This window comes from Cornus florida, unplaced genomic scaffold (genome assembly GCF_030987335.1).
Source record: "Cornus florida cultivar Cherokee Brave unplaced genomic scaffold, ASM3098733v1 CherokeeBrave_3.0.0_Hap2_Chr03, whole genome shotgun sequence".
Taxonomy (NCBI): Eukaryota; Viridiplantae; Streptophyta; class Magnoliopsida; order Cornales; family Cornaceae; genus Cornus; species Cornus florida.
In genome coordinates, this window is record NW_026775573.1 from 33594147 (window position 1) to 33731850 (window position 137704).

At 33.2% G+C, this 137704-nt stretch overlaps 5 protein-coding genes and 1 long non-coding RNA gene across 24 annotated transcripts; 4 read left to right on the forward strand and 2 right to left on the reverse strand.

Moving 5' to 3' along the window:
* The first annotated feature begins 6922 nt into the window (after positions 1 to 6922).
* LOC132298732 (uncharacterized) lies at positions 6923 to 8868 on the forward strand. Of its 2 annotated transcripts, XR_009479939.1 has the most exons (3): positions 6923 to 7004; positions 8180 to 8421; positions 8577 to 8868. It is a non-coding gene; the product is annotated as an uncharacterized LOC132298732 (long non-coding RNA). The 2 variants fall into 2 exon arrangements; XR_009479940.1 differs by lacking the exon at positions 8180 to 8421.
* A 35302-nt stretch (positions 8869 to 44170) lies between these two features.
* On the forward strand, positions 44171 to 45649 carry LOC132301404 (uncharacterized). The gene is made up of 2 exons (XM_059798657.1): positions 44171 to 44957; positions 45062 to 45649. Exons 1-2 carry the CDS (start codon positions 44631 to 44633, stop codon positions 45647 to 45649), a joined length of 915 nt encoding a protein of 304 aa, XP_059654640.1. The 5' UTR covers positions 44171 to 44630.
* Positions 45650 to 48451: 2802 nt separating this feature from the next.
* Positions 48452 to 102247, reverse strand: LOC132300208 (uncharacterized). 15 transcript variants are annotated; one of them, XR_009480346.1, is made up of 5 exons: positions 101774 to 102247; positions 51854 to 51909; positions 51408 to 51756; positions 49535 to 51248; positions 48452 to 49001 (listed from the first exon to the last, which is right to left on the reverse strand). XR_009480346.1 is itself a non-coding variant. In XM_059797197.1 (2 exons), exons 1-2 carry the CDS (start codon positions 102041 to 102043, stop codon positions 100789 to 100791), a joined length of 345 nt encoding a protein of 114 aa, XP_059653180.1. In that variant the 5' UTR covers positions 102044 to 102185; the 3' UTR covers positions 100717 to 100788. The 15 variants fall into 15 exon arrangements, 1 of the variants encoding a protein (XP_059653180.1); XR_009480347.1 differs by having other exon boundaries at positions 48452 to 51066; positions 51193 to 51248; positions 101774 to 102231; XR_009480348.1 differs by lacking the exon at positions 101774 to 102247 and adding exons at positions 52710 to 52943; positions 53031 to 53255 and having other exon boundaries at positions 48452 to 51248.
* LOC132301405 (disease resistance protein RPP13-like) lies at positions 62046 to 63884 on the forward strand. Its single transcript, XM_059798658.1, has one exon. The coding sequence runs from the start codon at positions 62046 to 62048 to the stop codon at positions 63882 to 63884; it is 1839 nt and encodes a 612-aa protein (XP_059654641.1).
* A 3749-nt stretch (positions 102248 to 105996) lies between the features above and the next one.
* On the forward strand, positions 105997 to 120476 carry LOC132300209 (uncharacterized). Of its 4 annotated transcripts, none has more exons than XM_059797199.1 (9): positions 105997 to 106242; positions 112917 to 113124; positions 113221 to 113859; positions 113961 to 114101; positions 114194 to 114331; positions 114419 to 115094; positions 119578 to 119665; positions 119762 to 119955; positions 120045 to 120475. In XM_059797199.1, exons 3-6 carry the CDS (start codon positions 113377 to 113379, stop codon positions 114890 to 114892), a joined length of 1236 nt encoding a protein of 411 aa, XP_059653182.1. In that variant the 5' UTR covers positions 105997 to 106242; positions 112917 to 113124; positions 113221 to 113376; the 3' UTR covers positions 114893 to 115094; positions 119578 to 119665; positions 119762 to 119955; positions 120045 to 120475. The 4 variants fall into 4 exon arrangements, with proteins under 4 accessions (XP_059653182.1, XP_059653183.1, XP_059653185.1 ...); XM_059797200.1 differs by having other exon boundaries at positions 113255 to 113859; XM_059797202.1 differs by lacking the exon at positions 119578 to 119665 and having other exon boundaries at positions 120045 to 120476.
* Positions 108303 to 109840, reverse strand: LOC132301406 (protein NLP6-like). The gene is made up of 4 exons (XM_059798659.1): positions 109624 to 109840; positions 108895 to 109421; positions 108696 to 108740; positions 108303 to 108575 (listed from the first exon to the last, which is right to left on the reverse strand). Exons 1-4 carry the CDS (start codon positions 109838 to 109840, stop codon positions 108303 to 108305), a joined length of 1062 nt encoding a protein of 353 aa, XP_059654642.1.
* Positions 120477 to 137704: the final 17228 nt, after the last annotated feature.

Sequence of the window (137704 nt, forward strand, 5' to 3'; positions counted from 1 at the left end):
AGGTCGCCCCGAACTCGAACCAACTGCGGGTTTTTACCTGCCAACCCGGATCCAATTTTAAAATCCAAAACTAGAATTGGCTAGATGTTGGCGAAAGTGAGGGCTAAGGATTCTCAATGAAATGGCAATCTTGTCAGGTTCTCTCACTTCTGTAATTTTGGGTTCTGTAATTTGGGGTTCAGTTAGTTTAATGGAGTAATATGTATTTCAGGTTGTTTGGGTTGAGTTCGGAAGCGTTCTAGCCCGAACCCAACCCAAATGGGCTCAGGCTGGAAAGTTTGAACCCAAGTCTAATCTTAGTTTCTGTAATGAGAAATCAGAACTGAAAAATGGCTGAGTCAATTTCGGGTTGGGCCCAACTTGCATCCCTAGAAATAGCTCCTAATTTAGGATGTTTTCAACATGACATGATTTTGCATGGGGTAATTGTTGTTGCTAGAGTGGCCCCCTAAATAACTAGTTGTGTTTGTGTGATAAACAAATGGAATTGTAATCCTGAATAAATAAATATCACATTTCATTAATTTATATACTCATTTTCATGGAATTAGAATATGAAAAGGTTCTTTCTTGTTTTTTTTTTTGTTTTTCTTGGTTGGTTCTTGACAATATCTCCAATAACAATGGTGGTGTTTCAAACTTTCAAGTTTACAAATAGTACAACAAAATATTAGAAAGGGCAGACACCTGGTTTCTATAGTGAATTACAGCAAAGTACATGGGATAAAACTTGAGGGTACTAGAATAGGGTAGATGTATAAGGAACAAAAGAAGAGCAAGGCAATACAATGTCCTCGCCAGAGGCTATCAAAATCTGATCATGGCCTTCTTTACGTTTGATCTTATAACTTCCAGCCTCCAGGACACTTCCTCTTCTAACATTTTGTTGTGTTTTTTTGTGGAGTTTGATCACGTGATTACGTGAAGGATTTGGGAAACTAATGATTTTAATATTTTTTTGCTACTGGCATGTTGGAATCAGTTCAGAGATTTGGTACCGGTTCCACTGAGTAATAACCAAACCAAGGAAATGTTAAGATCAGCCACTGTCCAGTGGGAATTGATAGCCACTTTTTTTGTACCGGTTCAAGAGTGGGAGAACGTTGCAGAAGTTTTGGCAACAAGTTGAACCGGTTCAAGAAAGGTTGAACCGATTTAACTCTCCTGGGAAGCTACGTGATTAACTTTCCTTATTAGTTTTTAACTCTACAAAATGCGATTCTTGTAGGGCAAGTTGTGTTCCATTGTATTGGGGCTATATATATTTACCCTAATCAGTTTTTAGGGTGTGTGAGAATTAGAGAGAAATCATACGTGTTGTATGATTAATTTGTGCCAACAAATGAAAGAGCAATAGAGAGATTAAGAGAAACTTCTCCATTGTAATTATTCATCTTCTTCATAATGTGCTCCATGGACGTAACCCTAAGATTTAGGTGAACCTTGTATATCTTGTCTTCTTGTGTGTGATTTTTCTTTGTGATTGCTTGTGATTATTCTTCGAACAACATTGTTATTTACGTTTCCACCACAACAACTAGTATCAAATCTAGTTGATTGTGCAGAGCAACTCCAACAACTGGTATAAGAGCCTTTGGTTAAGAACCTAGGGCACAAAAAATGTTAGACGAAATTCTGAAAGTCTTTCAATTAGATCTGTTCGTTCAAATGGGAGTAATGGCATCAGAAGATAAGACATCCACATCCATGATCGAGAAGTTGGATGGTACAAACTTCAGTTTCTGGAAGATTCAAATCGAAGACCTCTTGTTTCAGAAAAATTTGTATCAACCTTTGGGAGAGAAGCCAGAGGATACAAAGGATGCATAATAGGAATTACTTGATAGGAAGGCTCTTGACACCGTCAAATTGACATTGTCAAAATCAGTTGCCTTCAACATCAAGAATGAAAAGACGATGAAGTCTCACATGACAGCCCTTTCTAGTATATATGACTAACCTTCTATAGCGAACAAGGTGCACTTGATCAAGAAGTTGTTCAACATGAAGATGGTTGAAGGTGGTAAGTTTAACAAACATCTAAATACGTTCAACGAGATAGTTGGGTAATTAGAGTCTGTTGATATCAACTTCAAAGACGAGGTCCGAGCACTACTAATTCTAGGGAAGTTACCCAAGAGTTAAAGTGGCACAGTTACAGCGATCAGTAGCTCTGCAGGGAAGACCAAGTTAAAGTTTGATGAAGTTGTGAGCATGATTCTGACTAAAGAAATCAAAAGGCAAACAACATGGGTTTCCACCAATGGTTCGGCATTGAATGTTGAAAGCAGAGGCAAGGGTTCAAATAAGAAGAAGGGCAACGGTAATAGAAACAGAGACAGATCTAAGTCAAGGAATGGAAGGACACAATCTCAAAATTTGAAGAATTCCACAAATCTTAGTGATGTTGAGTGTTGGAATTATGGAAAGAATGGACATTATCGTGTTGATTGCAGACTTCCTGAAGAGGGAACCGAAAGAAAAACTGAAGCAAATGTTGTCTCAGAAGAATCAGATAATGGATTGATATGCTCTTTGGAGAGCAAGGCGGAGTCATAGGTTTTAGATTCCGGCGTATCATTTCATGGCACCTCAAGCAAAGAGCTATTTAATAGCTATGAACCAGGTAACCTTGGCAAGGTGTATCTTGGTGATGATTAGTCTTGCAACGTCATTGGCAAGGGTGAAGTGCAAATCAAGTTAAATGGGTCAGCTTGGAAGTTGAAGAATGTGAGACACATCCCTGACTTTAGGAAGAATCTGATTTTGGTGGGACAATTGTTAGAGGAAGGTTTTGTTACAACCTTCAATGAAGACTAGTGGAAAGTTTTCAAAAGCGCTATCACCATTGCACGTGATAAGAAATCTGGCACTCTCTACACAACTACCAGTGCTTATGGGTCTATAGCAGTTGCAGAAAATAGAAAAGATCACAACCTTTGGCACAAGAGACTAGGTCACATGAGTGAAAGGGGGATCAAGATTATGCACTGAAAGGGGAAACTACCAGGCATACGAGCAATCGATATTGACTTCTGTGAGAGTTGTGTGATGGGCAAGCAGAAGAGGGTCAGTTTCAAGAAAAGTGACAGGGATTTCAGAAAGGAAAAACTTGAGCTAGTTAACACAGATGTCTGGTGGCCAGCCACTATCTCATTCTTTGGTGAAAAATCTTACTTCGTGACTTTCATTGATGATAACACGAGGAAGGTATGGGTTTATGTTTTGAAGTATAAATATCAGGTATTTGATGTGTTCAAGAAGTGGAAGGCCATAGTGGAGAATGAGACAGGTTTGAAGATCAAGAGGTTGAGATCAGATAATGGTGGTGAGTATGAAAACACTAGGTTCAAGAATTTCTATTTGATAACGGGATCAGATTAGAGAGGACTATGTAAGGGACCCCAAAGCAGAATGGGGTGGCAGAACGGATAAACCAAATATTGATAGAAAAATCCAGAAGTATACGCATACATTCGGGTCTACCCAAATAGTTTTGGCCAAAAGCAATCAATACAGTAGCCTATTAGTGACCATGCTAGGGGAAATCTTGACTCTAAGTCACTAAAATACATCTTCATTGGGTGTGGCAGAGATGAGTTTGGTTATTAACTCTGGGATAATCAGAAAAAGAAAATCATCATAAGTATAGATGTGATTTTCAACGAGAAGGTGATGTACAAAGATAGAGATGTAGCACAGTCAACTAGTCCTGTACAGAGTAATCCTAAGTTTGTTGAGTTGGATGATTATCCAGAGAACATTGACGCAGAGCAGACAGATAAGGGTTCTTGGCCAGAACTCACAAAGCATAGTTCACTGCGAATTCCAACTCCTAAGCCTGCACCTAAAAGGTCCATGCGACCTCATTTACCAAATCAAAAATATTTGGATTATATGTTGCTCACATATGATCATGAGCCTGAATTCTATGATGAAGAATGTCAGGTTGAAGATGCTAGTAAGTGGGAGTTTGTAATGAAAGATGAGATAAAGTCCCTTATCTTCAACAAAACATGGGAACTAGCCAAGTTGCCTATGGGGAAGAAAGCTCTTCACAATAAATGGGTGTACAGGGTGAAAAAAGAATATAATAGTTCCAAGAGATACAAGGATAGAATGGTGGTCAAAGGCTTTCATCAAAAGCAAGGCATTGACTACACATACATTTTTTTCCCGGTTGTGAAACTGAGTACCATTCGTTCAGTTTTTAGCATTGTTGCAGCAAAAGGGTTGTACCTTGAGTAGTTAGATGTAAGAACTGCTTTCCTCCATGGTGACCTAGAGAATGAGATTTACATATAACATCTGGAGGGTTTTTTAATCAAAGGGAAAGAAAAACTAGTGTGCAAGTTGAAGAAAAGCATGTATAGTTTAAAGCAAGCCTCGAGACAGTGGTACAAGAAGTTTAATGGTTTTATGAAGTGACATGGCTACAATAAGTGCAACGCTGACCATTGCTGCTACTTCAAGAGACTCAAACCAAGTTTCATTATCCTTCTACTTTATGTTGATGACATGTTAGTGGCAGGTTCTAATTTTGAAGAAATTAGCAAATTGAAGAAGTAGTTGTCTAGTGAATTTGAGATAAAGGATCTTAGTGCAGCAAAGCAAATTCTTGGGATGAGGATTAATAGAGACAAACAGAAAGGTACTTTGCAGTTGTCTCAGGCTGGGTACATTTAACGGGTTCTGAAGAGGTTCAAAATGAATAATGCTAAGGCAATAAGTACTCCCTTAGCTAATCACTTCCGATTATCTCAAGATCAGTGTCCAAAGACTGAAGATGAGAAAAACTTCATGGCTAAAATTTCGTGTGCCTCAGCCATTGGAAGTTTGATGTATGTCATGGTGTGCACAAGGCCAGACATTGCATATGCAGTGGGGCAGTAAGTAGGTTCATGAAGGATCCAGGCAAGCTACACTAGGAAGCAGTAAAGTGGATATTGAGATATCTACAGGGTGCCACAGACAAATGCCTATGTTTCAGAAGAGGCGAGGTAAAGTTACACGGTTATGTAGATTTAGACTTTGCTGGTAAGGTGGACCACAAAAGAAGTATTACTGGGTATGTGTTCATGGTGGGTACAACTGCAGTTAGTTAGGTTTCGCAAATATAGAGGATTATAGCGTTATCTACTATAGAGGCAGAGTATGTGGCGATGACAGAGGTCAATAAGGAGATGATTTGGTTACAAGGTTTGTTGACAAATTTAGGATTCGAACAGGTGAAAAATGTTTTGCACAGTGATAGTCAGAGTACGATATATTTGGCAAAGAATTCAATATTTCATTCAAAGACCAAGCATAGGACTTGAGTATCATTTCATCATATCTTTGCTAGAAGATAGGGTGTTGACAGAAAATACTTGGCACTAAGAATCCAGCTGACATGTTGACCAAGATAATGACCATAGAGAAACTGAAGTTGTGCGCAACTTCAGTCGGTCTTCTAGCTTGAAGACAGAGAGAAGTGCACTGACATGCATGGGACATGCATGAGAAGAAGATGGAATGGGTTTACAAGTGCTCCAGCCTCAAAGTGGGAGATTGTTGTGTTTTTTTTTTAGAGTCTGATCACGTGATTACGTGAAGGATTTGGGAAACTAATGATTTCAATATTTTTTGGCTACTGGCGTATTGGAACCAGTTCAGAGATTTGGTACCGGTTCCACGATAGCCAAATCAAGGAAATGTTGAGATCAGCACTGTCCAGTCGGAACTGGTAGCCACTTTTTTATACCAGTTCAAGAGTGTCAGAACGTTGCAGAAGTTTTAGAAACAACTTGAACTAGTTCAAGAAAGGCTGAACCGCTTCAACTCTTCTAGGAAGCTACGTGATTTACTTTCCTTGTTGGTTTTGAACTCTACAAAAGGTGATTCTTGTAGGACAAGTTGTGTTCCATTGTATTGGGGCTATATATATCAACCCTAATCAGTTTTTAGGGTGTGCGAGAATTAGAGAGAAATTATACGTGTTGTATGATTAATTTGTGCCAACACAAGAAAGAGCAACAGAGAGATTGAGAGAAAATTCTCCATTGTAATTCTTCATCTTCTTCATAGTGAAGTTGTTCGGTGTGCTCCATGGACGTAGCCCTAAGATTTGGGTGAACCATAAATATCTTGTCTTCTTGTGTGTGATTTTTCTTTGTGATTGCTTGTGATTATTTCTCGAACAGCGTTATTATTTACGTTTCCGCCACAACAACTGATATCAAATCCGGCTAACTGTGCAGAGCAACTCTAACACATTTATTATCCAGAGATGCACCATCTATAAGAAAAGAAAAGAAAAAAAAAAAAAAAAACACTTCACTAAACAGCTACATAATAATTCTTATTCTAGTGTTCTATAATAATTAAAAACAAAAAAGTAAAGAAAGCATAGCAAAAACTACTTAAGAATGATCAGTACTCTCTTTCAAGAGATATGACACATCAATTCTTTGGACAAAAAGGTCACAACAAATGCTTGTCAGCTTCACTTGGTTACCTGAGCCAAAGCACAGTATGACATTCAAAATTTCTCAAGATACTACGTATATTGCATTAAACAAATTTTGCAAATTAAACTATCTTACCAATGGCTTATTATATATGTTGCAAGTAGTCTAAAGTAAAGTTGTTTCCTATAAGACTGCGGTAAAGCTGCACCAGTGACCTAATCCATTTTACTAAACTAATCCATAGAACATTTGAGGTGACATATATGATGAAAATTTTAATATAAATTCCTCAGTTTGTTGGGGTCAAAAACAGTCCCACTGTATTTGGTAAAAAAAAAAATCTGTACCATTGAGGTTGAGTTGAAAAATCAAAGTTTAGTTGCTCACTTTCACGGAAGCTTCCTCTGTGGCTCCCACCAATGGTTCTTTCCTTTGCTCGCCTTCCCTTTTATCATTTGACACCTTCCTCTTATCCTCCTTTTTGCTCCTTTCCTTTGTCTTCGATCTTTCAGTGCAGTAATCAGTCTAGTTCTTGGGGGATTTTGCGAATTTTAGGTAACCTTTTACAATTGAACATTCGTTACAAGATCATTACATGGATCATTAATCAATTATTATTTTGTATGTTCTGTTTCTGTTTTATTTGTTTTTTTCCTCGGTAATTTCTCTGTTTCTGTTTTATTTGTTGCTGTAAGTATATATAGAGTATTTCTTTATCTGTATCCAATTGGCCATTCATAAATTTTAAATAAATATGGAATGTAAATAAGTATAATTAAGTTTGAATATATAAATTTAGTAAAATGGAAAATATATATGGAGATGTAATAAAGATCGAAGGTCAAGAAATAACAAAATAATTTTTTTGCATCTAGGCTCAATTCTTTAATTGTGGGAAGATTAAAGCTGATGTTGGTTAAGTTGAAGAGTGCTTCTCGCCTGTGCGATCAAAGGAGAAATTAAGTTCAAAGTTTCACAAACACAACAATTATTGCATATCCATGCTTTATAGGATAGAATGTTTGTCAGTTTTAAAAAATAAATTGTTCATAAAATGAGGACAATTAAAATGCGTATGTTGAGATGGATTTACGTCTAAGACAACAAAGGGAAAAATTTGAAATTAAAATAACATCAATTAGACATAAAACTAGAGAAAATCTACTAAACATGATTTTAGTAATGTGCAGCAAAAACCAACAATTGCACTAGTGAGGAAAAGTAATACTCTTTATAGATGGCAATGATAGTGAGATGAAGACAAACTCAACACAAGTCCATGTAGTGTGTAGTTTCAACCCTAGAAAGAGCAACCGGTGAAATAACATTCATGTATCATACGACAAATAATTGAGATGAAATTTTGTTGAGTCGAATTGTGCTAAAACCTTTGTGAAGCCACTTCGAAGCATTTTGTGTTTGGATTCTTTGTTAAGTGTGTTTCCATTTAACCCTTGCATTATGCGTAATTCATTAAACCATATCCTTCAGTATTTTCCTTATGTACTTTGGTTCACATATGGGATTTAATTGGCTTGGCTTATTTGAGTACATATAATATTGTTGGTTTATTTTTTTTTATTGACATCATACACAAATATCGGTTGTTTCTGTACAAATTACATATATCCCTTGTTCATCGATCTCTTAGAGCGTTGTTCAATGGCATGTATGGGATCCCAAGAAACCTCCTCAAGTTGATATTCTTATCACGTGTTCTTGAGTTTCAGAGGTGAAAACACCCGGAATACCTTTACTGGTCAACTTTATACAGCTCTACGACATGCAAGAATACGCACATTTAGGGATGATGATGGGCGAAAATTGATTTACTAGGCCCCAAATGGTCGTCGGATTTGAGGCCAGGGATAGTGGTCAATCTCGTATTGGTAAAGTCGGTTAGCGGTTTTCAGTGTGAGTTCGGTTGGGCCGAGAGTGTGGTTAGGAAAACATGACATTACATTGCATAATGGTATGTTTATGTTGATTTTGGCTTATTGGCATTCCTGTGAATGATCCCGGCTCCTTTTATCTATTCTTTATATGTTAATTCAAGGGAGCCCAAAGCTAACGCTTTAGGCATCTCCTACTGAGCCATTGTGCTCACCTCTTATTTACTATTTTCAGGACATGGCAAGGAAGTTATAGACAACACACCCCCTCAAGCTTAGAAGTGTAGAAACGGACTTTTGATATCATTTGTAATAGATTAATATAGACAATGATCTTGTAATATAACTATATTCTTTTGTAAGCTTCAAGTGAAGCCCTTGTATGTATAGCCATGGAGGCCTCGTCATTTTTGTAAACCTATTCTTTTGCTCATATATGAATGGTTTGGATTAGTTTTGATTCATGAATGATGTATGAACGATATTATTTTGATGATTCAATGGCATGTTTAGAGGTTTATGATGTCTATGGAGCTTTACATTTCACATTTATGTATTTTAGTTTATAACTGTACGGGTTAGAAAAGCTATCTACCCGATCATTTCACCTTTGGGCATTATCTAATCGGTTAGATAGGGATGTCTACCCATTTAGATGAATGGACAATATGTGGCTTTGATGGGTTTCTCCCATCTAACTGGTTAAATGGAGTCTTCTAACCGGTTAGATAGGATTTGGGTGGTCAACTACCCAGATAGAAGATCCCATCTACTCGGTTAGATGAATAGGGAAGAGAAGGGGTTAGATGATTTTCTTCATTTGACCGGTTAGATGTGATCTACAGTTGAAATACCCTACAGTTGAAATCTTCTAACCAGTTAGATGAGATCTGAAATTTTATAAGCCTACTAAACCATTCATCTGCCCGGTTAGAAGAAATCTTCTAACCGATTAGATGAACTGATATTTGCATATTGACTTTATATTTTAATATAATTACCCAATGACCCTAGACTCCAACCAAAGCAGAGAATGGCCAGAGAAAATGACAATTTTACCCCTAATGAGTTGTGAAGCTATAATAAATGTGCCAAATAACTAGCTTACCCTTGTTGGGCCTTAAACCATTATTTGACCATAGGCAATGACCATTATACCCCTATGAACTATATGTAATGTTTCCAATTTTTACCATTTTTCATTTTCTATGATTTTTTTTTATTTTTTAGGGTATTTTTGTCCTGTCTCGTTTTATGTGCCAGACACCGTGAGGTGTGCCAGATGTGTTCGAGAGTTGATTGGGGCATTTTCTTGAGTTCAGGACTCTTGTAAATGCATTGGTTGCCATTTCAGTATTTTTTCATTTTTCAGACCGGGAGATCCCAGGTGGGACCCGCTATCAGGGTTGTTGAGTACGTGGATTGTGTTCTGGGTCCATTACATTTTATGCATGTTTACTCAATGTACATTGGTGTGGTCACATGTTTATATTTGTGGTTTTAATATGCTTAATGTGTATATATATGTTAATGTTTAAAAATAAAAAAAATAAAAAATAAAAAGAGTGAGATATTTGTTATTTGCATGCGCCCACAAAGCACTAAGCTTATATTATATCACCACACATCATTTTGTGGCCATTTTCTTCTCCCAAAAATGTGATTAAGCTTTCTCTCTCTACACAAAGCTTCTTCTCTCTCTAAACTTATACTTTTAAGCCCTGATTTCTTCCTTTTACACTTGGATTTCAACTTTGCCTTCAATGGCAAAGTTGACAAGCTTGATGAGGCCTAAATTTTGATTGGAGCTTATTTCAGTTTACGGTACTTTACCATATTCGAATTTTGCGCTGAATTTGGGAGTTTCTTCATTATCTGAGGTAGGGGTGTTCTAATGCATGTGTTCTTTGATCTTTGTGACTCAGCCCTCTTTATTTATTATATAGCATACATAAATCATGTTAAAAGTTCTTGATGAATGATCCCATGATGTAAATATGAGTAAGCTTATGTGTTAGTTGCTATCTTGTGAAGATGTATGTCTAAAGTGATAACCATGCCTACCTTTGATGTGTGAGATTTTGTTATATGAAAGCATGTTATACTTTCCTTGTACCAATTCTTTTTAAGGCATGTTATGTATGCTTTTGTGGTTGGTTGCAAAGTGTGGAAAATTATATTTATTGTCGTGGTTGTTGTTGTGCAGTTGTTGTAATTGCCATGTTTTCCCCTATGCCATGATCCATTATTTCTTCATACTATGTTTTGTTTGGATTCACAGGGTCATTAAGAGGTGTGTCTTGCATACCTCCTACTCAGCTGTTGTGTTCACCCCTCTTATCTTAAACATTTTTAGGGTTTTTAGGAGCGGCAGAATGGATGAGACGTCTTCACATGCTTATACATAGTTAGAGAATTTATAAATTGAAGTTCATGTACCCATGTTCAATGTAATTAAATTTATCTTATTTTATAATGATGTAATTTAATCTCATTATGATATATGAATGTTCTTTTATCAATGTGAACATGTTTATAGTTGTTTAGGTTAAGGATTTCATCATATCAAAAGTTTCAAGTGCTAACTATGTGATGCCAAGTTGTTCAAACATTCAAATAGTGAGAAAAATGCATTTCTAGGCTATTTCGGTCGACCGGTATGCCATTTAGGTTGACCGGCACCATTTGAAATTAAAACCAGTAGCCTCGGACACTCCAGAGCCACAACCAATCAACCAATGGGTCATTTCGGTTGATTGATGAGTCATTTCAGCCAACTGGAATAGCCTTCATGGTCTGCCGAAATGAAAACTGTGACAGTTTTTAATCCCTGACTTTAAATGATCATATCGTATTCATTTTAACTCCAAATTGGGTTAAATTTAAGTCTAAATTCAAGGATTTTAAGTCAGATTTCAAATGAAATTAATTTCACTCAAAAATTACAATCGTACAAAAAGTTATGACCTTTTTAGTGTGGACTACTCCGGTATTCTTTGAAAAACTAAGGGAGCAATTGTGTGAAATCCTCATTCTCATATCCAGGACATCGTGCCATGGGTTTAAATGACCCTTATGACTTATGTTGACCTATATAAACCCATTTAGAGTTATATTATTTATTACCACACCTTAGTTAACCAATTTACCCCTAAATGTTCTCGGGTTCGGGCAAGGACTCGGCTAACAATTCGAACCCACGAGTTCGGGTTGTTACAAATTTTGAATTAGAGCCTTAGGTTTGAAAACCTAAGGAGGACGGGTAGGGTTGATTTAGATGGTTTTAGAATTGGGTCTGATGTAAATGGATGCTTGTGCGGTTATTACTTGTTTAATTTGAAAGAATGATTTATCGCTATGTGTTTACTTGTGATTTGATTTATGAATTCATGAACTAGTAAATAAAATAAAGCATGCTAAATGATAACGTGATCATTGTTATTAAGTTTATTGTTTGGTGGATGTGAAAGCATGCTTGTTTGCTAAATACTTACATGAAATGACTTGTATGATTAATGAAATGGTTAAATTTGTTTAAAATATGCCAAATTGTTTGATGTTAAATGTTTATGTGTAACTGATTATATGGTTAAGTTTGCTTGATACATGCTTGATTTGTTACATGTTTACTTGTTAGTTGTTTACTGTAGACGAAAGCATGCTTAATCGACTGCGTACCTAATTGTTAAGTGTTTACTGTCTATGAGAGCACATACTAAATGATGTGATGACGTTTATTTGAGCACGATAAATATGATCTTGTTTTTAGACATAGTTGCATGTTTAGGTTTACATTGTGGTCGGTCATCCACTAGGGAGTGGATGTAGGCATACTTGTTTGTTTCATTGTTGACAGGTTTGAGTGTTCATCGCAGTGCTATGTGTTGGGTTACGGAGGGTTCTGACCCACTTATGCAATGGGTTTGATCATTCCTATGTTTATAAATGTTTAGTTCTTATCGAACGGATGATGTGAGCACCATAGCTGTGACGACCCTGGTTTTTAGACCAGCGCATCCTGTGATGAACCGAAGATTGACCCGATAACGAATCCAGATGCGGAAGTAAGAAACAAGACAACTGTCTCCCGAGGCACAACACACCGCTAAGACACTTTGATAACCATCCATGAGGTCGTGAAACTCAATGAGAATTGACGCGAAAGCAAAAAATCGAAAATGTGACGAATAAGCCCCCGGGGGCAAAATGGTCATTTTACATGGAAATGACGTCCCAGAATGTATATCATTCCCAAAACACATCCATAACTTCCCATGAAGTCACGGAACTCAAAAGAATGTAGCGAAAACGGATTACAAGAAAACCGGACAAAAATAGCCCCAAGGGCAAAATGGTCATTTCTGAAAATATAAAATCGGATTCTACCGAGCACACCACTGGGAAGACATCAAAAAATTAATCAAGTTAGACTCAAAAATCACTTGATTCGGAGTCCGGATGGAAGAGAAAAGTCAAAACAAAGTTTTGACATCGCAGCGGCTGTGAATAGTAATCTGGGCAAAATGCTGAACTCGTGTGGCGTTTTGAAACACTAAACGATGTTTTCTGGAAAAACACGAAGAAGAAACCCCCCTCAAAATAATTTTTCCAAGCTAACTATATTGAAAGAAAATTTTATTTTTGACGTTAAATCCCCAAAATGCCCTTACAACAGACTTTTTCAAATAGTGCAAGTGCGCGCAGAAAATCATATTTGACACGGGGTTTTCGGGTCTGAGACGATATTTTCTGGAAAAATGTTGTGAAGAAACCCCCCCTGAAATCACATTTTCTATGTGACCATTTTAATACCAAAATTTATTTTTCAAAGGAAATTCCCTAAATGCCCCTAGATCAGTTTAGACCAAGAGGATTAAAAATTGCTACAATGACTGTCTGCAACTGAGAGCAAAAACGGGTTAGTAGATGAATTTTTCTGAAAAAACACGAAAAAGAAACCCCTCCCGAAATCAAATTTTCTACCCGGCATTGTGGACGGAAATAAAGAAAATGCACTGTAAAATGTCAAGAATGCCCCTCCATGAAATCTGGTCATGAGGGTCATAAAGCTACTAAATGTAAAACTGAAAGCTGAACTTTACAAGCGATTTCCGGTACCAAGACGATATTTTCTGAAAAAACACGAAAAAGAAACCCCCTCCCCCCTCTAAAATCACATTTTCTAAGTGACCATGTGAAGATCAGAATTTATTTCTCGAAAGAAAATCCCAAAATGCCCTAAAATCATATTATGCAATAAAAATGTAAAATGAGTCCATAAGAAGCTCAAATCACCAAGGATGAGGTTTTTCTTAAAAACAATCATGCACACAAACGTAACTTACCTATTAGGATGTGCTACAATGGTCCACAGCTTAAAAATACCACCGATGCAAAATTTGACCCCCCCAACAGCCAAAAGGGCGAAAATGCACATAAAATGAAAATTTTAAAATTTAAAATTAACAAATGATTTCAAATTACCATTTGGCCCTTGGCCACACTTCGTGCATGATTAATGAGACCTAGTGGAGGTACTGGAACATACTTTGCACCACCCGATTTGAAAATGAACCCTTAAAGGCTTAGTTTCTACTATTTTAGCCCAAAAATGCAATATGTGAACTAAAATGCAAAAATAAAAGCTAAATGGTGTTTGGCCTTTGGCCACACCTCACATATGAAAAATGAATGCTAAAGGGTGAATTTCACACAAAATGCACACACCGGTGCGAGAATGACATATTGAAACCCTAGTTTTCATACTTTTCTCATTAAAGACAAAATTCAACATTCATGAATATTCATGGATTTCAAATAAAGTTTGGCCCTTGGCCACAAATTATATACATGGAATGAGTGTCAAAAAGTGTGCTTAAGCACATAATACAAGTTTGGAATCAAATATACACATTTGACAAAATGGCTACAAATGGCATTTCATGCTAACACTTGCATGAAATGGAACTTAAAAGCTATAAGTCATCCCAATGAACGATAAGCATCACGAACCAAGTCTTTGTACCTGAAACAACCCCCCAGTAATTTCGGGGTGAGTAAACAAGTTTACTCGTAGAGAATAAGCATGCATCGACTCGATTTCTTTAGAGATTTTTACATTGACTTGAAACAATTTAAAAAGAGTCATGCCACCTAATGTCTATGTCAAAGATTATACTCAGGGAGCATCCTAAACTACTCATGCAACTAAATTGAACCACGGCATACAAGTATACATGATCAAGTATGAAAGTCAATATTAAAACTTGAAATTCGATATAGAAGCATACATTTACAAGTATACTAATCCATATTAAACAAGTTATGCAATGTCTAAGCATGCATATACAAATATACAATTAACATGGAAAACTCATTAATCAAGTATACAGGCACAAGTATACTAAGCTAAATGAATCACGCATAAGACAAGCATACGCAACACAAGTATACAAAATGAAATCCGATTGCACAAATCAAACATACAATACGTAAGTATACTAAATAGGGTTTAGATATACAACCAAGGATACAAGTTTAAATATGGTAAATAAGATCTAAATATACAAAACAAGTATACAGTTTCAAGTATACTAAATAAGATCTAATACACAAAGCGAGTATACAGTCTCAAGTATACCAAATAAGATCTAAAATGCAAGATAAGCACAAATTCACAAGTTACAAGTAATCCATGATTAACAACTTGAATTTAAATACAAAATCAAATAGTGGAAAGACTAGGATCCTTGGCTGCAGACCAATCGAGTTATTCCGGGTTACTAGCCCGCAAGGTACTACCTAGTGCACACGTGTATAAGTTATTCCGGGTAATTACGACCCACAAGGTACTACCTACTTCGCACTTTATATGACTTGGGAAACTCACGAATCCGTCCTAAGGCCAAACCCTAGTCATCACATGAACATGATCCTTACAAGCCTCCAAAAATAATAAGTTTAAAACTTATGCAAAATCAATAAGTTAAACCAAACCTATACATCTCAAATAATGTCTAGGAATGACTTTACATGCACATGTAAGATTGAATCCACACAACCCATGTCCTAGAGTTCAAGTCCACAATGACATTCACAATGTCGAATCTTCAGTGTGCGATTCGTTACACGCTATGACAATTTCATTTCAATATTAAAATGCAATCTCATCCAAACAATCCCAATTCCAAATATGTTAAACAACATGGTATAGTCACTACACAAACCAACTCAAAATCTAATTTGGATCATTGAGACAACACAATAGAGTTTAATTGAAACATGTTAATTAAATCTCTAGATTTTCTAAAACAACCCCAAATGGCCCCAAATGGATATATACAAGTGAGCAAGCCCAAGTCACTACCATTATCAAGTTCAAAGTCAATCAAACTAGTGGAACCATTAATTAGATTTTTAATTAATTCGTTTAATTCAAAATCTCTAGATTTCTAAACTTATCCCAATGCTCTCAATTTAACATAGGTTAGAGAACATGCCAAGGCCTATTTTAATCTCATATTACAAGTTGTTTTCATGCTTGTTTCAACTATGTGAATTAAACTTTCATAAAAGATAAATATTAAATAAGTTTTGCAATTCTTATTCAAATGCTCCGAATTTAATATATGTTACTCAACATACCAAGGCCTAATTTACTAGCATGCCATAATTTAATTCCAAGGTGCTTACCAACATGAGAATTAAATCTTAAATAAAAAAATAATTAAATGAAATGTTTCAAAACCTAATCAAATATTCTAGATTTAATATATATGAAAGTACATGGCATGCACATCAAGGATATCAAGTCAAAATTTTGAGGAAATGAATAGTGCACTTGGAGCAAATTAATTAATTATTACTAGATTTCAAAACATCCCCGATTACTTTCAATTTCACATATGTTGAAGAGTGCATTAAAGCCTAACACAATATGCTAACACATATTGATTTCAAGCTAGATAAGGCCACATGAATTAATCTATCACTAAAGATAAATATTAAATAAAAACTTCATTACTTGTCCAAAAGCTCTCAATTTAATATATGTCAATGACCATGTCAAATGGTAATATTCTATCATGCCACATGTTTAAACTAAGTTATGAGCAACCGGGAAAATCAAATCTCATACAAGAAAATAATTAAATAAAATCTCTAGATTTGATATCAAAGTAAGTAAACAAGTTGTATAAGCATCACAAACATGCAATATAACAAGAAAATAAATTATAGCACCCCCTACCTCAATTTGAGATGAAAATCTCAAAGGCCCACCGAAATAAAAGTGCTCAGAATCCGACGATATCGAAGGGTTTTGTCGGGGACAACACGATGAACAAGAATCCCCAAGAAGCCCCATGAAAATCACAACTTGACTTCAAACCCGAACTCAAAATTTGGCCAAAAACGGGTTCTAATAAGGGTGAAAGGTGCGTGTCGTCAAGATAAACACAAAACGCAAAGGCACTATGACTTTATAACAAAGGGAATGAGGTTTAAATGAGGAGAAGGGTGGCAGCCCCCCTTGGGCTGCCATGGCAGATTCAGGTCGTGCATGAAGGGAGGAGAAAGTGAAAAATGAAATGTCTCACCCCCCTTTTATAGAAAAACCCTAAAAGTACCCCGAACGAACCCTGCCTGGTCTGGAAAAGTGAAATTTGAGCAGACGTGCTCAAACGGTAAAACTCCGTGAACAAAAAAGATTCAAAATGAGAAAATATGAACAACGGAAGAAACGGCATCATAAACCAAGTCCTGAGCAGAGAAAAATACCCCAAACAAGTTCGGCGGCAACCGGGACCCGAAACTCTGAAACTGGAGAAAAATGACCAAAAGGAAATTCTAAGAGTACACAACTCGACGAAATGTGAAAATGAATCCTGTACGAGGATCCAGACTTAAAACGAGGTATTTTTGCAATAACTTTCATTAATTACATAATGGCCCCTCCAAAAAATGAAAACTGCACTAATGGCCCAGAATGAAAATATCTTCCAAAAATATTTTCTTAAAAACCCCTAAAATAAAATATCTTCAAAAGATAGTTATGAAAAGCACCCCAAGAAATGAAAAAGATTCTGAAGAACTCTGCATCCATGCCCCTATGGATACTGGGAGCAACCAGAGTACTTTCTTGCAAAAGTAAAGATACGTATTTCGTGAAAACCACTTAGAATGAAGATACGTGAAGTCAAAAATCAACTCCGAGCATGAAAAGTGAGGTTATGCCAAAAACTGACAAACGGAGAAAAGACAAAATAGGAAAAAAGACGAAATAGGGAAAAGGACAAAAAGTGAAAATGTGGAAATGACTCGGTTCTCAAAGGAAGTTGTCAATCCATACGAAAGAGCCTCGAAAACCAATTCCAAGCACTCGAGATGACACTAAGCGATGTGAAACAGAGCTCAAAAAGGAAAATTAAACGGAAAAAATTTATCCATAAAATTTTTAAAAAAAGGAAAGGGAGTCAAATGACCGGGTCATTACAACAGCTCGTGGATTGAGCTATTTCATGTATTCTTGTTTTGATCGTATAGTTGCTTTTGTAGAACCGCGCTTGAGGGTGACGTAGAGAGATGGATCCAAATAAAGTTGGGCAGCGAGCAGGTGAAGGGCCATCCCAACTAGACAGGGTTTCAATGGGACAGGGCTGTAGCCTCAGCCTTTCAGAATTTAACGAGTACCACAACTCCTCAAGTGGTACCACGACCGGCTATTCAACCACAAGAGACGGAGATGGAGCGGAATCTTAGGTACCTGATTCAGTTTGATAAACTCATGAAAGTAACATTTGAGGAAGGTCCAGACCTATTAGTTGCAGACGATTGGCTTGATGAAGTTGAAAAGCATTTCAGGGCAATAGCCGTACCCAATGATCAGTTGAAGATCACCTTAGCCACGTATAAGTTTGTTAGAGACGTGGCAGTATGATGGAAGACCATGACTAGAGCGCACGATATTGATGGTATGAGTTAGGATGTATTCAAGAGTCTCTTCTTTGATAAGTATTTCCTGCAGACTAAGAGATGGAAATTGAGGATACAGTTTGACGGACTTGAACAAGATGATATGTTAGTGACAGAGTATGAGAATAAGTTCACTTTTCTTTCACGTTTCGCTACAGATGTGTTAGGGAACGAGGAGAAAAAGACATGGCATTTTGTGTGCGACCTAAATCATTTTATTAAGCCAGGGGTGACACTTTTGGGATTAAAGAGTTATTCAGAGGTGGTTACGAAAGCACTGATGGAGGAGGCAAAAGCTAAAGATTAGCAAGGAGTGGTATTATGGGCTCTCTGGATTAAGGTACGAGTATGAATACTTCTTCAGAGAGCATTGACAGGAAGAGGCACAGAGGTGCTTTATTGCTTTCTCAAGAGCAGCGAACGGCAGGTACTAATCCTATTGTCAGTGCTTCTTCAAGGTCCTCTAAGACAAGTGTGGTATGTTATCATTGTAGACAGCCAGGACACCGCAAGGTGGAGTGTCCTCTTGATCGACCTAGTTCCGGAGTTTATTTTCGGTGTGGTCAGCCGGATCACATAAAGAGGGATTGTCTACAGAGGAGATGAGGCATTACTATAATTGACTATGTTATAGCGGGGGATACCTGTGAGATTAAGCGGATGCCTGTGCACTGTTGTGCTGGATGTAACGGGGGCTACCTGTGAGTTTTGTAACGGGGGGTCACCTATGACTGTGTTGTAACGGGGGATACCTGTGAGTCGTATTGTGTTGTAACGGGGGATACCTGTGAGTCGTGTTGGTTGTAACGGGGGATACCTATGAGTCGTGTTGGTTGTAACGGGGGACACCTGTGAGTCGTGTCGTAATGTTGTTTGTGAGTCTTATCATGTTGCTACCAGTGAGTTGTGTGCGTGTTGTGTCGTAACGGGGGATACATGTGAGTCTGGAGTTATAACAGGGGATACCTGTGAGTTTTGTAACAGGGGATACTTGTGAGATTGGGTGTGACAGGAGATGCTTGTACACTATTGTTCTTGTTGTAACGAGGGCTACCTGTGAGTTTTATGCAGTATCTAGTTTATTTATGCCAGGATGGTGGACAAGTTACATAGTGTGGTTCCGAATTGGGGTAATGCTAATGATCATTAGTGTGTGAGCCCTTGGGGCAGAATATAGATCGAGATGTTTTGTATGGGTTCCATGTTACAATGTTGTACTGGTTGTGACCATTATGTATTAAAGTAATGACATATTCGTATGACTATGTATGTATTCACAGACAATTTTATTAGAGAATAATGTGTATTTTACAAGTAATTGAGCTCTTATGTGTTGGTTTCATTGATAGATTGATGACAGAAGAGTTTTTAGCCATGATACTCTAAAGGTCATTGATGAGGTTGTTTAGCGTCACGTAGCTGTTTCTATGAATGGAAGGTCTAGATTTTCGCTTCTTAGGTTCTTCGTTGTCTAGCCCTGGCATTTCTGGAAGGGGCACTGTTCTTTTTACGAATAGATGTTAGGTGTACGAGTTACAGATCGAGCTGTTTCACCTCCGTATAGTTCCTCTTTCTTAGTATTTCGTATGCGATGTATCGATTGGTGTGTATTCATTTTTGTTACGGGAGTTTTGGTCCTGGCAAGGACATTGTTGTCTGTGAGTTTCGTATCTCCACATAGGAGTTATGCATGTTAGTAGACGAAAGGACTTTATAGAGTTCCCTCTTTTGTTAGGGACCACGGATTTGATCTAGATCATTCGACTTACCTCCACAATAGGATGCGAAGTCTTGGGTTTTGAAGGATTCATTCCTAGTGGTCGTGACCGATACGACATGAGGCGTGACTTGTTTACCAGTGTGCACCTTTTTTTAGGGTCTTAGGGCTAGTGGTGGTATCTAACAGTCGTGATGCGACTTATGTATTGAGGATAATTAGACAGTGTGCCATGGACCCTATATCTAGAGTAGACGTAGAGATTGGGATATATGTATGCTTGAGGATTAGACTTGAAAACAATAATGATGTTAGTGTTAAGGTTGGATCGACGATGGGAATGGCCTAGCTAACCATTTCTCTGAGTCAGTCTTTCCTTAGCACAATGTCGGGTCAAAGGTCAACGATCATTGATTTTAGTATGCTTAGTGATAGTCGGAGCACGGTGTTGTGTGTTGCGTATGTGTGGTTATGCAATTCCATTTTTGAGTGAGTCTTATTTGGGATTGATGGTATTCTTTGTACGTGTTCAGGTAACTTATCATGGATGGTGGTGTACTTGGTATGGGACTACGTGTCTAAGGAGTTCAGTTGTTGGATCAGTTGAAACTTGAGATATGCTGATGGGTTGTTTTCCCGGGTACCTGATGCTACATTTGACAGGTCGGATGGTTCTCTCGATTACAGTCGTGGGTGTTCAGCTGTGATGTAGCTATTGAAGGCAGTAGTTATAAGAGATGGTTTTAAGGGTATCTTTAGGATAGCGAGTTGAGCTCATATGTTGGTTCGTTGAGCGGTTTTGTAGCTACTATTTTGTGGGCCTTAGGGTATTTGGTGCGGATTGTGTGAGGTGTTGCTGGTTGGACCTACCGTGTGTGGGATCCAACCACTTTATGGTGGGATGTCTAGTGTGAACTGCGTTAGTGCGATTTTATGTATCGGATTGGTTTTAACTTAGGTTGAGTGTCAAAGTAGATGGTTGACTGTCGTAGTGACTGAGATTGAAGGATTCTTTTCATGATGCGTGTCTTCGTGTGGGTTGACTGAAGTCGTTAATTGTGGATCTAGTACCGATTAGTGGTGTGTTCTAGTTAGAAGGATGACAATCCTAATGGTTCTCAAGGGTCAGGACTTAGTGGAGTCATGGAATTAGGTTGGGGGCTTATGCCTCGTGTGCTTAGTGTGTAGCGCTAAAGAATTTTGTTCGGCATGGGGTGTGCCTTTTTCGCCCAGTTGGTGTTATGAGGGGAGGGTTATGTGTGGTTGTGGTCACTATTCGATCGAGATTGTATTTGGTCACAAGCATGGGGTTCCGAGTGACATGGGTCATAGGATTCTTAGTGTTGGGATTTTGAGGTATAGCATGTTGCATGGGGTACTCGGAGACGTACTCCGTTTTTGTATCCTTTCTCCTTTCTCTTGATGGGTGGGTTGATTTTGGGGACAAAATCTTTTGAAGTTGGGGAGAATGTAATGTTTCCGATTTTTACTATTTTCCATTTTCTGGGATTTTTTTATTTTTCGAGATAGTTTTGTCTTGTCTCGTTTTACGTGCCAAACACCATGAGTTGTGCCAGAAGTGTCTGAGAGTTGGTTGAGGCATTTTCTTGAGTTCAGGACTCTTGGAAATGCATTGGTTGCCATTTCAGCATTTTTCTATTTTTTGGACCTGGAGGTCCCAAGTGGGACCTGCTATCGGGGTTGTTGAGTACAGGGATTGTGTTCTGGGTCCATTACATTTTATGCATGTTTACTTAATGTACATTGGTGTAGGCACATGTTTATATTAGTGGTTATATTATGCTTAATGTGTATATATGTGTTAATGTTAAAAAAAAAAATGTGAGATATTTGTTATTTGCATGGGCCCACAAAGCACTAAGCTAATATTATATCACCACACATCAGTTTATGGCCATTTTTTTCTCTCAGAAACGTGATTAAGCTTTCTCTCTCTACACTAAGCTTCTTCTCTCTCTAAACTAATACTTTTAAGCCTTAATTTCTTCCTTTTACACTTGGATTTCAACTTTGCCTTCAATGGCAAAGTTGACAAGCTTGACGAGGCCTGCGTTTTGGTAGGAGCTGGTTTCAGTTTGGGGCACTTTACCATATTCGAATTTTGGGCTGAATTTGGGGGTTTCTTCATTATCTGAGGTAGGGGTGTTCTAATGCATGTGTTCTTTGATCTTTGTGACTCAACCCTCTTTATTTATTATATACAATGCATGAATCATGTTAAAAGTTCTTGATGAATGATCCCATGATGTAAATGTGAGAAAGCTTATATGTTAGTTCTATCTTGTGAAGATGTATGTCTAAAGTGATGACCACGCCTACCTTTGATGAGTGAGATTTTGTTATATGAAAGCATGTTATACTTTCCTTGTAACAATTCTTTTTAAGGCATGCTATGTATGTTTTTGTGGTTGGTTGCAAAGTGAGGAAAATTATATATATTGTCGTGGTTGTTATTGTGCAATTGTTGTAATTGCCATGTTTTCCCCTATGCCATGATACCTTACTTCTTTATGCTATGCTTTGTTTGGATTCACGAGGTCATTAAGAGGTGTGTCTTAGACACCTCCTACTGAGACGTTGTGCTCACCCCTCTTATCCTAAACATTTTCAGGGTTTTTAGGAGCGGCAGAATGGATGAGACACCTTCACATGCTTATACATAGTTAGAGAATTTATAAATTGAAGTTCATGTACCCATGTTCAATGTAATTAAATTTATCTTGTTGTATAATAATGTAATTTAATCTCATTATGATATATTAATGTTCTTTTTATCAATGTGAACATGTTTATAGTTGTTTACATTAAGGATTTCATCATATCAAAAGTTTCAAGTGCTAACTATGTGATGCCAAGTTGTTCAGACATTCAAACAGTGAGAAAAAATGCATTTCTGGGCTATTTTGGTCGACCGGTATGCCATTTCGGCCGACTAGTACCATTTGGAATTGAAACCAGTAGCCTCAGACACTCCAGAGCCACAACCGGTCGACCGGTGGGTCATTTCGGTCGACCGATGAGTCATTTCGTCCAACCGGAATAGCTTTCATGTTTTGCCGAAATGAAAACTGTGACAACTTTTAATCCCCGACTTTAAACGATCATATCTTATTCATTTTAACTCCAAATTGGGTCAAATTTAAGTCTAAATTCAATGATTTTAAGTCAGATTTCCAATGAAATTAATTTCACTCAAAAATTCCAATCGTACAAAGAGTTATGACTTTTTTAGTGTGGACTGCTCTGGTATTCTTTGAAAAATAAAGGAGGCAATTTTGTGAAATCCTCATTCTCAAATCCAGGACCTCGTGTCATGGGTTTAAATGACCCTTATGAATTACGTTGACCTATCTAGACCCATTTAGAGTTATATTATTTATTACCACACCTCAGTTGACCGTTTTACCCTTAGACGTTCTCGGGTTCGGGTAAGGACTCGATTAGTGATTTGGACCCACGAGTTCAGGTCGTTACACTATAAAACCATTATAATGACGTAAAATGACCAGAGTACCCCTGTGTGACCTCAAGTTCGGGTAAGGACCTGGTTAGCGATCCGAACCCTCGGGTTTGGGTCGTTACAGGGATGAAAATAACGGAGACTTTTGCAACCTCGAGCGAAACGATCCACTATGTTTGAAATAAAGTACATCACATTTTGACTCAGGCTCACACCCCTTCACTCTACCAAAAGACTCAACTCACTGAACGCCCCTAACTTTGCGACCTCCTATCCAACAGCTCACGACTTTAAACTTACTCTTTGAACCTTGAAAAGGATTGTTGGTAAATCAACAACACTCCGCGAATGACTTGACCCTTTCAAAGTGTGATCGAAACACCCCTCTTCTTTAAATTCTGATTTGATGAAGATAAAATAAAATCATGCTTCTCGGAATCTTCAAATCTTCAATTGCGCTCCAATTATGATAAGATAGAGAACAACACTCTAAATCACTCTTGTGTTTATGTGTGTGCTCTCAAAAATAAAATCAAAAAAATCAAGTTTGATTTTCTGAACAAAAATATCTCTCAAAAGTTCTCACAAAATCTCTGAAACTTTATTTCTAAAAGCTACAAAAACCTAGAGAGAAAAAATGTTTATATAGATTTTTGAAGACCTAATCATACTTGGGAAACAACTTAAATTCGTGCATAATTGTCTCACAAAAATCTGGTAAAAAAAGAAACTAAGTTGGATTAGAAAAACAATTTCTAATTTGGTTTTAGGGAATTTGGACCAGTTGGGAAAAAGCACAACCTGTCCAACTTTGGCAGATTCAAAACCTTTGGTTTAAGGGAACTTGGACCAGTAAATTGACAACCAGTCCAACTTTCTCAGTACACTTTGTGAAGAAACATTTTTGAAATACCTAAGTGCCTAACCCTAAAATCTTACCTAAGATGATCAATATGTGTCCTCACACACTTACCTTTTCTAATATGTTGTTCTCATCGAATCATAGTATGTTGACACGATCACAATACTTTAATTCCACTTCCGAACTAGAGACTCAAAATTAAATAATAAAATTACAACTCGACCGGACTTATTTTGACACCAAAATTTATCAATTAAATTTAATATCTCACACCAACTTTTCTCACAAGTAACTCGCACATTTAACTCTCAATTAAACGATGGAGGAAACAAGTTTAAATCAGTGAGCACATTCATTATAAATTCACTTTGGTAAAAATCTTAAATATTTTTAGCGTTTATTATTTCACACACAAATATCATGAATTTTCTATAAAAGAAATCCACCCCGCCGCGTACATAAAAAAATCCTAGCCATGAAGTTGTAGGCGGTTAAAAAAAAAAAAAAAAAAAAAAAAAAAAAAACGAATAACGAAATCTCGATAGACATCACATCCTCACGTTACGCTTGTTAGTGGTCTTACAAAAAAATAAAAAATAAAAAATAAAAATCTTTATACTTTTAAATAAGATCATACTAGCATATCAAAATTGACACTTCAATTTCATCGAATTTATTCGAAAAAAATAAAACCTACTTAGTTATGTGATTTATCATAAATAAATAAATAATTGTCACTGTTTCAGATTAAAAAACAAAAAAAAAATGAAAAGAAAAGAAAGAGTTTGTAGCATTAAATAACTATCCAGTATCCATAGAACATTTGAGGTCACATATAAAATGAAAATTTTGATATAAATTCCACATTTTGTTGGGGTCAAAAAGTGTCCTACTGTATTTGGTGGAGAAAAAAAAAATGTCCCACTGAGGTTGAGTTGAAAAATCAAAGTTTAGTTGCTCACTTTCACGGAAGCTTCCTCTGTGGATCTCACCAATGGTTCTTTCCTTTCCTCGCCTTCCCTTTTATCATTTGACACCTCTGTCTTTTTGCTCCTTTTCTTTGTCTTCGATCTTTCAGTGCAGTAATCAGTCTAGTTCTTGGGGGATTTTGCTAGTTACAGGTACCCTTTCACAATTGAACATCTATTACAAGTTTATTACATGGATCATTAATCAATTATTATTTTGTATTTTCTGTTTCTGTTTTATTTTTTTTTATTTCCCGGTAATTTCTCTGCTTCTGTTTTATTTGTTGCTGCAAATACGGAGTATGTCTTTATCTGTATCCAATTTGTTTTAAAAGTTTAAGCTAGTAGGAATTGGCCATTCATAAATTTTAAATAAGTATGGAATGTAAATAAGTATGATTAAGTTTGAATATATAAATTTAGTAAAACGGAAAATATATATGGAGATGTAATAAAGACCGAAGGGCAAGAAATAACAAAATAAATTTTTTTCACCTAGGTTCAATTCTTTAATTGTGGGAAGATCGAAGCTGATGTTGGTTATGTTGAAGAGTGCTAATCGCGTGTGCGATCAAAGGAGAAATTAAGTTCAAAGTTTCACAAACACAACAATTATTGCCTATCCATGCTTTATAGGATAGAATGTTTTTCAGTTTTAAAAAATAAAATGTTCATAAAATGAGCACAACTGAAATGTGTATGTTGAGATGGATTAACGCCTAAGGCAACGAAGGACAAAATTTGAAATGAAAATAACCTCAATTAGAGATAAAATTAGAGAAAATCTACTAAACATGGTTTTGGTACTGTGCGGCAAAAACCAACAGCTGCACTAGTGAGGAAAAGTAATGCTCTTTATATACGGCAATGATACAGAGACGAAGACAAAATCTACACAAGTCCATGCAATGCATAGTTTCATTCAAGTAATAATCAACGGCAAATTTAGGAATTGTCAATTGGGGGAGGGGAGGGGGATAAAGAGTTGGAAAATTTTAGAGGAAATAGGGTTAGACTTTAGAAGGAGAGAAAGAGTGAGCTCTGTGATTTGTGCGAAGATTAAGAATTTAGGAGTTCTCTGTATTTTAGCTTAATGATTGTTTAGAGCTTATTTGGCTTGGGCCTATTTGATTGGGTCTTTATTTTAAAATTGTGGTTTAGAAATTGGACTTGTTTGGATAGGTTAAAATTGGGGGCTAATACTACTACTATTTTTTTTTTTCACCGTTTATAATTAACCCTAGAAAGTGCAACTGGTGAAATAACACTCATGTAGCATACAACAAATAATTGAGATGAAATTTTGTTGAGTTGAGTTGTGCTAAAACCTTTGTGAAGCCACTTTGAAGCATTTTGTGTCTGGATTTTTTCTTACGCATGTTCCATTTAAGCCTTGCATCATGTGTAATTCCTTAAACCATATCCTTTAGTATTTTCCTTATGTACTTTGGTTCACATATGGGATTTAATTGACTTCGCCTATTTGAGTACATATAATATTGTTGGTTTATTTTTTTTATTGACATCATACACAAATACTGGTTGTGTCTTTACAGATTACATAAATCTCTTGTTCATTGATCTCTTATAGCATTGTTCAATGGCTGCCATAGGATCCCAGAAGCCTCCTCAAGTCAATGTTCTTATCACGTGTTCTTGAGTTTCAGAGGTGAAGACACCCGAAATACCTTTACTGATCACCTTTACAGCTCTACGACATGCAGGAATACGCACATTTAGGGATGATGATGGGCTGAAGAGAGGACATAATATCACTGTTGAACTAAAGAAAGCAATCCAAGAGTCAAAGATTTCAATAATTGTCTTCTCAAAAGACTGCATCTTCAAGATGGTGTCTTGATGAGCTTTTGAATATCCTTGAGCACAAGAAGACTGTTGGTAATATCATTCTGCGAGTCTTCTATCATGTGGATCCATCCCATGTAAGAAAGCAGACACGGAGTTTTGCTGAAGCATTTTCTATACATGAAGAACAATTTAAGGCAGAGACGGAAGAAAGAAAAGAGGAGGGTTTGGACAAGATAAAGAGGTGGAAGGCAGCTCTGAGAGAAGTTGCAGATATGGCAGGGATGGTTTTAACAGATGGGTAATTTCCTTGTAGTGTTAATACTGTTGATTGAATATTTTCAATTGATTCAAGCCATTAGTTACCCACTCTCCACATTTTCTCTTAATGCAAATGTTTTAAACTAGTTGAAATGTATTGAAATACTATAAATACCATCTATATATAATTTATCATTTTTTTTATATAAATTTATATATATACACTTTTAGCCATTGTATCGATGAAAAAAAAAAAAAAAAAAAAAAAAAAAAAAAAAAAAAAAAAAAAAAGAAACGATGGATCGAACATGAAAGGGTAAAACAAAAAACATTTTTAATCATTTTTATTTACAACCCAAGGCTTGTGAAGGTCACACTAAGTATTAAACAAATTATAAAAATATCTAAAATTCAGATAAAAAGAAGTACAGCTGGGTACAAGTTAAAAGTGCTTTAGTAACGTCAACTTTAAGGTGTTTAAAATCACATAAAATCACTCGGAAAGAATAAAGTCATTAGTTGCAAAATTCTGGAATTAAGAAGTTGAATGATAAAGAAGGAAATATCATTAGGATTGTGAACAACATGAATTCCTTTTTATGAACTTGCTTATTCAACTTGGAGTCTGAATTTTGTGAACGTTCTTATTTTTTTCTTGTCTTCTTTCTTTTATATATCTTTAACATCGTATAACCTATGTAATTCTATCATTTCGGGATTGTCATAATATTCAGCAATCAATATGTTTGTATATGAGTCGTAACGGCCAAAATCGAACGCCATGTAATTTCTTTTATTTTATTCTCCTAATCATCATTTGTTGTTTCATTTTAATAGATAACGTTTTAAATCTACTTTATTCATTTTCATTGAAATTTGTAGGAAAGAGTCTAGTTTTATTCAAAAAATTGTTAAAGAGATTGGGAACAAGTTGATTCGCACGGTCTTGAGTGTTGGTCCATACCCAATTGGAATAGATTCTCGTGTAAAAGACATTAATTCATGGATACAAGATGGATCGACAGATAGCATAGTGACAATCTGTGGAATGGGCGGAATTGGGAAGATAACCATCGCCAAAACTGTGTTGTGATGACCCGAATTTTAGGATTTTAATTTAATTTATTTTATGATTTTTAGTGATCTTGTTTAATTTTAAATTGGAGATTTAGTTTAGTGGATTTGGATTTGTTACATTATGTGTGTGTGTGTGTGTGTGTTGGATAGACGGAAGCAAAATGGATGCTGCCAGTCCATTAGAAAGAAGAAAGAAAAATGGTTGCTTTGGCGGGTCCCGCCTAAAGTTTATTTTGATTTGGTTTTATTGCTTTTGTGTTTATATATTATATATATAATATAAATAACAATCTGGTGAGTTGTGAAGGGGCAGCCGAAAGTAGGAAATGATAAAGGTGGTAATGATGCTTGCGGGGCCCACTTAAGATTTGTTTTTGGCCAAAATTTTCTTCTTGCTTTGTTTCCTTCACGTGGCTTATTTTGTAGTGTGGGTTTTGTTGCCCAAGTATAGACTCTAGAAGGGGGGGTGAATAGAGTCTTTGGCAAACAATGGCCAATTTTTGGATTTGCAAATTCTACTAAACTCTTCTAACAATTATGTTATAATCAAGATATAAACATAAACAATTAATAGCATAAATATAAAGGAGATAAGGGAAGAGAGATTGCAAACATTCACACAGCGATTTTAGCGAGGTTCGGAAACTCCTACTCCTTGGCTCAAGACCCCTCTTGAGACTTCCCAATCCACTATGGCTTCTCCTTACGGGTGGAGAGCAAACCTTTATATGAAGCAATACCTTGCTCCACCTTGCTAAGAGATAACCTCTCTTAGTCTTCTTTTGGGTCACACCAACCATTACAAATTAAAGCTAGCTTGCTTCTTCTTTCTTGGGCCACACCAGCCCTTACAAATTGAAGATCAAATTTGTTGCATACAAATAATCTCTCAAAGATTGATATGCAAATATTAGCTCACAACTTTCAGCTCACTCTAGAGTATATATATGAATAGATTTAAAGCTCAACACTCTATAAATGATATGGGATGCAAGAGTATGATATGAATGAAGAACAAAAACTCTTTGGATGCTAGAAGATGTCTTTCAAGTGTAGCAACACATAATCCCGAAGTCCCCTTGCTCTATTTATAGAGTTTCAGCAGCCAAATAAAAAAATAGAGCTGTTATACACACTGCCCGAGAGGAAATAGCCATTTGATTCAGATCTGGGCAAGGTTCGGTCGACCGAAATGAAACACCCTTGTGTTTTGGTCGTCCGAAATGCTTAAGGTTGGATATCATCCTCTCTGTATCTCTGTTTCGGTAGACCGAAGTGAAACCCACACTTGTTTCGGTCGACCGAAATGATTTATGGATTTGAACATCACTCTCAGTACTTTTACTTCAGTAGACCGAAGTGAAACCCTTCTCTGTTTCGGTAGACCAAAATGGTTCAGGTTAGCCATGGTTCCTTATTTCGGTAAACCGAAATAGAATGGTCCTGAATTTTGGTAGACCGAAATAGACCTGCTGCCTCATGAATTGTTCTAAGTCAACAAGTGAGACAGTGCATTGCAGGACATCTGCACAGACCTTATTTCCATTTATATGTCCATTTACTTTAAGTTTACAATGTAAATAAGGAAGTACCCCCAATTTGGATTCAATAAAAAATACTAGAAAATTGAAATCCAACTAAATCAAAATGTAGAAATTCAGTTTTAGTACAAATTTGGATTTCCGACAGTTTTGATAAAAATGAATCCGCATGTAGACCAATGTAGACTTGGTCAAAAATTCTAATAAAATCAGTTTAAGCTAGTTTGAGTATAAGGAGTTATTACCAGGAAAAATTATTTTGAAATAATCATTATTTCAAAAATCCATTTTTCACACTTAGCTAAAAACACAGTTTTTCATGACGCGCATTTTGGGGTCCTAATGTCCGTTACCAACTCATAGTAATGAAGGCTTCTCATGCCTTAATTGTTGACCAATATGAATTATATGATTGATGTGCATGGTCTTAGTATTCTAGCACAAGTGAAGAGTTCTTTCAAAGCTTATGCAAGCTTGAATTAATTCTCTCTTTAGCAATGACTTCATGTGTCAATTGTATATGAATGAAGTGCATAATCTATTGCTAATGGATATAGGAGCATATGAATGATGATATGATATGCATGGTCCTATAGAGATGAGTTTCAAATAAATTCATAAATACCTTGACATTGAATCCTAAACACTCACCATCCTATCTACCCTTTTCTTCAAGCTTTGTCCATGATCTTTAGGCTTTGAGGTAGACTTGTTTTCTTCCTTCATTTGAGTTGCTTTCTTGCTCATTGTAGTCCAAGCTATCTTTTGATGGAATTTGCATTTAGTTCTTTCCAACTTCATGTTCCTTTTGTCTCCTTTGTTTTCCATAGATGTGATCTTGAGTAATGGAATACTTGGTATGATCTTTCGTGCTTCATTGACGTCATCCTTTGAATTTGAATAATTTATAACACTCAATGTAAACATTAGTCCTCAAACACCATTAATGGTTTATTATCATCAAAATGTCTAGATTGTCCTTGGATGGAATCCTTAAGATCAACAATCTCCCCCTTTTTGATGATAACAAAACATTGATGTGTTCATAAACAAATGGAGTAGCATTTGAAAAATGCTCCCCTTATCATGGTGCAATCAATGAACATAATGTTATAAAATAGCATGCTTAAACATTCTTCATGAATTTTAGACATTAACATGCATATAAGATCATTTTAAGCTCTAAGAGATTTCTATAAATCTCCCCATGTCAACATGCTTCAATTAAAAGATATATATCATTCATTTGACATGTAAGCACAATGAGATAATGATATATAACATCAAGCATTTGAAAAACATCACACATATTTCTCCCCCTTTGTCATCTCAAAAAGGTGAGAGGCCTAAACAACTTCATTAAGCATTTATCATTAAGCATAGTGAAGTGATGGTTATCATGAAATGGCAATATATTGGTAATGACTATAATATGCTTTAGAATGCAACATATAAGCAATTATATCATAAGATACCGATTTTATTGATAGCATGAGTTCAATAGATCATAAAGGTTCATGGCATATACAAAAGTATACATAAAACATAAATCAAGGATAAAATATAAACTCAATTAGGCAAAAGTATATAAAAGTATACATTGTAAAGCAAAAATGAAGCATGTATTAAAATGAGCTAAAAGGTAAAAACCTTGTAAGGCAAATCTATGAATCTAAGTGTGCTTCAATCCTATTATATTTTTCCCATTTGATATTTTTGAGGAGAGAAAATTTCATCAAAATTATGAAAGCTTATGAGTGTGAGTATTATGACCAACAAGTCATTTTGTAGCATGCTTGACAATTTCCAAAATAAGTCACTTAAGTTTAACAAGTCATGCAATATTCCTTCCTAAGAGATTATCAATAATCTCCCCCTATGAGTGTGCTTTCATTTGCATCATATATCATTTAATTGATACACCTCATTAAAAGCAATGATATATAAATTAAGCATTTTATACCAAAATATCCTCTTTTACAAGCATATAGTTGAATGATAAAAATCACATGTGGCATGTAAAGCACAAGACATATACAATTAGTGTTATTATTCTAGTTATATGCAGTGAATTTCCAATAATGCAAAAGTATCGCTTCTTTGACATATATGATTAGACATAATTGGCTACTTGATTCTACATGTGGATGAGCTCAATATTTCTCTTATACGTTTCTCTCAAGAGATGATGTCAAGATATCTCATGAAGTGTATAGAATGAGACATTGATACCAAAATGTCTTCTTTAATAAATGTGGTGAGATTAACTACATGACTTTCCATATGGGTGAGCTTAATATCTCTTTTAGACTCATTCTTTAAAAAGTGATGAAGAAATATCACATGAATTTCTAAAATGTTCAAGATAGATACAAATTAGCATTTATAATATCATATTAGTCATCAAGATAGAACAAAGTGTTCTTTGAATGTTATAATCCCAAGACTAAAGTGTCAAATGAATATATGAAATTTAATTTTCATGACACTAATGGAGTTTTAAACCTTTGAAGAATTCAAGTTTACGCATCATGCTAATTTCAATTCATTTTGCATGCTAGAGGTCAACTTATTTGCATAGAACATAGATGTCAATTTAAAGATAATATTATCCATTTGAGTGCAATCAACACAATGTCATCAATGGTTTTGAACATAATGAGAGAGATACATATAAACTTTGTCAAAAACCATTACTCATGAGAAAATCACTTATGCCTTTCAAGATGAGCTCTGAGAGCTTATTTTATAAGTGTAAAAGGCAATCGATAATTTTAAACATGTTGTTCAAAATTTTGCATTTCAAGTCCGGGTGATTTTTCTTCAATAGACTTTTTAGATATGAAGCCAATAAGTCATGCATTTGATAAAAATCATTTCATGCAAAAACATGTAGCATTCTTATTGCTTTAATTCAAAGTCATATGTTGTAATACCCCTAATTTTTAGAAGGATAGTTTTGGAATTTATTTAATTGCATTTTTAAGTTTAATTGATTTACTTTATTTAATTAGGGATTTACTTTAAGTTAATTGTTCTATTTTCTCTAATGGTTTTAATTTACTTCTTTGCTTATGATAATTTGACTTAATTTACTTCTTTGTTTATGTTACTTTGAATTTATGAAATTTAATATAAATGAGGAATTAATGTGGTGTAATTAAATTGTTTTAAGTTAAATTAAATTTAAATTGGTTTTCACGTGAATATAGTTTCACGGGGTTTATAGTTTGCATTGACAGCCGACAGTGTATAACCTAGGTTTGCTTATGGGCTGTATTATACATGGATTAGGGTTTAAAGTTTAAGTTTATAAATAGGCTCATTACGGTGGTTTAGGGTTTAGAGAAACAGTTAAACAAAAACGTAAGGAGGCGTAGAGGGAACAGAGAAAGAAAGAGCAAACAGAGAGGTTACCGGAGAACTTGTGAAGAACCGTCAATGTAAGGCAAGTTCTATAACTAACTCTATCTCTTTGACCTGTGTTCTTTGCATCCCTAATACAGTCTCAGGATGAAATAAAGATTAAATTAAATTGCTTTACACGTAAATTGTTTCATAACAGTATGTTTTCCTGTATGTGTGTTTTGTTCATTTTTAAACTGTTTGTGTTTAATTCTTATTTCAAATTGAATTTAAATAATGAATAATGAATTGAAATTACTCAGGAGCATCTTGGGTTTTAGTTTTAAACTGGAAAGAAAGTGGGTTTGAAAGATTAAACAAATTTGAACAGTATGTGTTCTTGTAGGGGTTTTAATCCACTTAGAAACGGTTTTGCGAAATTCTTGTTTCATATGGTTTTGAATAATAAGTAATGAACTTAAACAACTTTAGAGCCCTTTGGGACTTAGTTTTAATCCATAGGAAACGTGGGTTGGAGGAACAAAGTTGCCGGAGTTGGAGAAGAAGTTGAACAGTATGTTTTCTTTTAGGTACATGTTAAGCGTTTTTAAATTATTCTGTTTAATTCTTGTTTCCACTGAATGTGATTATTAATCAAGGAAGTTAATTAACTTTTGAACACCCAAGGACTTAATTTTAATCAGCAAGAAATTTGGTTTGGAGGATCAACACAACCGGACACCGGAACTGGAAAAACGACGCACAGGGGAAGGAGCCTGCTCTATTTCAAGTAGAGCAGGCTCAATTAAAAAGTGGAGCAGGCTCTACTTTGTAGTGGAGCCGGCTCTACTTGGTAGTGGAGCCGGCTCCTTCAACGGTTTTCAGTTTTTCGCCTTTTCAGTGATGGTTTTGGCTACGGGTTTCAGAATTTGGTGTTTTCAGATGCTATTAGGAACTATGCAAGGATGTTCCAGTAGCATCTAAGTCTTATTAAAATTTTGAAGGTGTGTTAATACATAATAAATTACAAAGAGGTCGGTAGTTTTAAACCGTTGTATTTTCAAGTGAACTTGTGGACTGTTTTGGAGGTAGAGGATTTTAAGTGCATAACCCTATGAGTTGCAATTTTGTCTGGGAATGGGAATATTGTTTGATCATGTTTCTGTGATTTAAATTAATCATATTAGATTACAGAATGATTATAATCGGAATAAGTGTCAGTAAGTCACTTTTAAGGAAGTTTACATGGTTAAGATTTTACAGACGATTCAAGTTGTTAAATTCTAAGTTAGCAATTGAATTAGGGGTTTATAGTTAAATCATGTAACAATGGTATGAGTTTAAACAGGTCAATTTATATAAATTCTGTTATCATATAATCAGAAGTTAGTTGATGTTTACAAAGAGTTCTTTATATCAACTCATTGGATGTTATGGAGTTGGTATCAATAAGCATGTTAATTCTGTTATTATTATTATGCTTGTTGTGAGTTACAGGTTGATTATATTTATTTTCTACATTTAAAACTTGTTAGAGAATCAGGTACTGGATGTATTGAACAAGCATGTTAGTTAAACATTCTTGTTATGCTTGTGATTGGATATGTTGATATTGATATGCTATGCCGTTATACATATATTATCAATACTGAATGGATGGTTTGTATGCACCGGTATGGGACGGTGACATACTAGGGGGATTAGCTCAAACGAACGCTAAGTCCTACCTACTCTGGATTAAGGGATGGATTAACTACAAAGGTTAAGTCCTACCTGTGTTTTGTGTTAGATCACTAAATAGTTGAGTGACACTTTGGTTTGAAACGGAATTTAAATATATTTTTATGGTGCCACGATATGAGCCTGAGTCTCAGAGTCGTTGGCTAGGGAGCGTATATGCATTGGGATGCATAGCTGGCTATGATGGTTGTATGTGTACCCTGCTAGGTCTAGGTAGTCATGCCTACCTCGGGTGCATTTTTGCATGGTGCCTACTAGTCAGGTTGAGACAGGCCTGTAGTCCAGTGAGAGTCCTGTAGTGTGATTATATAGATATGTATCTACGGACTATTTAGTTATTGTTGGATTGGTTAGGATGTACATGCGTATCGGGTCTCTGCTTGGGTAGTAGTGGTATAGAACTTGCTAGTGGGCCTGACCCACTTATTATTTTTCAGGTATTGGATGGTTGAGGTCTTAGAGCTTGTTCGAGCTGAGCAAAGACGATCTTTCATTCTACCGACGATGTAGGACTTCTTTCCTGATATTCGATTTGGGCTTTTATCTTCAGTTATTTATTTTCGCTCGGTTTGGATTTTTATTAGGGGTCCACTGGAGATGGATTCCCAAGTTATAAACTTAAAAAGTTTGGATTGTCAGAGTTTAAATATTTATATTTGAGGATTTTTAATTGAGTATTCCTTCAGCTTATTATTATTTCTTAAATTCATTTTGTATTCTGTGTTCGATTAAATATTAATTGTTTGATATCCTTCGGATCTGTGCTCGGACTTGATCACCCGTGGCTCTAGAATCAAGGGGTATCACATATGTGCACACAGACATAAATTCAAGGCATTTTATTGGATGAACTCTTGAGAACACATTCTAGTTTAACAACCAATAATGATCCACAATGCATATTATGATATAGATTTTAAAACCCTTAAAGTACTCATGCTGCACACACATCGGTCGACCGATTCTTTTGGCCCTTCTATTTCGGTCGTCCAAAATAAGTAGAGGTTTGGTTTTCATGAATTCATTTCAGTAAGCCGAAATAAATTGGAGTTCTATTTCAGTAGGCCGAAATAACTTGAAGTTTAGTTTTAAAACTCTCTGTTTATACCAGGTCGACTGTTGCAAGTGGTTATTCCATTTCGGTCGACCGAAGTTATGTTTCAGTAGACTGGTTTGTGCAGGAATTGCAAAACCAGTAAATATCTTCATTAAAATAGGACTTGACTTTCCAGATTTGATCCAATTATTTTCAAGTTCAAGTAGTTTCATTTTATGTGCTAGTGATACCAAGAATGTAGATGAATCATTTTAAGAACATAAAGGCACATAAATGACTTTCTAGATATAGCTACTTTAAAACAAATCCAAAGAAGCAGCTTTGGATTTTCCTTGATGGCATGCAATTTCGAAATGCCTTTCACAAATGTAGTCTTCATTAATAATAAATGCATGCTAGCATGTTCAAGTCACATAATCCAAGATAAGCTACTTTAACATAGACATTTTGCAGCAAGTAGCATTTATGTCAAGATCATCAATCACATTGATTATGCTATGAAAATAATCATGTATTCCTTTTGTCTAACACAATTAAGTCATGTTCAAGCTTATCAACTAAAGGCACATTTGTGATCAAGGAGGGGACATTTACCGAAGTAATCAATATCTCATTGTAGTTCATCCCTTATCTTTTTCATGGCTTGATTTCTCTTTATGTGCTTTAGCCCTCCATATTGTGAATCCACTTGTTCTTGAAAGAAGAGGTCTTTAACCTACAAAATATGTTCAAGTGGAATTCTTTGGTACCCAATACTTTTAGGATCCTTGTGGGTTAGTACACATGGTTAAGGTTCCTCTTGAGAGCTTAATTCAATACAATGCACAAATGTAATATTATCTTTGTTCAACATACTTCATGATAGATTATCAATTAATTTTTCTTTAGCATGATGATGCATAGACAATATACACTTGCTCATATGAATAGCAAATTATAAGGCAAGGTATAACATTGTATATGCTCACAGTAGTAATATTAAGGTTAAAACCTAATTTTCAGCAATTGCCAAACACTGCCTTAAGAAGCTTCAACTCCTCAACTAACAAAGTATTCCTCAGCTTAAAAATGGTATATTAAACTTGTTATACAGCTGGGATGAGTTATATCAATGAGGGTTAAACACAGCAGCTCAAAACACAGCAAAAAAGCAGATTGTAGCAGGCCTATTTTCAGCAACTGTGAAGTTCTTGGTTTGAGGGACAATTCTGGAAATTCGTGGCTGGACTCTCTTGAAAATAGCTCTCACAGCTTGCATTTACCATAATACACTTACTCAAGTCATTATAAATCAGTTTACAGCAAGTTAATATCAATTCTCAGTCCAAAGAAGGCTTATAAACCAGATTTCTGCTGCAGCACTGTTGTAAGGGTAATTCTGGTTTTTCACCACTACAAACTTCTAAATTTTGGCTCTCTCAACTGTATATGAACTATATGAACATGCTCAGAAGGAAAACACGCCAGGTACAACAATATAATGTAATGTCAACACCCAAAACAGCCTTGAAATCTGGTGTAGACTCAAATATGTGTGGTTTGCAATATCAGATTTTGAACATGTTATTCATCAGGCCAAACTTCAACTTAGAAAGCCTCTAATCAACTAACCAAACATGCTCACATGATTTACATTCATAGTATAGCATGATACTATCATTTAAGTTCAGTTTCAGAAGCTTATATCAGAAAAACAACTAAAACTAAAGGTTTGAGGTATGAGATATTATACCAGCTGTAATATGAAGTCTACAGCTCCTTTAGCAGTTGAGAAACACCAAAATATGTATGCTCAGACCTTGTTCAAGTTTCAAAAACAACCACAGTAGCTTTGGATCTCCTCAAACTCCCTTTGCACTAGAAAATCAGCACCAAGAAACCTCCTTGAATGATCAAGCAACCCTACAAGGCAGACTTAGAAAATCTTTGTTTGGTACCCAAATTTTCTTGGGTCTATAAGTGTTAGGCAATGGCACAAAAGTTCCTTTTGGAACCCAAATCTTCTTGATTCTTTTCTTCTTTCTAAATGGACAATGGTGAATTTTGTGTCCCAACTTTCTACAATAGTTGCACTTAGAATAATGAAAAGAACTTTTGTCAAATGAATCATTTAAGAGCTTTCTCCTTTTCAATAAGCATGCATCTTTATTACAAGGATCATATCTTATCCTATTTATGAAAGAGACATTTCTTTGATTTCCAAGCATAGTATTCAAGTTCTCTTTTCCTTTGATTAACTTTGCTAAGATGTCATTTTGATCATCAATGACTTCATTTGAAGAATCATATTCGAAAGCACAATCAATTGATGATGCCTCTTTAGATAGTACATTATCATTTTCCTTTTTCAAAGACTCATTTTCAATTTGCATCTTTTCTAATTCTTGCTCAAGATAGTGATTTTTCATTTTTAAAGAATCATTTTCCATTTGAACTTTTTCATGTCCTTGAGAGAAATCATGATTTTCCTTTTTGAGAGAATCATATTTCATAAGCATTTTTTCTAATACACCATGCAACTCTTTAAATGCATCATGCAACTCATTATGATCATCAACTAACTCATTATAGGAAGCATTTAAATCAAAAGAATCATGGTTGGAGTTTACCTCATCTTTGTTGACCATGAGACAAAGACCAATATCTTCATAATGATCAACCATATCTTTGATATCATTTGCTTCTTTGCTAGAAGCTTGGAGAGTTTCACTCTTCCTTTGAATTGCATCATTTTCTTCACTATTAGAAGATGAATAAGTTCTAGCAAAATCATTCACATGATTAGTAATGTTAGTAGAACTAAAATTCATCTCATTATTTGAACCATTATCATTTATGCTACAAGATTCATTTTCATTAATAAGCATGCATAAATTTGATTCCTCAACATTACCATAGAATATCTCAAGTGAGTCCCAAATTTCTTTTGCCGTTTTACAATTTGCAATTCTATTAAACTCATTTTTGTTCAATGCACAATAAAGATTATTCATGGCTTTAGCATTATATTGAATTAATCTATGGTCATTTGCATCCCATTCTTTCTCTTCTTTAGGAATCATTGTTTTTTCTACTTCTTTCATGGGAATGAATGGTCCATTAACTATGGCAAGCCAAATTCTATAGTCTATGGATTGAAGAAAGTCTATCATTGTACTTTTCCAATGGCTATAGTTGGTTCTATTAAAAATTGGAGGTCTATCAATACATTGTCCTTCTAGGTATGTGAATATGCCATTGTTAGCCATAATCGTACTCTAAGACGGTTAAGTCTTTTTAATTAGAGTTAGGCTCAGATACCAATTGTTGCCCAAGTATAGACTCTAGAAGGGGGGATGAATAGAATCTTTGGTAAACAATGGCCAATTTTCGGATTTGCAAATTCTACTAAACCCTTCTAACAATTATGCTATAATCAAGATATAAACATAAACAATTAATAGCATAAATATATAGGAGATAAGGGAAGAGAGATTGCAAACATTCACACGGTGATTTTAGCGAAGTTCGGAAACTCCTACTCCTCGGCTCAAGACCCCTCTTGAGACTTCCCAATCCACTATGGCTTCTCCTTACGAGTGGAGAGCAAACATTTACATGAAGCAGCATCTTGCTTCACCTTGCTAAGAGACAACCTCTCTTAGTCTTCTTCTGGGTCACACCAACCCTTACAAATTGAAGCTAGCTTGCTTCTTCTTTCTTGGGCCACACCAGCCCTTACAAATTGAAGATCAAATTTGTTGCATACAAATATATCTCTCAAAGATTGATATGCAAATATTAGCTCACAACTTTCAGCTCACTTTAGAGTGTATATATGAATAGATTTGAAGCTCAACACTCTATGAATGATATGGGATGAGAGAGTATGATATGAATGAAAAACAAAAGCTCTTTGGATGCTAGAAGATGTCTTTCAAGTGTAGCAACACATAATCTCGAAGTCCCCTTGCTCTATTTATAGAGTTTCAGTAGCCAAATCAAAAAATAGAGCTGTTATACACACTGCCCGAGATGAAATAGCCGTTTGATTCAGATCTGGGCAAGGTTCGATCGACCGAAATGAAACACCTTTGTGTTTCGGTCGTCCGAAATGACTTAAGGTTGGATATCATCCTCTCAGTATCTCTGTTTCGGTAAACCGAAGTGAAACCCACACTTGTTTCGGTCGACCGAAATGATTTATGGATTTAAACATCACTCTCAGTACTTTTACTTCGGTAGACCGAAGTGAAACCCTTCTCTGTTTCAGTAGACCGAAATGGTTTAGGTTGGCCATGGTTCCTTATTTCGGTAGACCGAAATTGAATGGTCATGAATTTCGGTAGACTGAAATAGACCACCGAAGTGAAACCCTTCTCTGTTTTGGTAGACCGAAATGGTTCAGGTTGGCCATGGTTCCTTATTTCAGTAGACCGAAATAGAATGGTCCTGAATTTCGGTAGACCGAAATAGACCTGCTGCCTCATGAATTGTTCTAAGTTAACAGGTAAGACAGTGCACTACAGGACATCTGCACAGACCTTATTTTCATTGAAAACATTTAAGTAAATGGACATATACTTTAATTTATATGTCTATTTACTTTAAGTTTACAATGTAAATAAGGAAGTACCCCCAATTTGGATTCAATAAAAAATACTAGAAAATTGAAATCCAACTAAATCAAAATGTAGAAATTCAGTTTTAGTACAAATTTAGATTTCCGACAGTTTTGGTAAAAATGAATCCGCATGTAGACCAATGTAGACTTGGTCAAAAATTCTGATAAAATCAGTTTAGGCTAGTTTGAGTATAAGGAGTTATTACCGAGAAAAATTATTTTGAAATAATCATTATTTCAAAAATACATTTTTCACACTTAGCCAAAAACACAGTTTTTCATGACGCGCATTTTGGGGTCCTAATGTCCGTTACCAACTCATGGTAATGAAGGCTTTTCATGCCTTAATTGTTGACCAATATAAATTATATGATTGATGTGCATGGTCTTAATATTTCTAGCACAAGTGAAGAGTTCTTTCAAAGATTATGCAAGCTTGAACTAATTCTCTCTTTAGCAATGACTTCATATGTCAATTGTATATGAATGAAGTGCATAGTCTATTGCTAATGGATATAGGAGCATATGAATGATAATATGATATGCATGGTCCTATAGAGATGAGCTTCAAATGGATTCATAAATACTGTGACATTGAATCCTAAACACTCACCATCCTATCTACCCTTTTCTTCAAGCTTTGTCCATGATCTTTAGGCTTTGAGGTAGACTTGTTTTCTTCCTTCATTTGAGTTGTTTTCTTGCTCATTGTAATCCAAGCTATCTTTGGATAGACTTTGCATTTAGTTCTTTACAACTTCATGTTCATTTTGTCTCATTTGCTTTCCATAGATATGATCTTGAGTAATAGAATACTTGGTATGATCTTTCGTGCTTCATTGAGGTCATCCTTTGAATTTGAATAATCTATAACACTCAATGTAAACATTAGTCCTCAAACACCATTAATCGTTTGTATCATCAAAACCTCTAGATTGTCCTTGGATGGAATCCTTAAGGTCAACAGGTTTGATGAATGAAAAGAAGGTATGGGTGGTGGGGTCCACTTATTTATTACTTGTTAGGTGAGCTATATGGTTTGGGTCGGTGGAATGGCCTATTTATTGTGTGTTGTGTGCGCTGCCAAGTAAAAAAGACAGAGGAGGGAAGTAAGAGAAATTAGAGTGAGCAAAGAGAGAATCAGAGAGAGTTTGCAAAGTGTGAGCCAAGATGGAGATACAATGAAAGGCCGAGAGTTGTAGAGGAGGCCAGAGGTTTGAGGTTTTGACGATCCAGTGCGGAAATATATCTTTTACAGTGTAGGGTTCTCTATACCTTGAATGGCATGGGGAGGTTTCGCTTAAATGTTTTGATTAAATGTTTTAATTAAATGCATATGTATGTTGTTTATACTCACCTGTATATGTTTATTTTATGAAGCTGTTTTGTTAAATCTCCATGAAATTCTTGTTATGGTTTTTCCTACTAGGACTTTCAGTCTCACCACCCTCCAATTTTAGGTACCGAAGATGAACGGGGATTGCTAGAGACGAGCTTAGGATGAAGAGTTGGCGTTGCAGGATTTATTTTATTTATTTGGAGATTTTTTTGTGTATTTGAGGAAATTGATTTTGTATAAAAGAGGGTAATTTTTTGTGATCCTGGGTGTATTTTGATGTATTTGATTTGTATAAAATTGATGACTTTATTAGAAATTTCGGGGTCGTGATAGTGTATAACCTAAATTTCAACAAATTTGAAGGTAGCAGCTTCCTTGCAAATATTAGAGAAATATCAGAACAACCCAATGGTTTGGTTAGTTTACAAAACGACGTCTTTCAGATATTCAAAAGGGGAGAAAAGAAAAAATTGCCAGTGTTGATGAAAGAATCATCAAGATTAAAAATGCCATTTTTTGTAAAAGAGTTTTAGTTGTTCTTGATGATGTGGACCAGTTAGACCAATTAGATGCAGTACTCATAATGCGAGAGTGGTTTTATCCAGGAAGTAAAATTGTCATAGCAACTAGACATGAGCAATTGTTGAAGGCACATGAATGGTATAAGATGCACAAAGTTACGGAATTAAGCGATGATGAACTGTTTCAGCTCTTTTGTTGGCATGCCTTTGGACAAGACCATCCCATTGAAGTTTACTTGGAGCACTCAAAACGGGTTGTACACTACTGCGGAGGGCTTCCTTTAGCTCTTCAAGTTCTGGGTTCTTCTCTATGTGGCAGACCTGTAGAAGTGTGGGAAAGTACAATAAAGAAATTGGAAGTTATTCCTAACAGTCAGATATTAAAGAAACTTAAAATAAGCTTTGATTCTTTACAAGATGACCATGACAAAAATCTATTCCTTGACATTGCTTGTTTCTTTGTTAGAAAGGATAAAGATTTCATAATTACAATATTAGATGAGTGTGATTTCTACCCAGTAGTTGGGATTCACAATCTCATTGATAGATGTCTCATAACTATCGATGAAAATAACAAGTTGACGATGCATCAGTTGCTTCGGGACACTGGGAGAGAAATCATACGCCAAGAATCTCCCAAGGACCCTGGGAAACGCAGCCGATTGTGGCATCATAAGGACGCCTTTAGTGTATTAATTGAAAAAACTGTAAGAAATTTGCTTCTCTTAATATCGATTTGTATATTTTTTAGTTGGTGTGTTTACTTTTCAAGTCCTCTTATCAGGGAACAGATTCCATTGAAGGCCTCATTCTCAACTTGAATGCCTTTAAGGAAGATAGGTCCACCGAGAAATTCTTTGGTTTAAATAATGCAAAAAGACACCATTCAGAAGATTTTCTTGACAAACCTACATTACTTTCCAGAAACAATTCATTGAAGCGGCGTCGTCTAGGCTTCTTCTCTCGGCTCCCCATAAATTCTGCCTCAACAAGATCGCATTCCACATCAAATGGAGTAGATTTGCAAATTGATGCATTTTCAAGTATACACAGATTAAGACTACTCCAGCTGAATAATGCAAGGCTCAGAGGAGACTATGAACAATTCCCTAGAAAGTTAAGGTGGTTGTGTTGGCATGGGTTCCCTTGAAGAATTCCCTAGAAATTTAAGGTGGTTGTGTTGGCATGGGTTCCCTTTAAAATTTATACCAAGTGGCCTTCATCTGGAGAGTCTAGTTGCCCTTGACATGCGCAATAGCAACATGAAACAAGCTTGGAATGGAAACAAGGTCTGCTACTAACTATTTTCCTAATTTTCTTTTCTTCGGTGATTAATATTAATATTCATATACACTAATTTCTGATAGGCCATTGCGTGGTGCGTTGGTAAAATGCTTAGGTTGTCAAGTGTGTTATACTAATATTTTCTACTTTTGTATACAGTTGCTTGTATTGTTGAAAATCCTCAATCTCAATCATTCCCATGGTCTTACCAATACGCCTAACTTCTTACAAGTCCCCAATCTGGAAAGATCATGAATCAATTGGGGAATTAGGAAGTCTAGTTCTGTTGAATCCAAAAGGTTGCGAAAATCTTAGGAAGCTTCCATCTAAAATTGGCCAGCTAAAATCCCTTGAAAAACTCAATCTCTCGCATTGTTTAAAGCTCGAGAAGTTGCCTACAGAGCTAAGCAAGATGGAATCTTTGAAAATGCTCCATGCAGACCGGGTTGCCATAAGTCAATCACCCTCCATGACTACGGTGGTAAGATCATGGCCTTCATACTTCCGGAATTGGCTATTGGGAACAAGAAGTCCAGAATCGATCAGCTTTTCATTGTGTTCTTTACCACGCTCATTATCAAGCTTGAGTCTAGCTGGGTGCAACCTATCAGATGATGCTATTCCAAATGATCTTGGCAGCCTATCCCTGCTGCAGTACTAGGATCTAAGTGAAAATCCAATTTGTAGCCTTCCAGAGAGCATCAAATGTCTCACTATGCTCAAGGAACTCAATTTAAAGAACTGCAAAGCACTCCAGTTACTTCCGGAGCTTCCAATGCGTTCAGTGAGTTTGGAATTATCCAAATGCAGGTCATTGGAAATGATAATAAATCTACCAAACCTGTTGAAGTCACTGGCTTTGGTGACGGATGAGTGTGACAAACTAACCGAGGTTCAGAGATTGTTCAAGTTAGAACCCATTGGAAACTTTGATGAAGTGATGATCAGAAATTTGGGCTTGTCCGACTTGGAATTCCTGAGAAGTATTGAAGTGTACTTGTTCAATAACATGACGAGAACTATAAGAAAAGTTCCCATTCAGGTGAGATCTCTCTCTCTCTCTCTCTCTCACTCTCACGCGCGCACACACATCTCTCTCTCAAAATATCCGTAAGAGTTAAAAAAATTATGATTTTCATGCTGTAGGGACTCTGTGAATTCGGTATATTTAGCACTTTTCTCCCTGGTAGTGAAGTTCCAGGCTGGTTCAGTATAAAGAGCTTGGGATCTTCAATATGTTTTAAGGTACCTTCATTTCCTAATTTCAAGTTCCAACGCTCGAATGTATGTGTTGTCTATGCACTTTCCAATAGAGATTATGATGATTCTCATGATCCCATAACTGAGTGTTGGAATGAGTTTCACATTAAAGTGAGTAATAGGACAAAGGATCTGAAGTGGACATATAGCCCAACATTCTTAGGTGTTCCGGATGAAGGCGAAGACATGGTATGGTTAAGCCATTGGAATTTTGGAAATGTATTGGAAGCTGGCGATGAAGTGGATGTTTCAGTGTTTGTGGATCGGTTTTTGTGGCATTGTTTCAAGCCAAAGAAGTTTGGGATCCATGTTGTGTTTGGAGAAGAAGAGAAGGGTACCTATCCTTCTTGTCAAAATGTTAATAACAGAGTTTTGTATCAGGCGAAGACAGGTTGGTATCATTTATTATTTGGTGACTCTGAAGGCGTGGCACCTCTACCTCCAATGAACGGCAATAGCGATTGCAGAGGATGACCTGACAGGCTGACACCTCTATATCAAATTATTTTTTGATTCACTGTGAACTGCATTTGTGTTTATATTGACGAACTTTAAATTATTTTGTTTTGTCAGTCTTGCATTACGCTTCATCGATTTTATCAAAGGAAGGTCTCCTTACGAACATAATTGACTTTCGAAAATGAGAGACTACGTGTGTCTCCGACTTCGGTTTCTCCCTGAATATCTGTTTCATATGTTGTAAACGTCCTTGCACATGTCATGACAACAACAAAAATTAAAGGAAAAAAAAAAAAAAAATGAGGCTTGTTTTGCCCAATCTAAGAACTTCCAATGTGTCTTATGGTACTTGGATTTATACTTGTGCAGGACACTGGAAATGGTAACGAGTACAGCAAACCTATCGAGATCGATAACTACCAGTTAAGGTATCTTCATGTCTGCATATGTTTTCTTCCTCGTCTCTCTTGCTGCTAATGTGGCAACAAGCCACACAATCCTTAATGAATTCGTTGCATTTGCAAAAAATACTCACTGTCTCCTTTAAGCACTCTTTGGAACCCGTATTTATTGTAATATGGTGATCCGAGTCAGTTAGGAAGATGAAGCTTATCTCCTTTATTGTGTCAGTGTACTAGGAGGGTACAAGAGAGAGAAGGGTCTTCGTTCCTGTTGTAATCTGAGTTTATGAGTTCGAGTCTTCCTCTGTCAAGTGAAAAAGTGGATTGAGAAACTATAGAGTATAGACCAGTAGCAGTCGGAGCTTTAAGGGTCAAGGCTTACTCTCGAGTCAGTAATCCATTGCCTAAAATCTCTTCGTCACTTTACTCCAAAGTGATGGCAAACAGATCATAGAGGATGCAGCTCTACTGCCTATTTTTCGCGGATTATGCACTTCTTTTCTGTCATGCAACAAACCATCCATCTGATAATCTGAAATCTATCTTGGCTAGATACTCCTGGTAAATTATGAAAAGTCTGGTAATTTTTTTTGGCTGGTCAGTGTGTAGATTGGGAATCCTAAATAGAGATTGGATAAACAAATATTTGGGTCTATCTTCTCTTCTTGGAAGATCTAAATTAGCTACTTTAAATTTCATTGATGAGAAAATTTCTTCAAAAATAAAAGCTTTAAAAAGGCAACTTAAGCTCCGTTTGTTTGGACGTAAAATATTCTTTTTGAAAAATATTTTTATTTTTCAAATCTTTTTGAAAAATATTTTTATTTTTCAAATAAAATATATTTTACCTTGTCGGTATTTGGCAAAGATCTACGCCAACATTGAGATCGAGTCCGTTGGGCAGGGCATGTAAAATAACTTGCCGAAAATTTACGAATAAATTATTTTTATTAAATATTAATATTTTTTTTCTTCGTAAATATTTTATGACAATCAAACACCAGAAAATAAAAAAATATTTTACGTCCAAACAAACAAACGGAGCCTTAAAGTCAAAGGCTGGTACAAACAATTTTGTTGGAGGCAGTGATGGCAGCTCTTCCTACTTTATATTTTACACATGGGCAGTCACAAAGTCCCGACGAAGTAGTAAGTTTTATTTGTGAGGTAAATAGGAGGACTCGCCATGCAATGTCCAATAATGTTAAATTCAATCATCCTACAAAGGAAAGGTGTGGGCATTTTGTATTCCCTTTTGCTTCTTAGCTATGTGCCCTCTTGTTCTCTTTTCATCAATACAAATTTCCATTCATTAAAAATGAATAATAAAAATAATAAAAGTGAGAAGAAATAAAAAAGCGTGGGAGCAAGTCCTCGTCACAGGCTATCAAAGTCTGATGGTCGCCATCATCATAGTTGATCTTATAACTTCCAGCATTTAAAATCAAGAGATGCACCATCAATAAGAACAGAAAAAACTTCACTAAGCAAACAGCTGTTACAATAATTCTTGTTAAAAAATGGGGGTACTCATTACATCTTTTTGCATCAAAGAATTGATGTGTCATATCTCTTGAAAGAGAGTATTGAATATTCTGAAGTATGAGAAAGTCTATAATATTCCGGGTACAGAAAAAACTTTACTACGCAAACAGCTGTTACTATAAGAACAGAAAAAAACTTCACTAAGGCAAACAGCTGTTACAAGTTTTTGTCACCTGTCATTTCAGAACTTTAACATTTCAACTACATTCAAGGAGCATTTTAGTGAAGCACATCTCAATAAACTCACAAAGCAACTTGATATATAAAAAAATAAAAAAATAAAAAATAAATAAATAAATTCAAGTTTAAGATCAGATTGCTCGCATTCACATATTAAAGAAAGCTGCACTGTAAGGCAGCAGGCTCACCAACATAGCATAGTTTGAAATTGCTACCGAATTTCAGTTTATTTTATTCAACAACCAATTGACACAATCGGTGTTCTATAGCCAAACAATTTCAAACTAACATGGGAACAGTTCGGAGTAAAAACAAGAAGAAATAGCATTTAGCAAACAAAGATCTTTTAGTGAAAAAATGGACCACACCAAGTTTCTGTCACCAGTCCTTTTACCAGGCAGCTCAATCAGAACTTTTAACATTCCATCTAAATTTAACGAATAAGCTAAATTCAACAAATATATGACAGAGTGAAAATAAGATTCAGACAACCATCAACTATGCTGTTAGCTGTAACTACGCAAATTGTTTTATAGTTGCATTTAAGCAAATTTGTTTATTAAATTTCAGTAATATCACCAAATCAAAAGTAAAAAAGGAGAGAAAAATGATATATGATATCTTCATATATGATACACAAACAACTAATCTCAAACCCAAACAAAGTAATTTCTACAACAAAAAAATTAACTGAAAAAACAAAATATCAGGTCTTAAAACTGTCTGGTGCCTTGATACCATGACAAAGATTTTACTATTGAAGTTTCAGTACAATCACAAGGGAGGAATGAAGAAACCACAAAGATCTTTACAAATTCCATCTATTTCTATAATCATTATACATAGCATGGGGCAATGTCATTCCTTCTAATTCCACACTCCCTATTTTCTGCTCTCTCTTCTAATTCACAAATCAATCATATGATCAACCATGCTCCAGGATGATACCTTTTTTTATTAATGCCACATCGCATGCATAGCAGTAAGTGACTTACAAGATCGTAGCTCTCAACAATGCTCCAGGAGTAATGAAACTTATGTTTGAACTCGAAGCAAATGAATATTCATTACCAATAAGATCGTGGCTCTAAGCAATGCACCAAGAGTAATGAAACTTATGTTTGAACTCGAAGAAAATGAATATTAATTCAACTTTCACATGGTTGTTCCTCATTAATATAGTCAGCACCTCATCTTCCCCAAAATTGTTTTTGGCCACAATCAAATATGACTTTGCTATACTGAAAATTGAAATATAAATTTTTAGATGTACTGGAAATGGGCCTTCTCATTATTGGAGGGACATTTATTTACTTCTTCTTTGAGGGTATGCCCTCTGTGCGCTGTAATGCTTGATCTTTCTTTAATAGAACACCAATTATGAAAAGAAAAAAACTTGTGTCAAAGGGATGTATATAGACATCATGTCTACACATTTTTTCCTACATGTTATGTGGTGTGTGTGTGTGTGTGTGTGTGTGTGGGTGTGTGTGTCAATCAGGATTGGGAACTTCCTCAGATTCCAATGCCTGACCTCTTGGAAGAGACACTCAGTTCCTCTCTTCTCAGTCAACAATATCCCCAGACTTGATGGAATTATACTACCATTATTTCAACATGACTGGTTTAATTTGTCACCTTGACAAAGTAAATTTATTGAAGCAACTAGAATTAAAATAAAGTAGCATTATTTCAACATGACTGGTTTAATTTGTCACCTTGACAAAGTAAATTTATTGAAGCAACTAGAATTAAAATAAAGTAGAAGCCTTACAATATTTTCTCTGTATGTAGCCTTCATGATCATGTCTTTCACCTTAGGCCCAGTACTTAGTTGTGGAAGAAACCATGCTTGTTCAGTTAAGTACAGGAACAGGACATTGTGTGAGCTTGTACAACTAGTGGATTCTCGGAGTTGTTCAGTTGCCTAATGATTGTTGCAGTTGTGACAAGAGCATCTGGAACTGCTGATACATTTCAATTATCTACTTGATTGACATGCCAACACCAGATAGAAGAAACAAATAAATCATTTGGGGTATAGTGGATTCATATCCCATGAGAAGTCGAGGCGAAAACAATCAGATCATTTATGTCACGGCTACATACATAAAATGGGCTGTATCCTACAAAAACGGAAGTTGCTTCTTTCCCTTTGAACATACATATTACATTTCAACAAGGTCTTCTCTTTGAAATAAAAATGTTCTTTAAACTAAAAGCGTAGAAGACTTGGCAATCCTAGAGAACAAAGTGGGAGCTAGGATATAGAAAGTGCTAAATTAAGCAACAATTTGACAAACCACAAAAAGCAAGCATCTGTGATCAAATCCTCTATTCTTAGATCATATCATGAACACAATGCAACTTCCAGACACCAAAAAGATGGCAATGTTCTTCTATATAATGCAAATCATAAGGATTAAAAAAATAATCATTAACCAAAACAAAGGATATACATATCTATATACAAGGGCGGAGCCAAGATTTTAGTTCAGAGGGGGCACAATGCACTTGTTAATTTTTTTTTATTATTATTATTTAAATATGACAATATAATTTTTTTAAAATCAAAAAGACAAATAAGAAAAAAATAGTTGTAAATTAATATGCTAAATAAATACCGTAAAAAAAATATAGTTACAAATATAAGAATCAAAAAATTAATTAATAATATTTTAAATAAATACAATCACAAATATCATCGATAAAAAGAAATAAGTTTAAAAAAATAGAAAAATACATAATTATACATAAGCGAAAAAAGAATTTTTTTGAAAAAGGAAACAAAAATTAGAAAATGAAAAATATATTGTATATTTGAAGAAGGAATATATGTAATTTTTTTTTCTTTCTAAAAGGAAATTAAAAGAATTTGAAAATTTGAAGGGGGTACTATTTAAAATTACCATGTAAGTATATATATGTACCAAAAATATATACCTATATATAGTAGGTTGGAACAAAGTGAGGGGGGGCACGTGCCCCCTCTAGGCCTTAATTGGCTCTGCCCCTGTCTATATATGATTTGGACAGTTAAACAACATGCATTTGGCATGAAAACTTTTAAAAATCAACAACTCCCAGCCCCTTTTGTAAGTCATTCTGCCAACAGATTCCTAAGAATTTCACTAGAAGATTATTATCATCTACCACATAGGACGCTGACCTTTGAAGGTGCAAGACTTGACCCTTACAGGCACAGTAATGGCTGCACAGAGTCCACGTGTGATCCAAAGGTAATTTGTCAATTCTGCACACCACTTTCAACCCTTTACAGATTTCATCCAAGTGCATCTTGATAACCTTCATTGAGAATCTGGATTGCTAAGTGTGGTGTAGTATAGACATTTGTTAATGAGAATATGGTACTTAAAACATATAACTAAGGAAAAAAGAACACCATATATAAATCACATCTGCATATTACACCTGTAACTTGCCAAACGATTCGAAAATTCACAGAGAGAACCTTTCAGATCTACATCCTGCAAGAGAAGAGAAGTGAATAATTTTGTAAGGTTAATTTAATGAAAATTAAATTTCATATATATATATATCATCTATAAATATGATAGCATTCATATATCATCTTCTTATCAAATTAATTAGAAGAATACAAATAAAAATTAGGGGTTCCGACAAACCTTGAGTGCATGCCTCATTGTTTAAAGCTCTGAAATCTGTACTGATTACAAACTCAAGTACTCCAAGGCATTCCTGGAAAGAGGTGTGAAACACTGGGAAAGCAAAAGAAGCCGAAATGCCACAAGTAGCGAAATTGCACTGTGGGTACTCTTTACAATACACTTATAGGAAGCACTGTTTGCAATACAAATTTAATGTGGAATACACTCTGTGCCATTTTTGGCTGAACACACGGCCAAGGATTCCAAGGTGGTGTTCTTCATCTTATCCTCATCCACATTAAATTTATATTACAATCAGTTCTTCCTATACTTGAGTAGTCCTTCATCAACCCTTTACAGATTTCATCTGTTAATAGAGACATTTGTTAATGAGAATATACTACTAAAAACATATAAATAAGAAAAAAAGAACACCATATATAAATCACATTTGCATATTACACCTGTAACTTGCCAAGCGATTTGAAAATTCACAGAGAGAACCTTTCAGATCTACATCCTACAAGAGAAAATAAGTGAATAATTTTGTAAGGTTAAATTTGATGAAAAGGAAAATTCATATATATATATATATATATATATATATATATATATATGATGCATTCATATATCATCTTCTCTTCAAATTAGTTAGAAGAATATAAATAAAAATTAGGGGTTAAACCAATCACGCATATTATTTGAAGCTCTGAAATCTGTACTAATTACAGACTCAAGAACTCCGAGGCATTCCTTGAAAGAGGTGTGAATCACTGGGAAAGCAGAAGAAGCCGAAATACCACAAGTTAGAGCGAAATTGGGCTGTCGATACTCTTTGCAATACACTTATAGGAAGCACTGGTGAAATACACTGCGCCATTTTTTGGCTGAACACAAGGCCAAGGATTCCAAGGTGTTGTTATTCATCCCCATTCACATTAAATTTATATTCCAATCAGTTCTTCCTATATACTTGAGTAGTCCTTCATCAAGATGAGTAAGACCAAAAGGTTGGTCTGAAGTTACAAGCTGTAAACACCCTTTTTTTCCGTTTATATGGGTGCCCAAAACTGAATTAAAACATCATCCAATTGAAGTGGTGTAGAATCGCACTCCTCCGTACATACACACACATACACACTAGCAAATGTTGGAATAATCTTATTATATTATATAGATATAGGGTTTTCAGTAACCTAGCGATTGAATTTCTTTCCTTGAATTAAATTTCCACGGCAAATAGATAGAAATTTTTCTGTTAATAGAAAACAATATAACAAGAAATGAAGTGAGAAATTAAGGGAGAGAGAAGACTCTTACTGGAAGGAGAGAGAGGAGGCTCGGACCAAAATGCCCATATCTGGTTTTTCGAGATCTGCGCCGGAAAGACACTGCACTGTCTATATCTTCCATGGAATTCTTGAGCGTTTGTTCTTCTTTATTTATCATCGTTGAGATCGTCTGATTATATTTTTCAGCAACACGGTTGTCAAAATTAAGATCGATGGGAGGAAGGGTTTGCCATCTCCACCAATACTGTCGATGAACTGCTACCTGGTAAAGACAAAATCATCATTAATATATAAAGAGGAAAATGATGATGAACCATTTTCAGAGAGGTTCAGATTTCAGAAGGTGAACCATTCCAAGGTTCAGAAGGTGATTCTTGTCGACTTCGGGGTTTAGAAGGTTCACACTCGTTATCAAAAGGGTCGCCGCGTGTAGAAACGCGAAAAGAAGAGGCTAAAAAAAAAAAAAAAAAAAAGGGTCTTGTTATATTTGCTATTCATTCATTTACATTATTATATCATTATTGAAATTTTTTATTTATAAATTATATTGAATAGTTTATTAATGTTGTGGTACATTAAAGGAATTGTGTCATTTAGTGATATATAACCGTCATGACGCGCATTGGTAATTATTTTTCATGATATTTATGGTAACCAACTTAAAGACTCAAACTGATTTATAGTACACACTAATGACTATTTTACTAAACCACTACAGAAGTTATCATACAGGCCAAGTAAAGGCGCACATGATTTGGACATGTGATATATTTCATTAATTAGTGGTTAGGTAAATAAATATTATATTAATATTATATTATTTAGTCAACTTATTAATTACCTTTTTTATAATTAATTATTGCAGAAATGTTTTCTTATTTATTCTTTAGTTTTATGAAAAGTGAAATTAAGGTTACTAAAAGGAAAACTAATCATCTCTCTGCCTTTATAAAGTGCATATATCCCATCAATTATGTACGCTAATGAAAGAACACGTATAATGTTTATGTGTGCAAAAGGCTAAGAGAAAGAAATCTGTTTCCACACGTTTTGGCTATTGTTTGTACCTGCAGATTATCACGTTGTTCGTTCCACATAAATGATCTCGATGTTTGGCTTGATCTCTATGAGATTTGCAATTACAGATCGAGATATTTATATTTAACTATTTATTTATGCGTCATAGGAATGTGAGAATAATGAAGTTATAAGATTTTGGGATTCATGTTTAATTTTTGATGAATGGTTTCCACGAATTCTTATAGTTTACATAAATGTAATTGAAAAATAACTAGATAGAAAAGTGAAAATCATAAGGTCATATAGAGGTGGTGAATATTATTGAAAGTATAATGAAACAGGTTAATACTCTAACCGTTTGCTAAACTCCTTGAAATGCATGATATTTGTGCTCAATATACTATGCTAGGTATGCCGCAGCAGAAGCGTGTAGGTGAAAGACATAATCTTACTCTTATGGATATAGTTAGGAGTATGTTAAGTAATTCCTCGTTACACATAATGTTGTGCATGTTAAGTAATCTAAAGAGTACAAGTTTTACTGTCCTAAACATAGTACGAGAATTGTTGAAACCGAAAATGCCAAATTCATTGAGAATAGTGAAATAAGTGGGGGTGATAAAAGATAAGAATGTGATAATTTAAGAAGTTAGGGTACAGATTCATTTACCCGTAAATTATAAGGAAATAATTATTCCTTCAGTTGTTGAACTGTATAATAACGAAGAACAATTAATTGATCAATAACTCCATAATGAGATTGTCACCAATGAATAAATTGTAGAACAATCACAAGGAATAATATTAAGACGATCTCTAAGAGAAATGAGATTTGTTATTCCGGATAACTATGGGAAAATAACATTTCTGAATGAGAGTTTAGAAAAAGGAAGTTTATATGGATTAACCTGAATGCTTCACTTTAGAGAGTAAAGAATACATGGTCTGTAAATTTAAGATGTCAATATATGAACTTAAACAAATTTCCTGACAATAGTATATTAAGTTTAATGATACCATTATTTCTTTTGGTTTTAAGGAAAACACTGTTGATCGGTGTATATACCAAAAAGTTAATGGGAGTAAGTTTATATTTCTGATTCTATATATTGATAATATTTTGTTTGCTAATAGTGATCTTAGTTTATTATATGAAACTAAAAGTTATCTCTAAGAACTTTGAAATGAAAGATATAGATGAGTCATCCTACGTGATAGGAATAGAAATATTTCATGATAGATCACGTGGATTTTAGGATTGTCTTAGATAACATATATTGAAAGAGTTCTAGAAAGATTTGGTATAGAACATTATTCAACCAGTAATGTTTCATACAAAAAAGGAGATAAATTCAACCTAATGATATCCCAATGAATGAGTTAGCTTGGAGCTAGGTAAAGAAACGAAAAATATTCCTTATGCATAAATTGTGGAGTTTGATATATATACAAGTTGGTAAGGGATAAAAGATTATATACTCATATTTAGGAAGACATTTTTATGAATATGTGGATAATTATTAATTTACAATTAGTTATTTGTTCATTTTGGCTGGAGAAACAATATTACGAAAAAGTATAAAGTAATTTATTATTACTTTGTCTATTATGAAATTTTAATTTGTAGCATGCTTTGAGACTACAATTTATGGTTGCAGAATATATTTCAGAACTTGGATTTATGGGTACCATTTTCATATCGCTAAAAATTTATACTACAATTATTGATCTTCTTGTATGAAAAATGATAGGTATTCTAAAGTTGAAGTATTTTATTATTAAAGAAGATATTTAGAAACAACGAATGTCTATTGAACATATAAGCACGCAACTTATTATTACAATCCATTAACGAATGGACTACTACTCAAGACATTTATGGAACATGTTGAAAGAATGGGTCTTAAATGTAGTCAATGATGATTATTTTTTAATTATGGATTGATTAACAGTACTTATATTTATTTGACATTTTGCACTCATTAATTATTTTTCTGATATTTCCTATTAACTAATATATATGTACGTATTGTTTTAATAAATGGTAATAAGAATAGTCTTGGAAAAAACATTATTGTTAGATCATTATTGATACTTTTCATTTATAGACTATGTTGAATAGATTACTAATGTTGTGGTATATGAAAGGGATTATGTCATTTAATGATATACAACCGCCATAACTCGCATTGGTAATTTATTTACCATGGTATTTATGATAACCAACTTAAGGACTCAATCTGATTTATGGTGCACACTAATGATTATTTTATTAAACTACTATGAAAGTTATCATATGGGTCAAGTGGGAGAATGTAAGATTATTTATTAATTATGTGGCCCACATGATTTGGACATGTGATATATTTCATTAATTAGTGGTTAAGTAAATAGATATCGGATTAAACTTATATTATTTGGCCAACTTATAAATTACCTTTATGGTAATTAATTATTAGAGAAATGTTTTCGTATTTATTCATTACTTTATCGGAAAGTAGAATTAATATTACTAAAAGAAAAACTGGTCATCTCTCTGCTTTTATAAAAGTACATATATCTCATCAATTATGTACGCTATTGAAAACAATACGTATAATATTTATATGTGCAAAGGACCAAGAAAGATAAATAAGTTTTCACGATTTGTCTATTGTTCAGAGTTGCGGCTTAGTTCATTGTTAAATGACCTCAATATTGGACTTGATCTCAACAAGATTTGCTATCATAGATCGAGATATTTATTTCTAACTATATTTATTTAATTATGCATTATAGATATATGAAAATCATGAAGTTCTAAAATCTTAGAATTCATATTTATTTGTGATTAATGATTTGAACGAATAATTAAAATTTAAACTCCTTGCTAGAGTAATATTGCACGTCTGGATTACACTCCTGCCACATTTGGCGGAACACGGCGGCCGGGCATTCCGAGTTCATGTTCTCTTCCATCTACATTGAATTTATATCCCAAACAATGCTTCCTATATTTAAGAAGTCTTTCATCAAGATCTCTACTTAAAAGACCAAAAGGTTGGCCTGTAGTACAAGGAAACGACCAGTTTCTGTTGTGATGGGTGCCCAAAACTGATTTAGAACATGATCCAGATAATTCAGATCACTATTAGACTTAGTGAAGTGTTGAAGAGCATATTTGATCTTGTCTGTAATACCTTGATGTGTGGTGGGGGTGTGAGTTTCTGAATCCGTGATACCACCACCTACAGGTACAATATTGAAAATCATTTCCATGTTAAATAAACAAATACTAGCAAAGATTGGAAGAGCCAATCTTTTCAATATATATATATATATATATATATAATGAAAGAGCCTTATTATATATAAAATACATAGTGGTTTTCGGGTAAGCTAGAGAATGAATTTATCAATTTTTCAGCTTTTTGGGGTGAATGGTAAGCTGCTATTGAATTAGATTTCCATGCCAAATAGATTTAAGCTATATGGAAAAGCAACTGAACATAAATTTTCCTCAATTTCACTAATTCTAACTCAGAGACTCTAATTTCATGTAGCTAAATATAGACTTAATTAATGTTTCAAACCAGTCAGCGTGAATTGGAGTATCCTTCTATAACGGATCGTAAATTTACAAAAGAAATTTTTAACAAGAAATGAAGTGAGAAATTAAGGGAGTCTTGACAGAGAGAGACGCCGAGCGCTTACTGCAGGGTGAGAAAGTTGTCTCACACCAAATTAAACACCCACAACTTGTCTTCGGACAGCCTCGGGCACCACCCGGAAAGACATTGAACTCGCTACATCTCTCATGAAATTCGTGAGCTGGTTAGCGTGGTATTCTTCATTGTCTGTAGAAGTGCTTATTTCATCTAGAAGATGATGAGCTACTTGGTTTAAAAAATTGAGAGTGAGGGTAGGGTCTGGCATCTCCGCCATTGTTGATGAATTACCTCGTTAAGAGTAGATATATACGTATATATGTATGTATGTATGTATGTATATAATACACACGCATTATTAACTATAAATGAAGCATATATTTTCTGAAGAGTTGAAAAGATTATTCTCAACTAAGATGGGGTTCAGAAGGTTTCCCTTGTCTCTTGTCAGATTTTCAAAGGAGTAGATATATAGAATTAGAAACGCGTGAAGTATAGTCAAAAAACGAGGTTGGAAAATTTTAATTTAATTATTTATTTAAAATAGTGCATGACAGAGATTGGTGCATGCCTATTTCTTTTTTTCAAATTTTTTAGTTGAGATATGAATTGGTTAGTTATTAAATAGACGTGGACGTGGTCAAATCATGGGATAAGTTTCATTGTAAATGTGAATTTATATATCAAGTATATACCTGAATATGATATTGTTCTGTATATGAATTTATTTATATGTATCATGAAATAGGTTTCATGATATTTATCATGAAAAACTTGGTAATAGCCTTGTTGGCTACGCCTTTTATTTTTTCTTTTTGTTTTACTTTTGCAATTTTCTTCTTTTAGATAAAAATTATTAGGAAACTTACCAGCTCTATAATCTTTTCCTTCCCGTTTATTTTATATAGATCAATTTGGGCGAGTAGCTAGTATATATCTGAATATGATATTGTTCTGTATATGAATATATATATATATATGCATCATGAAATAGATTTCATGATATTTATCATGAAAATTTTGGTAATAGCCTTGTTGGCTACGTCTTTTATTTATTTTTATTTTTTTTTACTTTTTCAATTTTCTTCTTTTAGATAAAAATTATTAGGAAACTTACCAGCTCTACAATCTTTTCCTTCCCGTTTATTTTATATATTGATCAATTTGGCCAGTGGCATCACCCAAATTTTCTTCCAATTCAATTTGGATTAAAGTGAGACTACTAGAGAGACTTTAGGAGTTGTCAATTAATTCATATGCATTGGTTGTTGTTTTCAATTTCACATGATAATACAATTTTTGTTGGAACATGCTTTGTTTGTTTGAGTTATGTGTTTTTTTAGTGTTTGATAGTCTCAAATTTATTGAAAAATTTTTACCGAAGAAAATAATTTTTCAAAACTTAGCAAAAATAACTTACCAATTAATCCTCCAAAAGTCATTTTCCGAACCTCCTCAACAAAAGCATATGGCATCGAAAGCGTCAATTAAGTATATGAAAGAGTTACATAGTGAACAAAAAAAGTTTAGACAGAGTTTAGAGAGAGAAACAGGGCGTCTAAAGAGAGAAAGAAAGGAACCCTTTAATAAAGAGAGACTTTTTAGAGAGAAAGAGATGAGCCTTTTTACATGTGTTGCTATATTGACCCGAAACAAAACGACTCTTAAGAGAGGAGCCAATAAGCCTAATACTTATTGTGGGGGGAAAGGCACGAGGCCAATTTCTTCCTTAACAACAATCATACAATTTCTTATTTTTGATTTCTTCAATTTGCTTTTATTATTATATTTTTTTGTCACCATTATTGGCTAGTGATTAACATGTAGTATTACATTCTAAACCCTTAAAAAGTGATACCAAAAAAAAAAAAATCCCTTGTTGCATTTGATGATAGAAAGACTTGTTTCGATTTCTTATCATTTTTTTTTTTAAATCAACTGATTATTTTTTTATATTTCTTATTAAATAATTATTATCATTGGTATATAAATAATTGAACTAGGTAAAATATTTTACAGTCAAACAAACATAGCATCTTTTGAAAACTTTCACCTAGTAGATATGAATACTTGAGAGTTGAGAGAGACTTTAGATATAAAAAGGTCAAAATTAGGATTAAAGAGGAAGTGGGGTGGTGGGCAAGTCCGGAAGGAAGAGTAGATATTAAAATGACTGCTACGGTATTTAGTTGGTTGTTTTATTATTTATTTTTTTCAATTACAAATGTGAGTCTTGAGAAATGATAAATATTTTGAATGATTTTTATATACAGTATCATGAATGATATGATAGTCAGGTATAATTTTTAAGACAAAATTTTAAGAGAAATAATGGAGAAATGGAGAGAAAGGAGAGAGACCGGAAAGAAAGAATTTGCATTATGACTTCCAAATTAAGATTTTATTTACGGTATAGTGAGATTGGAGTAAAATGAGATCAGATTGTGTAATTGAATATATATATATATTGTGTGTGTGTGTGTATATATTGTGTGTGTGTGTGTGTGTGTGTATATATATATATATATATATATGTAAAAATGTGTCAATTGACGCGTAATGTCATGATTACTTAAAAATTTCCTATTTAGAATTTTTGGTTAGTGAAAGCGGGTGCTGTGATGTTAGAACTGAAAACTTTGTGAGATTGGTTTATGTGCCCCTTAAGATTACACGGAACTTCTTTAAATATTTGATCTGTTGTGAAAGGTTTTCTATGTAACTTTGAGAGAGGGAGAAAGGTAAGCCGGATGATTTAGGAGATAAATAAATAAAAGATAAGCTGAATATATATGAAAGTGAGAAAGTAAAGTGATAAGTAGGGCTTATAACTTACAAGGGTAGGTCATGATAAATTTTGACAAACAAAAACGCGTTCCGTAATATCATTCATGATGATGATGACTGCTCGTGACTTTTTAATGCGGATCATGAATTGTATTTTGATGTGTATGGTAACTCATTTTTTTATTATTATTATTTTTAATTTATTTAAAATAGTGCATGCCGGAGAAAATGACTTTGGTGCAAGCCCATTTCTTTTTTCAAATTTTGTATGTGGTGTTTTGTCAATGAAAATAGTGCATGCCAGAGAAATATGACTTTGGTGCAAGCCCATTTATTTTTTCAAATTTTGTATGCGATGTTTTGTCAATGATGAATGAGTATGGTGATGACCAGGTACACCATCTGAGATATGAAATGGTCAGCTATTAAATTTACATGGTGAAATCAATGGAGAAGTATGAATTTTTATAATTCTGAATATGATATTGTTCTAAATATGAATTTATATAACCATCAATAGAGATGGCGGATGGGGTTGGATTGTACCGTTTATGTCCTCTCAGAACTTCATTGGTGGCTGGTTCGGAACCCCAAGAACATTTGATTTTGTTGCAGCTAATGAACTCCAGCATGCATTTTGATTGACACCAGGGGAGAGAACTTGAAACAAGGTAAGAAGCTTAACTAAGAGTTTTATTATTATTATTTTTTAATCCTTCTTATTTTTTTAGATTTATATATACACGCAGATGCACACACTCAGACACACATATATTTATATATATATATATATATAGATTGTTGTGCGTGTGAGATAATATCTATTAGTAGAAGATTGTGTTTTCATTTTGGGGATTAGTACTTTTAATAGAAAATTGTGTGACAGTTCTTGCTAGAATTTGATATAAATTTTTACGTCTGTTGAGTTGCCCATTAAATCACTTATATGTGACCCATTTAATTTTGATCGATCAACTTTCCTTCTCTTTCCCTCAAATTTTCTTTCTTTAGCGATAAAAATAATAATAATAAAATAAAAATAAAATTGGACTACTCAAACTGTTAGGTTTTTAAAATAAATTAGTGTATTTGAAGATATTTTTTTCTCCGCTAATTGTGGACGTGGATGTTTTGTATCATGATATGTTAAATGATGCTCTCGTATTGATATCTTCTTTCTCAGCTAGGGATATTTTCTTCAAGTATTTTATGTCTGGTGAACAATTGAGATCTAAATACTTGTGATATTGGCTTCTATGTCTTGCCATTTTTGTAGACTTTACAAGAATGAAAAGAGTAATAACAACGCATTGATCAATTCACTTAAATAATTGGCTCAAAATCAATTATTAATGTCATTGGAGAGACCTACAATAAATGACTAAATAAAATTAAGATTTTGAAGTTACTGAAATAAGATATAAAAATAGAAAACACATTTACTGTATATTCCGTATAGAATTTTTATCCTACTTAAAAAGTGTGTAAAAAAATAATTCAACTCCTTTCACATTGTACGAAAATTTAATAATTAAATTGAATTGCACTGTAAATTTTGTCTCTTACTCAAAAACAGGTACCCCATTTTCAAAGTATGTGATCAATTGTTTTCGAACAAAAAACAAAAAAACATCACACCTTCCTATAGACGAAAATATTCATCTTTCAAAATAATATATATAATCACAGCCACTCTTTGAAGTGGAAAGTGGAGATCGTTATGTTAAATAGTAATTAAATTATTTATATTAAATACCCAACGAGTCGTGATTTTTAGTCGTGTAATGCTAACCTACCAGTTTTTTCTTGTCTTTGCAGTTGCACGGTCTGCATAATCATCATACAGAGTTGAATTACCAATTTCTTTTGCAAAATTTTTGAAACAAGTGAGCTTGGAGGGAGATAAAAGTATGACTGACACTGCTGTTGATTTTTTGTTGGAGAACTTGGAGCAGTTGATCATAGACTGCGATAAAAGGATGACTAATAAAAACCAAAAACAAACTCATCCATCAAAGTCCACTGCTTTTGAATTTTTCTTGGAGAACTGGGAGCAGTTGATTCTTGATCGTTATCTAGAGGAACTCATCCAGAAGGAACAAGTCGAATGGTTTTATAAGGAGATGCAATTCCTACGACAGTTTCTCAAGGATTCAGAAGGGAAACGAAATGAGCAAGAGGTGAAAGATCTGGTGGCAAGAATTAGAGATGTCACTCACGAAGTTGAAAATAGTTTTGACTTCTTTGCATTCTTTGCTTCCATGAAATCCATGCTTGAAGTGCCTATACCCGTGAGGAGGGTAAATAGGGTAGCATCTTCATCATCAATGGTAAATATTGTAGCATCTTCATCATCAATGGTAAATATTCCCATACCATGGAATGAAATTCTGGCTACTTCTAAGATAAAGCTGAATAATGCCATCACAGAGATTAATTCTATCAAAGAAGAGCTGATGAAGATTTATAAATGGAACATGTATGGCATCGGGGAGCCACAAATTGGAAAGTCTTCCCATCAAAGGTTGTTAAGAGCCACCAGCCCCATCATAGAGGAACTAATCATTGTGGGTTTTGTTGATGATACAACAAAGATACTGGAGTTGCTTACCATATGTGAAAACCAACGAAAAGTCATCCCAATCATTGGAATGGCAGGACTTGGCAAGACAACTTTGGCCAATAAAGTATACAATGATCCCACCACTAAATATCACTTTTACAAGCAAGCATGGAGCTATGTATCTCAAGTGTACCACAAGAGAGACTTGCTGCTTAGCATTTTCACTTCTGCACAAATCCAACTTCCAAGTAACGTTGACCAACTAAATGACGATCAGTTAGGCGGTGAGCTTTACAAACGCCTAAAGGGTTATAGATATCTCATTGTCTTGGATGATTTATGGAATAGCGAAGCTTGGGATGACTTGAAAAGATATTTTCCGAATGATAATAATGGAAGTAGAATAATGTTCACCAGTCGAAATGTAAATGTGGCAGAGGCTTTGGATGCTGAACCTTACAATTTGCATTTTCTAAATGATGAAGAAAGTTGGGATCTACTGCAAATTAGAGCATTTCGGAAAGAAGGTTGTCCCACTGATTTGATTGAAATTGGAAAGATAATCGCAAAAAAGTGTCGAGGATTACCACTTGCAATTGTTGTGTTATCAGGACTGCTAGCAAAGAAAGACAAGACACAAGATTGGTGGAGCTATGTTGCTGAAAATATAAGTTCATACATTGTGAGTGACTTAGAGCAGTACATGGATACGTTAGCACTAAGTTACAATAACTTGCCTCATCACTTGCAACCATGCTTCCTCTATTTCGGAGCATTCCCTGAAGACTATGAAATTCATGTAAGGCAATTGATATGGTTATGGGTTGCAGAGGGATTTATACGACAAAATGGACAAAATGACCAGAAAAGCTTGGAGGAATTGGCAGAGGATTACTTGATGGATTTAATTGACAGAAGTCTAGTAATTGTTTCTAGAAAAAGGTCTAATGGTGGGGTCAAAGCGTGTCGTGTCCATGATCTTTTGCGTGATTTATGCTTGAGAAAAGCTCATGAAGAGAATTTTCTTCGACAAATTCCTTGGTACAAAGGGGTGGCGGCTTCTTCAAATCCCGTTGCACATCAGCAACGTCGCATGTGCATCCATGATAACCTTGTTGGTTATACTTCTTCGAAGCATTATGAGTTACACATCCGATCTTTCTTGTCCTTTGGCCGCTCATTATAAAACTTACCCGAGATGAGTATATCATTTGTTTATCAAGCCTATAGTCTTCTTCGGGTGTTGAATTTATTATCCATTAAAATCTTGATAATTCCAAAGGAAATTAAAAGGCTAATTCATTTGAGGTATTTGGCACTTTATGTTGAGCCTGTGCATGAGTTTTCCCAGCCATTGCCAGAATTTCAATCCCAGAACGTCTTAGAAACTCTTATTGTTGATGGACCGAAAGGTTCATTGCTTTTACAGGATATCTGGAAGATGGTAAAGTTGAGGCATGTGTATACTAGGCGGCTAATTGAGATACCTGGTGGATGGAGAAGAGAGAGAAAGAAAACCAGTCATGGGAATCCTTTGGTATTGCATAACTTAAAAACCATAGGTAAGCTATATCTTTATAATGGTGACAGTCGGGTCTTGGAATGCTTTCCCAATCTTGAGAAACTGAAATGTCAGTACTGTACTAGTTGTCCTAGATTGGACTTTCTAATCCACCTTAATACACTGAATTTAGTTCACGATGGGTACGGAAGGCTTCCTCATCTTGGTATGTTACCCCCAAATCTCAAAAGCCTCACTTTGTCATACTGTCGTCTACCTTGGGAGGAAATGTCGACCCTTGGAAGCTTACCTAACCTTGAAATTCTTAAATTATCATTTAAAGCATTTGAGGGAGCAAGATGGGAAACAAATGATGGCAAGTTCCACAGACTCAGATTCTTGAAATTTCAAGGCATAGATATTCAGCAATGGGAAACCTCCAGTAATCACTTTGCCAACCTTCAGACACTGGTTTTTGATGACTGTCAACGCCTTGAGGAGATTCCATCTTGTTTGGGGAACATAGATACTCTAGAGATGATCCAGGTGCGATGGTGTAGCCGTGCTGTTGAAAACTCTGCCAGGCAAATTCAAGAAGAACAAAAGAGCATGGGAAATGATGAGCTGAAAATCGTTATCTACTCTTTGGATTGAGCCTCGGATCAACTTCAGAGATACAGATGAAGGGAAGCCCATGGTGGTATGTGTTTGCTTCCATACGAAGAATATCTATAATGCTTTTGAAAAATGGATTTTTAGTATGTCCCTTGCTGGTTTTTGTTTGCTTTCATATGTAGAATCTGTAATGTTTTTGCAAAATGGATTCTTAGTATTTGTGTCCCTTGCTGGTCTTTGTTTGCTTCACAATGTAGAATATATAATGCTTCACTATGTAGTATGTATTCCGTTGCCAATAACATGCTCTGATAGTGTTGCATTGCGGATAATATGTTGTAATAGTGTTACGGTTGGGAGGTTAGTTCTCAAGCACTCCATTTATTATATTATTATACGTGGGAAATGTAAACATGGGATTCTTGTAATGGACCTCAAATAGTTGCGTAATTTGGAGGCTTGGATGTTGTTGTACATGTGCATATGTGAGAATATGCACCGGGGTTTCTTACACAATCCTTTCTAATCTGATCCCATTATCAAAATACAACTTCTTGAATCCGATGTCTTCATACTCACCATCATTGTCGGACCTCAAGCTCTTGATCTTCAAACGTGTCTCATTTTCTACCATGGCCTTCCATTTCTTGAACACATCAAATATCTCAGATTTGTGCTTCAAAAAATAAACCCATACCTTCCTCGTGTGGTCATCAATGAAAGTCACGAAATAGGATTTTTCGCCAATGGATGAGGCAGTGGCTGGCCAAAAATCTGTGTGAACTAGCTCAAGTTTCTCCTTTCTGAGATCTCTGTCATTCTCCTTGAAACTGACCATCTTCTTCTGCTTGCTCATCACGCAACTCTCACAGAAGTAAATATCAATTGCCCGTATGTCTGGTAGTTTCCTCTTCAAGTGCATAGTCTTGAGCCCCCTTTCACTCATGTGACCTAGTCTCTGGTGCTAAAGGTTGTGATCTTCTCTATTTTCTGTAACTTCTATAGACCCACAAGCGCAGGTAGTTTTGTAGAGAGTGCCAAATTTCCTACTATGTGCCTCTAGAAACTTTCCATGAGTCTTCATTAAAGGTTATAACAAAACCTTCCTCTAACAATTGTCCCACCGAAATCAGATTCTTCCTCAAGTCAGGGATGTGTCTCACATCCTTTAATTTCCAAGCTAATCCATTCAACTTGATTTTCACTTCACCCTTGCCAACAACGTTGCAAGGCTGATCATCACCAAGATACATCTTGTCATGGTTACCCGGTTCATAACTATTAAATAGTTCTTTACTTAAGGTGCCATTAAACGATGCGCTGGAATCTAAAACCCATGACATCACCTTGCTCTCCAAAGAGCATGTAAATGCATCATTTGATTTTTCTGAGGCAACATTTGCTTCAGTTTTTCTCTCAGTTCCCTTCTTTGGAAGTCTGCAATCAACACGGTAATGTTCCTTCTTTCCACAATTCCAACACTCAACGTCACTTAGATCTGTGGAATTCCTGAAATTTTGAGACTATGTCCTTCCATTCATTGACTTAGATCTACTTCTATTTCTATTACCGTTGCCCTTCTTTTTGTTTGAACCCTTGCCTTTGCTTTCAACATTCAATGTCGAACTACTGGCGGAAACCCTTGCTATTTGTCTTTTGATTTCTTCAGTCAGAACCATGCTCACAACTTCATCAAACTTCAACTTGGTCTTCCCTGCAGGGCTACTGATCGTTGTAACTGTGCCACTCCAACACTCGGGTAATTGCCCTAGAATTTGCAGTGCTCGTACGTCATTTTTGAAGTCGATATCAACATACTCTAATTGCCCAACTATTTCGTTAAACGCATTTAGATGTTAGTTGAACTTACCACCTAAGACCATCTTCATGTTGAACAACTTCTTGATCAAGTGCACCTTGTTCACTGTAGAAGGTTGTTTATACATACTAGAAAGGGCTAACATGAGAGACTTTGCCGTTTTCTTGTTCTTGATGTTGAAGACGACTTACTTTGATAACGTCAATCTGACGGAGCCAAAAGTCTTCCTATCAAATAATTCTCATTCTACATCATTTGTATCCTCTAGCTTCTTGTAATATTTTCGATTTTTGCCATTTTTCATTTTCAGGAATTTTCTAATTTTTTTCGAAGGTATTTTCGTCTTTTCTCATTTTGCGTATCGAATACCGTGAGGTGTGCCGGATGTGTCAGAGTGTTGATTGTGACATTTCCTTGAGTTCAGAACTCTTAGAAATGCATCTTTTGCCATTTCGGCATTTTTTTAATTTTTCGGGTCGGGAGGTCCAAGGCGTGACCCGCTATCAGAGTGTTGAGTACGAGAATTTTATTTTTGGGTCAATTACATTTCACACATTATTATTTGATACATTTTATGGGTTTATGTGCTTGTACATGTGTTGTGGTGAGTTTAGTGTATGTACAATATATAAATTAAAGTTAAAAGATATTTTTAAAAAGTGAGTGGGCCCCACCATTTTATTAAACCCTCACAAAAGGCCTAAATTAATGGCCATTGACTGACCATCCATCAGTTTTCTCTCTCTCTCTCTGCGTAAATCTCTCTCTCCCTGTATCTTTGTTTTTTTTTCTTTTTTTTTTTCTTCCACAAGTTTCAAGCTTAATCTACATCGAATTGTTGGGAATTTGGTATTGCCGCTTAAGACAAAGTTGGAGAGCTTATCGAAACCGTCATTTTGATCGGAGTCAATCTTCATTTGGCCACCAATTGGGAATTCAATTTTTTTTTTTTTTTTTTTTTTTTTTTTTTTTTTTTTTTTTTTGCATTTTAAGGCTTTTTCACCTATTTGAGGTAAGAGTGCTCTAATACACGTATTCTTTGGCTTTAGTGAATTTTTCCCCTTTAATTTGTTTATAAGCATGCTCAACTTGATTGTTTTGTTTATGGCATTGAGAATTTTATATATTAATGTGTTTCTTGAGCTAAAAATACATGTTATTGATGTGATGTGATGAAGTATGATATGCTAAAATTTTTGGATGACATGTATGTAAATAATTACTGAGATTTAATTTTTATGAAATAATGAGATGATTCCTTGAAAATTTTCTTGAAAGCATGCGGTATTGACATTGTTATAGTTGAATGTGATCTATGGAAAATTACGTATATTCATGGTTTAGTATGGCATGAGGCATTGATGCATTTCACCGGGAAGAAAAAGGGGAAAAATGTTTTGAAAAGCAAGAAAATCATTTTTGGGAAAATTATTTTCAAAAAATGTTTGCGAAAATCCGGACACCTAAAAGTTGCCTAGTGGTCCGGAGCGTTAGTGTGGTCTAGAGAGGTTAGGGAGAGACCCTAGCGAGATTGAGCTACTTAGGCCGAAACGACGCCTTGGAATTGCCATGTAGTCGTGGATAGCTAGCCAATTCTCGTCTCATGACGCCATGGAGTTGCCATGGGTCGGACTGCATTAACAGTTTGAAAAGGGTGAAACAGTATTGTTTCAGAAATGGAGAGCGACATTGCATGGCATGGCATGACATTTCATTGGCACATAGTGCATACTTGGTGGTCGGATGACTTGTTTACATTTTTGTTGATATTATTGTTGCTTAATTTCCCAGGGTATGATCCTGTTTACTTGTACTCTATTCTTTGCGTGGATTCACAGGGTCATATGAGGTGTGTCTTAGACACTTTCTACTAAGCGGCTGGCTCACCCCATTACTTTAATACTTTCAGGACACGGGAAAGAGGTGGCGGACAATCCACCACAAGTTTAGACGGGATTAGAGATCTATATTTTACTATCTTTTGTATTAAAACTTTAATATTTTGTAAATGTAATCTTAACTATTTTGTGAAACATTGGTTGTATTTGTATAATGCTGTAAGTTATGGACTTTTAAATTTTAGCTATATTTCATGGACTATAACTTAATGTAATTAAAGTGCATTCCTTGTAAAGGATTATGGGACTAGGTAGTGAACTAGTAATTCCTTGTATGGATGAGATGGAGGAACGGGACTTTTTTTATATGTATGTGTTGATTTTGGGAATGTTGTATATTATTCCATTGTGCGTTGGGATATGATAGATTAGTTTTGAGGCCAAATGAGGCCATTGCATTTTATATGTATTTCAACAGGTCGTAGTAGGACTTATTCTGCAGAGGTCATGCCGAAATTTTTTTATTTTCATTTGTTTATTTATTTATTTGTGGTACCGTCGACCAGTATCTTTTTGGGTCGTTACAGTTCTCTCCCAAATGGTGGTACAAATTTCTTTGAAACAAGAGGTCTTTTATTTGCATCTTCCAGAAACTGAAGTTTATGCCATCGAACTTCTCCATCATAAATGTGGATGTTGTATCTTCTGATGCCATTACTCCTACTCGAACAGATAGATCTGACCAAAAGACTTTCGGAATTTCGTCAAACACCTTCTGTACCCTGGGTTCTAAACCAAAGGCTCTGATACCAGTTGTTGGAGTTGCTACACAATCAACTGGATACTTTGATACTAGTTGTTGTAGCGGAAACGCAAAATAAACAACGTTGATCGAGAAATAATCAAGCAATCACGAAGAATAAAGAAAAAATCACATACAAGAACACAAGATATACATGGTTCACCCAAATCTTAAGGCTACGTCCATAGAGTGCAACAAACAAATTTACTATGAAAAAGATGAAGAATAACAATGGAGAATTTTCTCTCAATCTCTCTCAATTGATCTCTCTTATATTGACATAAATTAATCAATAATACAACCCGTATGATGATCGGCTCTTTTTCTTCTCACTTTTCTCCACACCCTAAAATCTTGTTAGAGTTCATATAGATAGAGTCTCAAACTTGTCCTACAAGACAATAAAGAATCAAAAATGGATCAGGAAACTGAAATTTCCATATAATTAAATTTTTCTAAAAATATTTCACATAACCAGACTCCACAAAACCATAACAACATTATTAACTATAAATGAAGCATACATTTTCTAAAGGGTTCAAAAGATTATTCTCCGACTAGGATGGGGTTCAGAAGGTTTCCCTTGTCTCTTGCCAGATTTTCAAAGGAGTAGAAATATAGAAGTAGAAATGCCTAAAGAAAAGTCAAAAAACTTTATTTAATTTTTTTTATTATTTATTTAAAATAGTGCTTTGGTGCATGCCTATTTCTTTTTTCAAATTTTTTATTTGATAATTTGTCAAGATGTCTCGGTTTAGTGATGACCAGGTACACCATCTGAGATATGAAATGGTTGGTTATTAAATAGATGTGGTGAAATCATTTGATAAGTTTCATTGTAAATATGAATTTATATATCGAGTATTTCTGAATATGATATTGTTCTGTATACAAATTTATATATATGCATCATGAAATAGATGAAAAACTTGGTAGTAGTAATAGTCTTGTTGACTACATCTTTTATTTTTATTTTTTTGTTTTACTTTTTCAATTTTCTTCTTTAACATAAAAATTATTAGGAAACTTACCAGCTCTACAATCTTTTCCTTCCCGTTTATTTTATTTTGGTCAATTTGGGCGAGTCACATCACCCAATTTTTCTTCCAATTCAATTTGGATTAAAGTAGACTACTAGAGAGACTTTAGGAGTTGGCAAAAATTAATTCATATTCACGGTTTGTTTTTTTCAATTTCACAAGATAATACAATTTTTGTTGGAACATGCTTTGTTTATTTGAGAGTAAAATATTTTTAAAAAAATATTTTTTTATGTTTTTTGGTACATCATTTTTCGAACCTATCAAGTTCACTTTTGATCTCCTCAACAAAAGCATATTGCATTGAAAACGTCAATTAAGAATTAAGTACATGAAATAGTTACATAGTGAACAAAAAAAGTTTAAAGAGAGTTTAGAGAAAGAAAGAGGGCGTCTAGAGAGAGAAAGAAAGGAACCCCTTAATAAAGATAATTTTTAGAGAGAAAGAGATGAACCCTTTTTGTTTGGCTCTAAATTTTTTGCAAGGGGCGTGGCATAGTGTATTGACTCAACTTCAGAATAGTCAAACCTATCATATTTATAACCGAATAAAAGAAATCGATCCTTAGAGAATTTCAGGCAATTGTAGGAAAGTTAAGATTACCACTTTCCTTCTGTGTTCTTCAACGCCTAATTGAAGAGGACTTTAATAACAGATAATGGAATAGATGAAGGGAGCGAAGAGAACTGCACAAACATTCACCAATCCCAGAAATTTATAAAATAACAGATGGAGGGTACAAAAGTCAAGCGTCCAATCTCTTATTTCATAAAAAGAATTCCAGTACAAAGTTTACAAGTAAGGGAATTATAATCAAACTATAATACTGCTCTTATGAAAATAGAGAAAGTAAAATACTGAAAAAGAAAGCAAAAAAATACAAGAAAAGTAGAAAATATTACATGATGCAAAATGCATTGTGTGGTCGGGACCCTCTTCCTTCGTCTTATCCAGCGTCTTTTATAGCCAAACTTCAAGGAAGTTTAAGTGGTTACTCCACAGTTAGAACCAACCATTTGATTCAAATTCAAACTCTAGTATATAAATTTAAATGCACGCACGTCAATCTGTTTCTACCTCTTTTCGTCAATACACGGATCAAAACATACATGGACTGGGATCCTCTGTTGTAAACGGGTCGTGCTGTACCCATGATGTAGTGAAAAAAGAAATTGTTTTTAAATTGGTAACTGTAAAGTTCAACGGAAAAAGGAACGATGTTAAAAAAAAAAAATAGAAACTAGAAAAGAAAAAGGAAAAAAGGAAAATAAAATATCCTTTTTGCCGCATCCGTACCCAAAAAAATAAACAGAAAAAAAAAAAAAGGAAAACAAACTTCAGAGCCTCCCTCCCTCGTCACCGTACGCCATCTCCCTCTCTCGTCATGGTGTATCTCAAAATAGCATACTAGTTACTGGGGTTTTTAGGCATCAATTCGACCCAGTCTTGCAACTGTATTTTCAGGTACTCACCCTTTCTTTCTCTCTTTCCCTCTTCATAAACCCTAACTCTCTCTCTCTAAAAATCACACTTATTTCTACTTAGTATATCATTATACTGAAAAAGACAAATCATTTAGAATCAAAAATTCAACATATAAATTTTGTATGCTGATTTTTCCTTTTTAATTTTCACGCTATTTTGGAAAGAAAACTCGGTTCATCCATATAAACCTCTTTTTTTGTTGTAGAGGAGAAGGATAAGAAACCAAATTTTGGTTATTCTAATCTAAATTTAATTTCCTCTCATGTATCAATTTACAATGTATAATATTCATACTGAAAATAAAGCAAATATAGATAATTGATAATCCATAAAGTAAATTAATATGTGGAATGTGAATAATTTATATTTAAGTAAGACAACTTTATATTATATATATGACCAGCGATCATTCATTAGATTCTCATTTATTTATTTATTTTTATTTCAATATATATATATATATATATATATATATATATATATATTAGTTGTCATACGTTTATCATCGTTATGTTTCATGCAATTGCAGTGACAAAACTCATGCAACTTGAGTGTAGTGAGAATTAGAGAAATTAGGTAATTAACAATTAGCACTTGTACTTGTGAAGATTTGTCCTAATATCATAGAACTAGAGATTAAACAAAACTAAACTTAACAAAACTAAAATTAGAATTAACGTTCAATTTGATTGCTGGTAAAATGTGGGAAGAGAAAACAAAATTAAAATCTGAATCAATTGGAATTTCATTGTTTAATACCTTCGAGAATTACCATATCTTAATTTACTCTTCTGGCTTGAATGAGTGAAGTTATTCAAATACTGGTTACCCAATCGACATTCCTTTTCCCCTCCATTTTCTCGACAAACAAACGTAGTAAAAGTATTCAGTTATAGATTAGTCTAAATTATTAAAGAACGCAACACATAACTTAAAAAAAAAAAACTCGTACCTTCACCAAAAATGAAGTTCCATAAATTTCTAACTTATTTTTCCTTTTTAATTTTCACGTTATTTCGGAAAGAAAACTCGGTTCTTCCATATAAACCACTTTTTGTTGTCGAGAAGGCAGAGGAGAAAGATAGGAAACCAAAATTCGAGTTCTTCTTAGATCCATTTACTTACCCCCATAGAATACACTAAGGCAGATTGAACACCTTTAACAAAAGGTAGTTGATGAAGTGGGGTTCTGTAGCTGAAAAGAATTCAATTTTGATTATGGCTAACAATATAGTCAAAGCAAGTTATTTAAATTTTTAGCTAGCATTTAAAAATTGTAATTGTATCGTATCATTTAAGAACACAATTGAATTTTTTGATTGTGTTATTAATTATGACCTGAAAGAGCTTTGAATTGAAATAAAGTTTTGGTATCCTAATGGTTTTAGGATTTGAATGTCATGATTTGAACTTTAAAGGTAAGATAGTTCTTATCATTTTTGCTTCTTTTTTTTTTTCCTTTTTTTTTTCTCCAATTTTCAAATGGATAGTCAATTAGGTGAAGGAGGCCATAAACCCCATTGTTGCATTCTGCTTGGGATAGTGTAATGAAAGTTGAGATTTCTTCATAAATGTGTGTTTTTGTAAACAATAAACAGACACACAAACAAATAGACATGTAAACAAGAGGTTTCATTCTCTAAGACACTTTGTTATCTTATTATAATCATAATTGGCTATTTATTGATGGTAATACATATTTTATTTTTATTTATTGTGTTTTTTTTAAATGCAACCCATTGATCTAAACTCTTGAAGTTGTAGTTGAGAAGACATATATGGCGTTTTTGTAGATGAAGTAGATGATACGGTGGGTAAGTGAAATAAAAATGCTCTCTCTTCATTTTTATAAAGAATTCTCTATCATAATTTTTACTTTATTTTTTTCATCTTAGGCACAGCATGCTAACAACCAATTATGTCCCATTGCTTCAGCAAGTGTCCCATATATTGAAACTGTTGAAATGGGACTGGATTACTTGTTGCTACCGACATTTGTATTTCTAATTCCACGGATACTAAAAATATAATATTTGTTTACCTGCAGCTTCACCTTTGGGGTAAGCTCTAAAACGATAAAAGATTTTTGCTTCATGACTATTTTTGCTCTAAGGATTTTTTTTTAATCTGTATTTCTGATTTATGTTAAGAAAATTTATTTAATTTTCTGTATTGATTTGCAGGTTTTTGAGATCATTCCTTCATTGATTGGACATTTTGGAATTAAGATCTGTGCTTGGACTTATATGGGATGGCCTACTGCTGTTCTCCTCATTTTCTTAGTATTGCACTCATTACTGTTAATGGTTGCGAAAATTTCAATGTGATGAATTTTTAGTTTTTAGTTCATTTGAATGTGTTACTTTTGATGGAATGGGAACTAACTGATGTAACTGAATATTGATATTGTATGGAAGCACATTTCAGTGTGAAGAATTTTTAGTTTTTAGTTCATTTGAATGTGTTACTTTTGATGGAATCTCTGCCCATTGTAAAGAGTAATCAAAGCAGTTTTGGCAAGTCTTAAAATATGTGAGAAATTTAAAATTCATAAAGCCATATACGTACAATTAATTGTCTAATATGCCTTGTAATCTTGTTATCAACACTTTTTAATCTCTAATTCAACACCTTTTAATCTTGTTCTCAACACCTTATAATCTTATTCTCAACACTTTTAATCTCTAGCTCAACACTTTTTAATCTCTAGCTCAACACATTTTAATCTTATTCTCAACACATTTTAATCTTCTCCTCAACACTTTTTAATCTTTTTTTTCGACACCTTTAATCTTGTTCTCAACATTTTTTAATCTTTTTTTCTCAATACCTTTAATCTTTTTTTCTCTAACACATTTAATCTTGTTCTCAACATTTTTTTATTGTTTTATCAACACCTTTAATTTAATATTACTCTCAACAAATTTGATCTTATTCTCAACACTTTTTAATCTTTTTCTCAACACTTTAAATCTTGTTCTCAACACTTTTTAATCTTATTCTTCACACTTTTTAATTTTTTTATCAACATCTTTAATTTAATTTTATTCTCAACATCTTTCATCTTATTCTCAACACTTTTTAATCTATAACTCAACACCTTTTAATCTTATTCTCAACACTTTTTAATCTCTAACTCAACACCATTTAATATTATTCTCAACACCTTTTAATCTTGTTATCAACACCTTAAATCTTTTTTTCAACACTTTTTAATCTCTAACTCAACACCTTTTAATCTTGTTCAACACCTTTTAATTTTATTCAACACCTTTTGTTATCAACACTTTTTAATCTTTAGCTCAACACCTTTTAATCTTGTTCTCAACAACTTATAATCTTATTCTCAACACCTTAAATCTTATTCTCAACACTTTTAATCTTTAACTCAACACTTTTTAATCTCTAGTTCAATACCTTTTAATCTTATTCTCAATACATTTCAATCTTATTCTTAACACTTTTTATTCATTTTTCTCAACACCTTTGATCTTGGTCTCAACATTTTTTATTTTTTTTTCTCAACACCTTTAATCTTTTTTTCTCAACACATTTAATCTTTTTCTCAACACTTTTTAATAGTTTTATCAACACCTTTAATTTAATATTACTCTCAACACATTTAATCTTGTTCTCAACACTTTTTAATCTTTTTCTCAACACTTTAAATCTTGTTCTCAACACTTTTTAATCTTGTACTTCACACTTTTTAATCTTTTTATCAACACCTTTAATTTAATCTTATTCTCAACACCTTTGATCTTATTCTCAACACTTTTTAATCTTATTTTTCAACACTTTTTAATCTCTAACTCAACACCTTTTAATCTCATTCTCAATACTTTTTAATCTCACTAAACACTTTTTAATCTTATTCTCAACACCTTAAATCTTATTCTCAATACTTTTAATCTTATTCTCAACACTTTTTAATCTTGTTTTCAACAACTTTTAAACTCTAACTCAAAACCTTTTAATATTATTTTCAACACTTTTAATCTTGTTATCAACACTTTTAATATTGATATCAACAACTTTCTAATCTTATTCCCAATACTTTTAATCTTGTTTTCAATACTTTTTAATATTGTTCTTAACAACTTTTAATCTTATTCTCAACACTTTTTAATCTTATTCTCAACAACTTTTAAAACTATTCTCCACACCTTAAGTCTTTTTTTCAACACTTTTTAATCTCTAACTCAACACTTTGTAATTTTATTCTCAATACCTTATAATCTTATTCTCCACACCTTAAGTCTTTTTCTCATCACTTTTAATCTATAACTCAACACTTTTTAATCTCTAGCTCAATACCTTTTAATCTTATTTTCAACACCTTTTAATCTTGTTCTTAACAATTTTTAATCTTATTTTTCACACTTTTTAATCTTGTTCTCAACACTTTTTAATCTTGTTCTCAACAATTTAAATCTTGTTCTCAACAATTTTAATCTTGTTCTCAATACTTTTTAATCTTAATCTCAACAACTTTTAATCTTATTCTCAAAACTTTTAATCTTGTTCTCAATACTTTATAATCTCTAGCTCAAAACTTTTTAATTCTTATTCTCAACACCTTAAATCTTATTCTCAACACTTCTAATCTTATTCTCAACACCTTAAATCTTGTTCTCAACACTTTTTAATCTCTAACTCAACACCTTTAAAAATAATTTCTTTTTTCACTACAACATGGGTACAGCACGACCCGTTTACAGCAGAGGATCCCAGTCCGAAATCTAAACCTTCTTTTTTATGGATTGGGATCCTCTGTTGTAAACGGGTCGTGCTGTACTCATACTGTAGTGAAAAAAGAAATTATTTTTAAATTGGTAACTATAGAGTCCAACGAAAAAATGAACGACGTTAAAAAAAAAAAAAAAAAAAAAAAAAAAAAAAAAAGATAAAGGAAAAAAGGAAAATAAAATATCCTTTCTGTCGCATCCCTACCAAAAAAAAAAAAAACTTCAGAGCCTCCCTCCCTCGTCACCGTACGTGTAATACCCCTACTTTTAAAAAGGATATTCCTGGTATTTAATGGTATTTAATTTATTATTTAAGTGCATTTTATTTGATTATGTGTCATTATTTTTTTATTAGGTGCTTAATTATTTTCTTTTGTGGTGATTTAATTTATTTAAATGATATCTATTTTTAGTTATTTGATTGGAATTACTTGTTAGTATTTTAATTATTTAATTGGCATTAATGGTTTAAGTGTAATTGGTTTAATTATTCTATGTGTGTCTTATTTGGTTTAATTGGGTTTACTAATTATTATTTTGTTCAATTAGATTATTTGTTAAGTATTTAATGGTGAATAGGGTAAATAGGTAAATACATCTAACAAGGGTTTTAATTACAGTATAAATTAGGGTTTTATATTATAGCCGTCGTAAGTTTCTACGTTAATTGGATGGGCCGGTTAGGATTGTAAGTTGGACTTAAATGAACCTAGGGTTTAGGAAAACTCTATAAGTATAAGGTAGACGTCTGTGTAGGGTTTTTTTAAACAAAACACACGTTTTGTGGAAGTGGAGAAGGAAAAACGCAGTTTTTCACATTCTGCCAAGGTTTGATCAAAGCTCCGATCCTGCTTCGTCCGTGGTCCGATCGAGCTAAAATTTGGAGGAGAGGTTCACGACTCAGTGACGCACAATCTGAACGGTGGAGATCAGAGTTTGACCTCGAGAACAGTGATTCGTACTCGTGAACAGTAACTGGGTCGCACAGGTTTTTTTTCCATTCTGCCCAGATTTCATCAAACATCCGATCCCGCTTCGTCCGTGGTCCGATCAATCTGAAATTTGGAGGAGAGGTTCATGACTCAGTGTCGCACAATCTGAACGATGAAGATCAGATTTTGAGTTCGGGAATAGTGTTTCGTACCCATGAACAGTAATCGGGTTTTGGAACTCGCCGGGATTTTTTAAGAAGACGACGTTGAAACTTTGAACAAAAGTTTCTGAGGCAAGATTCTATCCTTACTCTTTCCCTTAGGCTTCATACTCTTTGCACTCTTAAATGATTTCAGGATTAATGAAGATTAAACCAAATTAAAATGATATCTGTTTTGCTATGAAACTGGTAGTTACAGTAGTATTGTATGCTTGTTCAACCTAGACTAAGCATGTTTGTGGATGCATTGTGGTTCTGTGGTTCACGTTTTTCCTTACCACTGCTAGTATAAATTATTGGAAGGATGGGTCTAGATGATAGCTATCTTAACTTCTATAATAGCAACTGTTGGAACTTAAATACTAGGAGGATTTGAGTTTAACACTAGATCGGTTTTGTGGAACACTATAATTTGAGCATGTCTACATACATACTGTGAATATTGTTTTGATGCTTACATTATCACAGTTAGTATCAACTGTGGAGGTTAGGATTTTGTGATACATACCCTACATATCTGTATGTCATTTGTAAGGTGTTAAATGGAAGTTTTAATTAATTCTGTCTTTATATCAGACTAAAGGGAACAACTTAAATTGGGCATGTATATGTTGTTGTTGTGACCTTATTTTATCACTGCTAACATTGAATATTGGATGTTGGAATTTAGTTGATAAATACTTGATTTATTGGTATTATTGACTACTGGAGGATTGGAAAGTAGGCACCGGTATGGGACGGTGGCATACTAAAGATGGGTTTGGTTTTTAAATCAATACCATTACCCACCTACTTGGAATAAGGATGGGATTAACTAAAAGTTAAGTCCCGTGGATTTGTGTTGTCATGGCAACTACTTGTTAAGCGGCAATACCAGGGATTTTGGATGGATTTTATATATGTACTGTTATGGTGCCTCAGTATGAGCTTGAGCCTTAGGACCGATGGCTAGGGAGCGTATATGCATTGGGATGTGTAGCTGGCTACGATGGTTGGAGGTGTACCCTGTTTAGGTATAGGTACATATGCCCACTTCGTGTGCGTTTTAGCATGTTACCTCTATTCAGGTTGAGACCGGCCTGTAGTCCAGTGAGAGTCCTTTAGTGTGACTATATATATATTTACGGACTATTAGCTATTGTTGAATTGTTTATGATGTACATGCGTATCGGGCCTCTGTTTGGATTGTAGTAATATAGAACTTGCGCGTGGGCCTGACCCACTTCTATTTTTCAGGTACACGACAGTTTCAGGCTTAGACGTGTTCGTACTGAGCAGAGGTCTCTATTCACTCTTCCGACGATGTAGGGCTCTCTCTATAGTTTTATTTCTGAACGTTTATTACAGTTGTTCTATCTTCCGTTTGGATGTTTAATAGGGGTCCACTAGAGATGGATTCCCAAGTTGTAAACTGATGGAGTTTTGGAGTTTGGGTTTGATGGATTTTAATAATTATAATATTTTGCGGATTCTATTTTTAGTTCCTTCCAGCTTTAATTTCATTTCTTAATTTATTTTGTATTCCGTGTTCATTATAAAATATTAATTGTTTGATATTCCCTCGGGTTTGGGCCTGGGCCTGATCAACCCGTGTCTCGGATCCGAGGGGTATCTCAGTACGCCATCTCCCTCTCTCGTCACGGTGTATCTCAAAATAGCATACTGGATATTGGATTTTTAAAGCATCAATTCGTCCCTGTCTTGCGGCTGTATTTTCATGTACTCACCATTTCATTCCCTCTTTTTCTCTTTATAAACCCTAACTCTCTGTCTAAAAATCACACTTCTTTCTGCACAGTATATCATTATACTGGAAAAGACAAATCATTTAGAATCAAAAATTCAACATATAAATTTTGTATGCTGATTTTTCCTTTCTAATTTTCACGCTATTTTGGAAAGAAAATTCGGTTCTTCCATATAAACCTCTTTTTTTTTGTTGCCGAGAAGACAGAGAGGAGAAGGATAGGAAACGAAATTTTGGGTTATTCTAATCTAAATTTAATTTCCTCCCATATAACAATTTACAATGTATAATATTAAAATAAAGCAAATATAGATAATTGATAATCCATAAAGTAAATTAATATGTGGAATATGAATAATTTATATTTAAGTAAGACAACTTTATATTATATATATGACTAACGATCATTCACAAATCATGACGACTCCATTTAGATTCTCATTTATTTATTTATTTTTATTTCGATATATATATATATTTATTTATTTATTTTAGTTGTCATAGGTTTATCATCGTTATGTTTCATGCAATTGCAGTGACAAAACTCATGCAACTTGAGTGTAGTGAGAATTATAGAAATTAGGTAATTAACAATTAGCACTTGTACTTGCGAAGATTTGTTCTAATATCATAGGACTAAAGATTAAACAAAACTAAAATTAGAATTAACCTTCTGTTTGATTGCTGGTAAAACGTGGGAAGATAAAACAAAATCAAAATCTAAATCAATTGGAATTTCATTGTTTAATACCTTCCAGAATTAACATATCTTAATTCACGCTTCTGGCTTGAATTGAGTGAAGTTATTCAAATACTGGTTACCCAATCAACATCAGAATGAAATTTTTAATTCCTTTTCCCCTCCATTTTCTCGACAAACAAACGTAGTAAAAGTATTCAGTTATAGATTAGTCTAAATTATTAAATAACGCAACACATAACTTAAAAAAAAAACTAGTACCTTCAACAAATATGAAGTTCCAAAATTTTTAATTGGCTCAATTATTCCCGTCAAATTCAAATACTGGAAAAAGCAAATCATTTAGAATAAAAAATTCAACATATAAATTTTGTATGCTGATTTTTCCTTTGTAATTTTCACGCTATTTCGGAAAGAAAACTCGGTTCTTCCGTATAAACCTCTTTTTTGTTGTCAAAAAGGCAGAGGAGAAGGATAGGAAACCAAAATTTGGGGTAAGTCTTTTGTGTAAAATGTTATTTTATCAAAAGAGATACTTCTTCTTTTGTTCTTCTATTGTGGTAAGTCTTTTGTATAAGATGTTGTTTTATCAATGATTCAGGCATTTGTTGTTGATGTTACTTTGTACGTGTGTAGTCATCAATTTTAAAGGCTCATGAGCCTGTTGGTAGTACGCGGAGAGGTTTCTTGAAAGATGTATGGAGGAATAGCTTGATGTTGTTTAAATTAAATAAAGATGAAATTTTAAAATGTAGACAGGTATGTATGATTCATTTAACTATTCATGTTTCATTTCATTATCCGTGTTCTATTTTTTATATTTATAATTATGATGTGTTCCAGTTCTTTTTCCCTACATCAAATGACAACCATTGGCTCCTCTACGTTGTTGATATTGACAAATTAACAATTTATTACCTGGACTCCCTTGGCAACAAAATTAGAAGAAAATATGCTTACTTATTGGTAATGAGGTTTTAATGAACTCCTGATTAGAAGTTTCAATGTGTTTTTTTATGTTAGTTTTGAAGTTTCAATGTTATTAACTAACGTGTATGAAGATCATTTATAATTGCAGAAGGAATTCATGGAAGTTTTATTTAACAAAAAATTCAGAAAATTCAAGACTGTTGATATGTGAAAGTCCCAAAACAATCCGATGGGTATAAGTTTGTTTTTTAATTTATTTTTTTAAAGAAAATTAAATAATTTTATTACGAAATTTTTTTATTATGTTAAAATGTTATTTAAGATCTCAATTTGTAATAAAACTTTTGTCCATGTTATTGAATAGTAGGGATAGTTGTGGAGTGTTCGTGATGAGGTACATGCAATTTTTTAATGGCAAATTGGAGCTCAAGTTCGACACAGTATGTTAAAAAAATTCATATCCGTAGTGGTTTCATCTTATAAATTTCAAAATTCATATGTCTAAATGTAATTCGGTGTGGTTGCTCTTGTTTGCAGGTAGACCCATATGAAATGAGATGCAAGCTTGGATTGGAGCTACTTTTAGATAAAGATAACAAACACATTCAAAAGTTGAGGGATATTATGCAAAAGATATGTAAATGATTTTTCAAATAAGATAGTGTTGCAACGTGTACATTTGATTATCCATTGGTTTTATCTGGTTGACTTATAAGTTCATTTTTTTAATTTGATTGAATTAAGCAAATTAATTAGAAATACATTAAGAAATATTGTTTCCTTTGTTTATAAATGAATTAAACAAAGTTCATCTTTTGATTGATTTGTTCCCTTTGCTTTATCTTCTTCAAAGGAAAAAAAAAATTATCAACCTCAAAATTAACAAAGTTAATCTTTTTATTGATTTGTTCAGTGGTGAATGCATCATATTGCATTTTTGTCTACATAAGAATGAAACTTGTTAAATATTTCATCAAACTAAAGCAAATGCCAGTATGATTAGATTTGAACACACGCCATTCTTGATTAAAAGAATCGTATTTGATCTGAAGTTATGAAATTGCTTTTTGAACAAGAATTTAATTTTATATGTTATATATATAGGATAAGGATCCTCTCCAGGAAAAGAGAGATCATGCACACTCACCAACCATTGATATGACATCATTACTAGTGTTGACAATAAGATTAAAAGTGTTGAAAATAAGATTTAAGGTGTTCACAATAAGAATAAAAAGTGTTGAGAATAAGATTAAAAGTGTTGAGAATAAGATTGAAGGTGTTGAGAATAAGATTAAAAAGTGTTGAGCTAGAGATTAAAAAGTGTTGAGAACAAGAATAAAAGTGTTGAGAATAAGATTAAAAAGTATTGAGCTAGAAATTAAAAAGTATTGAGGACAAGATTAAAAAGTGTTGAGCTAGAGATTAAAAGTGTTGAGAATAAGATTAAAAGTTGTTGAGAACAAGATTAAAAAACGTTAAGAACAAAATTAAAAAGTGTTGAGTTAGAGATTAAAAAGTGTTGAGGACAAGATTAAAAATGTTGAGAATAAGATTAAAAGTTGTTGAGAATAACATTAAAAAGTGTTGAAAACAAGATTAAAAAGTGTTAAAAACAAGATTAAAAAGTGTTGAGAACAAGATTAAAAGTGTTGAGAATAAGATTAAAAGTTATTGAGAACAATATTAAAAAGTATTGAGAACAAGATTAAAAACTGTTGAGAAAAAGATTAAAAAGTGTTGAGTTAGAGAGTAAAAAGTGTTGAGAACAAGATTAAAAGTGCAGAGAATAAGATTAAAAGCTGTTGAGAATAACATTAAAAAGTGTTGAGAGCAACATTAAAAAGTGTTGAGAAAATGATTAAAAGTGTTGAGAATAAGATTAAAAGTTGTTGAGAACAACATTAAAAAGTGTTGAGAACTAGATTAAATAGTGTTGAGAAAAAGATTAAAAAATGTTGAGTTAGTGATTAAAAAGTGTTGAGAACTAGATTAAACAGTGTTGAGAAAAAGATTAAAAAATGTTGAGTTAGTGATTAAAAAGTGTTGAGAATAAGATTAAAAGTTGTTAAAAACAATATTGAAAAGTGTTGAGAATAAGATTAAAAAGTGTCGAGAAAAAAATTATAAGTATTGAGAATAAGATTAAAAGTTGTTGAGAACAAAATTAAAAAGTGTTGAAAATAAGATTAAAGTGTTGAAAATAAGATTTAAGGTGTTAAAAAAAGATTAAAAAGTGTAGAGAACAAGATTAAAAAGTGTTGAGAATAAGATTAAATGTATTGAGAATAAGATTAAAAGGTGTTCATTTATAAATTAAAAAGTATTGAGAACAAAATTTAAGGTGTTGAGAATAAGATTAAAAGTGTTGAGAATAAGATTTAAGGTGTTGAGAATAAGAATTAAAAAGTTTTGAGCTAGAGATTATAAAGTGTTGAGAACAAGATTAAAAGTTTTAAGAATAAGATTAAAAGTTGTTGAGAACAAGATTAAAAAATATTGAGAACAAGATTAAAAGTATTGAGAACAAGGTTAAAAAGTGTTGAGAACAAGAATAAAAAGTGTGAAAAACAAGATTAAAAAGTGTTAAGAATAAGATTAAAAGGTGTTGAGAATAAGATTAAAAGATATTGAGTTAGAGCTTAAAAAGTGTTGAGTTAGAGATTAAAAATGTTGAGAAAAAGATTTAAGGTGTTGAAAATAAGATTACAAGGTGTTGAGAATAAGATTAAAAAGTGTTGAGTTAGAGATTAAAAAGTGTTGAAAAAAAGATTAAAAGTGTTGAGAATAGTATTAAAAGTTGTAGATAACAAGATTAAAAAGTGTTGAAAATAAGATTAAAAGTTGTTAAGAATAATATTAAAAGTGTTGAAAACAAGATTAAAAGTATTGGGAATAAGATTAAAAAGTTGTTGAGAACAAGATTAAAAGTGTTGAGAACAAGATTAAAAGTGTTGAAAATAATATTAAAAGGTTTTGAGTTAAAGTTTAAAAGTTGTTGAAAACAAGATTAAAAAGTGTTGAGAACAAGATTAAAAGTATTGAGAATAAGATTCAAGGTGTTGAGAATAAGATTAAAAGGTATTGAGTAAGTGTTGAGAATAAGATTAAAAGGTGTTAAGTTAGAGATTAAAAAGTGTTGAAAAATAAGATTAAAAAGTGTTAAGAATAAGATCAAAGGTGTTGAGAATAAGATTAAATTAAAGATGTTGATAAAAAGATGAAAAAGTGTGAAGTACAAGATTAAAAAGTATTGAGAACAAGATTTAAAGTGTTGAGAAAAAGATTAAAAAGTGTTGAGAACAAGTTCAAATGTGTTGAGAGTAATATTAAATTAAAGGTGTTGATAAAACGATTAAAAAATATTGAGAAAAAGATTAAATGTGTTGAGAAAAAAATATTAAAGGTGTTGAGAAAAAAGATTAAAAAATGTTGAGAACAAGATTAAAGGTATTGAGAAAAATGACTAAAAAGTGTTACGAATAAGATTAAAAGGTGTTGAGAATAAGATTAAAAGGTGTTGAGTTAGAGATTAAAAAGTGTTGAGTTAAAAATTAAAAGTGTTGAGAATAAGATTTAAGGTGTTGAGAATAAGAATATAAGTTGTTGAGAATAAGATTAAAAGGTGTTGAGTACAAGATTAAAAAGTGTTAAATAAGAATATAAGTTGTTGAGAATAAGATTTAAGGTGTTGTAAACAAGATTTAAGGTATTGAATAAGATTAAAAAGTATTGATAAAAAAATGAACTTATAAGTCAACCAGATAAAACCAATAGATAATCAAATGTACATGTTGCAACACTATCTTATTTGAAAAATCATTTACATATCTTTTGCATAATATCCCTCAACTTTTGAATGTGTTTGTTATCTTTATCTAAAAGTAGCTCCAATCCAAGCTTGCATCTCATTTCATATGGGTCTACCTGCAAACAAGAGCAACCACACCGAATTACATTTAGACATATGAATTTTGAAATTTATAAGATGAAACCACTACGGATATGAAATTTTTTAACATACTGTGTCGAACTTGAGCTCCAATTCACCATTAAAAAATTGCATGTACCTCATCGTGAACACTCCACAACTATCCCTAATATTCAATAATATGGACAAAAATTTTATTACAAATTGAGATCTTAAATAACATTTTAACATAATAAAAAAATTTCGTAATAAAATTATTTAATTTTCTTAAAAAAAAATAAATTAAAAAACAAACTTATACCCATAAGATTGTTTCGGGAATTTCACATCAACAGTTTTGAATTTTCTGAATTTTTTGTTAAATAAAACTTTCATGAATTCCTTCTGCAATTATAAATGATATTCATACACGTTAGTTAACAACATTGAAACTTCAAAACTAACATAAAAAAAGCACATTGAAACTTCTAATCAGGAGTTTATTAAAACCTCATTACCAATAAGTAAACATATTTTCTTCTAATTTTGTTGTCAAGGGAGTCCAGGTAATAAATTGTTAATTCGTCAATATCAAGAATGTAGAGCAGCCAATGGTTGTCATTTGACGTAGGGAAAAAGAACCGGAATACATCATAATTATAAATATAAAAAATAGAACACGGATAATGAAATGAAACATAAATAGTTAAATGAATCATGCTTACCTGTCTACATTTTAAAATTTCATCTTCGTTTAATTTAAACAACATCAAGCTATTCCTCCATACATCTTTCAAGAAACCTCTCCGCGTACTACCAACAAGCTCATGAGCCTTTAAAATTGATGACTACACACGTACAAAGCAACATCAACAACAAATGCCTGAATCATTGATAAAATAACATTTTATACAAAAGACTTACCCCAATAGAAGAACAAAAGGAGAAGTATCTCTTTTGATAAAACAACATTTTATACAAAAGACTTACCCCAAATTTTGGTTTCCTATCCTTCTCCTCTACCTTCTCGACAACAAAAAAGAGGTTTATACGGAATAACCGGGTTTTCTTTCCGAAATTGCGTGAAAATTACAAAGGAAAAATCCGCATACAAAATTTATATGTTGAATTTTTTATTCTAAATGATTTGCCTTTTCCAGTATTTGAATTTGACGGGAATAATCGAGCCAATTAAAAATTTATGGAACTTCATTTTTGGTGAAGGTATGAGTTTTTTTTTAAGTTATGTGTTGCGTTCTTTAATAATTTAGACTAATCTATAACTGAATACTTTTACTACATTTGTTTGTCAAGAAAATGGAGGGGAAAAGGAATTAAAAATTTCATTCTGATGTCGATTGGGTAACCAGTATTTGAATAACTTTACTCAATTCAAGCCAGAAGCGTGAATTAAGATATGTTAATTCTGGAAGGTATTAAACAATGAAATTCCAATTGATTCAAATTATGATTTTGTTTTATCTTCCCACATTTTACCAGCAATCAAACAAAAGGTTAATTCTAATTTTAGTTTTGTTAATTTTAGTTTTGTTTAATCTCTAGTCCTATGATATTAGAACAAATCTTTGCAAGTACAAGTGCTAATTGTTAATTACCTAATTTCTCTAATTCTCACTACACTCAAGTTGCATGAGTTTTGTCACTGCAATTGCATGAAACATAACGATGATAAACGTATGACAACTAATATATATATATATATATATATATATATATATATATATATATATCGAAATATAAATAAATAAATAAATAAATAGATAAGAATCTAAATGGAGTCGTCATAATTTGTGAATGATCGTTAGTCATATATATAATATAAAGTTGTCTTACTTAAATATAAATTATTCATATTTCACTTATTAATTTACTTTATGGATTATCAATTATCTATATTTGCTTTATTTTAATATTATACATGGTAAATTGATATATGGGAGGAAATTAAATTTAGATTAGAATAACCCAAAATTTCGTTTCCTATCCTTCTCCTCTCTGCCTTCTCGAAAACAAAAAAAGATGTTTATATGGAAGAACCGAGTTTTCTTTCTGAAATAATGTGAAAATTAGAAAGGAAAAATCAGCATACAAAATTTATATGTTGAATTTTTGATTCTAAATGATTTTTCTTTTCCAGTATAATGATATACTGTGCAGAAATAAGTGTGATTTTTAGAGAGAGAGTTAGGGTTTATAAAGAGAAAAAGAGGGAAAGAAATGGTGAGTACCTGAAAATACAGCCACAAGACAGGGACGAATCGATGCCTGAAAAATCCAATATCCAGTATGCTATTTTGAGATACACCGTGACGAGAGAGGGAAATGGCGTACGGTGACGAGGGAGGGAGGCTCTGAAGTTTGTTTTCCTTTTTTTTTTTTTTTTTTGTTTTTTTGGTAGGGATGCGACAGAAAGGATATTTTATTTTCCTTTTTTCCTTTATCTTTTTTACTTTCTATTTTTTTTTTTATTTAACGTCGTTCATTTTTCCGTTGGACTCTATACGTACCAATTTAAAAATGATTTCTTTTTTCACTACAGCATGGGTACAACACTACCCGTTTAGAACAGAGGATCCCAGTCCATAAAAAAGAAGGTTTGGATCACGGACTAGGATCCTCTGCTATAAACGGATCGTGTTGTACCCATGCTGTAGTGAAAAAAGAAATTGTTTTTAAAGGTGTTGAGCTAGAGATTAAAAAGTGTTGAGAATAAGACTTAAGGTGTTGAGAATAAGATTAAAAGTGTTGAGAATAAGATTTAAGGTGTTGAGAATAAGAATTAAAAAGTTTTGAGCTAGATATTATAAAGTGTTGAGAATAAGATTTAAGGTGTTGAGAATAAGAATTAAAAAGTTTTGAGCTAGATAATATAAAGTGTTGATAATAAGATTAAAAGTTTTGAGAATAAGATTAAAAGTTGTTGAGAATAAGATTAAAAAGTGTTGAGAACGAGATTAAAAGTGTTGAGAACGAGATTTAAATAGTTGAGAACAAGATTAAAAAGTGTTGAGAATAAGATTAAAAAGTGTGAAAAATAAGATTAAAAAGTGTTAAGAACAAGATTAAAAGGTGTTGATAATAAAATTAAAAGGTATTGAGTTAGAGATTAAAAAGTGTTGAGTTAGAGATTAAAAGTGTAGAGAAAAAAATTTAAGGTGTTGAGAATAAGATTAAAAAGTGTTGAGTTCAAGATTAAAAAGTGTTGAAAAAAAAATTAAAAATGTTGAGAATAGTATTAAAAGTTGTTGAGAACAAGATTAAAAAGTATTGAGAACAAAATTAAAAGTTGTTAAGAACAATATTAAAAAGTGTTGAAAACAAGATTAAAAGTATTGGGAATAAGATTAAAAAGTTGTTGAAAACAAGATTAAAAGTGTTGAGAACAAGAGTAAAAGTGTTGAAAATAACATTAAAAGGTTTTGAGTTAGAGTTTAAAAGTTGTTGAAAACAAGATTAAAAAGTGTTGAGAACAAGATTAAAAGTATTGAGAATAAGATTTAAGGTATTGAGAATAAGATTAAAAGGTGTTGAGAATAAGATTAAAAGGTGTTAAGTGAGATTAAAAAGTGTTGAGAATAAGATTAAAAGGTGTTGAGTTAGAGATTAAAAAGTATTGAAAAATAAGATTAAAAAGTGTTGAGAATAAGATCAAAGATGTTGAGAATGAGATTAAATTAAAGGTGTTGATAAAAAGATGAAAAAGTGTGAAGTACAAGATTTAAAAGTGTTGAGAACAAGATTTAAAGTATTGAGAAAAAGATTAAAAAGTGTTGAGAACAAGTTCAAATGTGTTGAGAGTAATATTAAATTAAAGGTGTTGATAAAATGATTAAAAAGTATTGAGAAAAAGATTAAATGTGTTGAGAAAAAAATGTTAAAGGTGTTAGAGAAAAAAGATTAAAAAATGTTGAGAACAAGATTAAAGGTGTTGAGAAAAATGACTAAAAAGTGTTACGAATAAGATTAAAAGGTGTTGATAATAAGATTAAAAGGTATTAAGTTAGAAATTTAAAAGTGTTGAATTAAAGATTAAAAGTGTTGAGAATAAGATTTAAGGTATTGAGAATAAGATTATAAGTTGTTGAGAACAAGATTACAAGGTGTTGAGCTAAAGATTAAAAAATGTTGATAACAAAAGGTGTTGAAAAAGATTAAAAGGTGTTGAATAAGATTAAAAAGTGTTGAGTTAGAGATTGAGGAAAAGATTTAAGGTGTTGAGAATAAGATTAAAAGGTGTTGAGAATAATATTAATTGGTGTTGAGGTAGAGATTAAAAAGTGTTGAGAATAAGATTAAAATGTGTTGAGTTATGGATTAAAAAGTGTTGAGAAAAAGATTAAAAAGTGTTGAAAATAAGATGAAAGGTGTTGAAAATAAAATTAAATTAAAGGTGTTGATAAAAAGATTAAAAAGTGTGAAGAATAAGATTAAAAAGTGTTGAGAACAAGATTTAAAGTGTTGAGAAAAAGATTAAAAAGTGTTGAAATTAAGATCAAATTTGTTGAGAGTAATATTAAATTAAAGGTGTTGATAAAACGATTAAAAAATGTTGAGAATAAGATTAAATGTGTTAGAGAAAAAAAAGATTAAAGGTGTTGAGAAAAAAGATTAAAAAATGTTGAGAACAAGATTAAAGGTGTTGAAAAAAAAGATTAAAATATGTTGAGAATAAGATTAAAAGGTATTGAGTTAGAGATTAAAAAGTGTTGAGCTAGAGATTAAAAGTATTGAAAATAATATTTAAGGTGTTGAGAATAAGATTATAAGGTGTTAAGAACAAGATTAAAAGGTGTTAAGTAAAAGATTAAAAAGTGTTGATACCAAGATTAAAAGGCATATTAGACAATTAATTGTATGTATATGGCTTTAAGAATTTTAAATTTCTCACATATTTTAAGACTTGCCAAAACTACTTTGATTACTCTTTACAATGGGCAGAGATTCCATCAAAAGTAACACATTCAAATGAACTAAAAACTAAAAATTCTTCACATTGAAATGTGCTTCCATACAATATCAATATTCAGTTACATCAGTTAGTTCCCATTCCATCAAAAGTAACACATTCAAATGAACTAAAAACTAAAAATTCATCACATTGAAATTTTCGCAACCATTAACAGTAATGAGTGCAATACTAAGAAAATGAGGAGAACAGCAGTAAGTCATCCCATATAAGTCCAAGCACATTTATTAATTCCAAAATGTCTAATCAATGAAGGAATGATCTCAAAAACCTGCAAATCAATACAGAAAATTAAATAAATTTTCTTAACATAAATCAAAAATACAGATTAAAAAAAAAATCCTTAAAAATAGTTATAAAGCAAAAATCTTTTATCGTTTTAGAGCTTATCCCAAAGGTGAAGCTGCAGGTAAACAGATATTATATTTTTAGTATCCCTGGAATTAAAAGTACAAATGTCGATAGCAACAAGTAATCCAGTCCCATTTCAACAGTTTCAATATTTGGGACACTAGCTAAAGAAATAAAGTAAAAATTATGATACAGAATTCTTTATAAAAATGAATAGAGAGCATTTTTATTTCACTTACCCACTATACCGTCTACTTCATCTACAAAATTATGTGTTTGGGGGAGGGGGGGGGGGGGGGTGAGCAAAGGCCTGGCAGATACAAAAACAACGCCATATATGTCTTCTCAACTAGAACTTCAAGAGTTTAGATCAATGGGTTCCATTTAAAAAAAACACAATAAATAAAAATAAAATATGTATTACCATCAATAAATAGCCAATTATGATTACAATAAGATAACAAAGTGTCTTAGAGAATGCATGAAACCTCTTGTTTACATGTCTATTTGTTTGTGTGTCTGTTTATTGTTTACAAAAACACATATATATGAAGAAATCTCAACTTTCATTACACTATCCCAAGCATAATACAACAAAGGGGTTTATGGCCTCCTTCACCTAATGGACTATCCATTTGAAAATTGGAGAAAAAAAAAATGAAAAAAAAAAAAAAAACAAAAATGATAAGAGCTATCTTACCTTTAAAGTTCAAATCATGACATTTAAATCCTAAAACCATTAGGATACCAAAACTTTGTTTCAATTCAAAGCTCTTTCAGGTCATAATTAATAACACAATCAACAAATTCAATTGTGTTCTTAAATGATATGATACAATTACAATTTTTAAATGCTAGCTAAAAATTTAAATAACTTGCTTTGACTATATTGTTAGCCATAATCAAAATTGAATTCTTTTTAGCTACAAAACCCCACTTCATCAACTACTTTTTGTTAAAGGTGTTCAATTATGGGGGTAAGTAAATGGATCTAAGAAGAACCCAAATTTTGGTTTCCTATCTTTCTCCTCTGCCTTCTCGACAACAAAAAAGAGGTTTATATGGAAGAACCGAGTTTTCTTTCCGAAATAACGTGAAAATTAAAAAGGAAAAATCAGTTAGAAATTTATGGAACTTCATTTTTGGTGAAGGTACTAGTTTTTTTTTAAGTTATGTGTTGCGTTCTTTAATAATTTAGGCTAATCTATAACTGAATACTTTTACTACGTTTGTTTGTCGAGAAAATAGAGGGGAAAAGGAATTAAAAATTTCATTCTGATGTCGATTGGGTAACCAGTATTTGAATAGCTTCACTCAATTCAAGCCAGAAGTGTGAATTAAGATATGCTAATTCTCAAAGGTATTAAACAATGAAATTCCAATTGATTCAGATTTTAATTTTGTTTTCTCTTCCCACGTTTTACCAGCAATCAAATTGAAGGTTAATTCTAATTTTAGCTTTGTTAAGTTTAGTTTTGTTTAATATCTAGTTCTATGATATTAGGACAAATCTTCGCATGTACAAGTGCTAATTATTAATTACCTAATTTCTCTAATTCTCACTACACTCAAGTTGCATGAGTTTTGTTACTGCAATTGCATAAAACATGACGATGATAAACATATGACAACTAATATATATATATATATATATATATATATATATATATTTTGAAATAAAAATAAATAAATAAATGAGAATCTAATGAATGATCGTTGGTCATATATATAATATAAAGTTGTCTTACTTAAATATAAATTATTCACATTCCACATATTAATTTACTTCATGGATTATCAATTATCTATATTTGCTTTATTTTCCGTGTGAATATTATACATTGTAAATTGATCCATGGGAGGAAATTAAATTTAGATTAGAATAACCCAAAATTTGGTTTCTTATCCTCTCCTCTACAACAAAAAAAGAGGTTTATACGGAAAAACCGAATTTTCTTTCCAAAATAGCGTGAAAATTAAAAAGGAAAAATTAGCAGACAAAATTTATATGTTGAATTTTTGATTCTAAATGATTTGTCTTTTCCAATATAATGATATGATATGCAGAGATCAGTGTGATTTTTAGAGAGAGAGAGTTAGGGTTTATGAAGAGGGAAAGAGAGAAAGAAAGGGTGAGTACCTGAAAATACAGTTGCAAGACAGGGACGAATTGATGCCTTTAAATCCCAGTACCCAGTATGCTATTTTGAGATGCACCGTGACGAGAGAGGGACTTGGCAATCATCATAGCTTCGTGTCTTAAAATTGGGCTTCATAAGCACTAATTCCCAATTGTTGTCTCTTTCTTTTTATAATCACCTTGTGCCAAGTGTCTTCATTACATCAAGTTAATACACACTATCAGATCCCCTAGATGATTCGCCAATTAACCAATTAATTTGCACTATGTGGCTGAAAATAAAAAATTATTTTTATGGTGCAAACACTTTTATATGTACTATAGTGACTCGAAACAAAATAACTCTTAAGAGAAGAGTCAATAAACCTAATACTTATTATGGGGTGAAAGGCACGAGGCCAATCTCTTCCTTAACAACAATCATACAATTTCTTATTTTTTGTTTCTTCAATTTGCTTTTATTATTATATTTTTTTGTCATCATTATTGGTTAGTGATTAACATGTAGTATTACTTTCTTAAACCTTAAAAAATAATACGTAAAACAAAGAAAAAAAAAAAAAAAAAAAACTCACTTGTTGCATTCGATGATAGAGATACTTGTTTTGATTTTCTGATTATTATTATTTTTTAAAATCAATTGATTATTTTTTATATTTTTTGTAAAATAATTATTATTAATGATATAAAAACAATTGGACCAATTAATAATAATAATAAATATTTTATGTTCAAACAAACTAAACATGTATTAAAAACTTTCACCAAGATATGAATACTCGAGACAGACTTTAAATATAAAAAAGTCAAAATTAGGATGAAAGAGGAAGTGGGGTGGTGCTCTTTCATCCTAATTTTAAAATAATTAGCCAATAATGATGACAATACTGGTGGGTAAGTCCTAGAGGAAGAGTAGATATGTAGATATTAAAATGACTGCTCCTGTTTTTGGGTTTTTAGTTGGTTGTTTTGTTATTTATTTTTTTCAATTACATATGTGAGTCTTGAGAAATGATAAATATTTTGAATAATTTTCATATAATGATATGGTATGTGATTTGACAGTCACGTATAATTTAAAAATAAATTTTTAGGAGAGAGAATGGAGAAAGGGAGAGAAAGGAGAGACGAAAAGAGCGAATTTGCATGAAAGAGAGAGAGTGAAGTGAACAAGAGTGGGTTGTGATGAATTTTGACAAATAAAATTGTAATATCATTCATTATGGCTGATTGTGACTTTTTAATTAGAAAAAATTACATCACTGCCTATGTAGATTCAAAATAAGGATCATGAATTGTATTTTGATGTGTATGGTAACTCATTTTTTAATTATTATTATTTTTAATTTAGTTAAAATAGTGCATACAAGAGAATCTGACTTTGGTGCATGCCCATTTCTTTTTTCAAATTTTGTATGTGATGTTTTGTCAATGACGAATGGCTATAGTGATGACCAGGAACACCACCATCTGACATATGAAATGGTCAGTTATTAAATTTACATGGTGAAATCAATGGAGAAGTTTCATTGTAAATATGAATTTATGTACTTCTGAATATGATAGTGTTTTAAATATTAATTTATATAAGCATCAGTTGCTCTCTCCAATTAGTCAATAGAGATGGTGGATGGGGTTGGATTGTACCGTTTATGTCCTCTCGGAACTTCATTATTTAAGCAACTACTATTATTATTACGTAGGAGAGGGACTCGGGCAGGTTGACCAGCCCGAGATTCAGGTTGCTGGGGTTGTTCAAAATTTTATTTTCTTTGACTTTTATGTTTTCTTTACAAAGAAGAGCAAAGACTAAAACACTTACAAGCAAAATTGGTAAAAATCATCGAGAGAGTGAAAACAAATAAATAAATAAATTTGAACTATTTTGAGTTGTAAATCAAACTCAAAACTATTCAAAAGTTGCAAATCACCCCCTTTCAATCATCTAACTTCATTTTCATGCGTCCAAAAGGTCAAAATTATCAAAATACTCCCCTTATTAATTTATATAAAAGTTATAAAATATCATAAATGTACAATACACAGAATACCATTCAGGGGCATCTCGCAACTAACTAATAGTTCAATGGGTTTTTTTTTTTTTATAATTTTGCCTATAATAATAAACAATATTAATAATAACTAATAATAATAATAGTAATAGTAGTAATAATAATATACCCAAAAAAAAAAATAACAAAAATAAATTGTTTGATTATTGCTTGATAGATTCATATGCCTATAAATAGTTTTGGCAAGCTCATAAATTATCAAAAAATAGTTTAAATAATAATAATAATAAATAAATAAATAGTAGTAGTAGTAGTAATTATTAAAATAAAAAAAATAAATTGCTTAGTTGTAAGATATGTATGTGGATCACTTTTAGAACTGTGCAAATTAATAGAAACTCTAGAGTTTAGAACTGCTATATAAGCAAGATTATTTCTGAACACCAAAAAATAAATGAAGTACTTAATTTTGTTGATATGCGCATAATTGCCGTGAAAAGATCAACAGAAATTATATGTATAAGCATAATTAGGGATGGCAATTTTCTCCGACCCGCAGGTTTTCGCCCAACCCTCATTCTTAATGGGGTGGATTTGGTGTTCCCCTAAATGAGTATGGGATGAATATAGTAAAATAATTAAAAATCTGAAAGCAGGTTTGGGGCGGGGGCGGATTTAGTGATGAAATCACCCCGACTCCTCCCCAATTATATATGTTCCTTTTAATTTTTATATATATATATATATATATATATATATATATATATATATATATTCTGTATAAGCATAATTAGGGATGGCAATTTCCTCCGACCTGCAGGTTTTTGCCCAACCCTCATTCTTAATGGGGTGGATTTGGTGTTCCCCTAAATGAGTTTGGAATGAATATAGTAAAATAATTAAAAATCAAAAAGCAAGTTTGGGGCGGGAGCGGATTTAGTGATGAACCCACCCCGACTCCCCCCCAATTATATATGTTCCTTTTAATTTTTATATATATATATATATATATATATATATATATATATATATATATATATTTAATATTTTAAAGACTCTTGTTACTTTATTGGAAGTGCTCGTTAATATATTAATATTTATTATTTAGTAATTTAAAAGTTAGGTTAATTTATTTATTAGCCCAATTTGAACACATTGAGCTAGTTTTTTTTTTTTTTGTTTTTTACTGCATAATAAAAGTGGCATAACCCGACCTACCCTATTGCGCCTCGCAATTAAACTGAGTAAATGGGGCAGAGTCGATACTTTGTCTACAGAAATAAGGATGGAGATGATATAATAATTACAAATCAGTTCCGAAGTAGGGCCAGAGTTGGTATGATAAAATTTTTAACAAGACGGAAAAAGATTTAGCTAAACCCGTCCCAACTCCGTCCGTTGACATCCCCATGCATAATACATCACAATATATCTACTCCTGTCCAATGTATAAACCTCGCTGTCAGTCCTTCAAAATTGGGCCAAATTCGCCCGCCCTTGAGAACATCATCTAGTCTCTATTAAATTTTAATGTGAGATTATTAAAGTGTTCCTGGTAAGGAATTCAAAGAAAAATAAAGTCCAATCAATATATAAAATACTTTTTAAAACAAAATCAATTAATTTTAAGACTGAAATAGCTAGGGTGAAATTTGGATAGCCCCAACCCGGGTGCAACCTCAACCTGAATTTGGGTAGTTTGGGTTGCTCCAAACTCGAACCAACTGCGGGTTTTTACCTGCCAACCCGGACACGATTTTAAAATCCAAAACTAGAATTGGCCAGATGTTGGCGTAAGTGACGGCTTAGGATTCTCAATGAAATGGCGATCTTGTCAGGTTCTCTCACTTCTGTAATTTAGGGTTCTGTAATTTGGGGTTCAGTAAGTTGAATGGAGTAATATGTATTTCGGGTTGGTTGGGTTGAGTTCGGGAGCTTTCTACCCTAAGCCCAACCCAGATGGGCTCAGGACAAAAAGTTTGAACCCAAGCCCAATCTGAATTTCCTATTTTAGGATGTTTTCAACATGACACGATTTTGTGTGGGGGTAATTGTTGAAGCGTTCCCCTAAATAACTAATTGCGTTTGTGTAATAAACTGGAATTGTTAGCCTGAATAAATAAATCACATTTTATTAATTTATTTACTCTATTTTCATGGAATCAGAATATGAAAAGGTTTTTTAGTATTTTTTTATTTTTTTATATATAGCTCCAATAACAATGGTGGTGTTTCAAACTTTCCAGTTTACAAAATATTAGAAAGGGAAGATACAAGGAAAAAAAGAAGAGCATGGCAATACAATGTCCTCGTTGGAGGCTATCAAGATCTGATCGTCGCATTCTTTACGTTTGATCGTATAACTTCCAGCCTCCCGCACACCTCCTCTTCCAGCATTTATTATCCAGAGACGCACCATCTAGAAGAAAAGAAAAAAACTCTGCGGTAAAGCTCCACCAGTGCCCTGGTCCATTTTAGTAAAGTAATCCAGGTGAGCTGTATACATTTTTATGTTTCTTGAAATGTCGAATTAAGCAGAACAATTTTCTGCATGCATTTACTATTTTAAAGAATCACTTTCACAAGTATTCAAAATCATGGTTATGTTTTCCTTATCATGCGTGTTTAGGCAAATTATGAAATCGAGATGCTTTCAAAGCCATAAAAATATACTCCGTAGTAGCTAACAGGGTAACATTTACCTGCAGTACTTATGGTATAAATTGCAGCCCTAACACAACCACGAGCACAAAATGCTTTTCCGTTTCCCTGCATTTTGAAATATTGAACAAGAAGATATCAATGAAAAATTAATTCTCAGTATGTTAACAGAACAAAACGCTCAGGCAGGCGTCTTTGGGACCTTCAAGCTTCTGTATCCATCAACCCCATCATTTGAGATGGAAAGATGCAATAAAATAACCTCAAGGAGCATTTTAGTGAAGCACATCTCAATAAACTCACAAAGCAACTTGTGGGGGAAAAAAAAAAAAAAAATCAAGTTTAAGAGCAGATTGCTGGCATTCACGTATTTGTAAGGCCACATACTCACCAACATAGCATTGTTTGAAATTGCCACCAAATTTCAGTTTATTTTATTCAACAGCCAATTGAAACAATTGGCGTTCTATAGCCAAACAATTTCAAACTAACAGGGGAACAGTTTAGAGTGAAATAGTATTTTAGCAAACAAGGATCTTTTAGCGAAAAAGATGGACAACACCAAGTTTCTGTCACCAGTACTTTTACCAGGCAGCTCAATCAGAACATTTAACATTTCAACTAAAGTCAACGAAGAAGAAGCTAAATTCAACAAATATACGACACAGTGAAAATAAGATTCAGACAACCATCAAATATGCTGTTAGCTGTAACTACGCAAATTATTTTATAGTTGCATTTAAGTAAATTTGTTTATTAAATTTCAGTAATATCACCAAATCAAAAGTAAAAAAAGGACAGAAAAATGATACTATATGATATCTTCATATATGATACACAAACAACTAATCTCAAACCCAAACTAAGTAATTTCTACAACAAAAAAATTAACTGAACAAACAAAATATCAGGTCTTAAAACAAAAGATTTTACTATTTAAGTTTCAGTGCAATCAAAAGGGAGGAATGAAGAAACCACAAAGATCTTTACAAAGTCCATCTATTTCTATAATCATTATACATAGCATGGGGCAATGTCATTCCTTCTAATTGCACACTCCCTATTTTCTGCCCTCTCTTCTAATTCACAAATCAATCATATGATCAACCATGCTCCACAATGACACCTTTTTTTATTAATGCCACAACGCATGCATATCAGTAAGTGACAAGATCGTAGCTCTCAACAATACTCCAGGAGTAGTGAAACTTATGTTTGAACTCGAAGCAAATGAATATTCATTACCAATAAGATCGTAGCTCTCTACAAAGCACCAAGAGTAATGAAACTTATGTTTGAACTCGAAGAAAATGAATATTAATTCAACTTTCACATGGTTGTTCCTCATTAATATAGTCAGTACCTCATCTTCCCCACAATTGTTTTTGGTCACAATCAAATATGACTTTGCTATACTGAAAATTGAAATATAAACTTTTAGATGTACTGGAAATGGGCCTTCTCATTATTGGAGGGGAATTTATTTACTTCTTCTTTGAGGGTATGCCCTCTGTGCGCTGTAATGCTTGATCTTTCTTTAATAGAACACCAATTAAGAAAAGAAAAAAACTTGTGTCAAAGGGAAGAATATAAACATCATGTCTACACATTTTTTCCTCATAATACATGGTGTGTGTGTGTGTGTGTGTGTGTGTGTGTGTGTGTGTGTGCGCGCGCGATCAGTCAATCAGGATTGGGAACTTCCTCAAATTCCAATGCCTGACCTCTTGGGAGAGACACTCAGTTCCTCTCTTCTCAGTCAACAATATCCCCAGACTAAACGGAATTATACTAGCATTATTTCAACATGACTGGTTTAATTAGTCACCTTGACAAAGTAAATTTATTGAAGCAACTAGAATTAAAATAAAGTAGAAGCCTTACAATATTTTCTCTGTACGTAGCCTTCATGATCATGTCTTTCACCTTAGGCCCAGTACTTAGTTGTGGAAGAAACCATGCTTGTTCAGTTAGGTATAGGAACAGGACATAGTGTGAGCTTGTACAACTAGTGGATTCTCAGAGTTGTTCGGTTGCCTAATGATTGTTGCAGTCGTAACAAGAGCATCTGGAACCGCTGATACATTTCAATTCTCTACTTGATTGACATGCCAACTCCATATAGAAGAAACAAATAAATCATTTGGGGTATAGTGGATTCATATCCCACGAGAAGTCGAGGCCAAAACAATTGGATCATTTATGTCATGGCAACACACACAAAATGGGCTGTATCCTACAAAAACGGAAGTTGCTTCTTTCCCTTTGAACATACATATTACATTTCAACAAGGTCTTCTCTTTCAAATAAAAATGTTCTTTCAACTAAAACAGTAGAAGACTTGGCAATCCTAGAGAACAAAGTGGGAGCTTGGATATAGAAAGTGCTAAATTAAGCAACAATTTGACAAACCACAGAAAGTAAGCCGCTGTGATAAAATCCTCTATTCTTAGATTATATCATGAACACAGTGCAACTTCTAGACACCAAAAAGAGGGCAATGTTCTTCTATATATTGCAAATCATAACGATTAAAAAAATAATCAATAACCAAAACAAAAGATTTATATCTATATATGATCTGGACAGTTAAACAACATGCATTTGGCATGAAAACCCTTAAAAAGCAAAAACTCCCAGCCCCTTTTGTAAGTCATTCTGCCAACAGATTCCTAAGAATTTCACTAGAAGATTATTATCATCTCCAACATAGGATGACCTTTGAAGGTGCAAGACTTGTCCCTTACAGGCACAGTAATGGCCGCACAGAGTCCCCGTGTGAGCCAAAGGTAACTTGTCAGTTCTGCACACCACTTTCAACCCTTTACAGATTTCATCCAAGTGCATTTTGATAACCTTCATAGAGAATCTGGATTGCTAAGTGTGGTGTGGTATAGACATTTGTTAATGAGAATATAGTACTTAAAACATATAAATAAGGAAAAAAGAACACCATATATAAATCACATCTGCATATTACACCTGTAACTTGCCAAACGAATTGAAAATTCACAGAGAGAACCTTTCAGATCTACATCCAGCAAGTGAAGAGAAGTGAACAATTTTGTAAGGTTAATTTAATGAAAATAAAATTTCATATATATATATATATATATCATCTACAAATATGATAGCAATCATACCATCTTCTTATGAAATTAATTAGAAGAATATAAGTAAAAATTTGGGGTTTTGACAAACCTTGACCGCATGCCTCAAAAACCAATCACGCCTATTGTTTAAAGCTCTGAAATCTGTACTAGTTACAAACTCAAGTACTCCAAGGCATTTCCTGGAAAGAGTTGTGAAACACTGGGAAAGCAAAAGAAGCCGAAATGCCACAAGCTAGAGCGAAATTGCACTGTGGGTACTCTTTGCAATACACTTAAAGGAAGCACTGTTTGCAATATAAATTTAATGTGGAATACACTCTGTGCCATTTTTGGCTGAACAAACAGCCAAGGATTCCAAGGTGGTGTTCTTCATCCCATCCTCATCCACATTAAATTTATATTACAATCAGTGCTTCCCATACATGAGCAGTCCTTCATCAACCCTTTACAGATTTCATCTGTTAATATAGACATTTGTTAATGAGAAAATAGTACCAAAAACATAAAAATAAGGAAAAAAGAACACCATATATAAGTCACATTTGCATATTACACCTGTAACTTGCCAAGCGATTTGAAAATTCACAGAGAGAACCTTTCAGATCTACATCCTAAAGGAGAAGTGAATAATTTTGTAATGTTAAATTTAATGAAAAGGAAAATTAATATATATATATATATATATATATATATATATATATATATATATATCTTCTACAAATATGATGCATTCATATATCATCTTCTCATCAAAGTAATAATTAATTCAAATTAATAATTAATTAGAAGAATATAAATAAAAATTAGGGGTTTCAACCAAACCAATCACGCATATTATTTAAAGCTCTGAAATCTGTACTAATTACAAACTCAAGAACTCCGAGGCATTCCTTGAAAGAGGTGTGAATCACTGGGAAAGTAGAAGAAGCCGAAATACGATAAGTTAGAGCGAAGTTGGGCTGTGGATACTCTTTGCAATACACTTATAGGAAGCACTGTTTGGAATATAAATTTAATGTGGAATACACTAACGCCATTTTTTGGCTGAACGCAACGCCAAGGATTCCAAGGTGTTTTTATTCATCCCCATTCACATTAAATTTATATTCCAATCAGTTCTTCCTACACTTGAGTAGTCCTTCATCAAGATGAGTAAGACCAAAAGGTTGGTCTGAAGTTACAAGCTGTAAACACCCTTGTACTGTTCTTATGGGTGCCCAAAACTGAATTAAAACATCATCCAATTGAAGTGGTGTACAATCGCACTCCTATGTAATCCCTTGATTGATGGTGGGTTTGTGAGTACTCTACAATGTTGAAATTCATGTAATTTGCTGGAAGAATCTTATTATTATTATTATTATTATATAAATATATATAGGGGTTTTCCAGTAACCTAGCGATTGAATTTCTTTCCTTAATTAAATCTCCACGGCAAATAGATTGATATTTTTTCTGTTAATAGAAAACAATAACAACAAGAAATGAAGTGAGAAATTAACGGAGAGAGAAGACGCTTACTGGAAGCAGAGAGAGTGGGCTCGGACCAAAACGCCCAAATCTGGTTTTTCGAGATCTGCGCCGGAAAGACACTGCACTGGCTATATCTTCCTTGGAATTGTTGAGGGTTTGTTCTTCTTTATCATCGTCGAGATCGTCTGATCGATATTTTTCAGCAACACGGTTGTCAAAATGAAGATCGATGGTAGGGAGGGTTTGCCATCTCCACCAATACCTGGTAAAGATAAAATCATCATCAATATATAAAAAAGGAAAATGATGATGAACCATTTTCCGAGAGGTTCAGATTTCAGAAGGTGAACCATTCCAAGGTTCAGAAGGTTATTCTTGTCGACTTCGGGGCTTAGAAGGTTCACACATTATCAAAAGGGTCGCCGCAGGTAGAAATGCGAGAAGAAGAGCCAAAAAAAAAAAAGGGTCTATTTACAAATATTATTTTAGAGCAATGATAGAAAACGCCAAATAGAAAACGCCAAAAGTCATTAAAAGTTTCCGAAGCCACATCATTAATGTTAAAAAAATATAAAGAGTTATGAGGCAGTATAATTGAAAGAAAAAAAAATAAAAGATTGTTTGCTTTCTTTTTCTTCACAGACGCGAAATTAAAGAGTCTCCGTAATTAGAGTTGGAGAGAGCGCTCTATTACATATGGCTCCAAAAAAAATAATCTAAAATTTTATTATCTTTTTGAAGTGTTGAATTTTGCATTTAGGACTTAAGTAATGATTTACTAATTTATATTATGTTTTGTATTTTAATTTAGAATTTTGGTGATGAAGAAGAAAGAGAAACAAATAACATACAGTTACAATTTACAAAATTATAGAACATCATAACTAGAGATTTGCACATAAAATCAGGGCTTTTATCTGTAGCATAGGTCCCTAGGGTTTTGAAATTGTAAAATCAATAGTCTTACCTCCAAAACGCAGCACCTTTTTCTTTCTTTTTTTACGAGTTACCGAGTTTGTAAAGAAAGAGGATGAAGGCAAATTTTCTTTCTTTTTTTATTTGTATTTTTTTCCTTTTTGTTATACATAAACTTTTTTTATTCTTTTTAATTATTTGACGCAGACCAATCACATAGATTTGGAAAGTTTTATATTTTGTGTTGGTTATCATTTTCCATTATTTTATATGTGATTCCAATTTTATGTTATTTATGTTTAGCATCGATAAACTTTTTGTTATTCTAATTTTCTCTATGTGTTATTTTATAATTGTGATTGTGTGAACTTGTCCCCATCAAAAAAAAATTTATGAAAACAAGACTATATCAGCTCTCAGTATAATTTATTACTTTATCACTTTACATGTTACAAAATACTTTCAAAAGAGGGGAGGTAAAAAAAAAAAACAGAAAGACAAGAAAGAAGCTTTTTTCCCAAAAAGTATGATTTATTACATTTGGAATCCTAACAATCAATCTATGGTGGCAACTACATTCCAGCTATGGAGTTTACCAACTTGGATGACGTCAATCAACCTCTCTAAGTTCAAGGATGACGTCATTGTTGCGGCAACATGGAGTTTAAGGGTTATGTGTGGGCTGGGATTTGGGCTTTGTGGGTTTGCGCCACTGTATTTGAGCTTGTCCTTGGACTGCTCTCCTTTGTTTTGTGTTTCTGGTAGGTTTCTAATTTCTTTTCCTTTTATAGAAGTTATTGATTTTCCAGAAAACAAAAAAATTGGTGATTTTTCAAACTACTAAGTTAACAAATAGTACAACAAAATATTACAACTTCATGAAAGATTTAGAAGGTTTGGGTGTGGCCTATCGAAAATGATAGAGAATTCGGATTCTCTATCATAACTCATTGAATATTGCTAGAAATATAATATTTCAAACAATTTTATATGTTTATACTTAAAGATAGACAAATAGATAGAGAAAGAGACAAATTGACTGATGAAAAATTAAAGCTAAAATGAGAACAATATAATTGTTAGGTTTAATAAGTAAATTCATATAACTAAAGCAAATGAGAAAATTAATGTTACAAGGAAATTCCCTCCTCCTCCTATTGTGATAGGTGGCCAAAACTAAATTAGAATATCAATGCCAGAAACCACATCTAACCCGATTAGGAGGTTCCCAAGATTCTTTTGGAAGGTTGGGCTTGTGGATATCGAATTCAAAATAGTTAACATGCTAAGCGCAATGATCCTTGCCCATATAAGTCCCACATTTCTTTATTTTCTAACCGATGTGGGACTCGTTCAACTACCTAACATGAAATACATACACTCAGGTCCTCTCTTTTCCGGTCAATGATATCCTGGTTTAATTTGTCACCTTGACAAAGCAAATTTGTTGAAGCAACCACGGTCATGTCTTTCACCTTACACCCAGTTATAAGTTGTGGAAGAAACCATGCAAATGTATTTGATACATCCAAATTAGGTGCAAGAACAGAACATGGTGTGCTTGTACAACTAGTAGATTCTGGGAGGAGTTTTATCGCCTAACGGTTCTTGTGGTTTTGACCAGAGCATTTGGAACTGCAAATGTATTTGATACATTCCAATTCTATACTTGATTGACATGCCAACTCCAGAGAAGAAACAAGTGAATCATTTGAGGTACACTAGTGTATTCATTTCCCATGAGAAGTAGAGGCAAAACAACTGTATCATTTATGTCATGAACATATACACAACATACTGTATTCGATCTGCAAAACAGGAAGTTGTTTCTTTGGCTTTGAACATACATATTACATTCCAGTAAGGCCTTCTCTTTGAAATCCAGAACTGAACAAGTAGAAGACGCAACAATCCTAGAGAACAAAGTGAGAACTAGGACATAGAAACTGCTCATATATATTTCTTGGTGAAAAGAGAGAATTTACATAAATGCATATTGAAGAGAATTTTGATTATTTATATTCATGATGTCCTTGGGAACTAGAACCGTGGATAGATAATAGATTGATATCAACACATAGAGAGGAATATACATGCATAATTAGTCAGGTTGAAGGAGATATTTTGGTAATTGGCTCAATGAACATTTTGATTGTATTCATGCCCAATGAATTGGAAGCACTAATACAATCCTGTAAGTCTTTGTCACGAGTTATTAAAATACGATCGCCATCATCATCTATATATTTGATCTTATATGTTCTAACATTTAATTTCAAGCTATTGAACACTTCCTCTTCCAGCTCCACCATTCTTGATGAAAAAGGTAATTGAAACTTAATCCTATTGTCTCCATAGATTGCCTTGTAGTTACTGTCCTTGCTTCTGGTGGTGGTGTTATGAGCTTCTCAGCAGGCAACTCAAAAGATGGAGTGTACGTATCGTCTAGAAGGAGAGTTGTTAACCTTATTTCTTTTGCCTCGTTTCCAGCACGGATTCCTTTCTTTCTGCATATACACTTAAACGTAGATCTGCTCACTACAAAAATAAGAATTCAATAACAAAAACTCAAATAGTTTGCTAAAAAACAATCTATTATTTCTACAAGAAGAAACTCAAAAATTGAAAAATAGTAAGAGCAAGATTAAAAGAAACAAATTCAATTAGTGTGTTAGCTTACCACAAAAAATTTGTGCAACATCTTCAAGTTTCTTTCCGAAATGTTTTTTGAGTTCCTCATAGGTAATTGAATTAGCATCATCTGAACAAGAAACATGAGTGTTATTTAGCTCTGCATTCCTTCCATTATTGATATCAGAAACATTAACTATTAGTGGTTGATTTCATGAATGTGGCTACATCGTCTGTTGTCCATTGCGTAAGACTCCAGACCCAAGCGGAGATCCAGTACTTTGGCATTGAAAAGAAGCAAGTTCTTGATTCGTGCAAGCCTCGTTTGAACTAGAAACATGAATGCTATTTTGCGCCGTATTAACAACTTTCCTTCCATTGTTTATCTCATCAACTTCAACAATTAGTTGTTGATTTGATATAGTACTTTGGCATTGAAAAGAAGTAGGTTTTTGATTCATGTGAGGTTTAATAATTTCAATGGATAATTTCGTGCGTTAAATGAACTGAACTTGAACTCGATTTTCAAGATCAATTAATAAACGAGCCGAACTTGAACACCACTAGACTCGGCTCGGTAAGCTCGTGAAGAAACTCGTTTAGCAAAATATTTTATTTAATTTATAGACAGCCCAAATAAATGATACCATTAATGTTTCTTGTTAAGCCCATATCAAAATGTCAAGCCCATACAATAAATAAATAAACTCTTTTGCTTACAAAGTCCAACTTATAAGCCCACATTGAATTAGAAAACCCTAAAATCTCTCCACACAAGTCCCACCTGTCAGCCCCATTCTTATCTCATCATCATATCTGTCCGGCAAGACTTCATCCCCATCTATCGTCTCTCTTCATGGAGTTCCCCATCTCACTTCTCTCTTCTCTCTTCTTCAGCCTCTGATTTGTTAGAAGATGGGGTGAGATCGCGATAGAGACCGAAGGAGAACAATGGATGAACTTCCAAGAAGGTATATATATATATATATAATATACATATTTACAATTATATATACATGAATTTTGTTTATACATAGACATGAATATGTGTTTATATATATGAATTAGAGATTTGATATATCTCAACTTTGTCCATGGTGCAAACTTTACTTTTATGAATCTCTTGATAAAATACGAGAATGTTTGTATTTGGGCAAAGCGAGCTGAGCCGAGCCCCATTTTGGCAAAATATTCGCGAGCGGAGCCCGAGCTCGGCTAGGCTCATTTGCAGCCTACCACTGTTACTAGAAATCACAAGTAAGTTACTGAAAAAAACTTATTAAGAAACTGAGTTCCACTGATATGCCATATATAGGTTGATGTTCAGTCTATCAAGAAATTTGTTATCTTTCTTTGTTTCTTCATTTGTCGCATGAGTGAAAGTTGGTAATGTCCGGCGTGATATGTTATGAATAGGGAAGAATCTGGAAACCAAATGACTAAAGATGGAGTTTGAGGGAGGGATGGGAAGGAAGGAAAAAGTGGAGGTTGTATGTGAAATCCAACCTAAGGGCTCCTACTGGATTTTATGACAATCTGAATACAGATTTTCAGCTCAGGAAAAAGAGTCAGGAGTCTAGACCGTTTATTATTTAAATAAAAGTTATATCCCTATAGTAGGTAGGAACTGTGATCCAGACTTATTGGAATTCTACTAGCTTTGTTTCCTGCAAAACAGGAAGTTACTTGCTGAAAAGAAAAAATATATATGAATATTTATTGAATAGAAAGTTGATTCCAACAAATTGTTAGGTACAACATGTATAATTAGTTTGGCTCAATTAACATTCTGATTGTATTCATGCCTAATAAATTTGAAGCATTCATACAATCATGCAAGTCCTCGTTGCAGGCTAATGAAATTTGATCCTCACCATCATTATATGTGATATTATAAGTTCCAAAATCTAACTTCAACCTCTTCAACCTCTTGGAGACTTCCTCTTCCAACCGTGCCATTCCTGAAGTAAGAGGTAGTTGAAATTTTATCATAGAACCTATATATGTTGCTTTTATAGTCATTGTCCTTGCTTCTGGTGGTGGTATTACAAGTGGAGTCATGTGAGTATCAGTATCCACGAGTTTCTTAGCATGCAAATCAGAATATGGAGGGTCTCGCCTAGAGGTAGAGCCTTTAAACTTTTTTTTCCCCCTAACATTTGGCCAGCGGATGATTCCATTCTCTCTGCATCTACGCTTACTTGTAGATCTGCTCACTGCAAAAATAAGAAATCAAAAACTTGAAAATAAAAAGAATAAACTTTTGTTGGTATAAGAAGAAACTCAAAAATTAGAAAATAAAAAGGGCAAGGTCAGGAGCAACAATTGCAATTACTGTGTAAGCTTACCATCAAGAATCTGTTCAACATCTTCGAGTCTCTTTCCGAAATGTTTTTTCATTTCCTCAAAGGTGATTGAACTTGCATCATCCGAAGAAGAACCAAGAATGTTATTTTGCTCTATAGTAACATTCCTTCCACCGTTGATAACATCAACTTCAAATCCATCTATTTGTTGCTGATCTGGTGGATGTGGCTGCTTCGTCTCTTGCCCATTATGTGAGACTTCAAGCCCTGGAGATATAGTACTTTGGCATTGAGAAGAAACAGGTTCCTGATTCATGCGTGCATCATCTGAACGAGTAACAGGAACATTATTTTGCTCTTGTAAGACTCCAGGACTACTAGATGGAGATGAAGTACTTCGGCATTGAAAAGAAGCAGGCTCTTGATTCAGGCGAGGCTTAATAAATTCAATTGATAACTCCTTCCCGAGTTCTTCACCAGAAGCAAGCTTAAAGCTTGAGAAATGTTGCTTCATTGTTTCTAATATTGAGCACAAGAAGGTAGTTGGGTCTTCACCATATGTGTTTTTAGGATTCAGAAAAAACTCTAATGTGTAATAATAATCTTTGGCACAAATACTTTGCAAGCAAATCGCGAAACAACCTGTTAATCCAAAAGAGCGCGCAAGGGGCAGGTCGGGGTATTCAGTTATGCTGAATTGTGTTATATCTCTACAGAAGCATAGTTTATGCGACTGATAGCGACTGATATGCACTCCCAACAACTCCCTGCCCCTTTTGTAAGTTATTCTGCCCATAGTAGAAATCCTCCAAATGATCATCTAAAAGATAAGATGCTTTGCATTCACGGTGAAAGACTTGTCCCGTATAGCTTCCATTGAAATGATTGCACGGAATCCACGTCTTAGCGAAAGGTAAGTTATGAGTTTGGCAAACTACTTCCAACCCTTTGTCGATTTCAGCCAATATATCTCCATCATCTATAAATAGATCCTGAAACTGGATTACAAGTGTTGTTTGGAATAAACATTTGTGCATGAGAACATGGTAGTGACAACATATAAACAAGGAAAAAAGAGTACCAAATCTAACATTTGGATATTACAAACTGTAACTAACCTTACGAATCACACCATCACACACACAAGTTTCCAGACCCGCCCGCTACAAGAGATAGTGAATAATTTTGGTAAGGTTTAAGTTAATGAAAAGGAAAAATCATATCTATCTCCAAATATGATGGCATTCATATCCGATCACCTAAGTCCTAATCAAATTAATTAGAAGAATATAAGTACAAATTAGGGGTTCAACAAACCTTGAGCTCATCTTTCAAAAACCAATCATGCGTAAAGTATAAATCGTAATTGCTAGTTGCAGCAAACTCAACTACTCCAACGCAATCCTGGAAAGAGGTTTGAAACACTGGAAAAGAAAAACAATTTGAAATATGGCAAGTTAGAGCGAAATCACGCTGTGGGTACTCTTTGGTAGAGTAATGTCGGACATCTGGTATACACTCGTGCCATTTTTGGTGGAACACACGACCAGGGATTCCAAGGTGTTCTAGTTGTTCCCCATCCACATTAAATTTATATTGCAAGCACTGCTTCCTATAATTCAGAAGTCGTTCATCAAGTTCATAAGACACAGCAAAAGGTTGGTCTGAAGTAACAAGCTGGACACACCCTGTTTCTGCTGTGATGGGTGCCCAAAACTGAATTAGAAGGTTACCCATACAATAACTTTGAATAAAGTGTAGAAGGGCAGATTTGATGATGTCTGTAATGATGGGTTGATTTGTGGTGGGAGTGTGAGTTGCCGAATCGGAAATACTACCACCACCTACACCATTCAATCCAACAACATTATTAGTATTATTATTATTATATATAGATTGAATTTCTTAAGCCTAAGCTGCTATTGAATTAAATTTCCATGCCAACTATATAAATATTTCATTTTTCTGTTAATAATAGAAAAAAGATCAGAAATAAGGGTGACAAAAAGACAGAGAGATAGAGAAAAGCAGAGAGAGTTGGCTTACTCCAAAATGTCCACAGCTCTCTTTTCGACGACGGGCGCCGGAAAGACACTTCACTCGGCAAGTCTTTCATGAAATTCTTGATCTTGTTGTGTTCTTCATCATCAAGATCGGATGTTTCATCTTTTTCATCATCATCGTAAAGATTGGATGTTTGATCTTCTTCATCGTCATCAGAATCGTCAATCCTAATGACTGGAGGGTCAGTCATCTCCTCCATTGTCGGCGATGAAACTACCTGATAAAAGCACATCAATATATATAATTACTCGGGTTGAGGTTTGCGAAAGCAGAGGAAAGTTAGTCATTTTTTAAATAATCACACCCTTCAAACTAGTTTACAAAGATACCCCAAATGGTCACATTTCATAGCTAATTAACATTATTGCCCTTTAACCTTTAAAAAATAATTGGACCAAAAAACCCCTCACCTTCTCTTTTTACCCATATAGCCCAGTAGCCATTATCTCCGTAGGGACACCATATGTTTTGCTTTTTTTCTCATAGTGGGCTATAATCCTCTCCATCGCACCTCTCACTGGATGGTGTCCATGGCAGGTCTAAGGGCTGGGATGAAGACACGTCAGTTCATCTTGCCATGTCATTGCCTTGTCAGCGATGACGAAGCGCCAAGTCAGTATTAAGTTTTTAACCTTACTATTTTTACCATGTACATATACTACAGACAAAATACATATTTACCATATACGAATACATACTTACCAAAATTATACGTGGGCCTAAATTACACTTTTTACTTTGACTACTACTCTTCTCTTCGTATTCTTCTTCTTCTTCGAGCTTCTGTTCTTCTTCCTTCCTCGTCCTCTGGTTTCCCGTCCGAACCCTTTGGTCAGTCAGTTTTTACTTTACTTCCTCAGCTTCTGTTATCTTCTTCTTGGTTCACCTTGTCTTCCCTCTTTCATCCTCCCTCCCTCCTCTAGTTCGTCTCATTTTCTCTCTGAGACAGTATCGTATTTTCATTTGTCCGTCTTTCCTTTCGTTTGTTTAATAGCAGTTGCTGTTGTTGTTGCATCTTATTCCGTCAAAGAAGAAATCCTATGATTTTGCAAGGGTTTTAAGCATTTGGGAAAATATAATGGCGAGGAAAAAAACTATAGCGAAGAAGAAATTGGAAAAGAAATCGGTATCTAAAACAATGAACAAAGGAGATATTACAAGTGGGGAGCAGGCATTGGTGAAACCGCCTGCCTCAGTGTTCATGATATATAGGTAAATATTCCTTAAGCTGTTGAAATTAATTTATATCCACAATTGCATTTATTTTAGTATTTAGGTTTTACAAAAATTGATTGTTTATATAAAATTTGATTGAATAAATTAGTGTTTTTAATTTTATTTGTAGAACTAGAAATTCACATTGTGTTCGTTTTAATTGTATAACTGTAAATACACATGTTAGTATGGTATGTAATTCATAATACATTGATATTCAAAGAATTTGTAGTTGTTATTTTTATAGAAATATGAAATAAAAAATGAAGGGTATCTTATTTATTGCAATAAGAAGTATAATACACATACACATGTTAGGAAGATTTGTTCACGTACTATATAATTCATAATACACAGATGTTGAAAGAATTTGTGATTGTTATTTTTTTAGAAATATGAAATGAAAAATGAAGCTGTAAAATGGAAAGTGAAATAGGAAACCAATGAATCCAAAAATAACAACTCAAAAAACATAAAATGCAGACCCTTGTAATCAGTTCGTGGTAACAAAACATCACAAGTGTCAACGGTTTAATAAATAAAATATCACATCTTTAACCTAACATCTTCACCTGATTTTAACAGATAGAGTAATATAATGCATATCCACACATTCATACACTTTTCCAACATGTAGCACCACTAATATAAACATGTCATACAAAATATATCCAAACATACTTCAACTGAAAAACATAACTTTTCAAAAACAAGTGTAAATATCTTTATTAATAAACCATCACAACTTTTTACTAACATTATCACAAATTTTACTTATAAAGCCTTGTAATCAGTTGATGGTAACAAAACAACAGCTAAAAATAGGGTCCGCTACAATCTCCAATTCAGCAAAGCAAAAATAAAAGACAGCAACAAAAAACCACAATTTATATAGTAATATCTTGTTAACAAGCATTTTGTACTGTGACAACATAAAAAAACATGTGTGTGGCCACTGAATTAGAAAGAGTGCAAACATCCAAATGTAATGTAGCATTTGTTTCCTTCCAAATAGCCTAGAATGATGTTGTAAATAAACTTTTCAGAATCGTTGAACTCTGGTACTGAGAATTAAACCAGAGAAAAAGCTCCCAAACTGTGTTAACAACTGCAAACAATTCCATATTCCAATGTAGGACTTCAGCAATCCATATCAGTTTATGTGGTTTAGACTGAATACTGATAGAGTCAAGATAATAAGCCCTGAAAGGAAGAAGCAAATCATCTTCCAACAGAGCAAAATTCCAGCCTCCAGTCAGTATAATACTTTGCATTAAAACATCCCTATGTAAACATAACCTTCTAGGCAGCGTATGATCAAATTTTTGTGTAATTGTTAACCCCTCACTCCAAGGGTTAAGAAACAATATAATTTCCTGACTTCCAACTTGATAAGAAACAAATGTCAACATAGTTACTCTAGTCTCCACAATAGCCTTTGAAATGACAGAATTAGAATTTGTTGGTACCACATTCTAGACAATTGAGTTAGCACAATATTTATGACGAAACCAAAACACCGACAGCCTATCCTTACTGAGTAAAAAGTCCCAAGCCAACACAACTCTAGACACTCTTTCAAGATCAGACAGCTTCCTAAGGCCAAAACCTCCTTCAGTTTTTGTATTTGTAACAATATCCCACTTCAACAGATGTATCTTATTAGCATGAACAGTACTCCCCCACAAAAAATCTCAACATAATTATTGAATTTGATTTGTCACAGCGACAGAGACATTAAAACTATTACACCAGTAAAGAAAGATAGGATTCACCATTATTTTAATCAACTCCAACTTAGCAGCAAGAAACAACAGCTTAGTATTCCAATGAGAAATTTGTTTAATAACCTTATCAACCAAATCTTTACAACTATTCCCTTTAAAACCTGAAGAACACAGAGGTAGGCCTAAAACATAATTAGTAGATAATTTGTATTGCATATTATCTTCTGTTGTTGGACATGGTAGGAAAGCTAGTTCGTTTATGCAATATATATTCATTTAATAACTATTGAGTCGTCTAAAAAGTTGATAATAAATTCTTTATTATGATTACAGGTCTGACTATATAGCCAAGTATCATAAAGCTAATAACAAACTTGGAAGGATGTCGAAGGCTCAAATGAATGCAGTGCACAGTGCTTGCAAAATGACATGGGATGGTATGAAGGCTAATGATAAAGAATCGTGGATAAGGGAAAGAAAAAGATTAATGAAAAAGTATGAGAAGCTCGCTCCAGAAAAAAGAGCTCCCATAAAAGAGAAGGTAATTATATTTAGTTGTAATGATTTAATTTTATGGCTAAGTTGTCTGAAAAGATTATATGCATGATGTTTGTTTTTTAATGGTATGGCTTTGAAGCAAAAAAGAAAGGCCTAAAAAATTGCTCATCTAGGTGCGCGGCACAGATGCGCTGTTTCAAAGTTTATTTAAGTTGTTTCACAGCTTGATGAGGATAAGAGAAAAGCTGTGGAGGACATTGGATTCGGAAATTTGTTGAAGCTGAAGTGTACATATATGTCTCGGGACTTATACATGTACTTACTAAAGAATTATGACCCTGATAATTCTTGCATAAAACTTGAGGAGGGAGGCTTTATGTCGATATATTCAACCGATGTGCACTCGATTCTTGGGATTCCATTTGGAGTTCCAAATATTCCCATAAATGTCCAATTCTACGATGCGGAGTGGATAGACGAAGGTGGTTACTTCGACACTGGTGGAATTCATGATGACTTATTGTTTGAAAAGGTTGTAAACTTAAAGGCAAGTGACGAATTCAAGAGAGCATTTGTCCTCTTTGCTTGCTCCACTTTACTAAGTCTTACTGGCAGAAATACATGCTATTGGGGCTTATTGAAAAGTGTGGATAATGTGAATGATATCAGTACTTACAACTGGTGTGGCTATGTCCGTAATTGTTTGTTGAGAACTATGAAACCACGTACAAATGGGAAGCTGAAAAAGTCCTATGGTGGTTGTTTAATGTTTTTGCAGGTATCATTGCTTTCAACATTTGCTTTTCTTTTGTTCAGATTATCTTTTTGTTTTTTTTAGATTTCCTTTTTATTTACTTTGTTTGTTGTAATTGAAAATAGCGACTTTATATGATGCATTGTGAGACACAATATAGAGGTTACCCAGCGGGAGATATTAAAGCGCTTGATTTTTGGACCACAGATTTTTTTCGGTCTCGCGTACGATGGGAATTGGGTAACGGAGGTTTTGGTCGTGGACAGGTAATTAAAGTTTTTGTTATGAACATGTAATTTATTTTGTTATATGATAATGTAATGACTGACTTATGTATTTTCATATGGAATTTGAATAGTTGGCTCTTCTTAAGGTAAAGACATGTAGAAGAAGCAGTGGTGATGATGGTGCAGCCGAAGATAGCTCGGCTTCTTCTCTGTCTGATTCATTGATGTTTGAATATGATGATTATGAATGTTCTGACTCAGAGATGGAGGTAATGATTTACTTAGTGAAATGCATTTCTTGTATGTAAAATATTTGTTTTAAAATTTACGGATGTCATTGAACTGTATATACGCAGGTTTGCATTAAAAAAGTGAAGATGGACATTGCATTAACAGAATTTAATGTAAGAAATTCAAAGAGGAGTCTAAGAAAATTGTTAACTTCATTGAAGAAGCGTGGAATTAGGGAAAAAGCAAAACTATGTGGGGAGAACAATGGCCACGATAGCAGTATATGTGGGGAATGTGAAGATGATAATAGAGGTGGTAAGGATAGGGATGTGGAACCGGTTGAGAAAGCAATTGAAGATAATAGCAGAGGTGGTAAGGATTGTACAATGAATGATGAAAATGATGATGAAGACTGTAGTAGTGGTGATGAAATAGTGAGTAAGGGAAGTGGTTCAGATAATAGTGAAGATGAATGGCATGGGAGTGAGGAAAGTAATGAAACAAGTGACTATGAGTACAATGATGCGGAGGGTGAAAAAAATGAGGGTTTTTTTAGTATTAAGCAGGAGGTGGTGGTAAGTGCGGAGGAAAAAAAATGAACAACGTGTGGTTATTGATTTAAGAAATGTTGAAGAGGGAACCAGTAATGTGAAAGGAAAAAAGGGAAAGGGAAAGAGAAAATTGAAATTGAAGAAATATTTTTTTCTGTCCATGTGTTTACAAAGGCGGCAAAATGGTTAGTCTAACTCTGGAGCAAAACATGTTGTTGACATATGTGGCAAATGTTGAGCCGGATAAATCGTAAGTTTTCCGATACACCAACTTTTATTAGGCTGGTTATTTAATTTGAATGCGTAGTATATATCAAAGGTACATTGAGTTATAATTGAGCTAATATTACCTTAATATATATAGATTTATGGATCATATATATAGCAGAATATTTGTGCAAAATGGATTGCATGAGTATGATATTAAGCTTTGTTGTGGTTAGTGGCAGATTGGTCTGCTTACAACTTTCTTCTTCTTTTCACTTAAGTAGAAGCTAAACTGAGAAGGATATATATTGCAAGTTAAGTTAAGCAAACCACATGAACAGAAGATGTACAAAGGCTCACTACCATTTACAATGAGGTGTCACAACACCAAGTTGAAAACCCCTAAACCATGAACAACTATAGGTTGTCACAACTTCAAATAATCATAATAAACTTGCACCAACAATGTTCTCAATAAGCACAGCAAGAAAATCAAACTTTAGCACAAAATCAGAAACAAAACAACTAGGGTTAGGTCAGTTTTGTAGCTACTATGATCCCTTTGAACTGAGGGTAGAAAAGGTATTGTGCAATGTGTGAGGCCTGGAAAATATTCTCCTACACTTGGTTTATGTTTTGAAACAAAACTTAAAGGTCGAGCACTTCTTTATGAATTAAATTTCAGCCCCAAAATCTGTTCCTAACCAGTTTCTGCAAAAACTCTGCAACTAGGGACTAAAATGTAAATTCACAGCTTCACTGTCTTGTACTAGACACCCTCAGTCATATTTCATGTTAATACACATGCTCAAACAGAAATCTCATCAATAATAGCAAGGTATAATGTCTTCTCAGTTCAAAACACATTAAATAGGCCTAAAACCCTGTGTAATGTGAGGTTTAATCGGTCAACCACAAAGATAATCAGTTTTCCGGTAAATCTTGAATTTCAATAGCCTTTAATCAGTAATGGAAACTTGCTAGGATGAAAAATGTAATACACCTAATTTTAAAATGATAGTCTCGGCATTTTGATTATGGTTTTATTGCATTTTTGTTTGATTAATTGTTTATTTGCTAAATTGTTTAATTATTTAATTATTTATTTTATTTAATTATTTACATTTAATTGTGTATTTAAATATCATTATGTGTTTAATTGATTGTTTAATTGCATTAATTGATTAATTGTGTTTTTATTTTCATTAATGGATTAATTGTATTTTTATTTTTCTTTAAATTGATTAATTGGAATTACTTGTTTTTAATTGGTTATATGGTTTATTAGTTGATTTAATTAGTTTCAATTAGGGTTTTACGATATAATGTTACAAGTAGGTTATATTCTTTCAAGAATCACGTATGGGCCGAATATGGTTCAATTTAGGGTTTTAATTAGATTTAGGTTTTTGTTTTGCCTATAAGTATACTGTTATAGTCTGCAACAAGGGTTGGAAAAACCCTACTCACGTACCAAAGATACAAAGAGAGATTTTGAGAAAACAGAGCACGTTTGGTGAGGGTTTCGACTATGGCTTAAAGGTCAAACCTAGGAGGAGGGAAGGTTGGGCAGTAGGAGGTTGAGTTGACAGTAAACGGACGTCATCGGAAAGCTTAGGAAGACGACGACAAGGTTTTGATTCCAAAACTACACAGGCAAGTTCTTTTCTTCCTCTCTCCCCTTGGCCTGTATTCTGTGCATACCTAGATGATCTCTAGGGATTTAATGGAACATTAATTGAGTCATGCATACATGATATATGCTAAATTGAACATCTGTATGTGTTTAAATTTTATCTGAAATAATTTTTGCAAGATTGGGATTCGTTGTCTGTTTTTAAGGCATAACAAGTCAGTAGCTGTTTTAATTGCGGTTATTAATTCTCACTGTTATAAACAAAGGACTGTGATGATATTGGATATATATTAGACTGTTAAGATCAGTTTTAAGGAAGAATAGAAGGGTAGGAAGAGGCCGGAGACGAAGCAGATGGTCAGAAGCGGATCAGTGTTCTCAAAAAGGGAGAGAGCCGGCTCCAGGAGGTTAGGAGCCTGCTCCCCTCTTCATAGAACTGGCTCCAAGGGCTAGGGAGCCGGCTCCATGGTCCATTGAGCTTGCTCTGTGGTTTTGAGAGCAAGCTCTTTTGTTTTGACGCGTTCTGGATCCGTTTTGGGCACTGTTTTGGATGAATTTGGTATTCTGGATTGTTTCAAGGATTGGACTGAGGATTTTAAATGTAATTTCATGGGATTTTAAATTCTCTAATTTCCTAATTTGTTCCATAGTGCAAATAGATTTAACAGTATAAAAAATAAGCAACTTTGCACGCTGTTAACGGATAGAAAAGATTAAATTGTTTTAATCTTGTTTTAACAATTTAACGGACTGCAGCATGGACTCTAAACATTATATTATGTTGTATTAGAACCCACACTGCATAATTTATCTCTATATGCTAATGGTATTCACAGTGTAGAAGTTTTAAGCAATGTCGCACACTATCGATGGATAAAAAATATTTAGTTGTTTAAATTTATTTTTGCAACTTAGATGACTGAAGTATGATTTTTAAAGTTGTTTTGGATGCATAATAGGGTCTTATACATATTAGATTTTGTTATATTTCTCCTGAATTTAATTGATGAATTAATAACATATATTTTGTTAATTACAAGGAAGTTAACCTGGATTTTAATTGAGGAATTATTAACTGATATTCTGTCAATTATCTGGATTTATGTGTTGAATTATAATTGCTGAATTATTATATTAAATTCTGTCAATTATCTAGATGTTGTGGATTGTATGCACCGGTATGGGATGGTGGCATACTAGGGATGGTTTAGTTCAAAACGCTGAGACCTACCCTATTGGAATAAGGGAATGGATTGTAAAAATTGAATCCTACTTATATTTAGGTCAGATCAACTAAGTAAGTTGAGTGACTACACGGATTAATTGTTGTTTGGAGTTATTTCAGATGAACTGAATAAGTTGAGTGACTAACTAGATTATAAATCTTATGTCAGATCATTATATAATTAAATGACATACTCTAGTTTTGGATGGACTTTAAATATGTGGTTATGGTACCACGAGATGAGCTTGAGTCTCAGGCTCGTTGGTTAGGGTGCGTATATGCAGTGAATGCGTGGCTATGATAGGTTGAGGTGTACCCTGTTAGGTCTAGGTATTCATTCCCACCTTTAGGTGTATTTTTGCATGTTACCTTCTATTCAAGTTGAGACCCCCTTTATAGTTCAGTGAATGTCCCTTAGTGTGGATATATATATATATATATTTATAGACTAAATAGATATTGTGAGATATCTAGGATGTATCTGTGTCTTGGGTCACTGTATGGATTGCAGTTAGATTAGAACTTGTTCGTGGGCCTGACTCACTATTATATTTTCAGGTATCAGACGGTTCCAGTCTTAGGGCTGGATCGGGCTGAATAGAGACGGTCATTCACTCTACTGACGACGTAGGATTTCATTCCATATTTTAGATTTAGATTTTACCTTCAGTTGTTTACTTATCATTTGAGATTTTATTTAGGGGTCCATTAGATGGATTCCCGAGTTGTACTCTTGGAGGTTTTGGAGAGTTGGATTATTTTCATCTTTAACCTTGGAGGATTTTATATTTAATAATTCTTTCAGCTTTATTATTCATTTTCTTAAATTTTTTTGTATTCTGTGTTCGTTTGTATATTAATTGTTTGATATTCCCTTGGGTTTGGGCTTGGGCCTAATCAACCCATGTCTCAGAATTGATGGGTATCACAAATAACATGCAGCTCATAGCAAGATACAAACAATATAAGCTCAGATTAAGTGACAAAACCAGAAAAATAGCTATAATGAAGGTGTGAGATTTAAAATCTTACTTCAGCTCATTTTGGTACAAGAAAGCACCTTCTGCAGATGTAAAAACCACAACCACACATGCTTGAACCTTGTTTTAACACCAGAGGTAGCCACAACTTGATTTCACCTTCAGCAGCCTCAGATTTGCACCAGAAAATTAACTTTACAGGTTCATTTTAGACTTCAGTGGATCAATGCACTCTTCATAGTAATTTCAGAGATTAAAAACACGATTGTTCATGAACTTCCAGAATTGTCATTGTACAGTCTTATGAACAGAATTGTTCATGAACTTCCAAAAATGCCCTTCAATTGTCACTTGTAGTGAATACAGGAGAAATACTAATTTTCAGCATATTTGACACAATGCACCTTCATAGAAGTGATTTAAATTAGCTTTGCCAACTGAAATACCCTTGATACCCTTGAGGTTGTACACAAAATGACTGAAATACCCTTGTTAAGACAACATATTACTTAGATGAAAACAGGTTACAACAACCTCTTGTAAATTCAGACCATTATTGTGCTTGATTATGGAAATCTGAACCACCACTTTTCTGTCACCTAGTTGATCATCACAAACTAAATTAATCAGGTTAGTAATATATTTTCATCATCATAAACTGAATTGATGATTGCACTTTGGACAGGGATGAAACAATTCTTTCCATGTACGGTATTACCGTATCTTGCCATGAGATTCATACTGTCTTTGCTGATAACTGGGTGTCCGATGATGTGAGTTAAATTAACTTTGTATATTGTTTATACATATGTTTTAATGTTAATTGAATTACTTTAACATGTACGTTAAAAAATCTTTAATTTTTACAGGTAATTAATTACTTTGGGAATATGTTAACTAACAACCAAGGATCCAAGGGGGACAGGTACTACTTTAGTAGTAGAGCCATCCAGTTAATGATTGAATTGAATGTAAGGAAAATAAAGAAAAAAGCTGAACGCATCAGTCGGCTTGAAGAGCATGGTGAGTACTGTTTCCTACTTGATGCAGAGACAGTAAACTGGTTAGTGTGTTTTTCCCTTTTCTTTACTCCATAATCTTGTAAACCTTACTTGTACTATTCATTAACTCTGTATACTTACCTTGTTGCAGTTATTTTTCCCTGCATGCATACAAGGACATTGGTTACTGTTTATTGGCAACCGTCTGAAGATGGTTGATTGCCTTTGTTCATTGGAAGGGCCCCGTAAATATATGGATTATGTTAAACTGTTGGTTCATATATTTAGTTTGTCTTGATGTAATTGATTAGGAATGAACAATTATTATTTATAAAATATTGGTATGTACAACAGAAATAGTTTATTGGGATCGTGTTTAAGGAAGATTTCACAAAATTTCAACCCAACACACCAAGGCAATACCCAGACAACCAGATGGGTAAGAATAAGCTTTATGTATTTAATTAGAAAACAGGCCTATACATTTATATACGTAATTACTTTCAATTAAAAAACATTGCCATTGTAGAGAATCATGTGAACTATTTGTCATGAGGTTTATGGAGCGGTGAAATGGGAAATGTTTATCCCCCACTTTCAAACATGTAAGTAAAAAATGTGATAACTTATTCATACAATATAATGCATGTAATTACATTAGTGGTTAGATTTCACATTTACTTTATCATGAATTAACTCAAACTGTTAAACTTTTCATAATGTTACAGACAGACGCGAAGGCGATGCGTTTTGAAATACTACTCCAGCTATTGGATGATGATAGGAATGAAAAAAAAGTTAATTTGTACATCCTGTCATCTATTCGTGGATCCCAAACGAACAATTAATTTGTGTTAATTTCGTACAATTCATTTGTGTTAATGTGCCAAAATTGATGGCTGGCAAATTTTCTGAAATGTTGTAGGATTGTTATACAAATTTCATTTATTAGACATCAGAATGTTTGAGTACTATGTGTTACAATATATTTGTATATAACATAACATTTATCTTAACATACATCACAGCTTTTACGTGCAATGTAGAGCAAAGGAAGTTGAAGGGAACGTAGAAGGAATCATGAAATACGAATTATAATTTTTTAGTGATATGATATATCAATTATTTGTTAACATGCATCACAATTTTTAATTACGAAATTGAAGGTAACTGTGAAATACGCATCATAATTTTTGACTAATATGTGTTACAATGTTATTCTATATTATATATGAATTCTTTATTAACATGCATCACAATTTTTAATTACGAAGTTGAAGGTAACTGTGAAATACGCATCATAATTTTTGACTAATATGTGTTACAATGTTATTCTATATTATATATGAATTCTTTGTTAATATGCATCACAACTTTTAATTACGAAGTTGAAGGTAACTCTTAAATACCCATCACAGTTTTTTACTAATATGTGTTACAAAAGAATTGGGCATAACATATGCTTTCCTTCTTGACATGAATCCGAATAGTTCGTTTACGCAACAACACCCGCATGAGTAAAATCACTGCCAATCCAAAAAAAATCAGGCTTGCAAGGAAAAAAATAAACAAAGCTTTTGTGATTGACAAATGTAAATTTAGAAGATCGGCATCTGCAGTAGTTGTTATTGCACGAGCAACATCATTTTCAATCGTCGTGGATGGTGGATCGATCCACAAAAAAAAAAAATAATAATAACGCCTTTCTGCACAATTAAAGAATCGCCTCCTAGGATTCTCTTTGGTCTTTGAAACATGCAAACGAGTCCTTTCTCCACATAAACAAATTGGATGGTCAACAGCACCCCTACAACGTACTCCAGTGCTGCTTGATAACGCCCTTAAAGACGGTAAAAGTACGCAGTAAACAAAGTACACACCTTAGACAGCTCTTTTGTTAGAGAAAAGTGGAATAAGACTGATGATTGGAAGGTTTTAAGGGTATGTATTTCGACGTACTCCGGTGGTGCTTTGTTACTGGTTCTTTGTATATATATATATATATATATACATATATATACATATACTTGTGTATGTGTCTGTGTGTTTATAATGGCTCTCTAATGGTTCATGTATAACGGTTCAAATTCTAGGCTGAGTCATCAGTTTCAAAGTGGTTTAAATAATTAGTTTTAATTACAATAAAATAATATTTTTATTTAATGTAATATATGTTGTCAAAGTGGGTTTGTATTCCGGGAAATCAATGAACATAAACAAGAAAAAACAGAGAGCTTTAGTTAAAGTGAAATTAAATGGGGCTGTCGGAACTATTGTGGGAACTACAAAACAGGTACAAAAGAGTTGGGAACAAGAAAACGGATGTTACATTCGCATCAGCCCTTCTTCATATTTACTTACATTCGCATCATGCTTCCTTCCCTTCATATTTACAAGGTGGTGCTGCCGGACCTGCCGAGGGCTTCGTCACCATCATTTTCCAAAATGCTAAGATTTCATATTTCATATTTCATATTTTATGCAGTACGCATGAAAGTAAGTACCTTATAGGAACTACAAAAGGCTTGTAAAATACATGGAAAAGGAAAGATGCAGTTGCATTCAATTAGGTGTTCGGCAAAACAGAGTGAAAATGATGCATTCAATGAAGTTATTGGGTATAAATGAAAAGTTAATGGTGCCCAACTACTCATTACTATTCAGTTTACTGAATATATATTATTCAACCATAAAAATTCAAGGCAGCTTCTTGCAACCTGAGAAATATGAAGGCAGCTTCATCGGGAAGTTGGTGAGTCTTCCTATGTTAAGTAAAATATTTGTATCTTAATTGTGCATATATAAATTATACTTTTCAGTCTAAACATTTAAGAATTTAGTTTTGTGTACTTACTTTTCAGATTGCATTGGCGGCATGGTTTCCATTCTTGTTCACTATGGTCCGCATATTGGTGAAATCAGAAATGTGGACCCCCAAAATTATGGTTACCAGAAATTTTTAAAAGATTTGTGTGGACTGACATTCATTCGTGTAATTCCACATCCTTTTGCCATGAATGTATATGCTTCTATCCCTAACACAGTCGACAGAATGGTGCTCAGCAGCGATTCAGATATGGCGAAGATGTTTGAATTGAAATATACCTGTAGAACGTTGATTGTTTTCTTTGAAACACAATAAATAGGTTATCCATTAGCTACCTATTTTTGATCCATCTACTACTGTGACTTGGAAGTTTAGAAGTGGATGAATTAAATAACTTTTGTAAGTGTTTTGTGGTTCTTTATGGTGTTCTTGTAATATTTTACTTATGTTATATAGTTGTGATATATATTTAAAACATATATAAAGTTGTGACATATGTTATGTTATGTTATGTACATTTGACAAATTGTTGTGACACGTGTTTAAAATATATACCTATATGATATACAATATACTTGTAGCACTTGTTATTATAATGTTATGATGTCACTTTCAAAATAACATCTCCATACAAAAAGTATATAACCATTACAAATATTATATTTTGCTACATCACTTTCATCATGCATTATTCTATAATTCATATACTTGAATACATGAAGATAGTCCATTCTGAAATGGCAAGGAAAGTCCACTATGTGTTACCCATTCAAATTACATAACTACCCAAATAATCCTTCTATGTGATATGGCGAAATACGACCTTGCAAAACCGTGATATTTAAATCACACCAACAATGATTACAATTGATCAAATCCTCATTAAGGATCCAGCAATGCCAATCAATATGGTTGCATTCGGGATAACATTTTGTAACATGTATAAAGAATGACCGATTGCAGGAAGAAGTCCTCTCAATAATTGTTAACATTTTTCTACGGGCAGACTTGATACAAGTGCTGAGTATTGAATTTGTCCTCAACAACGTTAATAAATGAATCCCCGCCCCTTTTTCCGCTTCATTGGAAAACAATAATGCAATACACATAGGATAGAGGGACGTGTAACCATTTGTATGGAGGAAAGCCAACCCTATTTTTTCATTGTAAACAATCCAGTCAACCTGTGCAAATTTTTTTGCATGTTAGAGCATATAAATAAATAAAGCATAATGCGTAAAAGAGTACACATGATCTTAGGAAACATACCACTCCCCTAATAAACTTTGCAACATGATCCCGAGATTGAAAATGTTGTTCCAGGTACGTACGTCTTGCTGAGATACTTTCATCTGGCCCATTACGTGCAACTAATTCAACTGTTGTATCGTATCATTGTAGACCCGTTATAAATTCAATTGTTGCATCGTATCACAAATTCAATTATTATAATCACATGTAAATTAGGGTTATAAATTATATGTAAACACATATCTACATTGCTATAAATATTATCACAGTCACACTGTCTTCTTGTCTCGTAATTTATTGAATCAAAATTAATTCAGGGGTTATTTCAATTAGTATAATCAGATTTCAAATAGACTTATAAATTATATGTAAACACATCTGTCCACTGCAAAAAAATATTATCACACTCACACTGTTTTCTTGTGTCTTCATTTATTGAATCGTATATAATTCAGGGGTTTTATATTTTATAAACCAAATATAAAACAAAATTAGTAATATATCACAAATTCAGTGATTATACCATGTAAAATAGACTTATAAATAACATGTAAATAAAACTATAGACTCTGCAAATTTAAGATACGCATGCAGAATAACAAACAAAGTAAAATTTAGCTTCACTGAAATTTTAAAAAATGCAGAAAAACAAACAAACCAAATTCTTGTACAAATATATATGTTTCTTTGAAGATGGACAATGTGTACGAAGCTTGGTCTTTGGCCGAATTCTTGATCAGCAAAGAGAGACTTGAATTTTATAGGGAGACAGACTTGAACGAAGCTTCAATTTCAAAAGGAGAGTTGAATTTTAGAGGAAGAGAGACGTGAACGAAGCTTGGTCTTTAGCCGGATTCTTCAGACTTCAATTTCAAAGGGAGAAACACAGGAACGAAGCTTGGAAGCTTTAATTTCAGAGAGAGAGTTAAATTTCCGAGGAAGAGAGACGTCAACAAAGCTTGGTCTTTGGACGGATTCTTCACACTTCAATTACAGGGGGAGAAACACCTGAACGATCCTTGGTCATTCGCTGGATAGACAAACCGACGGAGACAGACCATTTCAAAAGCTTCACTTTCAGTTGTCAGTCACCGGATTCTTCATAATGATACAAAAAAAATTCAGACACAAATAATGATACAAAATTTGTGAATAAACATTTTACTTTTGGGGAGACAAACCTGAACGAAGCTTCAATTTCAGACGGAAAATTGAATTTCAAAGGAAGAGAGACATAAACGAAGTGTCTTTCGCCAGAGACTTCAGACTTCAATTTCAGAGGGACAAACACCTGTACGAACCTTGGTCATTCGCCGGATATACAGATCGAGGGAGAAAAACCATTTCAAAAGCTTCACATTTGGCCGAATTGTTGATTAGCCGCCAGAATATTGGTCAGTCACCGGATTCTTCATGACTTCAATTTCAGAGGGAGAGAGGGCAGAATTTCAGATACAAATAATGATACAAAATATGAGAATAAACATTTTACTTTTGAGGGGAATAAGATCTGAGAATTTGGGGGGAAAAGCAGAAACCTTTTTTGAGGGAAATTTAACCTCATATTTGTACATAACTGTATAAACCTCTTGTACACATACATACGTACTAGTATATACATAAGTGAAGTAAATACTTTTTTTACCAACCTGCCATGTCACGCCTCCACGTCAACAATGGACAACCTCCAGTGAGAGGGTGTCTGTAGAGGATTTTTTCCCGCCCAAAGTAGGTACACCATATTACACATACATATATACACCTCTTTTCCTTTTCTCTTATATATGTCAAATATACACGTATTATTTGAGTTTCTTAACTCTCGTATCTGATGGTGGGAGTTCGGATATGGAAGCATGGGATGTGGTGCACACGATTGTGCCCCCAATCCAGAGCACACTTCTCTTGTAGACACTAGAGAACACCACCATAGTGATTGTGGCTAGGTCGGAAAAGGCAACGACTGGCAGAGGAAAAGGATGAGACGACTGACGATATGAATATTCCAGAGAACACGAGGCAGCGAAGACACTAACAAAGGCTATTGGCATGGGGTTCATGTTTTGCTGCTAGGGATTGGGTTTTTCAATTGGGTTTCCAGTGATGGGTTTAATGGGTTGCTCGAGTGATTGGGACTGCGATTGGTGTTTTGTTTTGGGGGTTGCAATTGGTATTCGAGTGTTAAGATTTGATGGGATGTTGGCGTTGTAATGAAATTATGAAATTTGGGTTCAAACAAACAGGAGTTTTTTTGCTAATTTACGGTTGTTTGGATTATTTTTTTACAATGATGTAATTGTTCAAAAATGGAGTAAGTTCTATCTCACTATGAATAAGCCTAACCACGTAGAGTGTCATTTTAATTAACCCTAATTACTACATTGAACTTTTATTTTTTATTTTTTTATTATTGACGAAGGAAGGGGTTCACAAAAGATTTAGAAACATGTAAAGAAATGTGTGTTTTTTATTGGCCTATGCAAAGAAAGAAGCGAAAATTACCTCCACCTACTTTGTTTAAAGGGTAAAGTACAACCACACCCCGTGAGATTTGGCAAAAGGACAAATAGATGAAAGTTACTCCCTTTTTGAATAATGACACCCCCTTCTCTGAAATTCCATCCAAGCAAGGCCTTAAGTTATATGCAAAGACAAAATTACCCCTCAATATTAAATTCAAATATATTACAAAATATCAAACCTTGCAAAATGATGTTATAGCCCCTTATATATACATACATACATACATACACAGAGAGAGAGGGAGAAAACATTCGTACTCGGTGACTCTGAAAACGTTCTCGCCACTGACGAGGGCGGTGGCGGTGTACCCATAACCTGATAGCGATGGAGAATCGACATCGAAACGTATGGCGAAGAAACGTTCCAAGAACCAGACGGAAGGGGAAGCCTAGTAAAGCCGTGAAATTGGTTGCCGCCACCGTTGTTAGTGGCGACTGCGGTGGAGGAGGGTGGTTGGAGGTTGAGTTTCTTGGAGGTGGGTTGTTGTTCTTAAAGAGACGACGACACCGCACACCTCCCACACAATGAAGAGATCCAGTCAGAGAGGGTTGGGAGGTGAATCGAAGAGATTGGGTGTTGGGGGGCAAATCAAAGAGGGTTGAGAGGTCGGCGAGTTGTGTGTCGCCCCCTGCACCTTGTTGGCTGAGTTGGTGTCGCCGCCGCAGACACTATTAGGCTTCGATATGATGGTGGATAGACCACCGTTAGTGAGAAGAGGGTTTGTGGGTCCTCCAACACAGACCGGGTCATTGTCGCAGGACTCATTGGCGAAGGTTCTCCATTCAGACCGCACTCGGAGCAAACAGTGTTTCCGGCCGAGTGATCGATTGACAGAACCAGTGGAAAAGATGGGCTGTGACCTTGAGGCGCAGCACCGGTGGGAAAGAAGAAGCTTGGCTGTGAGCTTCTTAGCAGTTCACGACATGATAGCAGCAATGGCGACAGCGAACTCGGCTGTGATGAGGAACTGCGGCGGTGAGCTCGGTTGTGAAGAAGACCTTGTTTGTCTCACCTGTTTTGTATGCGTGTGTATATATCTATACACATATGTGTGTGTAATTTTGTGTATATATATCTATATATATATATATATATGTATGTATATATCCATATATGTTTGGCTGGATTTGGGTTTGGATTTGATCCATGGGTATTTAAGTCAATTAAAATATCAATTTTATATCAAAGGGTAATAAAGTCAATTCACCATTGTCAGGGGTCTCTTTGTTCATTTTTCAAACCTGAAAGGGCGTCATTGTCCAAAAAATGAATAACTTTCATATGTGTGTCCTTTTACCAAACCTTAGGGGATGTGGCTGTACTTTACCTTTTTTTAAAAGACAATTGAGTCCTATAAAATTAATAAATAAATAAATTCCTACTTTTAAATTTTATTTACAATAAAGTTGTATAAAAGTTAAAATATATTTTTTACTCTTTTCATTCGTTACTAAAAGTTATATATTTTTTATATAGAATTTTCGGTGTTAGTCTATTTTACTTCAATTAAATTAGGGTTATTCTCAATTTCACTTTGGAAGGAAAAAAAAAAATCTAAAATATGATACGTTCAAATTTTAGATCTCTTTTCACCGGTACAAATCACCCGTTTTTCATAATTTTTTGGTTTTTTTTTCTTTCTTGAAATTATATAGCTTCATATATATATATATATTCTATTTCTGTGTATGGCTGATTCTATGGGTGATAAAAAATTCTCAATTGGAAGGATTGGACGATTAAATATGAAATAGGATTATAGGTTGTGACATATATATATATAGAGAGAGAGACAGATGGGGTACATGCAAAAATCAGTCATCAAATATACTTTTCAAAGCATTTTTACCCCTATTTAAAAAGGAGTGCAAATAATATCTTTATTCTTTTCAATTTGTACCAAAACACCTCTCAATTGATATAATACCCATTTTACTCTTTTACTCTCCCAAAAATATCCCTACCAAACCTTACTTCTTATTATTATTATTCTTCTTCTTTTTGTATAACCATTATCCGTCATTGGAACCACCATGGCCGCCGCCACCACCAGTCCTCTCATCTCCCTCTAACCTTCTGCCACCACCCACAATCGGCACCTCACAATCGACACCTTCACCGCTGCTCACAACACCATACAAAACAACCATCTCCACCCCTTCACTGCAGTAACTCACCTCTCATAATCACTGGAACCCTGAATCGTCAACATCACCACGACCACGAAATCCCAAAATCGTAAGAGGCAAAAGCACGAAATCCCCAAATTTAAGAACGAATCATAACTAAATCGAAATTTGTAGACAAAACTTAGAACGAATCAACCATCAGCACGAAATCCCCAAATCTAAGAACAAATTAGCCATCTCCACAATCGAAATTTGCAGATAAAGAAAATTTTAGAGAGAGAGAGAGAGAAAAAAATGTAAGACCTAACGCTGGACTGCCATTATCGACACCGCCGGAGTCCTTGACATCACTTTCAACGTCTTTTCTTCTATCATCGTTTTTTGATTTGACAGCAAAATTAGCCGAATTCCAACTCCCGGCAGCGGCGCTCCTCCGCGTACTGCTCAATCATCCTCGTCGTCGCCTCCCAAGATCTCGTCACCATGATGGGTAACCTGCCGCCTTCGTCTCCTAAGCTTGCCTCGCCGCCATCTCCTGTGCTTGCCCCGCCGCCGTCTCTTGCGCCAATGTTAGTGGTGGTGTGTATAATATATATGTATGTGTGTGTGTGTATATATATATATATATATACATATATGTTTGTATATATGCCCGGTTAGCAGAAAATATTTTTAGTCAAACCATTTTTAGTTATTTCACAATTTTATATATATATATATATTATAAAATGTGTTACTAAGGGTATTTTATTTCATTTTTTTTATAAATATAACTTATTTTTACAAATATCATAGTTTAAGAGTGTTTTTTGCACAGAAGGAATGTAATATGCACTATAAACATATTATAAGGGTGTTTTTTGCCCATATATAAATAGACTTGAGACTATGATAAAGAATGCTAATCAGATTAATTGGCATTGCATGGAGGCCCTTAGATATTGCCGCAAGACCATGGGTGAATCGAACAATAAACACATAGCTAGATAGACTGGGATTTTTTTTTTTTTTTTTTTTTGCGTCTATATATTTTATATACACTAGTCAATATGTACGCATGCGATGCACGTGAGTAAATAAAGCATAATTTGTCACTAAATTAAAAAAAATGTAAATATTTTGATATGCCTTTCTTTAATCCATCATAACAAAATGCAAAAAAAAGAAAAGAAAAAAAAAAAAAAAAAAAAATGAGGTCCACCTTATTAATTAATAAAAGAGAAATTATAATAGTTAATGCTAGGAATGACAGAGGAATCATAATAGTTAACGTTAGGAATGATGATTAAAATAAGATGAGGTGCTGGTTTTTACGAAAATAACAGCATGTAATGGTAAAATTATTGAAATGAACTGAAAGTATACAACATATTAATATTTGTGTTTTTAAATATAATTTTTTTTCCATTGGTATTATAAGGATATCTCTTGGTGTGCTAAATATATTTGACACACTTATTGATTTTAATATATTTTTAAATATATTAATGATTAAAATTTTAAAATTGTATGATGAAAATCTTTAGAAAAAAATATATTTTTATTAACACAAATAATAAATAATAACACACTACACAAATAAAAATAATTAAACCAAATGAAAGGAGTCTAAGAGAAAAAGTTTTACTTTTTTTCTTCTAGAAGAAATTTAACTTGAACCATTCAATATAAATATTTGATAAGATGTGAAAAACTCAATGAAAATGAATTTTGGTTTCACCAGACATATTTTTAACAAAAGGAAACCTAAATTAAATAAAATGTGTTTAAAGACAATTCATAAACTAATTTGATTCATATACTTCAGAATGGATATAATAGCGAGGAAAAAAATGAATTTATAAATTCAAAACAAATATATAAAAATGGAATTTTATTGACATTAATATAATAGTAGAAGGAGAAGGAGATTTAGAATGGGATTATTATTATTTTTGTAGATTTATTAAAATTCAAATTTTTGTAGAATGAGAATTCTTAACTACATATATTTTATTGATGTACCAAATTGTTTTCACACCAAGTAAATATAGACATGGACAAATCAAATATATATATATATAATTTATGCTACTCCGATAGTGGATAATACCTAATAATGCAACCACCGGATTATACCTAACAAAGCAACCCGAGTTCTAAATAAATCTGTTTTCACCAAACTTATTTTAGTGACAATGTGAATATATTATGAAAAAATTATTAAAAATAAAAGAGGAACAATGAAATAAGTTTTACTTTCGAATAGAAATTATGCCCTAAACAGAATATTAGCAATCTATTTTTTTATATGTATTTATGAAAGATTTAGTTACTTAATAATATTGATTCAATTTAAAAAAAGATTGGACGACATTAATAAAAATATATATATCTATTCTATAAAAAGAATTAATAAAATACATTTTATTAGTTTAAATTTTAGGATAAATTGCACAAAACTCTATTGAACTATCATCTATTTAAGCAAAAGCTGAAGATTGTAAATCAATCTCACTCATACCATATATATATATATATATATATATATAGTTGTATAAAGATGTAAATTCGGTCAATTTGCAAATGGTTCTGTTTAGAGACCAATGTTTTCGTTTAAATTTTTTAAAACCAGACTCATTTTCTTTTAATTTCTAATCTCCGTTATACAAACCCATTTTCGTTTACATGAGAAAAAAGAAAACAAAATAACATGTGATGCACCTCTTTGTGTTGAATGATTATCCTTTTTTTGGCCATCAATCAAGGGTCCCTTCGTTCCAACATAATTCAATCAACATCCAATTTGATAAGTTTCGAGTTCTCAATCTTTGTATTGCAAAAAAATAAATATATATTAAAATAAAATAAAATAAAAATTAAATCATCAAAACTCAAAGATTACATAAAGAGGCACAACTATGTATTTTTTTCCAAACATTGAGGCACAATTAAGTACTTACCTTATATTGTATTGCAATCTAATGAAAATCCTGAAATTAACACAATCTAAACTCAATTTGCATTAGAGTAACATTTAACAATTTTGAAATTTTCATTACAAATACGGAATGTTTTGAGAAAGTAAATTTAAATCAACAATACAAATTAAAAAAAAAAAAAAATACACACACACATACACACACATGCTTTCTTTGTGTTGAATGATTATCCTTTTTCGCCATCAATTGGGTCCTTGCAACATAGTTTCAATCCTAGTATCACAAAAAAATAAATAAATCATTAAAACTCAAACACAACTAAGTACTTCCCTCGTATTGTATTGCAATCTAACGAAAATTATGAAATTTACCTTGTATTGTATTGCAATCTAATGAAAATTATAAAATTAAAACAATCTAAACTCAATATGTATTGGACTAACATTTAACAATTTTGATATTTTCATTACAAGGATGACCGTTTTGAGAAAAATAAATTTAAATCAACAATACAAATTGACACTAAAAAAAAAAAAAAAAAAAAAAAAAAAAAAAAAACACCAACACATGGTCCATCTTTGTGTTGAATGATTACCCACCCTTTCTTCGCCCTCCTGTAAGGAATTGATCAATTGATAATTCTCAACCTCCTCTTTTCTTTCGTCAATCTCCTTACCTTCTCTCTCTCTCTCTCTCTCTCTCTCTCTCTATATATATATATATATATATATATATATATATCAATGTTTTCCTCATGAAACTTTGATTCTATTGGTGTCGCCCGAGCGGTGCACACAAAATGATGCATAACACTTTGAGTTTGGAAATTAGTGTCCAGTGGGCACCATACTTTAAATTTATAAACCGTTTAACACCTATACTATGTAGTATGAGTGAGAATGGATCGTCCCAAGGGATTGAGGGGCTATGTTAATATGGAAATAAGGTCGGATTAGTAGGTCGAGTGATCAAAAGATTGTTTGTTTAGTTAATTAAACTACAATATAAATGAATTCAATACTAAGCAATTGAAGTAAATAAAAGAGTAGAGAACAAGAGAGAGAGGTCTTGGGATCTAGAGTTCACCACTAAATATCACCATTCTAGATACTCAATGTGTAATGAATGAGGGGAAACATGTGTTGCAATACAAAAAGGTGTGATTAATTGAATCAATAAGTATAGATCGACTAATTAAGTATACATTGTCTAGACAACCTAGTGAATAGCACAATATATCAAACTAAGCCATTAATCCTTCCTTTAAGCTCACAATCAACACACTAACAAGATAGAGAATTGTACTACTTGCATTCATAAGTATGGAATATCAAACAACAAGCATGGATTGTCCTCACATCTAAGAAAGTAAAACAACTACACTACTTTTAAGTTAAGGACAAGAAAATTAAACTAATTAAACTAAAGTAGAGGCATAATCCATCAAGAAATGAGTATGAACCATCAAACAAATCACAAGAGTATTCTATTTAAGCACTATGCCTTGACAATCTCTAAATTCATAGCATCAATACACATAGACATGCATAAATACCACAAAACCAAGAGATAAACACATGAACATCTACTTTAGCATACATAGACAAATGGATAGAATGAAATGATCAATTAGAAGTATTAATCAACACAAATCATTGTAAAAACAACATTCATATATAAATCAAATGTCAAGACAAGATTACAACATAAATCCCCTCAAAATACAAAACATCAAGGTTTAGAAGGCATGCTTAGGGCTAACTCTAACCCCAAAAAGATGTTTAGCCACTCATTGATGTAGTCATCCAACTCTCAAGGGCCATCTCTATGGTGGGAATGCTCTTCTTCTTGATGGAAACCCTAGAAGAATAGAAGAACTCCTAAAAATAGTGTATGTCTCTCTAAGCTCTAGCCTCCTCTCCAAGATATGTGATATGAGATATCTAAGTTATCTATGTTATCCTTCTTCCTCATCCCTTGTAAAAATGGCTCAAAATCCTTATATAGGTAGTTCAAGTGTCACACCCAATAGTCAGGTCTCGTGCACTAAGGTCCTTCCTAATGATTACACCACGAGTCCTCTTTTAATCAGCTGGACTCTGTTTTATTTCGGACTTGAAGATGTTCAATCGATCGAATTCAGGTGAGATCGATCGAACTGTGGCCAGATCCATCGAAGTAAGGCCAGATCAATCAATCCTTGGCAGTGCCTTTTTGGAATATAACAAATCTCTGAGATATTTTGGGATATTTTGGGAAAAAGACAAAAGTGGTAGGTAAGAATAAGATTAAGGAAGTTCGATCGATCTGAAGAAAGTTGGATTGATCGAAGATGAAAATTTTTTGAGGATAAGGTCAAGGGTTTTGATCCATCTTGATGAAGTTGGATCGATTAATGTGAGATCGATCGAAAGTATTCCTGATCGATCGAAGATTGCTAATTTCCACCACTTTGCTTCCACTTTGCTCCTTTCTTCCATTCAGCTTGAGATTGTTTCTTTTATACTCTAATTTGGCTGAATTGACTTATTTTAGGGATAAGCACCTGAAAAGGGTAATAATATGAAATAATTAGTCTAAAACGAGAAAGTAAGATAGATAAAGGTCCTAGAATACTCGAGCTTAAAAGGTTTACATGCGCACTTTTCAGTGCTCATCATCTATTTTATTAATATTTTGTGTCTTTTGGTTGTCTACTCAAAAAAGAAACGTATTATTCAATTATAATAACCACAATTTAATTTAAAAGGCATTGACTCGTATTAAATACTGTCCATCATCATAAAATGAAATGTTTAACAATGTAATTATTATATAGGAATAAGATGCCAATGAAACATTTTAATTTAAAAGGTATTAACTCATATTAAAAATAGTGGTTTGTGTCAATCATAAATAAAATGAAACGTTTTTATCCATATAATTTTAGAAATAAGATGCCAATGAAACGTTTGTGTCCTTTAAGGATTCAGCAAAAGAAAACGTAGTATAAAATTAATAGTAACCAAAATTTAATTTAAAAGCTATTAACTAATGTAAAAAGTACTAAAAATATATTTGAAAATTAAAAATATCCTACTCATATTAAAAATACAATTGTTATTTAAGAATAAGATGAAAGGAAACGTATTTAAAAATAAATAAAAAATACATCCTTAGGGGTGGTCTTCACCAAAAGAAATTGTAGTGTAAAATTAATAGTAATCAAAATTTAATTTAAAAGCTAAGCTATTAACGAATATAAAAAATAGTAAAAGATGTTTGAAAATTCAAAATATCTTACTCATATTAAAAATAGAAGTTTGTGTCCATCATAAAAGGAAACATATAAGAATACAATTATTATATAAGAATAAGATGGAAGGAAATGTCAAAAAAAAAAAAAAATACAATATGAATGATTAGATAAATCATTAAGTGCTGTAATTTGATATGGGTCATTAGGTGCTTTAATGAGAATTTTTATTGAAAAATGTTAAAAAATGTGACTTTTTTGTGAAAAAAAAATTCAAAAATGTTAAGAAATTAGCTACAATTCATTTTGGATGAATAATAATGTAAAAATAGATTGTATCACGAATTGTAAATTCAAATAAAAAAATGTAACTTTCGATATGCTAATTAATACATGCATATTTATTTATTTAATTACATATTAATAATTAAAAGTAAAAGTTACAATTGGTAAACACATGAGATGAATTGTGTAGATGACCTTTTCAAATGAAAACGTAACAGTCCTTTCTTGATATAAAATAATAGAAAATGTCAAAAAATTCTTGATATGCTAAATAAATGTATTCTTATTAAATTATTTACATATTAATAATTAATAATTAAAAATAAGAATATGTAACCGTCTTCTCATGCTAGATAAATGCATACTTATTAACTTTATTATATATTAATAATTAAAATAAGAATTACAATTGATGAACAAATGAGTGAAACTTGTTTAGAAATAATCAAAAAAAATATACACTTTTATAAATAGTATATTGATTGAAATTTTTAAGTATGTGTTATGAATATGAAAAGAAAAATATATATGCACTTTTATAAATAGTATATTGATTGAAATTCTTTAGTATGCGTTATAGATATGAACCATATATCAGCTAATTAATAATGATTGTGCGCTTTTAATGTGACTTTTTTTGTGAAAAAAAATATTCAAAAATGTTAAGAAATTATAAAATAAAAATTACAATTGATGAACAAATGAGAGAAACTTGTTTAGAAATAATCAAAAAAAATATACACTTTTATAAATAGTATATTGATTGAAATTCTTAAGTATGCGTTATGAATATGAAAAGGAAAAAAATATATACTCTTTTATAAATAGTATATTGATTGAAATTCTTAAGTATGATCAGCTAATTAATAATGATTGTGCGCTTTTAATGTGACTTTTTTTGTGAAAACAAAAAATTCAAAAATGTTAAGAAATTAGCTACACTTTTATAATAGTATATATAGATATAGATATATTGATTGAAATTCTTAAGTATGCATTATAGATATGAACCATCAGCTAATTAATAATGATTGTGCGCTTTTAATGTGACTTTTTTTGTGAAAATAATATTTCAAAAATGTTAAGAAATTATAAAATAAAAATTACAATTGATGAACAAATGAGTGAAACTTGTTTAGAAATAATCAAAAAATATATATACAATTTTATAAATAATATATTGATTGAAATTCTTAAGTATGCGTTATGAATATGAAAAGGAAAATAAATATATACTCTTTTATAAATAGTATATTAATTGAAATTCTTAAGTATGATCTAATTAATAATGATTGTGCACTTTTAATGTGACTTTTTTTGTGAAAAAAAAAAAAAAAAATTTAAAAAATGTTAAGAAATTAGCTACACTTTTAGAATAGATATAGATATAGATAATAATAAATTAATTTTGTTATTATTTTATTTTAAATAGTGGTAGTTGTATATTGATTAAAATTCTTAAGCATGATCAGCTAATTAATAATAATTGTGCGCTTTTAATGTGACTTTTTTTGTGAAAAAAAAAAATTCAAAAAATTAAGAAATTAGCTACACTTTTAGAATAGTATAGAAATAATTAAAAATAAAAAATAAGAAAATGTAACCGTCCACTCATGCTAGATAAATGCACACTTATTAAATTTATTATATATTAATAATTAAAATAAAAATTACAATTGATGAACAAATGAGTGAAACTTGTTTAGAAATAATCAAAAAAAATATACACTTTTATAAATAGTATATTGATTGAAATTCTTAAGTATGCGTTATGAATATGAAGGGAAAAAAAATATATACACTTTTATAAATAGTATATTGATTGAAATTCTTAAATATGCGTTATAGATTTGAATCATCATGATTGTGCGTTTTTAATGTGACTTTTTTTGTGAAAAAAATTAAAAAATGTTAAGAAATTATAAAATAAAAATTACAATTGATGAATAAATGAGTGAAACTTGTTTAGAAATAATAAAATAAAAAAAATACACACTTTTATAAAAAGGATTTTGATTGAAATTCTTAAGTATGCGTTATGAATATGCAAAAGGAAAAAAATATATATTCTTTTATAAATAGTATATTGATTGAAATTCTTAAGTATGATAAGCTAATTAATAATGATTGTGCACTTTTGATGTGACTTATTTTGTGAAAAAAAAAATTCAAAAATGTTAAGAAATTAGCTACACTTTTATAATAGTATATAGATATAGATATATTAATTGAAATTCTTAAGTATGCGTTATAGATATGAACCATCAGCTAATTAATAATGATTGTGCGCTTTTAATGTGACTTTTTTTGTGAAAAAAAAAAATTTCAAAAATGTTAAGAAATTAGCTACACTTTTAGAATAGTATATAGATATAGATATATTAATTGAAATTCTTAAGTATGCGTTATAGATATGAACCATCAGCTAATTAATAATGATTGTGCGCTTTTAATGTGACTTTTTTTGTGAAAAAAAAAAATTCAAAAATGTTAAGAAATTATAAAATAAAAATTACAATTGATGAACAAATGAGTGAAACTTGTTTAGAAATAATCAAATATATATATATATATATATATACACACATTTATAAATAGTATATTGATTGAAATTCTTAAGTATGCGTTATGAATATGAAA

What these genes read in the sequence shown, in the direction of transcription:
- LOC132301404 (XM_059798657.1), top strand. Translation starts at nt 44,631, where the DNA reads ATGCTCAAGGAACTCAATTTAAAGAACTGCAAAGCACTCCAGTTACTT. An exon ending in TAAGAAAAGTTCCCATTCAG is followed by an intron (nt 44,958 to 45,061) that starts GTGAGATCTCTC and finishes TTCATGCTGTAG; the next exon opens with GGACTCTGTGAATTCGGTAT.
- LOC132301405 (XM_059798658.1), top strand. Translation starts at nt 62,046, where the DNA reads ATGACTGACACTGCTGTTGATTTTTTGTTGGAGAACTTGGAGCAGTTG.
- LOC132300208 (XM_059797197.1), bottom strand. Translation starts at nt 102,043, where the DNA reads ATGGTTCATCATCATTTTCCTTTTTTATATATTGATGATGATTTTATC. An exon ending in GCCCACTCTCTCTGCTTCCA is followed by an intron (nt 100,864 to 101,773) that starts GTAAGCGTCTTC and finishes CTTCTCCTTTAG; the next exon opens with GATGTAGATCTGAAAGGTTC.
- LOC132301406 (XM_059798659.1), bottom strand. Translation starts at nt 109,840, where the DNA reads ATGGAGGAGATGACTGACCCTCCAGTCATTAGGATTGACGATTCTGAT. An exon ending in TTTTGAAAGATGAGCTCAAG is followed by an intron (nt 108,741 to 108,894) that starts GTTTGTTGAACC and finishes TATCTCTTGTAG; the next exon opens with CGGGCGGGTCTGGAAACTTG. An exon ending in GTGATGGTGTGATTCGTAAG is followed by an intron (nt 108,576 to 108,695) that starts GTTAGTTACAGT and finishes CTTGTAATCCAG; the next exon opens with TTTCAGGATCTATTTATAGA.
- LOC132300209 (XM_059797202.1), top strand. Translation starts at nt 113,377, where the DNA reads ATGTCTCGGGACTTATACATGTACTTACTAAAGAATTATGACCCTGAT. An exon ending in GTTGTTTAATGTTTTTGCAG is followed by an intron (nt 113,860 to 113,960) that starts GTATCATTGCTT and finishes AATTGAAAATAG; the next exon opens with CGACTTTATATGATGCATTG. An exon ending in GTTCTGACTCAGAGATGGAG is followed by an intron (nt 114,332 to 114,418) that starts GTAATGATTTAC and finishes GTATATACGCAG; the next exon opens with GTTTGCATTAAAAAAGTGAA.